Here is a 130891-nt window from a genome sequence, read left to right on the forward strand (position 1 = left end):
GATTAATCTTTGCAGGAAAATAGTGGTGGAAAAAGCATTAGTCTAGGAAACCACTTTGATCTAGCCGGTAGCCATTGTGTTGTTCAAAAATGCTTTTCCTCAAATTCAGCAGTATTTTTCATGCTCTTCATGAAAAAGATCAGTTTTCATTCCAATCCTAAAGAAAAGCAATGCCACAAAATGTTCAAACTACCACACAATTGCACTCATCTCACACGCTGGCAAAGTAATTCTCAAAATTCTCCAAGCCAGGCTTCAATAGTATGTGAACTGTGAACTTCCAGATGTTCAAGCTGGATTTAGAAAAGGCAGAGGAACCAGAAATCAAATTGTCAACATTCATTGGATCCTCAAAAAAGCAAGAGAGTTCCAGAAGAACATCTACTTCTGCTTTATTGATTTCCCCAAAGTCTTTGACTGTGTAGATCACAACAAACTGTGGAAAATTCTTAAAAAGATGGGAATACCAGACCACCTTACCTGCCTCCTGAGAAATCTGTATACAGGCCAAGAGGCAACAGTTAGAACCAAACATGGAGCAACAGACAAATTCCAAATTGGGAAAGGAGTACATCAAGGATGTATATTGTCACCTTGCTTATTTAACTTATATGCAGGGTGCATCATGCGAAATGCCAGGCTGGATGAAGCACAAACTGGAATCAAGATTTCTGGGAGAAATACCAACAACCTCAGATATGCAGATGACACCACCCTTATGGCAGAAAATGACGAGAAATGAAAGAGCCTCTTGATGAAAGTGAAAGAGGAGAGTGAAAAAGCTGGCTTAAAACTCAACATTGAGAAAATGAAGATCATGGCAACCAGTCCCATCACTTCATGGAAAACAGATGGGGAAGTAACGGAAACAGTGACAGGCCAAACTCACTGCAGATGGTGCCTGCAGCCATGAAATTAAAAGATGCTTACTCCTTGGAAGAAAAGCTATGAACAACCTAGACTGCTCATTAAAAAGTAGAGACATTACTTTACTGACAAAGGTCCATAGACCTATGGTTTTTCCGGTAGTCATGTATGGATGTGAGAGTTAGACTCTAAAGAAAGCTGAGCACTGAAGAATTGATGTTTTAGAACTGTGGTGTTGGAGAAGACTCTTGAGAGTCCCTTGGACTGCAAGGAGATCCAACCAGTCAATCCTAAAGGAAATCAGTCCTGAATATTCATTGGAAGGACTGATGCTGAAGCTGAAACCCCAATACTCTAGCCACCTGATGCAAAGAGCTGACTCATTGCAAAAAAACCCTGATGCTGGGAAAGATTGAAGGCAGGAGAAGAAGGGGATGACAGAGGATGAGACAGTTGGATGACATCACTGACTCAATGGACATGAGCTTGAGCAAGCTTGGGGAGTTGATGATGGATAGGGAAGCCTGGTGTGCTGCAATTCATGGGGTCACAAAGAGTCGGACATGACTGAGCAAATAAACTGAACTGAACTGCATGCTCTTCACCAAGTCTAGTGCTCCACATCTTCACATCCCCTCCTCAGTATTATAGGAAACTCCTTCCAAAAAGACTCCCCCAAATCCCTGTGTTCTCTTTTGCTGTTGTTGAGTTGCTAAGTTGTGTCTGATTCTTTGCAGGCCCACGGAGTGCAACAAGCCATGCTCTTCTGTCCTCCACTATCTCCCAGAGTTTGCTCAATTTCATGTCCATTGAGTCAGTGATGCTATCTAACCATCTCATCCTCTACTGCCTCTTTCTCCTTTGGCCTTCAATCTTTCCTAGCATCAGGGTCTTTTCTAATGAGTCAGCTTTTCTCATCAGGTGGAGAACGTATTGGAGCCTCAGCTCCAGCATCAGTCCGTCCAATGAATATTCAGTGTTGATTTCCTTTAGGATTGACTGATTTGATTTCCTTGCAGTCCAAGTGGCTCACAAGAGTCTTCTTCAACACACCACACTTTGAAAGCATCAATTCTTCTGCACTCAGCCTTTTTTGTGGTCCATCTCTCCCATCTGTACGTGACCCCTGGAAAAACCATAGCTTTGACTATACAGACTATTGTTGACAAAGTGATGTCTCTACTTTTGAATATGCTGTCTAGGTTTATCATAGCTTTCCTTCCCAGGAGCAAGCATCTTTTAATTTCATGGCTGTAGTCACCATCTAAAGTGATTTTGGAGCTCAAGAAAAGAAAATCTGTGACTATGTCTACTTTTTCCCTTTTTATTTGCCATTACATGATGGGACTGGATACCATGATCTTAGTGCTTTGAATGTAGAGTTTTAAGTCATCTGTTTCACTCTTCTCTTTCAGTCTCATCAAGAGGCTCTTCACTTTCTGCCATTAGAGTGGTATCATCTGCATATCTGAGGTTGTTGATATTTTTCCTGGCAATCTTGATTTCAGCTTGTGATTTATCCAGTCCAGCATTCTTCATGATGTACTCTGCATAAGTTAAATAAGCAGAGTGATAGCCTTTTCGTACTCCTCTCAGAATTTTGAACCAGTCCGTTATTCCATATCAGGTTCTGTTTTACTCCAGGCTTTATCATTCTTTGGCTGGAAATGTAATTACATTAATAACCCAATTTTACTGGCTCTTGCCTTTACCTGCTCACTGAGGACACTAGTCCCCCATATCAATGTCTTCAGTCTCCAAGGTAAGTCATGCAAGTGCTCAGCTACGATCATCATGAGTGCTGTTTTTCCATGTTCTATAATCCTATCTCAGCTCCATTTAGATCATGATATAACCTTCAAATTACTTCACAGTTCACTTAAAATAAAATCCAAACTTTTAACCATGTTTCAACACCTCTCATGATCTGACGCTTCCCTAGTTTTCCCTGGCAACACTGGTCTCCTTTTTTTTTTTTTTTTTTACTGAAGTGACATTGGCTTAAAACATTATGTAAGTTTCATGCGTATGACATTATTGTTTGACATCTGTGTACACTTCTGCATCCCCACCACCAAAAGTCTTGTTTCCATTCATCATCTCACATTTGACCCTTTCTACCCATTTTTCCCTCCCTTTCCTGCTCTTCCCCCCTGGTAGCCACCAATTTGCTCTCTGTGTGTATGTGTTTTGATTTTTATATACAAAATGAGTGAAATCGTACATTTGTCTTTCTCCATCTTATTTATTTCACATGGATTAATATCTTTAGGTTTCATTTATATTGTCACAAATGGCAAGATTTCATTTTTGCTTAATGGCTGAGTACTATTTCATTGCATACACATACCATACCTTCTTTATCCATTCATCTGTCAGTGGTCACTCAGATTGTACCACATCTTGGCTATTGTAAATAGTGCTGCAGTGAACATATGGGTGCATGTATCTTTTCAAATTATGTTTTCATATCCTTCAGATAACTACCCCAAAGTGGAACAGTTGAGTCTCCCAGAGGCAGCATATAATTAAATCTTGTTTTGAATCCATCCAGCCACTCTGTGTCTTAATTGGTGAACTTAATTCACTTGTATTTAAGGTGATCACTGCCAAGTGAGGGCTTAGTACTGCCATTTAATCTTTTGTTTACTGGTTGCTCTGTATCTCCATTGTTTCTTTTCCCTTGTGTTTCTGTCTGCCATTTTAGTTTGATAGTTTTCTATGATGTTTTTCTCAGTTTCTCTTTTCTTACATTTTGTTTCTCTGCTCTAGATGTTTTATGGTTATCATGAGGTTTGTATAAAACATATCACAGGTAAAATAGTCCTTTTTCTGCTAATAGCAATTTATTTGCCTGTATGGATTCCGTCCTTTTCCTCTTCCCCTCTTATGTTTTTGTTGTCTCAAATTAACCCTTTTTAAGTTGTGAGTTCATTACCAAATTAAAGTAGGTGTAGTAATTTTACTGCTTTTTCCCTTTAACTTTTACTCTATAACTGTTTAACAATCTGTTCTGAAGTTGCAATTTTCTGATTCCATTTACCACTTTACTCAAAGTTTTGAATTCTTTTGCCTTTTTGTTTGAGTTAGAAGAGTTGTTTTCAACATCTCTTGTAAGGCAGGTTGAGTGATGATGAATTGGAGTGTCTCATATCACCATGATATTGACGTCATCCCTGATCCTTTTTCTAACATTCATCTCCATTTACACCTGAAGGACTTTGTACCTGGTGCATCTCTGTCTGAAATGCACTTTTCCCAGATCTCAAAACAATTGGTTCTCCTGTAATATCAAGGCTCATCTCATATGGGATCTCTCCAGAGAGGCCTTCCTGGACTGCTCAAACTAAAGTTGGCTCTTCCCTTGGTCACTTTCTATTACTGTTTCATTTTCCTCTTTTTTATTTTTATTTTTTGGCTAATTTATTGCTTAAGATTCCTATCAGCAAAATATAATCCCCATAAAGGTGAACTCTTTATCTTATTTACCACTGTGTCTTTAGTACCTAGAACATTATCTGGCACATAATAATAAATAATCGATATAGACTCATAAATGAATACTCATTACCCAGAAAGCAGCAGCCGCCTCATCATTAACACCAGTACTGCCGTATGCCTTGAGAACACTGAGGTCTGTGTCAAAGGAGGCAGTGAAACATAATAGTTAGGACTGTGACTTCATTGAATCTAGCTCTGCAGTTAATGAGAAGTGAGATGTTGGGCGGGTTATTCAGTTTTAGATTAATGTTACCTTCTCTTCCTCACTAAGTTGTTGGGAGAATTAAATAATAAAATACATGTAAAACACTTAGAACAGAGTTTGACTTTCAGCAAGTATGCCAGAAAATAGGAGCCATTATATTCTTATTTTATGAGTTAGGTCCTTTTAGTTGCAAATAAAGAAATAAACAAGCCAGCTTATGTAGCAAAGAGAAATTTATTATATAGTTATAGAGGTGTTTCATAGAACCCAAAGGCAGAAATACCTCTAGGCCTCAGGGAAGAGCTAGAATCAAGAGTTGGAAAACCATCAGTAAATGTTCTCTCTCCATCTCTCATCGTGGCTTTTCTCCATAACCCACCCTGCCCCCTTTAGTCTTCTTGCTCTGCATGCGCAGCAACTTTCCCTTCTCCCCGGCTTCTCTCTACAGAGCCTGAACTTACATGTTATAGGCAAAGCCACTCTCAGACACTGACAGCTGTTCCTTGTTCTCTGTTGTAGATTCCAAGGGATGATAATCTAATTAGCCCTTGTGAGTCTGATGTCTACCCTGTCAATCAGCCAAGCCAGGGGAGGATGTGATGCAGTACAATTACAGCCGTAAGTGACCACTATATATGGTTTCAAGGAAGGGACCTCTTATTTCACTCCTGAGAAAAGCAGGCATCCCCAGAGGAGTCCATTGCACAGACCTTCCCAATGCTGACAATTCAGAGGGTTGGACAAGCTCCAGGACTTCAGCAGGCATGGAGAGAATGCCCTGGCCTTCTATTCCTTGAGCAAGTCAAGAGGCCTGTGCCCCTAAGACTCCTAGAATCACTTTGGCTCCCTACCGAGGACACTCACCAAACTAGAGACTTATCTTCTTCATGACTTCATCCCCTGCCAACACCAAACATGCATGAATTTCCTTCTGACAGCTTTCAACCTTCATAAAGATCAACCTAAGCAAATAAAAGACTTGTGAGGTTGTTGGTGCCATGACTTCCTCACACACACTCTTCTGCCACTCCAAGCCCATGCACAGCCTATATTTTCACATCTAGAAAGGTCTCCACCCAAATCACTTAAAACCAAGGACACTCATGTTTTAACTGATGCGTTTTATTGCAGAACTCTAGGTAGGAACAAGGTGTGCTAGGCAAAGGAGACTTGTACCCTAGGAAATGGAGACACAGGTCAGTTTTATGCCCAGTTGCAGCAGTGACAGCTGGTGTCAAAGACAAGCCCGGTCAGGCAATTCTGCTTGTATGTGATTCCATTTACGCAGTTCCAGAAGGCATTTCTGTTATCCGCCACTGGGTAGAGGCCATCGGCTTTGCTAGCACAGTATCCTCTACCCTCGGAGCTGCTGCTCTTATTTCCACTCCCACTTTCGTTTCCAGGACTGCTGTTGGGCTCACTGGACTGCGTGGAGGCATTACAGGCTGAAACAGCACAAAAAGCAGACCTGGCAGAGGCTCCCAGATTCACCTAGAGGTGAAGAACTAGCAGGCCTGAGGTGAGGTCTGGAGATGGGTTGCTGTTCACTCTGGGTCCTGACACCTGAGAAGCTCACAAGGTAACTCCATACTTAGGAATTATGAAATGAGTCGCCAGTCCAGGTTTGATGCACAATACTGAATGCTTGGGGCTGGTGCACTGGGATGACCCAGAGGGATGGTATGGGGAGGGAGGAAGGAGGAGGGTTCAGGATGGGGAACACGTGTATGCCTGTGGCGGATTCATTTCAATATATGGCAGAACCAATACAATATTGTAAAGTTTAAAAATAAATAAAATTAAAAAATAAAAATAAATAAAAAGAGAGAGAGAGAGAGAAAAAAAAAAAAGAGCAGCTCTAATTTCAATCCGGAGAAGGCAATGGCACCCCACTCCAGTACTCTTGCCTGGAAAATCCCATGGATGGAGGAGCCTGGTAGGCTGCAGTTGATGGGATCTCGAAAGAGTTGGACATGACTGATCGACTTCACTTTCACTTTTCACTTTCATGTATTGGAGAAGGAAATGGCAACCCACTCCAGTGTTCTTGCCTGGAGAATCCCAGGGACGGGGGAGCCTGGTGGGCTGCCATCTGTGGGGTCGCACAGAGTCGGACACGACTGAAGCGACTTAGCAGCAGCAATTTCAAGCCAGCCTGGTTTTAAATTTTAAAAGTTCTCTCTTATGATGCTAAAATAATTTTAAAAAAATTTTACTGAGCAATCAGTATATGCAAAATGCTTTTCTAGGATTTGTGTTTAAGTGGGGGAGCAGATAGGCTCTAAGAGAAAATCTGGACAAAATTTAGAGAATTGGTACTTCCTCTGAATTATAGATTAAAAAATATGTCAGTATGGGCTTCCCTCTTAGCTCAGTCGGTAAAGAATATGCCTGCAATGCAGGAGACCTGGGTTCTATTCCTAGATCGGGATGATCCCCTGGAGAAGGAAATGGCAACTTACTCCAGTATTCTTGCCTGGAGAATTCCATGGACAGGGGAGCCTGGCAGGCTATAGTCAGTCCATGGGGTCACAAGAGTTGGACACAACTTAACAACTAAACCCTAAACCCACCCCAGTACTGCTTAGAGTTTGTTATTCAGTCTCCCCAGGCAGGCTGAAAGAGACTTTTAATAAGGGTTTCATAGAAAAATAAATGCTAATATTGAAGGTCAGCCTAATTTCTTGAGGCTTTTCCACACCTTTAAGACTTAGCAGACCTGGAAAACCCTCACAGCAGACCTGGTTTCTCATTAGAGCATACAATTTCTAACAAGGAAAGAATGTAAGTGCCTCTCTCTCAGCCAGGCAACAGCAATGATGAGACTTCTGGGGGCAAAGGGTGTGGGAAGATGTTAGGCTGTCTTGAGTTGGAAAAGGAGCATCTATACACCCTGGGCATTCCCCTACTGTCACTTACTTGCACTCTTCAGGCCAAGAGCATCCTTCAAGGTATTTATCAGGGGGAACTTGCCCTGGTTGCAGAAAGTGCCTGTGAAATCATCCAGGTCAATGGCCCAGACCATGGCACCTCCAAAGTTGTTCTCCTTAAGCCACTGAGCCTATTTAAGAATCGAGGACACCAGGAGTCATTTTATTTCTTGAGACTCTGGGCTGAGCTGGAAGCACATTGGAGGGGCTGACCTTACCTTGATTCTGAAGCTGTTAACATTGTCATAACCAACCCACTCAGTGCCCTTGTAGGCATAGGGCACATTCTGAGAGTCATCCCATGCCTCAGTGGCTCCATCTTTCAGGAAGGCACAGATCTTTAAAAAGTCAAGAGATTCAAATCCTTTAAATATGACTCCCATGAAAAATAAAACATACACCTTCCTCTTTGATTTTTTTTTTTTTTCTGTCATGTCTCCAATTGGGGTTTTCCACAGGTTTCTAATTATGGCCTTTTATCTACAGTAAATAGTAACAAGTTGTTTTTGAAATACTCAGATGTTAACCTTATTCTTAGTGCTTGATTTTGGGAACCCACATCAGTATGGGAGATAGTTACTTAATTCCCTTATGTGTTAATATAAATGACCTTAAGTATGCAGTCTGTTGTTTGAATGGGCTTCCCTGGTGGCTCAGCAGTAAAGAATTCACCTGCAATGCAGGAGATGTGGGTTTAACCCCTGAGTTGAGAAGATCCCCTGGAGAAGAAAATGGCAACCCACTCCAGTTTTCTTGCCTGGAGAATCCCATGGACAGAGGAGCCTTGCAGGCTACAGTCCATGGAGTTGCAAAAGAGTCAGACATGACTTAGCGACTAAACAACAAACAACAATTGTAGTTTGAAGGGATATTGCACGCTATAAATCTTCATACTGGATTAGGTAAATGAATAGGTTACTTATACATCTGAAGCATCTGGAGTAATATTTGTGTTAAAGTATGTAAATAGTGGACAGAATGAACATTCAAGCTTCTTGCAGGTTCTAGCCCTAAGGCTAGTGTGCAGCCCAGGACATGGCATTCCCAGAGTTCCAATGTACAGCCCAGCCTACCTACCTCATAGTAGGCCCAGAACCCAGCCTCCCTGGTGTAGGGCCCGGCAGGACCAGCTCCAGAAGTGGGGGCACCGATACCATTGTTGGAAGCGTCTCTTAGGATGAAATTGTGTCCGTAGGCAGGGAATCCAATGATGAGCTTCTCAGCCGGGGCCCCATTTTTCTTCCAGTAGTTCATGGCGTATTCCTGAAAAGGTAGCAAGTGAATTAGAGGCCTACCCAGCTGAAGACCCCATGCTTAGTTATGCTAGTCCACTGACCTAACAGGCAAAATTTAATGATGCTCATGACATAGATTAGTTTGTACTTTTTCAAAAATATTTTGGTGAGGTTATAGTTAATGAGATAAAATCGGTCACTTAGAAGATTTATCCAAATGAGACTTTTGCAAAATTTGTTTGTTTTGTCCCTGAATCTGCATGTAATTTACATCATCTCTGGTCTGCATCTGCATCTGTGTGGAGACTCACCACATTGAGGTAAGTATTGCTGCCAGTGTCAGTTGGGTATTTGTAGAGAGGGCTGTTCTCTCCTGTGTAGCCTTCCCAGGAGCCATGGAAGTCATAGGTCATGACATGGATGAAGTCCAGGTACCTGAGGTAGAATACAGGGTTGTAAAGCATTTCCCATGGCTGTTTCCCATACTTATGTGGGCATCCCTGGTAGCTCAACATTAAAGAATCAGTGATTAAGAATCCACCTGCTAATGCAGGAGACACGGCTTCTGAACCTGGGTAGGAAAGATCCCCTAGAGATGGAAATGGCAACTCACTCCAGTATTCTTGCCTGGGAATTCCCATGGACCTAGGAGCCTGGTGGGCTACAGTCCATAGGGTCCCAAGAGAGCTGGACATGACTTAGTGACTAAATAACAATAGTACGTATGTCCCACACTTAAGCGAGCAAAAGATACCACCTCCAAAACACCCTAAACAAAGTCCCTGGGTAGTAAGACAAAGCACAAGTCTACCTTGCAAGAGTGATGCCTACAGGAGTTTTGAGGATAAGGTGAGTCACTCACTGGGATAGCTGGGGAATCTCATAGCCAGCCTGGATATTAGAGATGCCAGCAGCTACTGCAGCGGTGACCAGCAGCCTGGGCTTGTTGGTTTGCTTGGCTTCCTGTTCAAAAGCTTCACGTGTTTCCTATAGAATAATCAAGTATAGTAAAGTATCTATGAAACTGATTTCAACTCCTTAACTATTATAAATTTATATTTGTATAATGCTTTACTTTTTAAAATGCTTTCACATATTTTACCTTACTTTTGTTTCTCAATACTCCTATAAAGTAGACAAGATTGATGGTATTGATTGTATAGCTAATATGTGTATAAGTTAGATAATTTCACCAAAGTCTCACAGCAAGTTAGTAGCCAGGTCATTACCAAAACCCAGGTCCCAGATGATGAGTCAGAACTCTACTTATATCACTGCACTATGAAGTTATAGTTGCTGTAATAATTTATATCCAGGTTTTAGCAGTACAGAAATTTGCTTCCCTCTGTCCAGTAAATGAGCTACTTTATTGGACTGACATCCCAATAAATGAAATGTTCAATTGGTCGATGAGGAAGCTATGAACAGCCAGGTGATAGGTTCCCATTCAAGGCTAGAGGTTAATCCACCTTTATTTTGTGTGACTCTAATCTCATCCTGAGTACTGAATTCAGTTTTCATAACTGCATTATTAGGGTGTACCAGAGTGTGCTCAAGTGAAGAATGTGTCTAAAAATTGTCATATGTATGCTTGTTAAATGAACTAGGTTATTTAACTAGAAAAAAATTATTAACAAGATATTATAGCTGTCTTCAAATATTGGACCAACCAATATATTGCCAAAGGGAGAAGCTTTATTCTTTGTTAGTTCAGTGAACAGACTAGAACCAATGATTGGAAGTTATTAATTGTGACTGGAAGTATGTCTTGACTAAGAATATAGATGTTCTTTTTGATCACTAGAGCTGTTCAACAAGTAAGTGGATTGATTTTTCAACCAATGAATATTGAAATTATTGGATACTGGCAGACAATCTGGTGAAACAGATGGTATAGGAAAAATCTCTATCTTGGGGGAGGATAAATCTATGAAAGCCTTCCTCAGTGATCAATGCAAAGAAATAGAGGAAACAATAGAATGGGAAAGACTAGAGATCTCTTCAAGAAAATTAGAGATACCAAGGGAACATTTCATGCAAAGATGGGATCAATAAAGGGCAGAAATTGTATGGACCTAACAGAAGCAGAAGATATTAAGAAGAGGTGGCAAGAATACACAGAAGAACTGTGCAAAAAAGATCTTCATGACCCAGATAATCACAATGGTGTGATCACTGACACTTACCTAGAGCCAAACATTCTGGAATGTGAAGTCAAGTGGTCCCTAGGAAACATCAGTATGAACAAAGCTAGTGGAGGTGATGGAATTTCAGTTGAGCTATTTTAAATGCTAAAAGATGATGCTGTGAAAGTGCTGCACTCAATATGCCAGCAAATTTGGAAAACTCAGCAGTGGCCACAGGACTGGAAAAGGTCAGTTTTCATTCCAATCCCAAAGAAAGGCAATGCCAAAGAATGCTCAAAACTACCACACAATTGCACTCATCTCACACACTAGTAAAGTAATGCTCAAAATTCTCCAAGCCAGGTTTCAGCAGTATGTGAATTGTGAACTTCCAGATGTTCAAGCTGGTTTCAGAAAAAGCAGAGGAACCAGAGATCAAATTGCCAACATCCACTGGATCATTGAAAAAGCAAGAGAGTTTCAGAAAAACATCTATTTCTGCTTTATTGACTATGCCAAAGCTTTTGACTGTGTGGATCACAATAAACTGTGGTCAATTCTGAAGGAGATGGGAATACCAGACCACCTGACCTGCCTCTTGAGAAACCTGTATGCAGGTCAGGAAGCAACAGTTAGAACTGGACATGGGCCAACAGACTGGTTCCAAATAGAAAAAGGAGAACGTCAAGGCTGTATATTGTCACCCTGCTTATTTAACTTCTATGCAGAGTACATCATGAGAAACACTGGGCTGGAGAAAGCACAAGCTGGAATCAAGATTGACAGGAGAAATATCAATAACCTCAGATATGCAGATGCCACCACCCTTATGGCAGAAAGTGAAGAAGAACTAAAGAGCCTCTTGATGAAAGTGAAAGAGGAGAATGAAAAAGTTGGCTTAAAGCTCAACATTCAGAAAACTAAGATCATGGTATCCAGTCCCATCACTTCATGCCAAATAGATGGGGAAGCAGTGGCTGACTTTATTTTTGGGGGCTCCAAAATCACCGCAGATGGTGAGCACAGCCATGAAATTAAAAGATGCTTACTCCTTGGAAGGAAAGTTATGACTAACCTAGACAGCATATTAAAATTCAGAGACATTACTTTGTCAACAAAGGTCCATCTAGTCAAGGCTATGGTTTTTCCAGTAGTCATGTATGGATGTGAGAGTTGGACTATAAAGAAAGCTGAGCACCGAAGAATTGATGCTTTTGAACTGTGGTGTTGAAGAAGACTCTTGAGAGTTCCTTGGACTGCAAGGAGATCCAACCAGTCCATCCTAAAGGCAATGAGTCTTGGGTGTTCATTGGAAGGACTAATGTTGAAGCTGAAACTTCAATACTTTGGCCACCTGATGCGAAGAACTGACTCATTTGAAAAGACCCTGATGCTGGGAAAGATCGAGGGCAGGAGGAGAAGGGGCCGACAGAGGATGAGATGGTTGAATGGCATCACTGGCTCAATGGACACGGGTTTGGGTAGACTCTGGCGGTTGGTGATGGACAGGGAGGCCTTGTATGCTCCGGTTCATGGGGTCGCAAAGAGTCAAACACAACTGAGTGACTGAACTGAACTGAACTGAAATCTAAAAGCCATCCTTGCTTTTCTTACTGCATTCATTTTTCCTTGGTGATCTCTTAATTATTTAACTTTATTGATGATGTCAATAAAATATATCAAATCAAGTTCTTGTCCTGAACACCAGTTTCTCATTCATCCAGTATCTATTCATCCAGCGTCTATTGGACATTCTTATGACGCCCTACAAATTCCTCTCACTCATCATGTTCAAAGACAAATTAATGAGTTTTTCTTGTTTCAAATCTACCTTCTTCCTGTATTTACCATCTTAGTTAAGAGGACCACAGTCAAATCAATTCTCAAGGACAGAAAACTGGCAGTTCTCTCTTTTCACACTTCCAATTGGTCTCCAAATCCTATTGATTCTACCCTCCTAATATCTCATATACTTCCTCTTTCTGTCCTCTCTGTTAGGATCTTTGTTCAGATCCTCAGCATTTCTGGCTTGAGTTATTGTAATGGACTCCTCTCTCCCTGCCTCCCTACCTCCTTGTAATTCATCCTCCATGGTTAAAGTCAGAGTAATTCTTCTAAAACATGAGTTTTGCCATATGTCTAGATTACTTAAGAATCCTTCAGAAAATTAGTACTCATTAGTACCCATGTAGAACCCAAACTACATAGGTAGTTATGACACCTATTAGTTGTTTGATGTTAGGTTACTTAAACTCTTTATATTTTAGCTTTCTCATTTGTAAAATAAAGGTTATGATACTTATAGTATCTTTATCATAGGGTACATATGAAGATGAAATGGGTTATGACTTTAAAAACAGCTTATAAAATTGGGCCTGGCACATAACACATGTAATGTTGTTGTTGTTGTTATCAAATGCTGTTGAATGTAGGCATGATATCCAATAATCTTTGTGATGCAAAGATCCAATAAGTCAAAACTTCAGTTGACTTTCATTCTGGAACCACCAGATTCTCCTTGCAAAGAATTCTTTTTTGAATTTTCTTGGGCTCGGTGCTGCCACCTTCCTCCTCACCTGCACTAAGACAGTGAAGAGATGCTTGTCCTGAGAAGGGCTTCCACGAGAGCCAGGGTACTCCCAATCAAAATCCAGTCCGTCAAATCCATACTGGTGTAGGAATTTGATGACTGAAGAAATGAAAGTCTTGCGGTTCTCCGGAGTGGCAACCATAGCAGTGAAACTGAGGGAGATTCAAAGAAGGCAGAGTGAGGCCTTGGTGGCCACGTCTTGTTGTAAAGTCAAACTCCTATATTTTTGCCTCAAAGCTTTTCATTAGGACCCAAAGCCCAGATAAAAGTATATTGCTGGTTTTCTCCTGTACTTCTTTATATAACTACTCTGCCAGCCATGGTACCTCAACGTTCTCTTTACTTTGTTATCCACCCAACTGATTTTTCTCCCAAATTGGACCTGTTGCTTTGAACACCTGTCTACCTTGGCTCACTGTGTGGTCTCTCTAAACAGTCTCTGAAGTTCATATGCCCTTAAAAGAGTCTCCTTATTTATTTTCATGGCTTTCTCTTCCTTTCTTCCAGAAGGTAAATGGAGAAAAGTGCTATAACGCTCTTCTCAGGCGTTGTGCTTCTGAAATACTGTAAGAAGAGATTGTTTTGAAGTCTCAGTCACTGAATCTCTGTGAATGGAGTCCTGGAATATCCATCTAAATGTAAACATATACAACAAATTGTGTTCTATTTAGTATTGAGATTCTGGTATAGTAATTTATTTAAGTAGCATATTTGTTTAACATACATCCTTAATACCCCATCTTAGGTTATGAAATCTGAAGGAAACGGCAAGCCACTCCTGTATTCTTGCCTAGAGAATCCCGTGGATTCTCTAGGCAAGGAGCCTAGTGGGCTGGTGCCCATAGGGTTGCACAGAGTCGGACACGACTGAAGCGACTTAGCCTGCATGCATGGATTGGAGAAGGAAATGGCAACCCACTCCAGTATTCTTGCCTGGAGAATCCCAGGGACAGAGCAGCTTGGTGGGCTGCCTTCTATGGGGTCACACAGAATCGGACATGACTGAAGTGACTTAGCAGCAGCAGCAGCAGGTTATGAAATCTGAAGGGACATGGGTCACACTGGGCTAACCTGTTACCCATAGCAAATTAAATGAACATCCAACGCTCTCATAGAGGACTTACAGGGCAGTTCCAAAGTTCCAGCCTCCAATGGCCAGGAGAATTTTCAGCTGGCTGTTCCTGTAAAACAAAGTAGAGAAAAGAAAAACTTCAAAATCCATGAATCCCTCAATTTAAAATAATAATGCTTTGTATCGGGCCTGATTATAAACTTTAATGTTGTCTTGATAAGATATTTTGTAGAACAATTACCCATCACTACAGAACAATTTCTTTATAAAAATTATTTGTGTTATCATTATGAATGCACAGAGTTCTTTAGCAAAATCTAAGTTAGAGGACTGCTTTTTTTTCCCTTGAGAATAAAAGAACAGTTTATCCATGAGTTAAAAGGAACATGGGCTTCCCAGGTGGTGCTAGTGGTAAAGTATCTGCCTGCCAATGCAGGAGACATAAGAGAAGCAGGTCTGATCCCTGTGTAGAGATCTCCTGGAAAAGGGAACGGCAACCCACTCTTGTATTCTTGCCTGGAGCATCCAATGGACAGAGAAGCCTGACAGGCTACAGTTCAGACGATCGCAAAGAGCCGGACACGACTGAAGCAACTTAGCATATAAAAGAGACATATAAGCATACTATAGTTTAAAATATTATAGTAAAAATTTGAGGAAATAAAATAGGTTGATACTTATGAAACTACAGAGCTTCCCTGGTGGCTCAGAAGGTAAAGGATCTGCTTGCAATGCAGGGGACCAGGGTTCGATCTCTGAGTTGGGAAGATCCACTAGAGGAGGAAATGGCAACATACTCCAGTATTTTTGCAAGGAGAATCCCATGGACAGAAGAGCCTGGAAGGCTACAGTCCGGGGGGTGGGGTGGAGTGGGGGTCACAAAGAGTCAGACACGACTGAATGACTAACACTATTAGGGCAACCCATTTGCGTGGGATGGATGTTTCAGGGCAGCACTTGATGGGTGAGCAGGATCTCCTGGATCTTGTCCTGGAAGTTCTTTTCTGCAGCTATCCCTGCTTCAAACTCTCAAAGTTCCTCTTCCTTCTCTGTTTCTCAGGCCTAATGTTGGAAGCCCATTTGCATCTGAAGTTGCTTCCAGTACTCCTGGGCTAAACTGCAGCAAGTGAGTGTCTTATAAAATTCTCCCTCTCTTCATGGTTAAGCTCTTTAAGACCTTCATTTATGAGTTCCTGTTCCACAGGACTAGGTTTTTTAAAAATGGGATTGTACTGGGAATTCTTACATTCTATCCTATCAGCTGAAATGATAAATGTTGCTTGGACATAATTACTTTCTCAGACTCTGTGATAATGAATATGAATCAATTGGCTTAGAATCATGAACATTTTCTGGACTAGTGGTTCTCAACCATCAGCTTAGATAAGAATAGAGTACAAGGATCAGAGTTGAAGGATAACATTAAAATTTCAGGTGTTTAACCCCTTTCTCAAAGACTGTGATTCAGTTGGATTAGGGACTGAGATTTTTATCAACTGCCTTATATGTGATTTTGATGCAAGATCAATAATAAATCACAGTTTAAGAAATACCACTTTGAAAGGCCTTGGGCTTCCCAGGCGGTGCTAGTGGTAAAAAATCTGCCTGCCTATGCAGGAGATGTAAGAGATGTGAGTTCAGTCCCTGGGTGGGAAAGATCCCCTGGAGGAGAGCATGGCAACCCACTCCAGTATTCTTGCCTGGAGAATCCCATGGACAGAGGAGCCTGGTGGGCTATAGTCCATACAGTCACAAAGAGTGGGACATGACTGAAGTGGCTTAGCATGCACACACACATCATAACTCAAATTCTAGTAGCTACATTCTAGATACTGCCACTACTGATGTTTGCAATAGCCCATAGCCTTACTTCTCCTAGATGTAACTAACCAAACAAATTAGAAATTTAAAGATACCAAGATTTTCTTGCTTGTTTTGTTTCATTTTCCCACAAAGTAGAACTCTATTAAAATACAGTAAACTCTTCTTATTTCCTGACCTCTGCTATGTCTAATCTTCAGTGTCCTCTGCCTCCTGCTCTCTGATTCAAGTAGTTAAGATGGTTTGCAGTTTCCTAGGCCATAAAAAAGATATCGAGAAGATGGTGGAGGAATAGGATGGGGAGACCACTTTCTCCCCCACAAATTCATCAAAAGAGCATTTGAACACTGAGCAAATACCACAAAACAACTTCTGACGCTGGCAGAGGACACCAGGCACCCAGAAAGGCAGCCCATTGTCTTCAAAAGGAGGTAGGACAAAATATAAAAAATAAAAAGAGAGTCGAAAGAGGTAGGGATGGAGAGCCGTCCTGGGAAGGGAATCTTAAAAGAGGAGAAGTTTCCAAACACCAGGAAACCCTCTCACCAGCAGGTCTGTGGAGAGTTTTGGAATCTCAGAGGTCAACATAACCGGGAGGAAAAAACAAATAAATAAAACCCACAGGTTACGCGCCTAACTACAACTCCCAGCAGAGAAGTAGCCCAGATGCTCGTATCCACCATAAGCAAGCGGGGGCTGAACAGGGAGGTGCAGGCTGCATTGCTTAGGGTAAGGACCAGGCTTGAATGCCCTGAGGGCAATCTGAGGGAGCTAACGTGAGATAGCAACCCAAATTGTGGGATAGCCAGAAAGAGAAGAAAAAAAAAAAAGAGGAAAGGGAAGTTTCTGGCGAAAAGCTCTAACCTAAAGCTCTGCAGGCCCGCTCACTGAACAAAGGACTGAACAAATACCAGAGGAGAGCCAGCCGGCAGTGGACCGGCCCATCCCCCGCTGGAGCAGGGAGGCAGGTGGGTGACAGCCAGAGCTGGAAAGGGGCAATCTCCGCCCCAGAGATGGCATCCTCTACCAAACTGAGAGCAGGCTTCCCGTTGTTAACCAAGTCTTCCTGGGATCCTGGATGGTTGACATCCACCAGGAGGGTCACAGCCAGAGATCAGCTCCCCAGAGGAGACACATGGCACACCTGAGACAGCGCTCCTGCTGCGCACCCAGGAAACCGAATGACTGGAACAGAGGAGGTGATAAGACGCCCGGCCCCACCTGGGGAGACTGAGCTCGCCAAGCACTGGGTCGCCTGAGCTGCTCGGACCTGGGAAGGGCACAAAACGCAGGCCCAACCAAGTCTGTACCTTTGTGGAGTACCTGAGAACCTGAACCTGAGTGGCTTAGACCTGGGAAGTGCATACAATCCAGGGCCTGCCTTTGATAGTTCCCTTGCAGAGCAACTTGGAGCCTGAGCAGTATAGACCGGGAAAGCACACACATGGTGGGCGGGGGAAAACCCAGTGTGGCCCAGACACTGTGCACACTCCCCACACACGCCAGTGATATTTGTTTGCGGTGCTCCTCCCTCCCCGCAGCCCAGTTGAAAAAGTGAGCCTAAATAAATGGCCACCTTCGCCAACTTGTGTCAGGGTGGAAGTTAGATACTGAAGAGACTTGCAGAGGAAGCCAAAATAAACAAAGAAGAAGGAACCACTTTGGAAGTGACAGGTGCAACAGATTAAAACCCTATAGTTAGCATTGGCTATATTGGAAGAGACCTATAGACCTTGAGAAGAATTATAAGCTGAAACAAGGAACTATCTGAAACTGAACTGACCCCATACTGCCCCCAACAGCTCCAGAGAAATTCCTAGATATATTTTACTATTATCATATTTTAATTTAAATTAAAAAAATTTTAAGTTCTTTATCACTCCTTTAATTCTTATTTTTAAAACTTACTATTACCTTGCCAAAAAAAACCCCTATTTTTAAAGCAAATTTCATATTTTTAAAATAACTTTTGTGATTTTTTTAAATATTGTATTTTTGAGAGATTTTTAATCTTTGCTTTTTGGTATTTGTTATCAATTCTGTACCTTTAAGATTCCACTTTTCAGTACTCATTTTTACTTAGGAGTTTGATTACTGGCCGGAGAAGACAATGGCAACCCACTCCAGTACTATGCCTGGAAAAATCCCATGGACGGAGGAGCCTGGTAGGCTGCAGTCCATGAAGTCGCTAAGAGTCAGACACGACTGAGCGACTTCACTTTCACTTTTCACTTTCATGCATTGGAGAAGGAAATGGCAACCCACTCCAGTAGTCTTGCCTGGAGAATCCCAGGGACGGGGGAGCCTGGTGGGCTGCCGTCTATGGGGTCGCACAGAGTTGGACACGACTGAAGCGACTTAGTGATTACCGGCTTGATTGCTCTCTCCTCTTTTGACTCTCCATTTTCTCCCCCAGGTCACCTCTATCTTCTCCCTCCCCTTTATGCTGCTGCTGCTGCTAAGTCACTTCAGTCGTGTCTGACTCTGTGCGACCCCATAGACGGCAGCCCACCAGACTCCCCCATCCCTGGGATTCTCCAGGCAAGAACACTGGAGTGGGTTGCCATTTCCTTCTCCAATGCATGAAAGTGAAAAGTGAAAGTGAAGTCGCCCAGTCCTGTCCGACTCTTAGCGACCCCGTGGACTGCGGCCCACCAGGCTCCCTCATCCATGGGATTCTCCAGGCAAGAGCGCTGGAATGGGGGTGCCATTGCCTTCTCTGCCCTCCGCCTTATAATCTCTACTTAACTCTGTGAATCTCTTTGGGTGATCCAGACTGTGGAGAACACTTAGGGAACTGATCACAGGCTAGACTGGTCTCTCTCCTTTTGACTCCCTCTCCTCTCCTCCTGGTCACCTCTATCTCCTTCCTCCCTCTTCTCTTCTCTATGGAACTCTGTGAAACTCTCCGAGTATTCCAGATTGTGGAGAGCAAATAGGGAATTGATTACTGGCTAGATTTCTCTCTCCCCTTTTGATTCCCCCTCTTCTCCTTCTGGTCACCTCCTCTCTCTTTTCTTCTCCATGTAACTCTGTGAACCTCGTGGGGTGTCCCTCACTGTGGAGAATCTTTTCACCAAAAACCTAGATGTTTTATCATTAGTGCTGTATCGATGGAGAAGTCTTGAGACTACTGTAAGGATAAGACTGAAAGCCAGAGGCAGGAGACTTAAATCCAAAACTCAAGAACACCAGAAAACTCCTGACTCCAGGGAACATTAATCAATAAGAGCTCATCCAAAAGCTTCCATACCTATACTGAAACTAAACACCAACCAAGAGCCAACAAATTCCAGAGCGAGACATTTCAAGCTAATTCTCCAACAGCGCAGGAACATAAACTTAAGCACAAAAGTACAGGTGGCCAAAAGTCACACCAAACCCATAGACACCTCAAAACTCACTACTGGACACTTCATTGCACTCCAGAGAGAAGAGATCCAGCTCCACCCACCAGGAAACCAATGCAAGCTTCCCTAACCAGGAAACCTTGACAAGCCACTCGTCCAACCCCACCTACAGGGAGGAACCTCCACAATAAAAAGGAACCACAAACTTCCAGCATACAGAAAGGCCACCCCAAACACAGCAACCTAAACAAGATGAAAAGGCAGAGAAATATTCAGCAGGTAAAGGAACATGATAAAAGCTCACCAGACCAAACAGAAAAGGAGGAGATAGTCTACCTGAAAAAGAATTCATAATAGTGATAGTAAAAATGACCCCAAAATCTGGAAAACAAAATGGAGTTACACATGAACAGTCTGGAGACAAGGATTGAGAAGATGCAAGAAAAGTTTAACAAGGACCTAGATGAAATTAAAAAAAAGTCAATCTTAATGAATAATGCAATAACTGAAATCAAAAGCACTCTGGAGGGAACCAACAGTAGAATAACTGAGGCAGAAGATAGGATAAGTGAGGTGAAAGATAGAATGGTGGAAATAAATGAAGCAGAGAGGAAAAAAGAAAGAAGAATTAAAAGAAATGAGGACAACCTCAGAGACCTGTGGGACAGTGTTAAAAACCCCAACATTCAAATCATAGGAGTCCCATAAGAAGAAGACAAAAAGAAAGGCCTTGAGAAAATACTTGAGATAATAGTTGAAAACTTCCCTAAAATGGGGAAGGAAATAGCCACCCAAGTCCAAGAAACTCAGTTTCTGAAAGAGGATAAACCCAAATTGAAACACCCCAAGACACATATTAATCAAATTAACAAAGATCAAACACAAAGAGCAAATATTAAAAGCAGCAAGGGAAAAACAACAAATAACACACAAGGGGATTCCCGTAAGGATAACAGCTGCTCTTTCAATAGAAACTCTTCAGGCCAGAAGGGAATGGCAGGACATACTTAAAGTGATGAAAGAGAAAAACCTACAACCCAGATTACTGTACCTAGCAAGGATCATTCAAATATGAAGGAGAAATCAAAAGCTTTACGGACAAGCAAAAGCTCAGAGAATTCAGCACCACCAAACCAGCTCTTCAACAAATGCTAAAGGATCTTCTCTAGACAGGAAACACAGAAAGAGGGTATAAACTCAAAACCAAAACAACAAAGTAAATGGCAACGGGATCATATTTATCAATAATTACCTAAAATGTAAAAGGGTTGAATGCCCCAACCAAAAGACAAAGACTGGCTGAATGGAGACAAAAGCAAGACCAGTATATATGCTGTCTGGGGCTTCCCTGGTGGCTCAGATGGTAAAGCATCTGTCTGCAATGCTGGAGACCCAGGTTCGATCTCTGGGTCGGGAAGATCCCCTGGAGAAGGAAATGGCAACCCACTCCAGTTCTCTTGCCTGGAGAATCCCATGGACAGAGGAGCCTGGTAGGCTACAGTCCATGGGGTCACAAAGAGTCGGACACGACTGAGAAACTTAACTTTACTTATATATGCTGTCTACAAGAGACCCACCCCAAACCTAGGGATACATATAGACTGAAAGTGAAGGACTGGAAAAAGATATTTCATGCAAATAGAGACGAAAAGAAAGCAGGAGTAAGCAATACTCATATCAGATAAAATAGACTTTGAAATAAAGGCTGTGGAAAGAGACAAAGAAGGACACCACATAATGATCAAAGGATCAAGCCAAGAAGAAGATATAACAATTATAAATATATATGCACACCAACATAGGAGCACTGCAATATGTAAGACAAATGCTAGTAAGTATGAAAGGGGAAATTAACAGTAACACAATAATAGTGGGAGACTTTAACACCTCACTCACACCTATGGATAAATCAACTAAACAGAAAATTAGCAAGGAAACACAAACTTTAAATGATACAATGGACCAGTTAGATCTAACTGATATCTATAGGACATTTCACCCTAAAACAATGAATTTCACCTTTTTCTCAAGTGTACACGGAACCTTCTCCAGGATAGATCACATCCTGGGCCATATATCTAGCCTTGGTAAATTCAAAAAAATTGAAAAAGCATCTTTTCCAATCACAATGCAATAAGACTAGATGTCAACTACAGGAAACAGCTGTTAAAAATACAAACATATGGAAGCTAAACAACACACTTCTGAATAACCAACAAATCACAGAAGAAATTAAAAAAGAAATAAAAATATGCATAGGGAAGAATGAAAATGAAAATACAACAATCCAAAACCGATGGGATTCAGTAAAAGCAGTGCTAAGGGGAAGTTTCATAGCAGTACAAATGTACCTCAAGAAACAGGAGAGAAATCAAATAAATAACTTAACTCTACACCTAAAGCAACTAGAAAAAGAAGAAATGAAGTACCCCAGGGTTAGTAGAAGGAAGGAAATCATAAAAATAAGGGCAGAAATAAATGCAAAAGAAGCAAAGGAGACCATAGCCAAAATCAACAAAGCTAAAAGCTGGTTCTTTGGGAAGATAAATAAAATAGACAAACCATTAGCCAGACTCATTAAGAAACAAAGGGAGAAGAATCAAACCAACAAAATTAGAAATGAAAATGGAGAAATCACAACAGACAACACAGAAATACAAAGGATCATAAGAGACTACTATCAGCAACTATATGCCAATAAAATGGACAACTTGGAAGAAATGGACAAATTCTTAGAAAAGTATAACTTTCCAAAACTGAACCAGGAAGAAATAGAAAATCTTAACAGGCCCATCACAAGCATGGAAATCAAAACTGTAATCAGAAATCTTCCAGCAAAAAAAAGCCCAGGACCAGACAGCTTCACAGCTGAATTCTACCAAAAATTTAGAGAAGAGCTAACACCTATCCTACTCAAACTCTTCTAGAAAATTGCAGAGGAAGGTAAACTCCCAAACTCATTCTATGAGGCCACCATCACCCTAATACCAAAACCAGACAAAGATGCCACAAAACAGAAAACTACAGGCCAATATCACTGATGAACATAGATACAAAAATCCTTAACAAAATTCTAGCAAACAGAATCCAACAACATATTAAAAAGATCATCCATCATGACCAAGTGGGCTTATCCCAGGGATGCAAGGATTCTTCAATATTCACAAATCAATCAATGTGATATACCACATTAACAAATTGAAAGATAAAAACCATATGATAATCTCAATAGATGCAGAGAAAGCCTTTGACAAAATTCAACATCCATTTATTATAAAAACCCTCCAGAAAGCAGAAATAGAAGGAACATACCTCGACATAATAAAAGCCATATATGATAAACCTACAGCAAACATTATCCTCAATGGTGAAAAATTGAAAGCATTTACCCTAAAGTCAGAACTGGACATGGAACAACAGACTGGTTCCAAATAGGAAAAGGAGTACGTCAGGCTGTATATTGTCACCCTGCTTATTTAACTTATATGCAGAGTACATCATGAGAGACGCTGGACTGGAAGAAACACAAGCTGGAATCAAGATTACCAGGAGAAATATCAATAACCTCAGATACACAGATGACACCACCCTTATGGCAGAAAGTGAAGAGGAGCTAAAAAGCCTCTTGATGAAGGTGAAAGTGGAAAGTGAAAAAGTTGGCTTAAAGCTCAACATTCAGAAAACTAAGATCATGGCATCTGGTCCCATCACTTCATGGGAAATAGAGGGGAAACAGTGGAAATAGTGTCAGACTTTATTTTGGGGGGTTCCAAAATCACTGCAGATGGTGACTGCAGCCATGAAATTAAAAGACGCTTACTACTTGGAAGGAAAGTTATGACCAACCTAGATAGCATATTCAAAAGCAGAGACGTTACTTTGCCAACAAAGGTCCGTCTAGTCAAGGCTATGGTTTTTCCTGTGGTCATGTATGGGTGTGAGAGTTGGACTGTGAAGAAGGCTGAGTGCCGAAGAATTGATGCTTTTGAACTGTGGTGTTGGATAAGACTCTTGAGAGTCCCTTGGACTGCAAGGAGATCCAACCAGTCCATTCTGAAGGAGATCAGCCCTGGGATTTCTTTGGAAGGAATGATGCTAAAGCTGAAAGTCCAATACTTTGGCCACCTCACGTGAAGAGTTGACTCATTGGAAAAGTCTCTCATGCTGGGAGGGATTGGGGGCAGGAGGAGAAGGGGACGACAGAGGATGAGATGGCTGAATGGCATCACTGACTCGATGGACGTGAGTCTGAGTGAACTCTGGAGTTGGTGATGGACAGGGAGGCCTGGCGTGCTGCGATTCATGGCATTGCAAAGAGTCAGACACAACTGAGCAACTGAACTGAACTGAACTGAACTGAACCCTAAAGTCAGGAACAAAACAAGGATGCCCACTCTCACCACTACTATTCAACATAGTTTTGGAAGTATTAGCCACAGCAATCAGAGCAGAAAAAGAAATAAAAGGAATCCAGATTGGAAAAGAAGAAGTAAAACTCTCACTGTTTGCAGATGACATGATCCTCTACATAGAAAACTCTAAAGACTCCACCAGAAAATTACTAGAACTAATCAATGAATATCGTAAAGTTTCAGGATATAAAATTAACACACAGAAATCCCTTGCATTCCTGTACACTAACAATGAGAAAACAGAGAAATTAAAGAAACAATTCCATTCACCATTACAATGAAAAGAATAAAATACTTAGGAATGAATCTACCTAAAGAAAAAAAAAGACCTATATATAGAAAACTATAAAACAGTGATGAAAGAAATCAAAGATGACACAAATAGATGGAGAAATATACCATGTTCATGGATCAGAAGAATCAATATAGTGAAAATGAGTATACTACCCAAAGCAATCTATAGTTTCAATGCAATCCCTATCAAGCTACCAACAGTATTTTTCAGAGAACTAGAACAAATAATTTCACATTTTGTATGGGAACACAAAAAACCTTGAATAGCCAAAGCAATCTTGAGAAAGAAGAATGGAACTGGAGGAATCAACCTGCCTGACTTCAGGCTATACTACAAAGCAACTGGTCATCAAGACAGTATGGTACTGGCACAAAGACAGAAATATAGATCAGTGGAACAAAATATAAAGCCCAGAGATAAATCCACACACCTATGGACACTTTCTCTTTGACAAAGGAGGCAAGAATATACAATGGAGGAAAGACAGTCTCTTTAACAAGTGGTGCTGGGAAAACTGGTCAACCACTTGTAAAAGAATGAAACTAGAATACTTTTTAACACCATAAACAAAAATAAACTCAAAATGGATTAAGAATCTAAATGTAAGACCAGAAACTATAAAACTTCTAGAGGAAAACCTAAGCAAAACACTCTCTGACATAAATTATAGCAGGATCCTCTATGACCCACCTCCCAGAGTAATGGAAATAAAAGCAAAAATAAACAAATGGGACCTAATTAAACTTAAAAGCTTTTGCACAATGAAGGAAACTATAAGCAAGGTGAAAAGACAGCCTTCAGAATGGGAAAAAATAATAGCAAATGAAGCAACTGACAATTAGTCTCAAAAATATACAAGCAACTCCTGCAGCTCAATTCCAGAAAAATAAACGACCCAATCAAAAAATGGGCCAAGGAACTAAACAGACATTTCTCCAAAGAAGACATACAGATGGCTAACAAACACACGAAAAGATGCTCAACATCACTCATTATCAGAGAAATGCAAATCAAAACCACAATGAGGTACCATCTTACACCAGTCAGAATGGCTGCTATCAAAAAGTCTACAAACAATAAATGCTGGAGAGGGTGCGAAGAAAAAGGAACCCTCTTACATGGTGGGAATGCAAATTAGTACAGCCACTATGGAGAATAGTGTGGAGATTCCTTAAAAAACTGGAAATAGAACTCCCATACGACTCAGCAATCCCACTGCTGGGCGTATACGCCGAGGAAAACAGAATTGAAAGAGACACATGTACCCCAATGTTCATCGCAGCACTGTTTACAATAGCCAGGACATGGAAGCAACCTAGATGTTCATCGGCAGACGAATGGATAAGAAAGCTGTGATACACATACACAATGGAATATTACTCAGCTATTTAAAAAATGCATTTGAATCAGTTCTAATGAGGTAGATGAAACTGGAGCCTATTATACAAGTGAAGTAAGTCAGAAAGAAAAACACCAATACAGTACATTAATACGTATACATGAAATTTAGAAAGATGGTAATGATGACCCTATATGTGAGACAGCAAAAGAGTCACAGATGTAAAGAACAGACTTTTGGACTCTGGGAGAAGGTGAGGGTGGGATGATTTGAAAGAATAGCATTGAAACATGTATATTATCATATGTGAAATAGATTTCCAGTCCAGGTTCAATGCATGAGACAGGGTGCTCAGGGCTGATGTACTAGAATGACCCAGAATGATGGGATGGGGAGAGAGGTGGGAGGGAGGGTCGGGATGGGGAACACATGTACACCCATGGCTGATTCACGTGAATGTCAGGCAAAAACCACCACAATATTGTAAAGTAATTAGCCTCCAATTAAAAAAAAGTCTGCCTTGAACAATTAAAAAAAGATATTGATAGAGAAAAGAAGGAAGAAACAGAACTAATTTTTTAATACTAGCTAAAGCAGGCAATGTTCTATGTTATCTATAGCCTCAATACTTGAAGTTCAGTTCCTGGACAAGAAGCATAGACATCACTGGGAAGCTTGTTATAAATAGTGTCTCAGAGACATTACTTTGCCAACAAAGATTCGTCTAGTCAAGGCTATGGTTTTTCCTGTGGTCATGTATGGATGTGAGAGTTGGACTGTGAAGAAGGCTGAGCACCGAAGAATTGATGCTTTTGAACTGTGGTGTTGGAGAAGACTCTTGAGAGTCCCTTGGACTGCAAGGAGATCCAACCAGTCCATCCTAAAGGAGATCAGTCCTGGGTGTTCTTTGGAAGGAATGATGCTAAAGCTGAAACTCCAGTACTTTGACCACCTCATGCGAAGAGCTGATTCATTGGAAAAGACTCTGATGCTGAGAGGGATTGGGGGCAGGAGGAGAAGGGGACGACAGAGGATGAGATGGCTGGATGGCATCACTGACTCGATGGATGTGAGTCTGAGTGAACTCCGGGAGTTGGTGATGGACAGGGAGGCCTGGCGTGCTGCGATTCATGGGGTCGCAAAGAGTCGGACACGACTGAGTGACTGATCTGATCTGATCTGATCTAGGTTCCACCTGAGACTCACTGAACCTGTACTGCATTTTAAGAATCACTTGTTTGCACATTATTTAATGTCTAGGAAGTATTGGCCTGGGAGATACTAATTCAGATATCTCCCCTTTCTCTTACTTTTTTTTCAGGTCATTGAAAGAACTATAGAGAGCCACATCATTCCATTCAGTGGTGGTGATCTCACTGTTACTCATCCCAGCGAAGGCATAGATCAGGTGAGTGCAGAGGCAGGGGTCGATGTTGTCAGGCTTGAAGCTTCCCAGGCCTGGACGGTACTGGGCCCAGTTAGAGAAGTAGCATACCAGCTGGTAGGCAGAACCTGAGGATAGTCAGAAGTAAGAACAATGGCCTGAGTTAGGTACCACTGAAATGTGCTATAAGTGTTAGCCTTGCCTCTGTTTGCCTCCCTTTCCCTCAGATGCCTGTTCTCTGTGCAGGGTTGGCTAGTAGGAACACCTTCACAAATGAGCTCAAAGCTTCTAATGTGGGAACAAGTCACTGACTTGAGGCTGGTTATTTTGAACTTTGACAGATTCACTTTGTGATCTCAGCTAAGCTGGAGAACCACTTGAGAAAAGATGCCTAGTAGTCCTCCTATGAAGCCCAGTGAATACCAATGTATAATTCTCAGGTGATTATGCTGAAGAGGATAGCAGTAGCAGCCAATACATCAAACCCATCTGTTTGTGAAGAATACAGTAGCTTTCTTTCCTAGTACAGCTTATCTCTTGGGTATATATTTTTTAAGTAATATTGGGATATGGAAAATAGCATTTAATACATTAAGCAGACAAAAATTGCATTTTGTATAATTTACAGAGACATTATGTCAAGGATAAAATACAGAGTCCATGACTTACCTAGCTGAGCATTCAGCAGAAAGGCCAGACCTAGAGAGAAAGAAACAACATGAATTCTGAACCAGTTGTCTATATCTTGCCAAATATAATTCTGAAGCCTTGGGTACCATGCTATGGGTCATAGATGTTTACAACCCAAGTGGCACTCAGGGGTTATGCCAAATAGTAGGCTTTTCAAGGAAGGCAAAGGGATTCCCTGGTGGCTCAATGGTAAAGAATTTGCCTGCCAATGCAGGTGACATAGGTTTGATCCCTGGGTTGGAAAGATCCCCTAGAGGAAGGCATGGCAACCCTCTACAGTATTCTTGCCTGGAAAATCCCAAGGACCGAGGAGTGTGGTGGGTTATAGTTCATGGAGTTGCAAAAGCGTAGGATACAACTTAGTGACTAAATGACAACAAACAATAAGGCTGCAATTCCTTTCTCTTAGTCAAAAATGAGCATGGCTCCCTATTCTTCCATTTCCATGTCAGTAACAAATGTTATTGAATGCGGAATTGGAAGTCTACTATCCATGGAAGATCTACTTACTGAAACTATCCAAAATTTACTCTACTCAGTGACTACACACCCATCCATGCTTCACTGTCCTTAACTCTGATGAATACAGCCTTCACACACAAAGCATCCTCTAAATCAGTGAACTCAGTGTCTCCCAGAGCCTTGGGATTTATTTAAACCAACTTTAAGAACACTTACAGCAGAAGAGAAGAACTAGGAACTGTGAGGCAAGACTCCAGATGGCATTCCCTGGCTTCTACCAGAGCACTTTTTTTTTTTTTGCTCACAGTCACATTTTTTAATGAAATATATCTTTAAACTATACAGGGCAGTGACACAGCTTCCTGGGCCCTCTAGAGCTTCTTATTCAATGGGTCTGGGATGAAGCCAAGAACTTGTAAAGTTTAACAAGTATGCACAGAAGATTCCCAGCAACAGAGAAGTTTGGCAAACACTGAGCTAGCATTGGCCCTGATGTCCAGCAATCCTCCAAGGACTCTTTGCAGAGGAGGTAAACTTCAGCACAGCAGTCAGCCTCCTGGTCAGTTAATGATTAACTCATGTGTACCAGAGCACTTTTGATCTGATTGTTTTATAAACTGAGTTGGAGATCTCATCTGGAAAAGCTGAAGCTATAAAAAGTTTGTAAATCTCAGCTCTAGAGCAACTAATAAGCTGTGGATACTGCTTGGCTCTAAACAATGTACTGAATCTACCCATTTAAATGATTGAATTTCTGATATTTTTATAATATATCAGCAGTATAATAGAACAGTACGGGATAAAAGAGGAATAATCCTGAAAACAGTAGACAAAAAGACAACTTGCATAACTGTATCTCAGTTCCTACTGATTTCCATTTCTGAAAAAGATAGACCAAAAACACAAACATGTAAATAAAAATAATACCAATTAAAATGAGTTGGCATAGGAAGATGAATAGAGAAAAGGAAACAACCCAACAAGAGATGGGAGAGTAAGACAAGCACTGGCAGAAAACTAGCCTTTCTTTCAGGACTGTGCTCATGGCATCAAAGAAGATAGAAATGCTGCCATAGACAACTGAGAAGAGGATTAGAAGCAGACATATTTGTGCATGTCAGGATTCCCTTGGAAATTTGAAATGATGAAAGAAGAATAGAAAAACGTAGAGCTATATGTGAAGACTACTTCATGCCTTTCAGGTCCAGAGAGGGAAATAAATCAGGTAAGAATAAGGTTCCCGTGGCGGATTCATGTTGATGTATGGCAAAACCAATACAATATTGTAAAGTAATTAGCCTCCAATTAAAATAAATAAATTTAAATTAAAAAAAAAAAAAGAATAAGGCTCCATCCCCAATTACGGACTCACCTGTGAGGAAAATAAGTTTTGCCATGGTTGCCGTCAGTACTTGCAGAGCCTGGATTTGCCTTTTATACCATCTGACAAACAGGTCATCACAAAGGATATCTTCCGAGCAGAGAGCATCTAATCCAGATGTGTATATAGCTAATCAGTAAGTCAACAGATCTCCTCCCCTACAAACAACCACTCATGGACTTCTAACCTGCACTTCCCCCTCACCACCTCCTCTGCTTAATAAAGACAAAACATCATGTCTCCTAACGGGGTGGTAGAGACCATCACCATGAAAAATACAAGCTTGATAGGTTTTTTGGCAGTTCTCAGCCATGATAAGCATCCATTTAAACATTATGATTAGGTTTTTATGCTATTTCGTGCCTGGCATCAAAGCATGTATTTATTGGAAAGTAAACACTAAAAATCCTTGGAAAGTATTAGTTGTTTTTAAATATTTTTCCTTTGTAGAATTAGTCTTATATAATTTGTACAATCAGTGCCTAAGGAACTTTCATCTTATTCAGTTCAGTTCAGTTGCTCAGTCGTGTCCAACTCTTTGCCACCCCATGAATCGCAGCACACCAGGCCTCCCTGTCCATCACCAACTCCTGGAGTTCACTCAAACTCACATCCATCGAGTCAGTGATGCCATCCAGCCATCTCATCCTCTGTTGTTCCCTTTTCCTCCTGCTCCCAATCCTTCCCAGCATCAGAGTCCTTTCTAATGAGTCAACTCTTCTCATGAGGCGGCCAAAGTACTGGAGTTTCAGCTTTAGCATCATTCCTTCCACAGAACACCCAGGGCTGATCTCCCCTGAATGGACTGGTTGGATCTCCTTACAATCCAAGGGACTCTCAAGAGTCTTCTCCAACACCACAGTTCAAAAGCATCAATTCTTCGGCGCTCAGCCTTCTTCACAGTCCAACTCTCACATCCATACATGACCACTGGAAAAACCATAGCCTTTGTTGAAAAGGCTATGAAAACTAGATGGACCTTTGTTGACAAAGTAATGTCTCTGCTTTTGAATATGCTATCTAGGTTAGTCATAACTTTCCTTCCAAGGAGTAAGCGTCTTTTAATTTCATGGGTGCAGTCACCATCTGCAGTGATTTTGGAACCCAAAAAGATAAAGTCTGACACTGTTTCCACTGTTTCCCCATCTATTTCCTATGAAGCTATGGGACCAGATGCTGTGATCTTTGTTTTCTGAATGTTGAGCTTTAAGCCAACTTTTTCACTCTCCTCTTTCACTTTCATCAAGAGGCTTTTTAGTTCGTCTTCACTTTCGGTGCTACTTTATGAACATTCTACCCACACCTGTTCTTTGAAATGATCTTAGCCATGTGTGCTCAGTCACTCAGTCATGTTTGACACTTTGTGATCCCATGGACTGTAGCCCACCAGGCTCTTTTGTCCATGGGATTTCCCAGGCAAGAATACTGGAGTGGGTTACCAGAAGGAAGTAGGTTCCTTCTCCAGGGGATCTTCCCTACCCAGGTTTGGAACCTCTGTCTCCTGAATTGGCAGGCAGATTATTTACCTCTGAGCCACCCAATGTGAGGCAATCTTAGTCATCATTATACAGTAATTTTATCTAAGAACATATGGTTCCCAAAATGTACTCTCTGGAGGTCAGTGAGAACTCCCTAATCCACAGGTCCAAATTACATCTAAAAAACGTTCAAAAATATTTTTTGCTGTGGAGAGATGGTAGTGATGATATTGAAGAGTTTCTTTTAATAGAAATATTTGCATCGTGACCTTGTATAGAATTTTTTGTTTAAAATTAACTCCAATCCACCCTCCTAAACATTATGCACTACTATTATCCTATAAAAAAAATTTCTGCTTCAGCCAAAATGGTCTATTCTTTGTCCCCAACATGTTTTGTATGCCTTTGCTCACACTGTCTTTCCATACTTTGCATGTAATGTCTTCTCCTTCTCTTCACTGCCTACCACAGTATTAGTTCTTTAAAGCCCAGGTTGGATCCTCTCTTTGAAGCTCAATGATCTCTCCTTTCTCTGAAATACTTATATCCTCTAGTGCACACTGCCTGTGTTTGCTTCCATGATGCTGTCTTATGACAGTACCTGGAAAGCAGTTGGTGAATATATGAGTGCCCATCATGGGATGCCAGCAACTTAGCAGACTTATTGTAGATATAGACTAGTTTTGATTTTTATCACATTTAAAAACTATATTGTATCCATTCACCCAGTGATAATTAGGTTCCCACTCATAGGACCAAAGAAAGTTTGGTAGAAGTGCTGCCAGGGATTTCAGTTATAAAAATAATGTCAACAAACACTACAAGCACCTATATATGCCAGAGATTGTGCTTGATATTTATATTATTAAGAATTTATTTTTTGCAAGTGAATAAAACCAACTTTGGGCTTCCCAGGTGGCTCAGTGGTAAAGAATCCACCTGCCAATGCAGGAGACATAAGAGATGTTGGTTTGATCCTTGGGTCAAGAAGATCCCTTAGAGAAGGAAATGGCAACCCATTCCAGTGTTCTTGCCTGGGAAATCCCATGGACAAAGAAACTGGAGGGCTACAGTCCATGGAGTCACAAAAGAGTCAGGCAAGACTTAGTGACTAAAACAAACAAACAACAACCAAAAACCCAACTCTCACAAGCACAAAACATTATATTACAAGAATATGAGGAAGCTCACAGAATCAAAGATAAGAACATGGGATGTGCCACTGATAACAACAAATATCACATTTCTTAGGTTAGCAAAGTAGGAGGTGGGCCTAGGACCAATAAGCTCCAATTTTATTTTTTATTCATGTGTCAGTCCATACAAGAATCCAAGTCCTGGGAGAAATAGTCTGATTGTGTAGCTTTGAGAGTGAGCCACTCTTTTGCTTAAGGAAAGAACAGGGCACTTGGATTTAAAGTTCCATCTGGATTGGCCACAAAATGAAATTCTAAAAGAATGGAGAGTGAATACTGCAAGACTAAAAAACAATGTTCGTCAGAGGGCTCCACAACATTATTTTATTTAGCCTATGAAAGGATTATTACTGTCACTTCAATTTTGTAGATGATAAAATTAATCAAACAAATCTTAAGCACCAGGTCCTGGATTCAGTGCAAAGGCTAGGGGTGTCCACAATGGAAATCTCTTACTATTTACTTTGCATTGCTTCCTTATATAAAGTGGTCTAGTTGGTGTCCTAGGTTGAACTGGGAAAAGGAGATTCTATAAGGTTCAGTTCAGTTCAGCCACACAGTTGTGTCTGACTCTTTGTGACCCCATGGACTGCAGCACACCAGGATTCCCTGTCCATCACCAACTGCCGGAGCTTGCTCAAACTCATGTCCATCAAGTCAGTGACGCCATCCAACCATCTCATCCTTTGTCTTCTCCTTCTCCTCCTGCCTTCAATCATTCCCAGCATCAAGGTCTTTTCAAATGAGTCAGGTGGCCAAGTATTGGAGTTTCAGCTCCAGTATCAGTCATTTAAAAGAATACTCAGGACTCATTTCCTTTAGGATGGACTGGTTGGATCTCCTTGCAATCCAAGGGACTCTTAAGAGTCTTCTCCAACACCACAGTTCAAAAGCATCAATTCTTCAATGCTCAGCTTTCTTTATAGTCCAACTTTCATGTCATACATGACTACTGGAAAAACCATAGCCTTGACTAGATGGACCTTTGTTGGCAAAGTAATATCTCTGTTTTTTAATATGCTGTCTAGGTTGGTCATAGCTTTTCTTCCAAGGAGCAAGTGTCTTTTAATTTCATGGTCCAAGTCACCAACTGTAGTGATTTTGGAGCCCCCCAAAATAAAGCCTGTCACTCTTTCCACTGTTTCCCATTCTATTTTCCATTAAGTGATGGGACCAAATGCCATGATCTTAGTTTTCTGAATGTTGAGTTTTAAGCCAACTTTTTCACTCGCCTCTTTCACTTTCACCAGGAGGCTCTTTAGTTCTTCACTTTCTGCTATATGGATGGTGTCATCTGCATATCTGAGGTTATTGATATTTCTCCCAGCAATCTTGATTCCAGCTTGTACTTCTTCCAGCCCAGTGTTTCTCATGAGGTACTCTGCATATAAGTTAAATAAGCAGGATGACAATATACATCCTTGATGTCCTCCTTTCCCTATTTGGAACCAGTCCGTTGTTCCATGTCTGATTCTAACTGTTGCTTCTTGACCGGCATACAGATTTCTCAGGAGGCATGTCAGGTGGTCTGATATTCCCATCTCTTTAAGAATTCTGCACAGTTTGTTGTGATCCACACAGTCAAAGGCTTTGGCATAGTCAATAAAGCAGAAATAGATGTTTCTCTGGAACTTTCTTATTTTTTCAATGATCCAATGGATGTTAGCAGTTTGATCTCTGGTTCTTCTGCCTTTTATAAATCCAGCTTGAACATATGGAAGTTCTTGGTTCACATACTGTTGAAGCCTCGCTTGGAGAATTTTGAGCATTACTTTGCTAGCGTGTGAGATGATTGCAATTGTGTGGTAGTTTGAGCATTCTTTGGCCTTGCCTTTCTTTGGGATTGGAATGAAAACTGACCTTTTCCAGTCCTATGGCCACTGCTAAGTTTTCCAAATTTGCTGGCATATTGAATGCAGCACTTTCACAGAATCATCTTTTAGGCTTTGAAATAGCTCAACTGGAATTCCATCACCTCCACTGGCTTTGTTCGTAGTGATGCTTCTTAAGGCCCACTTGACTTTGCATTCCAGGATATCTGCCTCTAGGTGAGTAATCACATCATCATGGTTATCTGGGTCATGAAGATGTTTTTTGTGTAGTTATTCTGTGTGTTCTTGCCACCTCTTCTAAATATCTTCTGCTTCTGTTAGGTCTATACCATTTCTGTCCTTTATTGTGCCCATCTTTGCATGTAAAGTTCCTTTGGTATCTCTAATTTTATTGAAGAGATCTCTAGTCTTTCCCATTCTATTGTTTCCTCTCTTTCTTTGCATTGATCACTTAGAAACGCTTTCTTATCTCTTCATACTATTCTTTGGAACTCTGCATTCAAATGAGTATATCTTTCCTTTTCTCCTTTGCCTTTAGATTCTCTTCTTTTCTCAGCTATTTGTAAGGCCTCCTCAGACAACCATTTTGCCTTTTTGCATTTTTTTTCTTGCTCATTCCTTCTGTACAATGTCATGAATCTCCATCCATAGTTCTTCAGGCACTCTATCAAATCTAATCCCTTGAATCTATTTGTAACTTCCACTGTGTAATCATAAGGGATTTGATTTAGGTCATACCTTAATGGTCTAGTTATTTTCCCTACTTTCTTCAATTTAAGTCTGAATTTTGCAATAAGGAGTTCATGATCTGAGCCACAGTCAGCTCCTAGTTTTTTTTTTTTTTGCTGACTGTATAGAACTTCTTCATCTTTGGCTTCAAAGAATATAATCAATCTATTTCAGTTTGATTTTGGTATTGACCATCTGGTGATGTCCATGTGTGGAGTTGTCTCTTGTGTTGTTGGAAGAGGGTGTTTGCTATGACCAGTGCATTCTCTTGGCAAAACTCTGTTAACCTTTGCCCTACTTCAATTTGTACTCCAAGGCCAAACTTGCCTATTATCCCAGGTATCTCTTGACTTCCTAGTTTTGCATTCCAGTCCCCTATGATGTAATGGACATATTTTTTGAGTGTTAATTTTAGAAGGTCTTGTAGGTCTTCATCAGATCAGATCAGATCAGTTGCTCAGTTGTGTCCGACTCTTTGCGACCCCATGAACTGCAGCACTCCAGGCCTCCCTGTCCATCACCAACTCCCGGAGTTCACCCAGACTCACGTCCATTGAGTCAGTGATGCCATCCAGCCATCTCATCCTCTGTCGTCCCCTTCTCCTCCTGCCCCCAATCCCTCCAGCATCAGAGTCTTTTCCAATGAGTCAACTCTTCCCATGAGGTGGCCAAAGTACTGGAGTTTCAGCTTCAGCATCATTCCTTCCAAAGAAATCCCAGGGCTGATCTCCTTCAGAATGGACTGGTTGGATCTCCTTGCAGTCCAAGGGACTCTCAAGAGTCTTCTCCAACACCACAGTTCAAAAGCATCAATTCTTTGGCGCTCAGCCTTCTTCACAGTCCAACTCTCACATCCATACATGACCACAGGAAAAACCATAGCCTTGACTAGATGAACCTTTGTTGGTACAGTAATGTCTCTGCTTTTGAATATGCTATCTAGGTTGGTCATAACTTTCCTTCCAAGGAGTAAGTGTCTTTTAATTTCATTGCTGCAGTCACCATCTGTAGTGATTTTGGAGCCCAGAAAAATAAAGTCTGACACTGTTTCCACTGTTTCCCCATCTATTTCCCATGAAGTGGTGGGACCGGATGCCATGATCTTTGTTTTCTGAATGTTGAGCTTTAAGCCAACTTTTTCACTCTCCTCTTTCACCTTCATCAAGAGGCTTTTGAGTTCCTCTTCACTTTCTGCCATAAGGGTGGTGTCATCTGCATATCTGAGGTTATTGATATTTCTCCTGGAAATCTTGATTCCAGCTTGTGTTTCTTCCAGTCCAGCGTCTCTCATGATGTACTCTGCATATAAGTTAAATAAACAGGGTGACAATATGCCTTGACATACTCCTTTTCCTATTTGGAACCAGTCTGTTGTTCCTTGTCCAGTTCTAACTGTTGCTTCCTGACCTGCATACAAATTTCTCAAGAGGCAGATCAGGTGGTCTGGTATTCCCATCTCTTTCAGAATTTTCCACAGTTTATTGTGATCCACACAGTCAAAGGTTTTGGCATAGTCAATAAAGCAGAAATAGATGTTTTTCTGGAACTCTCTTGCTTTTTCTATGATCCAGCAGATGTTGGTAATTTGATCTCTGGTTCCTCTCCCTTTTCTAAAACCAGCTTGAACATCAGGAAGTTCACGGTTCCCATATTGCTGAAGCCTGGCTTGGAGAATTTTGAGCATTACTTTACTAATGTGTGAGATGAGTGCAATTGTGCAGTAGTTTGAGCATTCTTTGGCATTGCCTTTCTTTGGGATTGGAATGAAAACTGACCTTTTCCAGTCCTGTGGCCACTGCTGAGTTTTCCAAATTTGCTGGCATATTGAGTGCAGCACTTTCACAGCATCATCTTTCAGGATTTGAAATAGCTCAACTGGAATTCCATCACCTCCACTAGCTTTGTTCGTAGTGATGCTTTCTAAGGCCCACTGGACTTCACATTCCAGGATGTCTGGCTCTAGGTCAGTGATCACACCATCGTGATTATCTGGGTCATGAAGATCTTTTTTGTACAGTTCTTCTGTGTATTCTTGCCACCTCTTCTTAATATCTTCTGCTTCTGTTAGGTCCATACCACTTCTGTCCTTTATCGAGCTCATCTTTGCATGAAATGTTCCTTTGGTATCTCTGATTTTCTTGAAGAGATCCCTAGTCTTTCCCATTCTGTTGTTTTCCTCTATTTCTTTGCGTTGATTGATGAAGAAGGCTTTCTTATCTCTTCTTGCTATTCTTTGGAACTCTGCATTCAGATGTTTATATCTTTCCTTTTCTCCTTTGCTTTTCACTTCTCTTCTTTTCACAGCTATTTGTAAGGCCTCCCCAGACAGCCATTTTGCTTTTTTTGCATTTCTTTTCCATGGGAATGGTCTTGATCCCTATCTCCTGTACAATGTCACAAATCTCGTTCCATAGTTCATCATGCATTCTATCTATCATATCTAGGCCCTTAAATCTATTTCTCACTTCCACTGTATAATCATAAGGGTCATATGATTTAGGTCATACCTGAATGGTCTAGTCGTTTTCCCTACTTTCATAGAACCATTCAATTTCAGCTTCTTCAGCATTACTACTTTGGGCATAGACTTGGATTACTGTGGTATTGAATGGTTTGCCTTGGAAACGAACAGAGATCATTCTGTCGTTTTTGAGACTACATCCAAGTACTGCATTTCAGACTCTTCTGTTGACTATGAGGGCTACTCCATTTCTTCTAAGGCATTCTTGCCCACAGTAGAAGATGTAACAGTCATCTGAGTTCAATTTACCCATTTCAGTCCATTTTAGTTCACTGATTCCTCACTCTTGCCATCTCCTATTTGACCACTTCCAATTTACCTTGATTCATGGACCTAACATTCCAGGTTCCTATGCAATATTGTTCTTTACAGTATTGAAATTTACTTCCATCATGAGTCACATCCACAACTGGGTGTTGTTTTCACTTTGGCTCTGTCTCTTCATTCTTCCTGGAGTTGTTTCTCCACTGTTCTCCAGTAGCATATGGGCACCTACTGACCTAGAAAGTTAATCTTTCAGTGTCATATCTTTTTGCCTTTTCATACTGTTCATGGGGTTCTCAAGGCAAGAATACTGAAGTGGTTTTCCATTCCCTTCTCTGGTGGACTACATTTTGTCAGAACTCTCCACCATGACTCATCTGTCCTTGGTGGCCCTACATGGCATGGCTCATAGTTTCACTGAGTTAGACAAAGCTGTGGTCCACTTTATCAGTTTGATTAGTTTCCTGTGATTGTGGTTTTCTTTCTGTCTGCCCTCTGATAGATAAGGATAAGAGGCTTATGGACAAGGTATGCAGGAGAATACTGTTGGGATGAAGAGCTAGAATTGTATCAAATTGAGGTCATGTCAAAGATATGCAAAATAAAACAAAACAAAAAAACAGCAAACCACTAGTCCCAGATTTACCCTATTAGTATTTGGCTCTATCAAACCTAACTCCGTTTAGATTTAGTGAGATATTTTCCACTGAATATTATTCTCCTGGCCCTATATAAAGACCTGCAGATGTAACAGCCCTTCTTAATAACTACTTAGGAGATCTATATGAGTCTCTGTCAAACTTTCCTTCCATCTAAGCACTTGAGTGTTGGAAAGAATTACCATGATCATAAGATTTGTAGAATAATAAAGATTTAAAAGTGTTGGTATTGTATATTTCCTCATATTCAACTTTTTTCAATAAGCCTATATTATGTTTAGTCTCCCTCAATTTTACAGTACAGTGGAACATACACTTGAGTTTAGGTATACACCTTAAAGAAAAATATTAAAATGAAACACCTATCCCACCACCCAGGCTTTTTTTTCAGCTCCTTCCACCCCCAACCCCCACCCCAGCTGTGCTGGGTCTTCATTGTGGAGTGCAAGTTCTTAATTGTGGCACAAATGAGCCTAGTTGCCCCACAACATGTGGGATATTAGTTCCCTGATCAGGGATCTAACACTTGTCCTCTGCTTTGGAAGGCAGATTCTTTACCACTGGACCATGAGGGAACTCCCCCAACACCTAGTTTGAAGGAGAAAATATTACCTTTGAATATTATTCTGTAATGTTCTTACCCATTAGATGCTTCTTACTCCCCTGGAGTAAGTAACTATCCTGAATTTTATGCCAACTATTTCCTTGCTTTACTGATAATTTTATGACACATGCGTATGTATCCCTAAGAAATATGTTAATTCATTTTATAATAATTACTACATTTAGTTTGTTATTCAGTTTTAATATATTCATTAATTTTGATTTTATGTAAGCGAAGTAGTATCATATGTATTCTTCTATTTCTCATTTTTTGCTCACGATTAAGTTTTTGAGATTCATCCAAGTTGTTACAAGTGCAAACTGTTTACTTATTTTCACAATTGTATGGTGTTTCATTATATGAATATGCTGCAACTTCCTTATCCTTTCTGTTTAGAAAAACATGTGTTTTGTTTTTTTTTTTCTTTTTTTCCCCAGGTTCCCCCCTTACCTGCTGCTGTAAGCATTCCTCTACCCAACTCTGGGTGCACATTTTGAGATTTCTTGTGTGTGCACCTGGGAATGGGATTCCTGAGTGAAACAGCACATGCATCTTAAACTTTCAGTTCAGTTCAGTTGCTCAGTCGTGTCTGACTCTTTGCGACCCCATGAATCGCAGCACGCCAGGCCTCCCTGTCCATCATCAACTCCCAGAGTTCACCCAGACTCACGTCCATCAAGTCAGTGATGCCATCCAGCCATCTCATCCTCTGTCGTCCCCTTCTCCTCCTGCCCCTAATCCCTCCCAGCATCAGAGTCTTTTCCAATGAGTCAACTCTTCACATGAGGTGGCCAAAGTACTGGAGTTTCAGCTTTAGCATCATTCCTTTCAAAGAAATCCCAGGGCTGATCTCCTTCAGAATGGACTGGTTGGATCTCCTTGCAGTCCAAGGGACTCTCAAGAGTCTTATCCAACACCACAGTTCAAAAGCATCAATTCTTCGGCATTCAGCCTTCTTCACAGTCCAACTCTCACATCCATACATGACCACAGGAACAACCATAGCCTTGTCTAGACGGACCTTTTTTGCCAAAGTAATGTCTCTGCTTTTGAATATGCTATCTAGGTTGGTCATAACTTTCCTTCCAAGGAGTAAGCGTCTTTTAATTTCATGGCTGCAGTCACCATCTGCAGTGATTTTGGAGCCCAAAAACATAAAGTCTGACACTGTTTCCACTGTTTCCCTATCTATTTCCCATGAACTGATGGGACCAGATGCCATGATCTTCGTTTTCTGAATGTTGAGCTTTAAGTCAACTTTTTCACTCACCACTTTCACTTTCATCAAGAGGTTTTTTAGTTACTACTTAGCTGAACATTTCTTTTCCAAAGCAGTGGCATCAGTTTGCTCTATCAAGAGCAAGTAGGGAGGTAAATTAGACTTTGTCGTTTCTTTATTGTTCCTATAAATGGATGGGGAAACTGAGAAGAGAATTTGCTGAAGTTACACAGTAAAATACATATCCAGAACTTGAGCTCAGAGCTTCTGATTCCTAGTTCTGTGTTTTCTATTTACTTGTTTGTTTATTGTTTTGCTGAATTCAATATTTTTACTAATGCAGCTTAAGACTATTATCTCTTGCAGCAACTTTACCACAGTTTTGCTTCATATGGAGCCTGTATATGAAATGGACTCAAGTAAAATGGACTCTTGCTCATATGTACTTGGGAAACTGACTTTTTGTAACCTTATGCAAAATTTCATTATGCACAGCTTTGTGTTTTGTGTCATTTCTTTTTAGCCCACATCTGCTGACAGGTAAGTTCCTTTTTATTCATCTCTATGTCTCTAGTGACTAGTAAAGTTCTTAGCCTTGCAAGGAATTAATCAACTAATGTATAATGATTTCAATTTAATTTAAATGAAATACAGGAGCTGATGATTATCTATTTAATTTTGTTTCATCTCTTGGGCTGTTGTTCCATCTTATCAATATCTTGTAGAATTACTACTGCCATACATCACATTAAGTTAACTCTTCTGCATTTTATCATCCAAAGATGAGACTACAAGTAAAGGTGAGGAGCATTATGACTTCTACCTCACAGAAAGGTGACTTCTTTGAATCAGGAGAAATAATGGCCACAGAGTCCTGGAAAGCTAAGAACAATTGGGTGAATCTTCTGCAGGGTGCAAGTCTCATTTGCCTGAGGCCAATAGAGGAAGATGTTCATTCACAAGGAAGAACCCCTGATGGGCACATTACATAGAACAGAAATTGTCATGTATATCCAGAATCGTTCTTCCCCGGTGGCTCAGAAGGTAAAGAATCTGCCTGCAATGTGGGAGACCTGGATTCGATCACTGGGATGGGAAGATCCCCTGGAGAAGGGAATGGATACCCACTCCAGTATTCTATCAACCAGTCAGTGACTATTTCCTTACTAATAGACATAAGCATTACAGGGACTGAATAAAGCCGTCATTGGAAGATGCAGTACAAAGGTCAAGAAGTAACTGACTAATGACTACAACACTGGTCCCATGTCAGTTCCAATGATCAGATAGCCAGTACTATCTCAGAAGGAAGGAAATTTCTGCTCTGAAGACTACTTGGCCTTGGGACACAGGATCCTTCACTGACACTCAGTTATATTGGCAGGTAGTGAGTGGTGTAACCCAATAGAATCTTTTAGAAGGATAGTAACATTAGGAGACCCTAGAATGGCTTGCTAGCTCTCCCTGACTGCATTGTATTCTAGACGATAGATGTAGTATCATAAAGATTAGCAGAGGCGTCCACAACCTATGAGAGTTGCACCAAAGAACTCATGGCAACCTAAGTGATAATTGTCCTGGGAGGATCTAGTGAAAGTGGAAATGCATCACATCCAGCAGCTCAGGTTTCAGATGCTTCCTTCCCAACTAGCAAGGGGTTTTCTTCTTCCATAAATATTTATGTTATTTTACCCATACCTAGGTAGGAATCCTGCATCAACACTTGACCATTCCCATGAGTCATGGAATAATTGAAGGGTTTCATTTATACCAGCACCAGGTAAGAATGGCTACCCAGTGTCACACAGTAAGTTTTGGACCCAGAGCAGGGTAAAGGCAATGGGCACAGCTGCAGTTGGGTAGACCCTCAACATCCAGGTAGAGATAGCAATAACCCAGGTTAGCCTCTACGAACCCTTTAGCAGAGAGTGCAGTCCTGATTTTATAGTTGTCTAGAATCAGTGTTGGGGAAATAAAAAGATTATGGAATGTGTGGGAAGGGAGACCTGGATTGGGTTCCCAAATTATAGTTGTTCAGCTCCAGAAAGCTTTCTGTCCTTCGATTCCTAGGTTCCTACCAGACAGCTGGAGAATAGATCAACTATTTCTGGGACAGCTCTATTCAGGACGTTTATATCACTGGGCAAACAATCCACTTAGTCTACCATTTGGAAGTAAACACCTGGCTTAAGCAGTTTGTGTTAAGCGCATTCCCTTGACCCCATCCTCTGTGGGTAATAAGACATGAAATAGTATCAGATTATGTTTGGACATTGTCTTAGTCTGCTTGGGCTGCTATAACAAAATACCATAGACTGGGAAACTTAAAATAGCAGAGATTTGTTTTCTCATGGTTCCTGAAGCTGGAAAGTTCATGTTTCTGACAGTGTTTAGGTTCTGATGAAAGCTCTTTTCCTGGCTTACAGACAGCCACCTTCTGGTTGTTTCTTTGGTGGAGAGAAGGAGAGATTTCTGGTGTCTCTTCTTCTTCCAGTTCTATTGGATTAGGGCTCCACCCTTGTGACCTCATTTAACCTTAATTCTCTTCTTAAAGGCCCTATCTCCAATACTGTCACAGGAGGCTTAGAGCTTCAACATGTGAATTTAGGGGGACACAATTCTGGTCACAGTAAACATTGCAATAATAGAACTATTCCTTTAATGCGGACACATGTGGACACTAATTCTAATTAGAAAGCAAATGCTTCCAAATCATCAAGTCAGGAGGTGCCAGGGAATTCCTGACTATGACAGCCCCTGAGTGCTACTTCATTTGATCGAATATTTTACAGCCAATCTTTTAGAAACAAGGTATTATTTTGAATACCTCATAATTCTGTCCAGTAAATAGCCCCTTATCCACAAGGGATAAAATCCAAGATCTCCAATGGATGCCTAAAATTGCAGATATTGCAAATCCTAAATATTGCTGTTGTTGCTACTCAGTAGCTAAGTTGTGTTCACTCTTTGTGACCCCAAGGACTGTAGTACACCAGGCTCTTCTGTCCTCCACTATCTTCCAGAGTTTGCTCAAATTTATATCCATTGAGTTGGTGATGCTATCTAACGATTCATCCTGTGTTGCCCTCTTCTCCTTCTGCCCTCAACTTTTCCCAGCATCAGAGTCTTCCAATGAGCCAGCTCTTCACATCAGATGGCCGCATTAGATGGCCACTCAGCTTCAGCACCAATCCAACAGAATATTCTAATGAATATCTAGGGCTGATTTCCTTTAGGATTGACTGGTTGGATCTCCTTGCTGTCCAAGGAACTCTCAAGAGTCTTCTTGAGCACCACAGTTCAAAAGAATCAATTCTTCAGTGCTCAGCCTTCTTTATGGCTAAATTCTCACATCCATACATGATTACTGGAAAAACCACAGCTTTGACTATACAGACCTTTGTCTGCAAAGTGATGTTGCTGCTTTTTAACACACTGTCTAGGTTTGTCATAGCTCTCCTTCCAAGGAGCAAGCATCTTTTGATTTCATGGCTGCAGTCACCATGCACAGTGATTTTGGAGCCCAAGAAAAGAAAATCTGTCACTGCTTCCACTTTTGCCACTTCTACTTGCCATGAATCTTAGTTTATGGAGTGTTGAGTTTTAAACCAGCTTTTTCACTCTCCTCTTTCACCCTTATCTAGAGGCTCTTTAGTCCCTCTTCACTTTCCTGCCATTAAAGTGGTATCATCTATATATCTGAGATTGTAGATACTTCTTCCACAATCCTGATTCCATCTTCTGATTCATTCAGCTCAGCATTTCACATGATTTACTCTACATAGAAATTAAATAAGCAGGGTGACAAAATACAGCCTTGACTTACTCCTTTCCCAATTTTGAACCAGCCCATTGTTCCATGTCCATGACCAGTTCTAACTATTGCTTCTTGAGCTGCACACAGGTTTCTCAGAAGACAAGTAAGGTGAGCTGGTGCTCTCATCTCTTTAGGAATTTTCCACAGTTTGTTGTGATCCACACAGTTATAGGCTTTAGTGTAGTCAGTGAAACAGAAGTTTGATGGGTTTTTGTTTTTGTTTTTGTTTGGAACTTCCTTGCTTTCTATATGATCCAATGAAAGTTGGCAATTTGATCTCTGGTTCCTCTACTTCTTTAAAACCCAACTTGTACATCTAGAAGTTCTTTGTTCATGTACTACTGAAGCCTAAATTGAAGGATTCTGAACATAACCTTACTAGCATATGAAATGAGCACATCCTATATATATTGGTTTTTTTTTCCCTATACTTACATCTCTATGGTAAAGCTTAATTTATATTACACACAGTAAGAGATCTACAACATTACTAAGGAAATAGAAAGTTATAGCAATATACTGTATTCATGGGGTTGCAAAGAGTCAGACACGACTGAGTGAACTGTAATGAAAGTTATGCAAATATGATCTCTCAAAGTATCTTACCGTATTCATACTTCTTGTGATGGTATGAGATGACAAAATGCCTACTCAATGAGTTAAAGTGTGGTGAATGAAATAACATTAGACTATTCTCGACCTTCTGATGATATGTCAGAAAGAGGATCATCTGCTTGGGGTGATCCTAAATCCAAAGCCATGACAATGTCCATATTTGGATGTCAGGAGAAGACAGTGTTGATGTTGGGGCTCCTGAGCAGGACAAAGAGAAATGGCACAAGAGTTCATTACTTAAAGAGGAATGGTGCACAATTGACAACTTATGAATTGTTTATTTCTAGAATTTCCCATTTAATAGCTTTATACCATGCTTGACCAGTAGTAAACTACACCATGGAAAGAGAAACCACAGACAAGGAGGGAATACTGTATTCTGGATATGTTGTCGCTTATTTTTCTTTCCATCTTACTCACCAAGTAATCAGCCTAGTTGCACTCATCCCTTTGGTAACAAATTGCTATTTTCTTCCATAAACTAGGATAGATACTGAGATAGTCAATTCCTAATCAGGTTGATAACAAGTCCGGGGGTCTCCAAGGAGAGAAGGGTCTGCAATTCTCAAGGAGGAAGAAAGGACAAACTTTTTTTTCCCCTTTACATTCTTTCAGTTCAGTCAGTTCAGTTGCTCAGTCGTGTCCAACTCTTTGCGACCCCATGAATCACAGCACAACAGGCCTCCGTGTCCATCACCAACTCCCAGAGTTCACTCAAACTCATGTCCATCGAGTCAGTGATGACATCCAGCCATCTCAGCCTCTGTCGTCCCCTTCTCCTCCTGCCCTCCATCCCTCCCAGCATCAGAGTCTTTTCCAATGAGTCAACTCTTCGCATGAGGTGGCCAAAGTACTGGAGTTTCAGCTTTAGCATCATTCCTTCCAAAGAAATCCCAGGGCTGATCTCCTTCATTCAGAATGGACTGGTTGGATCTCCTTGCAGTCCAAGGGACTCTCAAGAGTCTTATCCAACACCACAGTTCAAAAGCATCAATTCTTCGGCGCTCAGCCTTCTTCACAGTCCAACTCTCACATCCATACATGACCACAGGAAAAACCATAGCCTTGACTAGACGGACCTTTGTTGGCAAAGTAATGTCTCTGCTTTTGAATATGCTATCTAGGTTGGTCATAACTTTCCTTCCAAGGAGTAAGCGTCTTTTAATTTCATGGCTGCAGTCACCATCTGCAGTGATTTTGGAGCCCAAAAAAATAAAGTCTGATACTGTTTCCACTGTCTCCCCATCTATTTCCCATGAAGTGGTGGGATCGGATGCCATGATCTTCATTTTTTGAATGTTGAGCTTTAAGCCAACTTTTTCACTCTCCTCTTTCACTCTCATCAAGAGGCTTTTGAGTTCCTCTTCACTTTCTGCCATAAGGGTGGTGGCATCTGCATATCTGAGGTTATTGATATTTCTCCCAGCAATCTTGATTCCAGCTTGTGCTTCTTCCAGCCCAGCGTTTCTCATGATGTACTCTGCATAGAAGTTAAATAAGCAGGGTGACAATATACAGCCTTGACATACTCCTTTTCCTATTTGGAACCAGTCTGTTGTTCCATGTCCAGTTCTAACTGTTGCTTCCTGACCTGCATACAGGTTTCTCAAGAGGCAGGTCAGGCGGTCTGGTATTCTCATCTCTTTCAGAATTTTCCACAGTTTATTGCGATCCACATAGTCAAAGGCTTTGGCATAGTCAATAAAACAGAAATAGATGTTTTTCTGGAACTCTCATGCTTTTTTAATGATCCAGTGGATGTTGGCAATTTGATCTCTGGTTCCTCTCCCTTTTCTAAAACCAGCTTGAACATCTGGAAGTTCATGGTTCACATACTGCTGAAGCCTGGCTTGGAGAATTTTGAGCATTACTTTACTAATGTGTGAGATGAGTGCAATTGTGCAGTAGTTTGAGCATTCTTTGGCATTGCCCTTCTTTGGGATTGGAATGAAAACTGACCTTTTCCAGTCCTGTGGCCACTGCTGAGTTTTCCAAATTTGCTGGCATATTGAGTGCAGCACCTTCACAGCATCATCTTTCAGGATTTGAAAGAGCTCAACTGGAATTCCATCACCTCCACTAGCTTTGTTCGTAGTGATGCTTTCTAAGGCCCACTGGACTTCACATTCCAGGATGTCTGGCTCTAAGTCAGTGATCATACCATCATGATTATCTTGGTATTGAAGATCTTTTTTGTACAGTTCTTCTGTGTATTCTTGCCACCTCTTCTTAATATCTTCTGCTTCTGTTAGGTCCATACCATTTCTGTCTTTATCGAGCCCATCTTTCCATGAAATGTTCCCTTGGTGTTTCTAATTTTCTTGAAGAGATCTCTAGTCTTTCCCATTCTGTTGTTGTCCTCTATTTCTTTGCATTGATCGCTGAGGAAGGCTTTCTTATTTCTCCTTGCTATTCTTTGGAACTCTGCATTCAGATGCTTATATCTTTCCTTTTCTCCTTTGCTTTTCACTTGTCTTCTATTCACAGAAGATTGTGCTGCGATTCATGGGGTCGCAAAGAGTCGGACACGACTGAGCGACTGATCTAATCTGATCTGATCTGTGAGAACACAAGCGTGGGCGGTTGCGACAGCGCACAAGCACGGCCGAGAGGAGCTACCCCTCGTCCGAGGTTAGGGGCAGCGGCCGAGAGTGCCAGGCTGCGACGGCGCAGGAACCGCTGGGAGGAGCTACCCGCTCCCGACCCGAGGCCAGGAGCGGCGGCCGGGAGGAACTACCCCACACAACAATCTGCTGCTGCTGCTAAGTCGCTTCAGTCTGTGTCCGACTCTGTGCGACCCCATAGACGGCAGCCCACCAGGCTCCCCCGTCCCTGGGATTCTCCAGTCAAGAACACTGGAGTGGGTTGCCATTTCCTTCTCCAATGCATGAAAGGGGAAAGTGAAAGTGACGTCGCTTAGTCCTGTGTGACTCTTAGGGACCCCATGGACTGCAGCTTACACAACAATCTAATAAAGAGCAAATCTAGGCCTAAGAGGGAGACCCTGGACTTTGGATGTTGTGGTTTTTTAACTTTTTAGTTTTTAAAAACCAAAGTCTTCCTAGTGAGATTAAGGAATAGGACCTAATAGCAGAATGGTGTTGCAAAACCTTGGCTTTCAGCTCTACCCACTATCTCACTGTTAATTGATTGTGAGAACACTTGGCCTTCCCTTGGTGTGATATATATAACCCTTAGGATTACAGCACTGCTACTTGGTGGAAACTTGGCTGAAGCCCTGGTCTAACATGTCAGCTTTTTGCCAAGATAGACTGTGTCAAATCCTAGGCTACATCTGGTTTTCAGAGGCATCAGGCCAAATTTCTTTCTGGGAAACTAGTCTGCAGGGTATTGGTTAAATTAACCCTTTCCTTTCAACTGTCTTCTAGGAGCAAATGATAAAGAACCATCATAATCAAAGTGTATCCTAGTTGAGTTATGGAACTTCAAGGATAAATAAGTCTCTCCTCAGGCACTGGAAGGAGAAAGGTACTGATAATTAGAAGATATGGGTTGATAAAGGCATAGTAAGTATCCATTGGCCTCAAACATCCTCACTACTATATTCAGTGCCAGAACACAATGGACCAATACCTACCATCTAAAACCAAGTTTACCTGAAAGCAGATCATGTGAGAATAAATTATTTGAAAGTGGAATTTGGAGCAGGAGGAATAGATAGAGGAGTGAAACAGGAAGAAGGAGGGCCAGTACAAAAGTATATTTTTGAGTTGCCCACTAATTGGGACAACTGAATGCTCAATCCCTTGGGACTCTCTTAGGAGTCCTTGAAATGTGTTTTAAGACTATCAGGGAAGAAAGATGGAGACAACATGGTCCCCTGATCCCCAGGAATGACATTAACTCCTCTGAAGTCTAGTTTGTCCATGTTTCAGTAGAAGTCTGTATCTGAGAAGCCCCAGGATGAGAAGAAAGAAGTGCAACACACAGATCTACAACTTCAAAAGGTGACTGAGCTTATGCAGAACTGGTTGCTGCCTGAGTTGCTGAAGTAAAGGGTAAAGCAGAGAGAACAGTTTTGAGGAAAAGAAGATATTAGCCTGTCTTATTGGACTTCACCAGAAAGTTTTCAAGTATAAAGTATATGTTCTCAAATATGAATGAACTCAAGGACTGTTGCAGCCACAGCACTATTTGAAAAAACTATTCACTGCAAACCAGTAAACAACAACAATAACAAAAAATAAATGAAAAAAACCATAGGCAAAAAAACTAGTTCAATATGCAATGCCAGGGGGTGCGGGTGGGGGAGTAATACTTACAAAACTTGTGAAAAAAATTTGGAAAAAAGTGAGCCACAACTTTTATGTTCCACAAGCTAATGATCAAGTATAAAGACAAAAGTCAGGCTTTTTCATACATGCAAAAAAAATGGAAGGCAGCATAAGCCCTTCTCAGCAAAGAAAGCCAAAACAAAGGAAGAGTTCAGTATTAGAGAAGCTGTAGTATAAGTACTGGTGATACGTGAAAGCTTAGTCGCTCAGTCACGTTTGACTCTTTGTGATCCCATTGACACAGGGATCCCACCAGGCTCCTCTGTTCATGGAATTCTCAGGCAACAATAGTTCAGTGGGTTTCCATGCCCTCCTCCAGGGGATCTTCCCGATCCAAGGACTGAACCGTATCTCCTGTTTTCTCCTGCATTGGTAGGTATATTCTTTACCTGCTAAGTCCCCGGGGGACAACACATTAATTCAAATATGACTTTAGCTGTACTATAAAAAGGTGATGTTAAATTTTTTTGACGGAGCCGTGTCGCTCCTGGTTTCTGAATGATAATAATAACATAAAAATCAGGAGGTGAGAGGTGAGAGCTATTGAAAAAGTTTTAAATTAAATTTTTATTAAAAAAATTATTAAAAAGTTTAAAATTTTTATCTTTCATATGTCTAAAACTGAGTTAAATCAGTAAGTTCAGCTTCCAGTGTGCATTATCTTTTACTTCTAACCTCTTCCCTTTGAGACACACTCAGACAGGTTTGTGTATTCTGTCTACTATCCTTTTACCTTTATCCTCTCTTAAACCTAGTCTACTCAGGCCCAAGGCATGTAATAAACTGACTCTTACTGATGACGTGTGTGTGTGTGTGTGTGTGTGTGTGTGTGTGTGTTAGTCGATCCATTGTGTCTATATGCTGCCCCATGGACTGTAGCCCACCAGGCTTCTCTATCCTTGGAATTCTCCAGGCAAGAATACTGGAGTCAGCTGCCATTTCTTCCTCTAAGGGGTCTTCCCTACCCAGGGATGGAACACAGGTCTCCTGCATTGCAGCCAGATTCTTTACTGTCTGAGCCACCAGGAAAGCACCCTATTGATGACATTCAGTTCAGTTCAGTTGCTCAGTCATGTCTGACTCTTTGCGACCCCATGAACTGCAGCACTCCAGGCCTCCCTGTCCATCACCAACTGCCGGAGTCTACCCAAACCCATGTCCATTGAGTCGGTGATGCCATCCAACCATCTCATCCTGTCATCCCCTTCTCCTCCTGCCCCCAATCCCTCCCAGCATCAGAGTCTTTTCCAATGAGTCCACTCTTTGCATGAGGTGGCCAAAGTATTGGAGTTTCAGCTTTAGCATCATTCCTTCCAAAGAAATCCCAGGGCTGATCTCCTTCAGAATGGACTGGTTGGATCTCCTTGCAGTCCAAGGGACTCTCAAGAGTCTTCTCCAACACCACAGTTCAAAAGCATCAATTCTTCAGCACTCAGCTTTCTTTATAGTCCAACTCTCACATCCATACATGATCACTGGAAAAACCATAGCTTTGACTAGATGGACCTTTATTACGTAATGTCTCTGCTTTTAAATATGCTGTCTAGGTTGGTCATAGCTTTTCTTCTAAGGAGTAAGCGTCTTTTAATTTCATGGCTGCACTCACCATCTGCAGTGATTTTGGAGCCCAAAAAGATAAAATCTGACACTGTTTCCACTGTTTCTCCATCTCTTTCCCATGAAGTGATGGGACCAGATGCCATGATCTTGGTTTTCTGAATGTTGAGTTTCAAGCCAGCTTTTTCACTCCCCTCTTTCACTTTCATCAAGAGGCTCTTTAGTTCCTCTTCACTTTCTGCCATAAGGGTGGTGGCATCTGCATATCTGAGGTTATTGATATTTCTCCTGGCAATCTTGATTCCAGCTTGTGCTTCCTCCAACCCAGCGTTTCTCATGAGGTACTCTGCATAGAAGTTAAATAAGCAGGGTGACAATATACAGCCTTGATGCACTCCTTTTCCTATTTGGAACCTGTCTATTGTTCCATGTCCAGTTCTAACTGTTGCTTCCTGACCTGCATACAGGTTTCTCAAGAGGCAGGTCAGGTGATCTGGTATTCCCATCTCTTTCAGAATTTTCCACAGTTTATTGTGATGTTGTTAAATCTAATCGTCAGTTCTCAGACCTCATCTTACTTAAATATCATTTAAATATCCTACTTAAATATCAGTAGAATTTGACACAATTGATCACTTTCTTCTCCTGATACATTTGTTTCCTTGGTTTTCCAGACACCTGACTCTGCTGGTGTTCTACCACACACATCCCTCCTTCTTTGGCCTCTAAACCTACACAATGTTATGTGTCAATGATATCTCAATAAAAAAGAAGTAATAAAAGCATTCAAATTAAAAAGAAATAATTAAAATTATTTGTTTGCACATGCACAATCTTATATGTAGGAAAACCAATATTTCCACCCAAAATATTCCACGTGCATTCTGTGTGTGAAATCACTTCAGTCATGTCCAACTCCTGCGACCCCATGAGACTGTAGCTGACTCTTACCATGGTCTGTAGTCTGAGAGGCTCCTCTGCTCTTGAAATTCTCCAGGCAAAAATACTGGGGTGGGTAGCCATTACCTTTGCCAGGTTTGAACCTGGGTCTCCTACATTACAAGCAGATTCTTTACCATCTGAGCCACCAGGGAAGTCCAATAGCTTTTTGGCGCTTATCTGATGGGAGTGCTTGCTAAGCAGCTTCAGTCATGTCTGACTCTTTGCGACCTTATGGACTATAGCTCACCAGGCTCCTCTGTCCATGAGATTCTCCAGGCAAAAATACTGGAATGGGTTACCATGCCCTCCTCCAGGGGATCTTCTTGATCCAAGGATTGAACCTCAGTCTTTTGTCTCCTGCATTAGCAAGTGAATTCTTTGCCACAAGCACCACCTGGGAAGCAAAAATACCCACCCCCACCACACACACACACACAAATAGCACTAATAAACCAGTTCAGCAATGTTGCAAGATACAAAATCAATGTACAAAAATCAGTTACATCTCTATACATGAACAATAAACAACATGAGTAAATTAAGAAAACATCCCATTTACAACAGCACCAAAAAGAATAAAGTATTGAGGCATAAACTTAATCCAGGAAGCTAAAGGCTTGTACACTGAAAATTATGAAACATTGCTGAAAGAAATTAAACACAAATAAACACATCTGTGTTCATGAATTGGAAAAATTAATAGTATTAAAATATCTACACTACCTAAAGCAACCTACAGACTCAATGTAATTCCTATTGAAATCTCAATGGCATTTTTTTTAGAAATAGGAAAAAATACCAAAGATAATTTAGAATTTTGATTCTTTCTCAGATTTAGATTGTTTTTTTTTTTCACTTTGGGGAGAAGTTCTCAAATCAAAGAATACCTTGGCAATTCCTTAGAAGTATTTATAAGTTGATATAATCTCATTGATTATATCTTTTTTTCTTACTTTCTCTTATTTGGAATCCAGCCTATGAGAGCCCTTAGTGGGGGGTCCAACTAGAGCAGCCAATATGAGTGCTTATCTAGCCTCCTTGCCAAATAATTATGAGTGTCCACTAGTAGCCCCACTAGTTAAATGAACCAAGAAGCGTTGAATATTGTTTATCATGTTAAATTTATGGACTAAGAGAAACCCACCTATCCCCTTCTTTCTATGGTTTCCAAGAGCATACCTCATAGTAGGCCCAGAACCTAGACTGCCTGGGAGAGGACCCAGGAGAGCCAGGGCCAGTAGAAGAAGCATGAATTTCGTGGTTGTAAGGGCTACTCAGGATGATGGTGTGTTCATAGACTGGGAATCCAATTATGAGCTTCTTAGCTGGGGCCCATTGTCCTTCCAGTAGTTCTTGGCGTAATCCTGCAATCACAGGCAGCTTAATGGCCTAATAATTAGGTATTAACTAGACTTTTTGGTAGGGTGGCTATGTTATCAAAGGAAGCCTTTTATGATAGAGACATACTATTTCAAAAGAGCTATATCAGTAATGCTCTAAAATGCATTACAAATATTTTATAGCAGGTAAATTTGTACAGCAAGTAAAACCATACCAAAAAGTTTGGTTAATACCTAATTACTAGGCCATCAACTGGATAGGGCCTCTAGCTAAGCTTCCTGCCATTGCTTGATTACCTCAAGAACTACTGGAAGGACAATAACATACCGATATATAGGCTTTGGGGCTTCCCTGGTGGCTCAAGACAGTAAAGAAACTGCCCACAATGCAGGACACCTGGGTTTGATCCCTGGATCAGAAAAATCCCCTGGAAAAGGGAATGACTACCCACCCCAGAATTCTTGCCTGGAGAATTCCAAGGACAGAGGAAACTTGTGGGCTTCAGTTCATGGGGTAGCAAAGACTTAGACACAACTGAGCAATTAACACACACACACACAATTTTAGATACAACCTTCACACCAAAAATATACGACAGAAGGACTTGGTTCATTTAACTAGTGGTTGAAGGTCAGGAAGGGCGGTGGTGAGGAGATACCCCTTGTCCAAGGTAAGGAGCAATGGCTGCGCTTTGCTGGAGCAGCCGTGAAGAGATACCCCGTGCCCAAGGTAAGAGAAACCCAAGTAAGACAGTAGGTGTTACAAGAGGGCATCAGAGGGCAAACACATTGGAACCATACTCACAGAAAACTAGTCAATCTAATCACACTAGGACCACAGCCTTGTCTAACTCAATGAAACTAAGCCATGCCCTTGGGGCAACCCAAGACGGGCGGGTCATGGTGGAGAGATTTGACAGAATGTGGTCCACTGGAAAAGGGAATGGCAAACCACTTCAGTATTCTTGCCTTGAGAACCCCATGAACAGTATGAAAAGGCAAAATGATACGGTACTGAAAGAGAAACTCCCCAGGTCAGGAAGTGCCCAATATGCTACTGGAGATCAGTGGAGAAATAACTCCAGAAAGAATGAAGGGATGGAGCCAAAACAAAAACAATACCCCGCTGTGGATGTGACTGGTGATAGAAGCAAGGTCCGATGCTGTAAAGAGCAATATTGCATAGGAACCTGGAATGTCAGGTCCATGAATCAAGGCAAATTGGAAGTGGCCAAACAAGAGATGGCAAGAGTTAATGTCGACATTCTAGGAATCAGAGAACTGAAATGGACTAGAATGGATGAATTTAACTCAGATGACCATTATATCTACTACTGTGGGCAGGAATCCCTCAGAAGAAATGGAGTGGCCATCATGGTCAACAAAAGAGTCTGAAATGCAGTACTTGGATGCAATCTCAAAAACGACAGAATGATCTCTGTTCATTTCCAAGGCAAACCTTTCAATATCACAGTAATCCAAGTCTATGCCCCAACCAGTAACGCTGAAGAAGCTGAAGTTGAACGGTTCTATGAAGACCTACAAGACCTTTTAGAACTAACACCCAAAAAAGATGTCCTTTTCATTATAGGGGACTGGAATGCAAAAGTAGGAAGTCAAAAAACACCTGGAGTAACAGGCAAATTTGGCCTTGGAATACGGAATGAAGCAGGGCGAAGACTAATAGAGTTTTGCCAAGAAAATGCACTGGTCATAACAAACACCCTCTTCCAACAACACAAGAGAAGACTCTATACATGGACATCACCAGATGGTCAACACCGAAATCAGATTGATTATATTCTTTGCAGCCAAAGATGGAGAAGCTCTATACAGTCAACAAAAACAAGACCGGGAGCTGACTGTGGCTCAGACCATGAACTCCTTATTGCCAAATTCAGACTTAAATTGAAGAAAGTAGGGAAAACCACTAGACCATTCAGGTATGACCTAAATCAAATCCCTTATGATTATACAGTGGAAGTGAGAAATAGATTTAAGGGCCTAGATCTAATAGATAGAGTGCCTGATGAACTATGGAATGAGGTTCGTGACACTGTACAGGAGACAGGGATCAAGACCATCCCCATAGAAAAGAAATGCAAAAAAGCAAAATGGCTGTCTGGGGAGGCTTTACAAATAGCTGTGAAAAGAAGAGAAGTGAAAAGCAAAGGAGAAAAGGAAAGATATAAAACATCTGAATGCAGAGTTCCAAAGAATAGCAAGAAGAGATAAGAAAGCCTTCTTCAGCGATCAATGCAAAGAAATAGAGGACAACAACAGAATGGGAAAGACTAGGGATCTCTTCAAGAAAATCAGAGATACCAAAGGAACATTTCATGCAAAGATGAGCTCGATAAAGGACAGAAATGGTATGGACCTAAAAGAAGCAGAAGATATTAAGAAGAGGTGGCAAGAATACACAGAAGAACTGTACAAAAAAGATCTTCACGACCCAGATAATCACGATGGTGTGATCACTGACCTAGAGCCAGACATCCTGGAATGTGAAGTCCAGTGGGCCTTAGAAAGCATCACTATGAACAAAGCTAGTGGAGGTGATGGAATTCCAGTTGAGCTATTTCAAATCCTGAAAGATGATGCTGTGAAGGTGCTGCACTCAATAAGCCAGCAAATTTGGAAAACTCAGCAGTGGCCACAGGACTGGAAAAGGTCAGTTTTCATTCCAATCCCAAAGAAAGGCAATGCCAAAGAATGCTCAAACTACTGCACAATTGCACTCATCTCACACGCTAGTAAAGTAATGCTCAAAATTCTCCAAGCCAGGCTTCAGCAATATGTGAACCGTGAACTTCCTGATGTTCAAGCTGGTTTTAGAAAAGGCAGAGGAACCAGAGATCAAATTGCCAACATCCGCTGGATCATAGAAAAAGCAAGAGAGTTCCAGAAAAACATATATTTCTGCTTTATTGACTATGCCAAAGCCTTTGACTATGTGGATCACAATAAACTGTGGAAAATTCTGAAAGAGATGGGAATACTGACCACCTGATCTGCCTCTTGAGAAACCTGTATGCAGGTCAGGAAGCAACAGTTAGAACTGGACATGGAATAACAGACTGGTTCCAAATAGGAAAAGGAATTCGTCAAGGCTGTATATTGTCACCCTGTTTATTTAACTTATATGCAGAGTACATCATGAGAAACGCTGGACTGGAAGAAACACAAGCTGGAATCAAGATTGCCAGGAGAAATATCAATAACCTCAGATATGCAGATGACACCACCCTTATGGCAGAAAGTGAAGAGGAACTCAAAAGCCTCTTGATGAAGGTGAAAGAGGAGAGTGAAAAAGTTGGCTTAAAGCTCAACATTCAGAAAACGAAGATCATGGCATCTGGTCCCACCACTTCATGGGAAATAGATGGAGAAACAGTGGAAACAGTGTCAGACTTTATTTTTGGGGGCTCCAAAATCACTGCAGATGGTGAGTGCAGCCATGAAATTAAAAGACGCTTACTCCTTGGAAGGAAAGTTATGACCAACCTAGATAGCATATTCAAAAGCAGAGACATTACTTTGCCAACAAAGGTCCGTCTAGTCAAGGCTATGGTTTTTCCTGTGGTCATGTATGGATGTGAGAGTTGGACTGTGAAGAAGGCTGAGCGCCGAAGAATTGATGCTTTTGAACTGTGGTGTTGGAGAAGACTCTTGAGAGTCCCTTGGACTGCAAGGAGATCCAACCAGTCCATTCTGAAGGAGATCAGCCCTGGGTGTTCTTTGGAAGGAATGATGCTGAAGCTGAAACTCCAGTACTTAGGCCACCTCATGCGAAGAGTTGACTCATTGGAAAAGACTCTAATGCTGGGAGGGGTTGGTGGCAGGAGGAGAAGGGGACAACAGAGGATGAGATGGCTGGATGGCATCATTGACTCGATGGACGTGAGTCTCAGTGAACTCCAGGAGTTGGTGATGGACAGGGAGGCCTTGTGTGCTGGGATTCATGGGGTCACAAAGAGTCAGACACGACTGAGGGACTGATCTGATCTGATTTGATCTGAGGCTACTAGTGGACACTCATAGTTATTTGGCAGGGAGGCTAGATAAGCACTCATATTGGCTGCTCTAGTTGGATGCCCCACTAAGTGTTGGGTTTTTTTTTTTTTTTTTAGTAATTTTTCTGGTATGAGTCATTGGTGAATGATGAATGGCTGAAATTCTGTACAGTGTACATGTGCAAGAACTGGAATGGCATGAAATAGGCAAAGCAGAAAGGGAATAGAAAGAGGGGAAAGGTGGAAGAAACATTCGATAATTTATGAAAAAAATGAGTAATTGTGCTTCATTTTCTTTTATTAAAAAAGCACTGGCTGTTTTTTTGTCCCTTATCTAATAAAATTGTCAGTACAGGGTAATTAGTTGATGAATTTTTAGTAAATAAGAACTAGTTAATTAATTATAACAGCTTAATTTCCCACTAAGGGCTTCCCAGGTGGCACTAGTAGTAAAGAACACTCCTGCCAGTGCAGGAGACATAAGAGACGTGGGTTTAATCCCCAGATTGAGAACATCCCCTGGAGGAGGGCATAGCAACCCACTCCAGTATTCTTGTGTGTAGAATCCCATGGACAGAGGAGCCTGGTGAGCTACAGTCCATAAGGTCACAAAGAGTCGGACATGACTGAAGCTACTTAGCAAGCACTCCCAGCAAATAAGCGCCAAAAAGCTATTGGACTTCCCTAGTAGCTCGGATGGTAAAGAATCTGCCTGTAATGCAGGAGACCCAGATTCAAACCCTGGAGAAGGTAATAGCTACCCACCCCAGTATTCTTGCCTAGAGAATTCCAAGGACAGAGGAGCCTCTCGGGCTATAGACCACGTAAACCAAGAGTTGGAAATGACTGAGCAACTGGTGTGCACAGTGCGCGCTCATGCGCGCGCGCGCACACACACACACACACACACACACACACACACTTTAGATATACCCTTCCCACCAGAAATATATGGGAGAAGGGCTAAAGGTTTTTGGTGTTTTTTTTTTTTTCCATAATTTTTCTGGTATGATTCATTGGTGAATGACTGAAAGTCTGTAGAGCATACATGTCCAAAAGTAGAATAGCAGAAAATAGGCAAAGCAGAAAGGAAACAGCAAGAGGAGAAAGGTGGGAGAAACATTTTATAATTTATGAAAAAATGAGTAATGGACTTCATTTTCTTTGATGAAAAATGCACTGGTTGTTAATCTTGCACTAAATTTATGATCTCTTTTGTCCCTGTATCTCCATGTAATTGATAACATCCCTGGGCTGTATTTGGTCTGTGCAGGGACTCATCACACTGAGGTTGGCATGGCTTCCAGTTGGGTATTTGTAGAGACAGCTGATCTCTCCAGAGTAGCCCTCCCAAGATGAGTGTCTCCTGCGTAAGCAATACCCAGAGAAGTTATGGGGCATGTTATTGCTCACTGGGACAGGTGGGGGAATCTCACAGGCTGACTGGCTGGTGAGGATGCCAGCAACTACAGAAGTGGTGATTATCAGCTTGGGCTTGTTGATCTACTTGGCCTCCCATTCAAAAGCTTCACACATTTCCTGTACATGAATAGAAGAAATTCTATAAATTTCAACTCTAAGCTGACTTGCATTACTATTTTTTGAATTACATTAATCTCTCCCATCCTTCAATCTTCAGCATCCTCACCAGAATGGAGTCTCCAGATCCTTCATTTCCAATTGAGATTGTAGGGATTTAGGCTTTCTATATGGTCTCAGTGATCTTTCATAAGTGACTGATTGTGTGCTTTCCAGTCAAAATTATATGGAACATAGTTCGCCTGCACCAGGACAGTGAAGAGATTATTATTCTAAGGAATACTCCCACAAGAGCCAAGGTGTTTCCAAAGTCCAGCCCATCACACTTGTAGTGGGGCAGGAATTTGGTGACCCAACCAATAGAAAAGTCTGAGTGGTTCTCAAGAGTGGATACCATGGCAGCAAAACCAAGAGAAACACAAAGAAGGCAGAGTAAGACCTTGGTGGAGAAGGCAGAGTAAGACCTTGGTGGTTCCAACACCTTGTAGTAAAATCAAAGAAAGTCATCTTGAAAAATTAATGGAGCAATTCCAAAGCTCCAGTTGCTAAGAGCCAGGAGAATGTTCATTTGTCTATTTCTGAGGGAAAAGAAGCAAAGTGCTGAATCAGAACAAATGGAAAGATTGACTGATCATTTCAACATCAGCTGTTGGAGTAACTGGGAGGCCAGGAGTCTCACACTGCCTCTCATGCTGATTTTCTTTATTCTCATCCTTATTTCCTAAATTGTGAGAGTAGTTGGAGTAGGTGACCTCAAGTTGCTATGTTTCAGTGTCTCTACTGTTCTAATTACTCCTCTTGGAGTGAAGTCCATGACTAAGGACTTCACTAAGGATACAGTGCTTCATCAATGCCAGCTTTGGATGGGTTCTGAGTGGAAGATTGTTTCCATCTGAGTCCACAGGAATATGGACTTTCCTAAATTTTCCTTGGCGATGAAGCTGTGTTTCAATTGACAACCACTTCCTATGAGCCAGTGATTTCCCTTATGTTAGAGTCATCACTGTACTGGAAATATTAAGAATCTGTGTGCTTCTTGTTGGCCTGTTTGGAATTTCTGCCTGCGAGATGCTGTGGAAGGTTTTGTTCAACCTGTTCTTGAAGGTAAAAAGATTTTGACTCACAGTCCTTTCATCATTTGTGTGTCTTTCAGGCCAATGAGAGCTTGGTAGAGATTCACATCCTTTCTTTTGATGGTGTGATTTCATTTTCCACATTCCAGCAAAGGCATAGATCAGATGAGTATGAAGGCAGAGGTGGGGCCAGGCTTGAAGTGCCCCAGACCTGGCAGGTACTTGGCCTAGTTGGTGAAGTACTAGGTCAGCTGGTGGGCAGAACCTACTACCCAGAGGAATAGAGTGGGAAACTCTCACTGAGAAAGCTCCCTGGGGAGTTGCAGATTGCTTAAGAAGCCACATATTTCCAAATAACTTTTATGTTTAAATCTGAAGAGGCAAGGGGGAGGATCTGAATGACATCCTTGTGTGTTACAGCAAACCTGTAATTTATAGGCAATTCAGGACTGATGGTATCTCTTAGAGGTATCTCTGTTTCTCCAAGAGGGAATTTTAAACTTTATCATCGATGGTTTTTGCTAAAATGAAACCTTAAAACTGGAAAACTCTGATTTAAATGTACTCTATTTCCCTTACATGCTAATATTAGCAATTACTAATGCTTACTCAGTATGTGCTGTGTTCCAAGCAGTGTTCTGAGTAAATCATTAATAATTAAATTCACTCATTAACTCTCACTAAAACCCCACGTGGTCGGTACTGTATTTATTCCATTATTCCCATTTTACTTATTTGGAAATGGAAACAGAAAGGATAATAGTGTATGTCTATTTAATACCTGAAGCTATCTCCCTGAGGAGTAATTTCACTCAGGGCAAAAATGAACCATCCAGTAGGAGTTGAGAGTCCTGGCTTCAGGTATAGATTCTGCCGTGATAACTTCATGAACTCCCTATACTTCCAGGGTCAAGTTATCTGATTCATCTTTGCTTTTGTTGTTGTTGTTGTCACTCAGTATGTCTGACTCTGCAACCCCCTGGACTGCAGCACACCAGGCTTCCCTGTCCATCACCATCTCCCAGAGCTTGCTCAAACTCATGTCCATTGAGTCAGTGATGCCATCCAACCAACTTGTTCTCTGTCATCCCCTTCTCCTCCGGCCTTTAACCTTTCCCAGCATCAGAGTCTTTTCCAATGAGTTGGCTTTTTGCATCAGGTGGCCAAAGTATTGGAGCTTCAGCTTCAGCATCAGTCCTTCCAATGAATATTCAGGGTTGATTTCCTTTAGGATTGACTAGTTTGATCTGCCCGCAGTCCAAGAGACTCTCAAGAGTCTTCTCAAAACACTGCAGTTCCAAAACATCAATTATTCAGCACTCAGCCTTCTTTATGGTTCTACTCTCACATCCATACATGACTACTGGAAAAAAACATAGCTTTGACTCTATGGACCTTTATTGGCAAAGTAATGTCTTTACTTTTTAATCTGCTGTCTAGCTTTGTTATAGCTTTTCTTCCAAGGAACAAGTGTCTTTTTAAAAAATTAATTAATTTATCTTAATTGGAGGCTGATTACTTTATAATATGTGGTGGTTTTTGCCATACTGTCACATGAATCAGCCATGGATGTACATGTGTCCCCCATCATGAACCCCCTTCCCACCTCCCTCCCCATCCCATCCCTCAGGGTCATCCCAGTGCACCAGCCCTGAGCGCCCTGTCTCGTGCATTGAACCTGGACTGGAAATCTATTTCATATATGATAATATACATGTTTCAAAGCTATTCTCTCAAATCATCCCACCCTCGCCTTCTCCCACAGAGTCCAAAAGTCTGTTCTTTACATTTGTGTCTCTTTTGCTGTCTCACATATAGGGTCATCGTTACCATCTTTCTAAGTTCCATATATATGTATTAATGTACTGTATTGGTGTTTTTCTTTCTGACTTACCTCACTCTCTATAATAGGCTCCAGTTTCATCCACCTCATTAGAACTGATTCAAATGCATTCTTTTTAGTAGCTGAGAAATATTCCATTGTGTATGTATACCACAGCTTTCTTATCCATTCATCTGCCAATGAACATCTAGGTTGCTTCAATGTCCTGGCTATTGTAAACAGTGCTGCAATGAACATTTGGATACACGTGTCTCTTTCAATTCTGGTTTCCTCGGTGTGTATGCCCAGCAGTGGGATTGCTGGGTCATATGGGAGTTCTATCTCCAGTTTTTTAAGGAATCCCTACTGTTCAGAGAAGGAAATGGCAACCCACTCCAGTATTCTTGCCTGGAGAATCCCAGGGACAGAGGAGCCTAATGGGCTGCCATCTATGGGGTCGCACAGAGTCGGACACAACTGACGTGACTTAGCAGCCACACTGTTCTCCATAGTGGCTGTACTAGTTTGCATTCCCACCAACAGTGTAAGAGGGTTCCCTTTTCTCCACACCCTCTCCGGTATTTACTGTTTGTAGACTTTTTGATAGCAGCCATTCTGACCGGTGTGAGATGGTACCTCATTGTGGTTTTGATTTGCATTTCTCTGATAATGAGTGATGTTGAGCATCTTTTCATGTGTTTGTTAGCCATCTGTATGTCTTTGGAGAAATGTCTGTTCAGTTCTTTGGCCCATTTATTGATTGGGTTTATTTTTCTGGTATTAAGCTGCATGAGGTGCTTGTATATTTTTGATATTAATTCTTTGTCAGTTGCTTCATTTGCTATTATTTTTTCCCATTCTGAAGGCTGTCTTTTCACCTTGCTTATAGTTTCCTTCATTGTGCAAAAGCTTTTAAGTTTAATTAGGTCCCATTTGTTTATTTTTGCTTTTATTTCCATTACTCTGGGAGGGGGGTCATAGAGGATCCTGCTGTGATTTATGTCAGAGAGTGTTTTGCCTATGTTTTCCTCTAGGAGTTTTATAGTTTCTGGTCTTACATATAGATTCTTAATCCATTTTGAGTTTATTTTTGTGTATGATGTTAGAAAGTGTTCTAGTTTCATTCTTTTACAAGTGGTTGACCAGTTTTCCCAGCACCACTTGTCAAAGAGACTGTCTTTCCTCCATTGTATATTCTTGGCTCCTTTGTCAAAGATAAGGCATCCATAGCCGTGTGCATTTATCTCTGGGCTTTCTATTTTGTTCCATTGATCTATATTTCTGTCTTTGTGCCAGTACCATACTGTTTTGATGACTGTAGCTTTGTAGTATAGTCTGAAGTCAGGCAGATCGATTCCTCCAGAAGGAACAAGTGTCTTTTAATTGCATAGCTGCAGTCACTGTCCTCAGTGATTTTGGAACCCAAAAAAATAAAGTCTGCCACTGTTTCCATTTTTTCCCCATTTATTTGTCATGAAGTGATGGGACTGGATGCCATGATCTTCATTTTTTGAACGTTGAATTTTGAGCCAGCTTTTTCACTCTCCTCTCTCACCTTCATCAAGAGGCTCTTTATTTCCTTTTCACTTTCTGCCATTAGGGTGGTGTCATCTGCATATATGAGGTTATTGATATTTCTCCTGGCAATCTTGATTCCAGCTTGTGGTTCATCCAGCCTGGCATTTCACATGATGTACTCTGCATAGAAGTTAAATTAGCAGGGTGACAATATACTGCCTTGATGTACTCCTTTCCCAATTTTGAACCAGTCTATTGTTCCATGTCCAGTACTAACTGCTGCTTCTTGACCTGCATACAGGTTTTTCAGGAGGCAAGTAAGGTGTTCTGGTATTCCCATCTCTTAAAGAACTTTTCACAGTTTGTTGTGATCTACACAATTAAGCAGAGATAGATATTTTTCTGGAATTTTCTTTCTTTTTCTATGATCCTACAGATGTTGGCAATTTGATCTGGTTCCTCTCTCTTTTCTAAATTCAGTTTGTACATCTAGAAGTTCTCAGTTCATGTACTGTTGAAGCCTAGCTTGGAGGAGTTTCAGCATGACCTTGCTAGTATGTAAAATGAACGCAATTGTGTGGTAGTTTGAACATTGTTTGGCATTGCCCTTCTTTGCAAATGGAATGAAAAGTGACCTTTTCCATTCCTGAGGCCACTGCTGAGTTTTCCATATTTGCTGGCATATCAAGTGCAGCACTTTCATAGCATCATCTTTTAGAATTTGAAATAGTTCAGTTGGAATTCCACCACCTCCACCAGCTTTGTTTGTAGTTATGCTTTCTAAGGTCCACTTGACTTCACATTCTAGGATGTCTGGCTTTAAGTGAGTGATAACACCATCATGGTTATCTGGGTCATTAAGATCTTTTTTGCATAGTTCTTCTGTGTGTTCTTGCCACGTCTTCTTAATATCTTCTGCTTCCCTTAGGTCCATACCATTTCTGTCCTTTATTGTGCCCATCTTTGCGTGAAATGTTCCCTTGGTATCTCTGATTTTCTTAAACAAATCTCTATTCTTTCCCATTCTATTGTTTTTCTCTATTTCCTTGCATTGATCAATTAGGAAGATTTTCTTATCTCTTCCTACTATTCTTTGGAACTCTGCATTCAGATGTCTATATCTTTCCTTTTCTTCTTTTCCTTTTACTTCTCTTCTTTTCTCAACTATTTGTAAGGCCTCCTCAGACAACTATTTTGCCTTGTTGCATTTCATTTTCATGGGATGGTTTTGATCACTGCCTCCCATACAATGTTATGAATCTCTGTCCATAATTCTTCAGGCACTCTGTCTATCAGAGCTAATCCCTTGGATCTATTTGTCACTTTCACCATATAATCGTAAGGGATTTGATTGAGGTCATATCTGAGTAGCCTAGTGGTTTTCCCTACTTTCTTCAATTTAAGTCGGAATTTTGCAATAAGGAGAAAGCCCTTACAGGGCTATTAATGTTCTTTCATTCTGGCCTTTTTTCATCAGTAAAGCCAGCCTATGATTCTAAAGCAGGAGTATGATTCTAGAGCAGGTGCAGTCTCTCAAAGGACTGTAAGGACTAGGACTACAGTGGAAATGAGGGTAGGGTGAAGGAGGAGGGTGAAATGCAGGTACAACCCTTAATCCAAGTACAGGGTATAATGGATGAGAACACATCCTGGACTTGGAATTTAGGAGAAGTCTAGTGCAGCCTCTACCACTAACACTGAGGGGCTTGAGAAAGTCACTTAATCCTCCGGCTTCCTAGCTCATGCATTTGTAGCAAACAATCTCACTGGTCCTTCTCAGAAGGAATGACAACCCACTCCAGTATTCTTGCCTGGAGAATTCCATGGACAGAGAGTCTGGTGGGATAAAATCCATGTGGTTGCAAAGAATGGACATGACTGAAGCAACTGATATTCCCAGAAGCAGATTAACATGCTTCACTCTGTCTCCCTTTCCCCTGTGCCTTCACTCCTGATACTAGAATATCTAACAGTGCTTTTGAGTGGGACAAATGTCCAGATTCTCAAATTTCTTATGTACTTACCACTAGAATTCATCTGCCTGAAAATGAAGTTTATAATCTGAAGATTTTCCTTCTTTGCTTCCCCTTTTTCACAATTGTTGTTCTTCTCAATGGAGAAAGAAAACAATATAAAGCATATGGGTCACAAACATTATAGGTTTAGCTCTTTCTCTTCAATTAGGCAGCCAGTAAGAAGATGCAGAGATGCAAATCTTTGTGAGACACTGATGGGGGTCTTTGGTCTTGAAGTTGAGCCCAGTGACCATGTCAAAGGTGTCAAAGGAATTTCAAAGGCAAAATTCAAGACAAAGAGGGCATCCCACCTATCCAGCAGCTTCCAATTTCCATGGGAAAACAGCTGGAGGGTTTCAATACTCACTCAGACTACAATATCCAGAAACAATTCATTCTGAACTTGTTCCTTCACCTACCAGGTGGCATTACTTCCACTAGTTAGACCAGAAATATCACTTTGACAAGGTAATCTGTCCCAAGGGCTTTGCTCACCTGCACCCCTACACTGCCAAATCTTACAAGCTGTACCAACAACCTGCCCCTCAAGAAGAAGGTCCATTACAGCCCCTCCTGCTCTGTAGGGTGGTATTCCCTTAGCCTTGGGTCTCAATAAAGTTTCCTTTAAGTTGATTGGAGCAGCAAAAAAAGGATTTCAGATTTAAACTATAACTTAACTATGGGGCTTCCCTGGTGATGCTAGTGGTAAAGAACCCACCTGCCAATGCAGGACACCTAAGACACATGCATTTGATCCCTGGGTTGGGAAGATTCCCTGGAGGAGGGCATGGCAACCCACTCTGGTATTCTTGACTGGAGAATCCCATGGACAGAGGATCCTGGCGGGCTACAGTCCATAGGGTTACAAAGAGTTGGACATGACTGAAGCGACTTAGCAAGCCACATGCAAACCTTAACTATATCAGTAATCACAGTGAATGTAAATGGGCTAAATACTCTAGGCATAAGTCAAAGATTTCTCATTTATTTTCTTGTTTTAAAACTGCTTAAAAGTATGCTGCTTATGAGACACATACCACAAATAAACAGCAAGACTGAAGTATAAGGATGGGAAAAATATACAACATAAACACTAGCCAAAGGAAGTTGGTGTAGCTATATTGATATCAGAAAGAGTAGACTTTAAGATAATAAGTAGTCTTTGAGAATAAAGAAGGACATTTTATAATAATTATGAATTATTATATAATATTTATTAGCATAATAATAAATATTAGATCAATTATTATAATAATTGATCCAACAAGGATATCAAGATTGAAAATCTCTATCATATATAAACTGACAAAACTGAAAGGAGAAATTGACAGTTCACAATTACACTGTGAGCTGTTAAAGTATCTCTCCACTTTAAAGTATCTCTCCACTTTAACAGAACATAGAAAAGTCAGTAACTGTCTAGATATGAATGGGTTATTAATAAATTTGACCTAATTTGCATACATACAACACTGTATCCACAGTTGCACAATCATGCTTTTCAAGTGTACAAGAAGGAATAAGGAGTGTAGGGATACTTGTTTCCAGAGAGTTTCATCACTTAAAGTACATCCAAAGAGGAAATACTCTGATAGAGAGACAGAATCTAACAGGTGGCACTCATAGATGTGTACATAGATATCTGAGATTGTTGCCAAAAGAATGAGCATATGGGAAGCCAGGTAAGAGGTATTAAAAGAAGGCATTCTTCCAGTAAAAGATTAGTCACAGGTTGGAAGAAATAAAGGGAGGAGGTGCAGTTCCCAACCCTTATAACCTTGTAGAGAGATACTGTACTCACAGTGAAAATCATCAGCCTATACCTGTATCAAACTATTCATTAACGATCATTTATTTATTTAATAATGACCTAACGAATGCCTATATTGTGCCAGGTACCATGAGAATGCTCAGTTATATAAGTAAACAAGACATAGGGCTCACTGTCACTGGTACAGATAGGTAAATAAGTGGGAAATTATGATCTGGTGAATTAAGTTCTATAAGAAAAATTGGTCTGGATTTAATTGGGTCCAACTATTAGAGCCAAATAAAAGGGAGCCCAGCTTGAGGAGTGGGCAGCTCTGCATCTGGAGTTAAGGATTCCAAAGGGAAGGGACAGAGGTAGATAGAGGGAATCAATAAAATGTATTTGGATAAGATCATCTTGAGAATATCCTGCATTTAGTACTGAGATTCTAGAAAGATGGGGGGAAGGGAAGCTTAACAAAGAGATAATGCAAAAATTCACCACTAAAAAAATTAAATAGCTCTAATCTACAGATGATATGTCTGAGGAAGCAAAAAAAGTGAAATACTAAAAAGTGTGCTTCTGTACATATAAACCATAAGAAACAGATAATAATGGATTATTCTGGAAAATGGGACTACAGAACAAGTGTGGACCATTGTAAAAATAGCCACGCTGGTTTATAGCTTTTTGCATCAGGATTTGATTTGGCCTTGCTATTTGCTTTGATTGGTAGAGAGCAGTTGGAGGGATAATACCGTGTGAGTTCCTGGTCTAGTTTTGAAGAGGCCATGTGATTTTTGCTCTCACAATCTTAGAATGCTGAGACTGCCATGTGAGCAGGGCTAGCCTGAGGGAAGACAAGAAACATGCGGCCTGTCACTTTACTGGCCCTAGCTGATAGCCAGGCAGCCCCAACAATGGGCCAGGCTGCTGACTGTCAGCTGACCATAGAGGTCTATGTCAGCCCAGCCAAGACCAGTAGAAGGAATACCCAGCCCATCCTAGCCCAAATCGTTGATTCATAGAATTGAGAACTAAATTCATTGTTGCTGGATTTTTTTTAATTTAAACTTTTTGAATTGTGGTAAAAAACATGTGCTGTAATTTCACCCTCTTAACCATTTTTAAGTGTACGTTCAGTAGTGTTTACTATAATCACATTGTTATGCAACAGCTGTCTAGAGCATGTTCATCTTCCCAAGTTGAAACTCCATACCAACTGGACAAAACTCCACATTTCCCCCTCCCCACAGTCTCCTGTAACCACAGTCTACTTTCTGTGTCCATGCTTTTGACTAATCTAGATACCTCCTGTAAGGGAAATCATACAGCATTTGTCTTTTTGTGATGGGTTTATTTCACTCCGCAAAGTTCATCCATGGTGTAGCATGTAAAATGGTCACTATTATAAGCCACTATATTTGAGGGAGGTTTATCATGCCATAAAAGTTAACTGATATAAAAAGGATAGTCTCAAAGGGTTTGATTCATTAAGTCTGGGATAAAGACTTGAAATCTGGTGAAAATATTGGTTTAGATACTAGTTGGAGGAAATAGCAAGAGAAGAGACTTCGGAGTTAAACTACAAGCCACACAAGAGACTTGAGGACTAGGGTAAGTCCTGTGAGACATTGTTTAGGTCAGTGTTCCCTCAACTGCCCTTCAGAGTTGTGTCAATGAGTGCTGTGTTCAGGATGAAAAAAGTTCTTTGGTTGAATATGTTGGGGAAATGCTGCATATATATTATATATAATTATATCATATTATATATTTTATATATTTATTATATGTAGAATATAGTCTAAGTAATATTGCTTCTGTTCAATAGAAATATATTGGGAGCCCCATATATAACTCTAAAATTTTTAATAGCCACATTTAGAAAAATAAAAAGAAACAGGTAAAGTTAATTTAATAATATTTTATTTAATCTAATTGATCTATAACATCATTTTATCACGGGGCTACTAATTTATATCAATTATATAAAAGTTATTTGGATATTTTACTTTTTTTTCCTTTATGAGTCTTCCGAAGCTGGTGTGTATTTCAGCTTAAATATATATCTCAGTTTGGATGAGCCACGTTTCAAGTGCTGAGTAGTCACCTGTGACTCATGGCTACTATTTTGGACAGCCCATCTCCAGAGAGCCCAGCAGAAAGGCCAGGTTTGGCTCTTATGTTATAGGCTTGCTATTGGTTGGCTCTGATTGATTGCATTTTTGACTTAGGCCCTCCCCTTCTTCTGAGGGATGCTATAGGAGGCAACTGTCTATAAAATAGGCCTTGTGTTTACTGGGAAGATGCTCATCTTCCCATTATACAGCGTTCTCTTTATGAAAATCCTGGGGAGACGTCTGTTTTTGTTCTTAGAATCTAAAATAGTTGGGCTTGTCTTGTTGGTTTATTCTGATCTTTCAGACATTATATATTGTGTAACTAATTTCTTTTTCTATTTTTTACTGGCTACTAGAAATGTAGAATCAAATCTGTGGCCTACACACAGTATGAATATAGGATACATTTACCCAAATGTGTTCTGTTTACTATCAGTTTGCAAACCACTGGTGTTCTTCAGAGCATGTTTTGTGAGACACTGCAGCTGACTGGAACAGTCACTTGTCGATCCAAATGATAACACTGATACCGATTAAAAAAAAAAAAAAACTGGTGATGGAGTGAGCAACTAGAGACAGCAGAACATGAGTGGGGCAGGTGAGCATCCATGGGCAGGAATAATGGGCAAGGTCTGAGCACCTGGTCCAATAGACTTCCTGCCTTCCATGTGGGTTCTCAGAGCTTCTAGCCAGGAGGTTTTTAAAGAACACCTTCCCTGGTGGCTCAGATGGTAAAGCGTCTGCCTACAATGTGGGAGACCCAGGTTTGATCTCTGGGTCGGGAAGATCCCCTGGAGAAGGAAATGGCAACCCACTCCAGTACTCTTGCTTGGAAAATCCCACGGACAGAGGAGCCTGGTAGGCTACAGTCTATGGGGTTGCAAGGAGTTGGACACGACTGAGCAACTTCACTTTCTTTCTTTCTAGCCAGAGCGTGGCCCACCTGTTTCTTGTTGTTGGAAATGGTGTCAGCTGCCTCCAGCTAGTCTGTGGTGGCCCAGATCGACTGGTTAGAAGGGAACCCCAGCAGCCAGCACCAAGCAGCCTTAGGAGTCCAGGGGCCCTGCAGCTGAGAGAGTCCTCACTTCCCTGGTGATTTTCCCAGGGCAGGACCCAGGACAGGCCACTCCCTCCAGCGGAGAATCCACCTTTGGATTCTGACCTTGACAGCTCAACCCAACACAAGACGCCCCTACCGAGGTTTTGGGGGTGGGGGGCGGGAACTGCCAATCTTCAGCACTGGATCACCTAGTCTGTGGGTGTGGATGAAGAGCGCAGGTAGCTGGGAGAATTGTGAAGGGCAGGAGATGTAAATCTCTGACACCTCCAACACGCTGTCACTTGTCTCCTTCTGGGAACAGGGATGGGGATTTCCTCACTGGGCTCCCCCACCCTTCCCGTCCAGTCCAGGCCAGCCATGACAGCAAACAGGCTTTCTTCTTCAACCTGTCAGCTACAAATTGGCACTTACCAAGAGCATTGCCAATGACTGAACAACAAAGGCATTTGCCATCTGCCTCTATGAAGATTGAACCCCATGCTCCTAAAGTTGTTGAGCTTCAACAATCCCTGAGGGAGTTCAGGGCGGAGTGAGGCACTCTGTGATCCAGGCAATCTGATGGGACAGGTCTTTAGATAGTTGGATGTTTTTAGGAACAGATTTTATGATCTCAGTCCTTGCATCTCTTCATATCTAGAGAAGCACTAAATCTCTTCATGGTGACATCAGACCCTCATGACTAACAAAAAACCTTTTGTAAATTGAGTGCTTCATAAAACCTTGTATATTGCCTTTCCTCCAAAGCCGCTTTAGAGCAGTCTCTCGTCTATCTGAGTTGCTGCCTCCCGGGCTGCAGTCCTCATTTTGCCCCAAATAAAACTTAACTCACAACTCTTTTTTTAGTCGACAAACCTAAGAGATTTTGGGCCCTCTGCCCTTTACCTATGCTCTGCGCGCCTCCACCTCCACACCCCTCGGCCCGCGAAAGGGGAGTGATAGAAGAGGTGGGCGCCGAGGTGTCTGCAAGAGCGCTCGCCAGGGAAGCCACTTGGGGTCGCTCCGTCTGAGCTCCAGCGCCCAGGGCCCGAGGTGGGGAAGGGAGGGCGGGGGTGAGGCGGAAGAGGAGCAGCCGCTTTTACGGCCTGGGGCGCGGGGTGGATCTTTCCTTGCAGGAGCGGGTGCTGGTGGTTCTCCGCCACACAGCTCTGGGCAACAGACTGCTCCACCCGGTCGCCTGGGGCAGCGCGGTTGGGTCACCACCTATCATTTTACTCCTAACAACCTCGGCTCCCTCTTGGAGGTCCCTTCCCCGCCCCGAGGGCGACCAGTCAGGCGCAGCGTGATGACTTCAGATTCCTGGAAGGGGTGTGCTGCAATCAGGGAACCAGGTCCTAAAACACCGAGTGCTAACCCCCTGACCGCTCCACTTCGCTTTCCCCCTCAGGTTTGAGTGTGATCCAAAAATTGGAGCCTGGACTGGGATGAAGAGTGGCCTCAGGGTGTGGTTGGGCCAAAGGGCAGCATAGTGTGGGCTAAGATCACGGACACCTGAGTCATGCTGGCAGCTTTCAAAGCATTTTGCAGCCCTTTGACCTTAGGCAAGTCTCTCAGCCTCTCAGTGCCGGTTTCCAGTAAAGCTGGAATAATCACCATGACTACCGCAGGGGGTCCTCACGGAAATCCAGAGATTTGATGTTTATTAGAGTGCTGAAGACCGGGCCTGTTCATAGAGTGCTATATAAATGTTGGTTAAATAAAGAAAGCAGCAGGGAGGGACTTGGAGAGAGCTCTGGGGGGAATACCAAGGGTGACTTCCTTCCTGGCAGAGCCAAAGCAATGAGATAAGGAGCCATGTGTGTGGACTCTCCAGATGAAGACAGCAATCCAGAGACATTACAGAAGGCTAAAGTGCAAGCCACGGGGATCACAGAGGGATGCGGATCTCTGGGCCAGAGGTGCTGTAATGGCTGTGAAATATGTCAGATCCACAAAAAATTAAGTTCAGGTTTTCCCTTTTTAGTTCGTATACAAAATGACTGGGTCCCCACTCTGTGTACATCTGGAATTTTCTTTTCTGCAAACTTATAAGGACATTCAGTTTACAGTGGAATATCTGATCAAAAGTTCTGAGTCCTTTCACATAATTTATCATCCAAACCCAGACACGCTTGAGATGAAAGGGGCATTAGAAATACATAATTTTTAAAAACAACTATACTCCAATAAAAATTAATAAAACTCTAATGCCTATTAAAAAAAGAAATATGTAATTTTTGAAACGTTTACTTTTGCTCAGTGTTTTGCTATACAGATGAACTTAAATAGTTCTGTTAAAACTATTGGCAAAGATTTTTTTTCTAAAAAGTGAATATATATGCACAGTAAATAAATATTTAAAATTTCAAATTATTCTTGCTATATATTCACAAACATCAATAAATTTCTTAGCCGTATTTCTAAGTAAGGTGTTACTGGCATTTTTTCTGAAGAATAAAGATTTTTCAGTATGGTTTTGTCACGCGAGTGTATGTTTCCCGGTTCTTTGTCTCGTCACAACGAAGATTTGGAGCAACGGACATTAAAGCCCTTGGCACGTCACAGCTCTCGGGTCTTGGAAAAACCGTGCTACAGCTCTTAGGCAAATCAGTGTTACAGCTCTATTTTATTTAGAAGATAGCAGGAGAATCCAAGACTCAAAGAGAAGAGAGTGGAGGAGGAGTGTGAGGGGAGGGGGGGAGAGAGAGAGCAAGCGCGCGAGATCGAGAGAGTGCGTGGGCACACGAGCGCACATGCACTCGGGAGAGATAGTCCGAGAGAAAGCGCTTTGGCTTCTCCTTTTATATGTTTTTTCTTCCACCTGGGCCTGCCCTATGCAAATTGGGCTTAGCCAGGAGTGCTGTTTGTTCTGTTTGTTCTGCCTGAAGTCTTCACTCTGGTCCTCGGACCTTCCTTGTGTTTTAGCCACCACCATTTTGGACTCCTTTCCCCTATTCTACCTACCTTACAGTTTTATTATGTTTTATAATGTTGCTTGAAATCTTTAAAATTGCTTTTCATGGTTAATCATTTCAAAGATGTTGATACCTTTGATGTGAGATTGATAGGACTGCCACAGCAAAATGCCATTCTAGATGGCTTATACAATAGAAATTTATTTCCTCTTAGTTCTAGAGGCTAGAAGTCTGAGCTCAAGGTATCTGCTGGGTTGGCTTCTTCTGAGGCCTCTCTCTTTGATTGATAGATGCCCATCTTCTCCACGTGTCTTCACATGGTCTTCCCTCTGTTTGTCTCTGTGTGTGTGTCCTAATCTTTCATAAGGAAACCAGTCATGTTGGATTAGGGGTCACCCTAATGATCTTGTTTTACCTCAATTACCTCTTTAAGGGCCTTATCTCCAAGTACAGTCACAGTCTGAGGTACTTAGGGTTAGCACTTCAATATATGCATTTTGGAGTGATAGAATTCAGTCCATAATAACTCTACTGATTTTTCTTTGTAGGCTAGAAAATTTTTAATTGAGGAAAACTCTCCTTAAAGATGCTCAGAGGAAATTCTGCTAAATAGGTATGTTTGTACTCAGTCAGTCGTGTCCAACTCTGTGATCCCATGGACTATAGCCCACCAGGTGCCTCTGTCCATGGAATTTTCCAGTCAAAAATATTGGAGCGGGTTTCCATTTCCAAAGGATTCTTCCTACCCAGGGATTAAACTGTGTCTCTTGCATCTCCTGCATTGGCAGTGTATTCTTTGCCACTGAGACACCTAGGAAGCCTGCTAAATGGGGGATATTCTCAGTGGGGGATATTCTCAATTCTGGTTTTTTCTATTAAAATGTTTTAATATTATAATGCTAATATTTTAACAGATGCTGTCTTTTTGCTTCCATCCACAGAAGATTTCTTCAACAACTATCTTCATGACTCCTTTGAATGTTTCCCCAAACTTAGGTGCAAGATTGTACACCTCTTCAGAATACTTCTTGTACACCTCTCATCTAATTAGCAATAAATATATCCAATTAAAAATCATACTAAAAATAGCTCTATCAAAATGGTCTTCTTTACAAATTGAAATATTTGTACAATATTGTACAATTTGAAATATTTACAAATTGAAATATTTCTTACAAATTGAAATATTTCTTTGAAATATTTCAAAATTTTAAAATTTCAAAATTGTATGTTATATACATTTGTGCACTTCTTGTTTAATTTGTTCAGTGCCTCTTTCAGAGTCTTCTTATTTGCAAAATTCTTTTTTGATAATATTAACTTAGGAAAACTTCAAACATTAAAATGTTTTAGAGCTTCTCCATTAAATACTTTGTTAAAACATTTATAACCAGTTGGGGAAAAAATGCAACCAAAATGCAGAAGACATACAGATTTTTTTTAAGTTCAGTACCACTGTGGAACACTTTGAGTTAATTAAGAAATAATTCTTTAATGGTTCAAACATTTCTAAAATCAAACAGAAAATAGGCAGCAAAGAGAAGTTTGTACTGTCACACTGATGTATATTTTCTTGATTCAACATCAGCATTGTCTAAAAAGTTATAGATCAGTTACTCTTTACATATAAAAATATTTGAAAATTTTATAACTTTTATCTTGAATGATAGAATGTCACATTTTAAAACACATTAGTGAGTGATTTGTGACTTCAGCTAACTCCCAGGACATTTCTGCTCTGTAGGGTTTTTTAAATTTAGAAGGAATATTTTTTTTTACATAATGTTGTTTTCCACTGATATTTAAATTCATCACCACAAAAATAATTTTTAATGTTTAACTTTTAAAGTGAATTTACAATAGCATGTACAATAATGTCAGATGTTTCACTTCTGATGAAATAAACCACAAAAAGCTTTACTTTGATTTCATGAACTAGGTGGAAAAATTCAACTATTATTAGAATTAACTTATGTGATTTTCTATATAATGCATTGGATTACATCAATATAAATTTGGTATTGTGTAAAAGCTTGTGAATTTATTCTGCAAACAGAGTTTGACTTTAATAATTGTGCACGCACACACACACACACACACACATACATACACAGTAGAAAAAGAAATGAATTTGGTACTTCTGTTCTTATAAGAAAAGTGTTCTTATATTTACCTAAACTGACATATTATGCTTCACCAAGTGATATAAAATACCTTTAGTAACTACCTCTGTTAAGTAATCAAATTTAAGTAAAATCTTCTTAAACTAATTAGTAATTTAGAAATAGATGGTGATGCTTATTCAGCAGATTTGTGTCCTCTGGTTTTCATGCAATACTCAACAACCCTATGGTAGACAGTTAATGTCAACTAACATCTTACACAAGTCATACATTCATCTCAACTTTCTTGGAGTATGAAAATTCAGTACTTAATTTTTCATTATATAGTCACTTTAATTGTATATAGCTTATTGCTAACAAAAGCAGTTACTTCAAAAATAGAAAGTGTTGTCAGAGAATAAAATAAGTGGTTGTAGATTTATTCCACACAACAAATAACAAACCCTGTAGCAAGAGCATTCAGATTACTCTCTACAAGTTCAGTGGTGTGACTGCTTGGTTTCTCCTGTTCGTATTTCACATAATTCTAACCTGTATTTTCCCAAACTTCCCACTGATCCCATGTTGGTGACCTGATGATTTTATGCATCTTGCAGGCCATGGTGGGCACAGCACAGTAGTTGGCCCACCAAGGAGCCACAGTATCAAGACCTCCCCCTCTAGTTGGGCTGCTGCTGCTGCTGCTAAGTTGCTTCAGTCGTGTCCGACTCTGTGTGACCCGACTGACGGCAGCCCACCAGGCTCCACCACCCCTGGGATTCTCCAGGCAAGAACACTGGAGTGGGTTGCCATTTCCTTCTCCAATGCATGAAAGTGAAAAGTGAAAGTGAAGTCGCTCAGTCGTGTCTGACTCTTCGTGACCCCATGGACTGCAGCCTACCAGGCTCCTCTTACATGGGATTTTCCAGGCAAGAGTACTGGAGTGGGGTGCCATTGCCTTCTCCACTCTAGCTGGGCAGACCAGAGGAAATAGCTGTCCTTAGCCACTTCCATCTAAGCACATGCTCATTTGTCAGTGAGCATCTGCAAGTGGTCATTGTAAGAGGCGATAATTTAATCTTTGTCAGAAAAGAACAGGGCTTCCCTGGTGGCTCAGATGGTAAAGAATCCGCCTGCAATGTGGGAGACCTGGGTTCAATCCCTGGGTTGGGAAGATCCCCTGGAAGAGGGCATGGCAACCCACTCCAGTATTTTTGCCTGGAGAATCCCCATGGACAGAGGAGCCTGAGAGGCTACTGTCCATGGGCTCGAAAAGAGTTGGACACAATAAAGCAACTAAGCACAGCACCACCTGGAAAAGAACCAGGAAAAGAGAGATGGGTTATCACCAATGAACATTTAGATTTAACCGTGTGTACAGACCACGGCAGAAATTGGAAGTAACATAAAGTGGAGGTGTGTCCAATCCATTCCAGATAACTTTGCTATGGTTAGTAAAAAAAAATTTTTTAAGTAAAATTTTGAAACCAGTAGAACTTATTAAATCAACAGGAGGCAAGGACAATAGTTAGCAACCAGGACTATCCCAGACAAACTGAAATGGATAGAAACCCTGCTAATTTTCAGCTGATGAGATGGGAAGGAAAGAAATTAACTTCCAGGGGTTCTGCTTGTTGTTTACACTGGTTTTGTCCAAAGAGCACGATGCACAGAACCACCCTTCCCTGGCCCCAAAAATGAGCTGGTTAGTGTGGAAGGTCTTCCTGGCTTGGTGAGCTGCTGTGTTCCTCAGCTCCTTGGAGCAGGGGCCATGCCACCCTGGAGATGTCAGGAGCGAGATCTCCCACCCCTGTTATAATGTGCATTTTCATTTTCTTTGTGCTTTCCCTTAGGGAACTGAAGGTACATTTAGGTGTGTTGTGGAAATGAAGATGATGAACTAAAGTGAGCTAATTTAGAAATCATGCTGATGAACTTTATTCCTAAGCTCACAGGTGTGGAAGTGGAGTGTGTGGACTGTCCTGCAGTTGGCTATCACGCTCTGTCCTCAAACAAGTATGGTTTGCTTGGGTTGTATAGCCCTGGAGTCTGGAGATGAGTAAACCTGGTGAAAGAAGAGTTTCCTGAAGGAGAAGATATAGTAAATTAAGTGTTCTGAGTTCAGCCACTTTTCTAGGTCCTTTTGCAAGACCATCTGGAGGCATACTTATGAGAAAGAACATGGATCTGATCTCTCTTTCCTCCTAGACCTTCCCAATTCCACTCCCCTTCTGCCTCAGGAGGAGCCCAGAGCTCCAGAACTTCCCACAGAGATGTTCAGAGAGGTCCCAGTCACTACCCCTCCTCTCCCAGTCCCAACCTCTACAGCCATCTAGGGAGCAGAAAGGCAGGACTTCTCTTTTACATGCAGGAGAGTATCACACAGACATAAATCAAAGCAGACACTTGGCATTCCGAGGCAAAACTTCCATTTAATCATCATTCTGTTCCTAGAGTCCTCGGTGGACCCCACAAGGGGATAGCTTAAGCCCAGTTACCGCAAGAGCAGCTTGTGTCAAAGACCAGGCCTGTCTGACAAGCCTCCTCATAGGTATGTCCATCCATGCAGTTGTAGAAGGCATGCTTGCTGGTGGGGCTGGGATAGAGACCATCAGACTTTTTGGCACAGAATCCACTATTATCAGCACTGCCAGTCTTGGGAGCTTCAGTGTTTGTGGAGGAGCCCACAGTAGAGGTGGGCACTGTGCAACCTGAGAGAGTAAGTAAAGGAACCCATAGGTGCTAGAGTGGTCTTTCCCAGCACAAGTGTCATGTCTGTAGTGTCACTGGGGGTTCTGTTATCTGAACCAGTGGTTACATGCTCCGGGCCTGAATCAGTGATACGCAAGTTCATAGCCGAGCTCTGGCATGAGCTCAGTGACCACAAACAAGTCATTAACTTCTCTGAGCCTCAATTTCCTCCCTTTACTTGTATTAGAGACACTAATCTTAGAATTACTCTGTGAAGCACTTTCCAGTGTGTATGGTATATAAAATAGTAAGTGCAGCACAATTATTAGTTTTGTTTTTAGTTTAAGGAGAGAATATGCTTATTTATTACCTCCATCACTTAAATGCTTGCCCAAATACTATGTTCCATGTGTACTAAGTTGCTTCAGTCATGTCTGACTCTTTTACGACCCTGTGGACTGTAGTCTGCCTGGCTCCTCTGTTCATGGGGATTCTCCAGGCAAGAATACTCCAGGGGATCTTCCTGACCCAGGGATCTAACATGGGTCTCTTTTATCTCCTGCATTGGCAGGTATGTTTTTTACCACTAGCACCAGCTGGAAAGTCCATACCTCCCCACCAAAATCCTACAGAGTGGAGGAATTTTAAAAATCATTTTTTTCATGTCAGCTAAGGTGAGAACTGAGATTCAAAACCAGTTCTGTCTTGAGCACAGAGCCTGTGCAATGCCAACTACACTAATACCTTTCTTTTTAAACCACTTTATTAGGTATGACTGACATTGACTCATTGGAAAAGACTGATGCTGGGAGGGATTGGGGGCAGGAGGATAAGGGGATGACAGAGGATAAGATGGCTGGATGGCATCACCGACTCAATGGACGTGAGTTTGAGTGAACTCCAGGAGTTGGTGATGGACAGGGAGGCCTGGTGTACTGCGGTTCATGGGGTCACAAAGAGTCGGACATGACTGAGTGCCTGAACTGAACTGAACTGACATATAAAAAACTGTTAATGCACACAACTTGATGAGATGGAGATAAGTACGCATCATGGTTATCACAATTAATGCCATAAACATGTTCATCCCCTCCAAAAGTCTCCTCTCACCTTCTTTATTATTAACTTTTGCAATAAGAGCACGTATCATAAGATCTACCCTTTTAGCAAACTGTAAAGTATACAATAAAGCATTGTTAACTATAGTTACTGTTTCTACAATAGATCTCCAGGATTTATCCATATTGTACAACTGAAACACACCCTTTGACTAATACCTCCCTAGTTTTTATGTTTAAATAGACTAATTACGCCTGGTCTCCAAGAGCACCTGTGAGGATAACTTGAAATTTGAAAGAACCGGCAGACCTGACATGGTCCATCAGTCAGCACTGGCTGTCCCCATGGTTTCCTGCCCCCCACCCCAATCCTGCTTCTGCTTTCTGCATGTGCCCTGAACCTTATGTTAGGGGCAAAATTGTATCCTGAGACCAATTGTAACTCTGCTCCACTCTCAGAAAAAGGGCCAGTTGGACCCCTTTAGAGTTGTCTTTTTTTCCATCCCTTTCCTCATCATCTAACTTTGGCATCCCTTCCTTGGCTTGTCTTCTTTACTCCACATAGTTCCTAGGGCTGGAGCTGGACAGATGAGAACAGAAACAAGGTGTTTGTGGTCCCCTCCCTACCCAGGCTCCCGGATGTTCTCCAGGGGCTCCCAGAACAGCTCTACAAGAAGAATTCTTGGGAACAGTGATGGACCTTTCGTAAGGGCAGCCACCCAAGGGCTGCCCCATAGCAGCCATCTGAGTCTTTCTTTCTGAGTCACAAATGCCAGTGCCCATGGACATGCTAGGACAGGTGGAAGATCTGAAGGAGGCTTCCTTTGAGGCCAGGCTGAGGGGAGCACTGGATAGTCTTTTATTCCTCCTTAACCATGTCCAGTTTGTCATCCTGTGGATGGTGAGAGGTGCATCACTACTCACCAGGAGTGGAGACGCCAAGTGCAGACTTGAAGGTGTGCATGAGAGGGTATTTGTCTTGTCCACAGAAAGTGCCTGTGAAGTCATCCAAGCCAGTGTTCCAGACCATGGCCCCCCAACCTGTTCTTCAGCAGCCACTGGGCCTGTGGGAGAGAATCAAGGGGACTGTAGGGTGGCCTTTGCACAAGCACAGGGAGTGACTCCAGCAGAATGACAGGGAAGGCCATGATCCAGCCATGGAGAGGAGGGAATGGAAAATGGCTTTCCACGGGTACTTTGAAGGACTCGTGGACATAGCTGTGGACAGGGAGAGATTTTAGGACTACCAAGTCAGGGAGAATGAGTCTTACCTGTGCTCTCTGTATTACCAGCCACCTTCTGAGAAGCCTTGTCTGAGATGGAGCTTGAGTGGGTTGCAGTGGCAAAAGATACACAGGGCCCTTCACATGGCAAGTGTCTGGGCAGAGAGACAGAGCTGGTGATTATGAGGTATAGAGTGAAGGGCTTTGGGTCTGATAAACAGTAATCATCCAGATGAGAGCATGAAAGGCCAGTGGGCAGATGCCTAATGGCCTCATGGATCTCTCATCTCCAGATTTTGGGTTCTTCCTGCATGAAGTTACTGTAAGCAGGAGCAGAGGAGAGGAAGGAACTCAGATCTACTCCGTGGTTCTGTGGCAAGAAGAGTGTCAGAGAGCTGGATCAGGAGTAGAGTTGTAGAGTTGACGAGGGCAGGGGGTCAAAGGGGAGAGTCCAGGAAGGGGCATGGGGGCCGGGTATGGGAAGGGGGAGGGGCTGAGGGAAGGGAGGAACCAGCTGCAATTGCTGAGGGGCAGAGGGGCTGTTCCAACTGCTGGGCTCTGCAGCTGGGTCGAGACCTTGGGGCCACTTTGGGTTTTGCTTTTCCTCTCTTTGGTATTTTCTTGTACTAATTCCAATATACTTGGAGGGGAGGTTCCCTGCCTCTCCCAGGTGTACAGAAGGTAGGGTTTGGAGGGACTTACCTTGATCATGAAGCTCTTGGGGTTGGCATATCCAATCTACTAATTCCTCTGTAGGCATAGGGCACCTCCTGGGGGGCATTCCACACTTCAGTGGCTCCTTTCAGGAGGGAGCAAACCTGGGGCAAGAGGAGCAATCACGGCTCAGATGGACCTGGCTCTGCCTGGCTCATGTCTCCCTCTCCCTCTCTTTCTTTTCTGGAATACACTCCCACCCCACCCACTCTTTACTGGAAACAAGAGTGCATGGCTCCCATTTCACCCAGGTTCCTTGCTCTTCCTCCTGTGGGTGGCACAGTGGAAAGGGTGCTGGCTGGGAAGATGAGACCTGAATTCCTGCCATTCCTGGGTGTGCCAATACCCATATGTGCACAAGGAACAGGGCAGCTTCTTTGTGCCTTGTGCCCCAGTTACCCTTTGAATCTAGCTTGTTTGTTCCTTTATTTGAAAGAATATTTGTCACAAAAGAGCCAACAAGGGGATGCTAATGCATAATGGTTAGGGTCTGACATGCTGGAGCTAGACAACCTTAGTTGGAATCTTAGCTTGGCCACTTAGTAGTTCTGTGACCTTGAGCAGGTTTCTTAATCCCCCTGTGCCTCCCTGTCTTCTGTGTAAGATGATTAAATCCATCTCACCATTGTGAGTGTTAAATAGGATAATATATAAAAATCATTGACAACAGAGCTGGCTATCCATTTGGACTTGGTAAATGTTAACCATTACTAGTATTAATCATGCATATTTACTCTAAAAGATTAAAATTTAAGATATTTTATTAATAGTTTACCCTTCCCTCCCCACCACATACACTCAGAGCAGGCAACATGGGGTACCCTGATTAGAAATCAAACAATAAATTCTCTCTTTTTTGGAAGTATTTTTACCCTTTAGGACAGAGAGTCAATCTCCTTGGTCCTCCCAGCCCTCTGGGACATTACCTCAAAGTAGGCAAGAGTCCCTGCCTCCTGAGTGTAGGCTCTGGCAGCCCCCAGGGCAGAGGTGGGACCATCCAGGCCACGGTTGGCAGGGTTGGTGAGAGTGAAGGTACTGGCATAAGCCCCAAAGCCCACCATCAGTTTCTCAGCAGGGCATTTTGGTTTTTCCAGTAGTTCATTGCATAATCCTAGAGGAAAGGTAAGGAAGATGTTTACTAAGAAGCAGCTAAGCTTGTGCCCAGAGGCCTGTGGAATAGTCAACACTTTCTACTCAGTTTCCCAGCCACTTTGGACATAGACTCTTCCATAACCCAGCCTCATAGAAGGGAAAGGTGTACCCTCCCTTCTGGAACTGGGTGTTATAGGCACCCTTGTTAAGAGGTACATTATGTAGGTAGCAGGGCTCAGTGTCAATTAGGAATGAAATGTTCCATTATCCTTCTTCCCCTCATACTAGACTTGGCATTTGGGATGTAACTGGAGTTCAGTCATGCATCCTCTCATTTCCACAACTGGCAAAATATGGCATCTCAGAATGTTTAAGCATAGGGTTTTCCCCTGGGAGACTTTCCCATGCCAATTTTAAAGTCTCTGGTTGAATTCTGCACTGAAATCACATCTAATCAATTTATACATCTACTAATCATTAAGAAGGTTTATTATATAGCTACCTATGCCATACAAGTCAGGAAGATCAATCTTATAGAATCGGGAGAAAGTGGATGAAAAGTGAGGAAGATTAAGGGCAAGATAGATCATGAAATGTATTCTTAACATCAGTGAAAATGATAGTTATATTTTTTCCCCAATGTTTGGGATTATCCCAAACCACAGTGCTGCTTCCTCTGGTGTAAAAGATAAATGAGTACAATTAATCATAGGCATAAGGAAGTAGGCAACATGAACTGAGTTAAGAAAGCTTATCATCTTCATCTTGTCCATAAAGCTTCCTCAGCCTCCCTTTTACTCCTTGGCCAGAGATCTCAAGACTTGATTGAAAATATCCATCAGAGCTGGTTGGCCCAAATCCTCACTTACCACACTAAAGTATTTGTTGTCTCCCTTGTCGTAGGGTCCTAAAAACAAGGGGCTGTCCTCTCCTGTGGAACCATCCCAGGAGCCCCTAAGGTCATAGGTCATCACATTGATGAGGTCCATGTACCTTGGGAAGTGGGGGGTAGGATACAAGAGAAGAAAAATGACCCAAGGAAAATAATACTCTCCATCCCACTTCCCCTAAAGGTCCTAGTCCCAACTGAATATGGTTTGTAATCATGTCATGCAGGATTATGCTTTAGTATTCTTTACTCCATTCTGTCTCACCTTTATTTGAAAAGTTGATATATAGAAGACGCACAATCTATAACCAATAACTCATTGCACTCAGACCTTCAGGTCTTATAGAAGTTTGAAACTCACCTAACTTTTCCAAGTAGCCATTTGTTATTAAGAATTTTGACTGGCTTCCCATGTCTCTCTCAGGCTTTGAGATCATCTTATTCTTTTGGGACAGAGCCTTCTCTCTCCAGGGTATCTGAGCATTAGGCAATCTATGGGGGAGGTCTCAGGGTTAATTAGCTCTGAACTTGGGCCCACAGGCCTTACTTTGAATTTCGGGGATCTGATAGGCAGTCTCAAGGGTACCTTTGCCAGCTGACATAGCCGCAGAAATCAGCAACCTGGGCTTGTTGCTCTGGGTGACTTCGTGCTCAAAAGCCTCATACATTTCCTATGAGACAGAGGAAAGCTCAAGCTTTCCTGGACTGAAGTTACAAGGTGTTCATTTGACATTTGGTGGCACCCTACTCCAGTACTTTTGCCTGGAAAATCCCATGGATGGAGGGGCCTGGTAGGCTGCAGTCCATGGGGTCGCCAAGAGTCAGACACGACTGAGCGACTTCACTTTCACTTTTCACTTTCACGCTTTGGAGGAGGAAATAGCAACCCACTCCAGTGTTCTTGCCTGGAGAATCCCAGGGACAGGGGAGCCTGGTGGGCTGCCGCCTATGGGGTCTCACAGAGTCGGACACGACTGAAGTGACTTAGCAGTAGCAGTGCTGGGGTATAGTGATGAATAAAATAGTTTCTGCCCTGGAGGAGCTTTTTTGGAGGAAGGTATAGATAAGTAGACAGTCAGTTAAAATACAGCCTGGTAAGAGCTATGATCAAGGAAGGAAAAACTTCAAAGAGAACTCTGATGAGAAAGTTAAGGGATACCTAAACTGATACCTGAAATCTAGAGACAACCCATGTCAGAGAATTTTAGAGCACTTGACGTCTGGATGAGACTGAGTAATCTGGGAGTGATTCTGCCTTGAATACAAAGTCTTACCCCTGGGTCCCGAAGTTCCAGCCTCCACCAGATATCAGGGTTTTCAGTTCTGTATTGCTGGAGATAGGAAGATTCCAGTGTAAATGAAATTCCCCAGGGAGAGTGAAGTCATCTGCTGACCACCCTCTTATCCCACACCTGAGCAGCCCCAGGTTTGCCCTATTACCAGTCTATGCTCTTGTACTGGGAGCAAAGCTCTCTGTAAGAGCAAGGTACTCTCTTACTGGGGCTTCCCCAGTGGCTGAACGGTAAAGAATCCACCTGCAATGCAGAAGACATGGGAGTCGTGGGTTCGATCTCTGGGTTGGGAAGATCCCCTGGAAGAAGGCATGGCTACCCACCCTCACATTCTTGCCTGGAGACTCCTATGGACAGGGGAGCCTGGTGAGTTAGAGTCCACAGGATGGCAAAGAGTTGGACACAACTAAAGTGACTTAGCACACATGCACTCTCTTACTATAGGTACCTCCAGGACACAGTATTAATTAATACTCATTGAACAGGTTCCTGTTTCTGGCCCTGAGAGTGGGCTGATGGATTCTGCTTTGACAGGAAGCTTCAGGGGAAGACAAGGCAAGCCATCCTAGGGAGGATGAAAGAATCTAAAAGCAGTCCCTTAACACAGATGGTAGGTGGGCTGGAGTTGTCAGGACACACAAGACTGGAAAGCTGAAAGTCTGAGTCTTGTAAAGGAAACAGCAGGGAATAGGGGCAGTAGAAGTGTCTACAATTTACTAAATGCTTACCAAATGCCAGGCATGTCACATGCACTGCTCCTGTCACACTTACAATCAGGCAGGAACTATTAGTCTCACATTGCCCTCTAAGCAATATTCAGAAAAGTTAAGCAATTTGTTTCACATCACCCAGCTACCAGGGCTGGCAGAGGAGGATTCAAACCTAACTCCTCTATTCCATGGTGACTCCCAGCAGGCACCAGGTCCTTTGAGCTTGATCTTAAAACCTACCCACTGATTCCCAACTGGACCAAAGCGTCAATTAACCTATCTGATAGACTGGCCAAGCATTCCTGGATTCTGCCACTTACTAATTGTATGGTCTAAGGAAAACCTCTATATGATACAGTGTCCTCAATTTAAAATATCTGTTAAAACTTTGCTTCTGTTCTGAAGGTTACATTAAAAAAAAAAAAATGAAAAGCACTTAGCATAAAGCCTGGCTCACCCAATTCATAGGTAGTCACCCAATAAATATGCCACGTATTTAATTGGCACGAGAGCCATCTTAAGTTAAACTGGTAGCTAGCTCATAGGGTGGTGTGGGACTTTACTGCAATGCAGCAAACTCCAGGAACTGTACTCACAATGAATCCCTTGTAGGTAGTACCTTGTGGGACCTATAGAATATGATGCAGAGGGTCTGCTAAGAAAATAATCTAGGCAAATGACAGCAACCTGCCTCCCCTGGGGAGAGTGATGTTAACAACTCTGCCAATGAGGCATGAGGGTGATTGCAAACAGGACTCAAAGACTGGGCATTCTGATACTGGTATCTTTAAGGACTTCTGAAAGGCTTCCAACTCAGCCCAGAGCCCAAGCACAGAACTCACTAGTGCTTGAGTCCGTTAATGCTGGCATAGAGTGTCTCATCATTCCACTCGATGGTTGTGATCCGGTAGTTGGTCATGCCAGCAAAAGCATAGATGATGTGTGTGCAGAGGCAAGGGTCCACATTCTTGGACATGTAGCAGGCAACCCCAGAGCAGTACTGGCTCCAGTTAGTGAAGTAACAGACAATTTTGGTGGCTGTGCCTGGATTGGCAGGGAAATAAGAGATGGTCCCTGCCCTGACTAGTGTCCCTTGTACCCAGGGACCCCTGACACTCTGCATCCATGGGGCACTTACCCAGCTGCAGCAGGAGGGCCAGCCCTAAAAAGAAGACAAGAGATCTTGGTCAGAGGGTAGCAGGGTCATTATTTCCCTGGCTGGCCTGGGACAGCACAGAGCAGTAAAGTGAGAAGGGGAGTTGGGGCCTGCTGTAAGTCCTTTCCCAACATGGACCCCTGCATGATGCTTTCAAGGAAGGTGGCTAAGGTAGGCATTCGGTGAGCTACCTGAAAGCTCAGATGATAGTGAGCAGTTCAGGAACTAGCTCTTATTTACCTGCTATTTATTCAACAAAGTCATATTAAGTACTGGTTTGTTGTTCAGTCTCTAAGTCGTGTCTGACACTTTTGTGATCCCATGGACTGTAGCCCACCAGGCTCCTCTATCCATGGAATTTCCCAGGCAAGAATACTGGAGTGGGTTGCCATTTCCTTCTCCAGGGGTTCTTGCCAACCCAGGGATTAAGCTGGCATCTCCTGAGTCTCCTGCATTGGCAGGCGGATTCTTTAGCCCTGAGCCACCAGGGAAGCGCAAGTATTGGCTACTGTAAACAAAAAGAAAAATTAGGCAAGCTCCCTGCCTTCAAAGAACTCAGAACCTGGTGGGAAATCAAACCTATAAGCACAATCAAACCTCAGTGCAGTGCAATGACACAAGCAATAAAACTGGGATATGCAAAGTATTATAGAAAACAAATCAGGGAAGACCTCCCCAAGAGAGATAATATTTGTAATGTTCTCTGTGTTTCCTCTAGGTTTCTTCGGGATTTGTGCTTTCTTCTCCCTGTGACAGGGCTTCCCTGGAGGCTCAGACAATAAAGAATCTGTCTGCAATGCAACAGACCAGGGTTTGATCCCTGGGTCAGGAAGATCCCCTGGACAGGGGAATGGCAACCCACTCTAGCATTCTTGCCTTGGGAATTCCATGGACAGAGGAGTCTGGTGGGCTACAGTCCATAGAGGTCCAAAGAGCTGGACATAACTGAGAGACTAACACACACACACACACCCCTATCTCTGCATGAATTACACTGAAGGCACTAGTTTATTGGTCTGCCCACTAGACTATGAACTCCCTGAGGGCAAGGACTGTGCTTACACTGCTGAAACTCCACTACCCAGTCCAGTGTTTGGAAAATGATCTACTCTCTATTAACCTGTGTTGAATGAACAGACTCGAAAGATAATCCAAAGTGGTGGAGAAGGGCATAAGAGACAATAAAGGTGGAGAAGGGGTGGGCAGGCAGAGGTCACTTCTGGTAGCACTGAGAACTAGAACTCACCTTTTCCAGAACAAGCTTTGCTCTACTTCTCAACTAAAATGATGGTCTTAAATTTTATTTTCATCCAAGCTATTAATACCTAGTCATACCCAGGATGAGCCGTTGTGCCTGGCCCAGTGGCCAGTCTCACTGGGCTCCTATCCACAGTCTGGGCATCATCTCTGGGGGTGAGTTAGCACTGGAGGAATTGCATGAGCTCTTTAAGATCTTGTCTGCCTTCCTCCTTAGAACCCTCACACCTGTCCCCAGAGTGTTCATTCAGAAAAACCTCTTCCTCATCCATTTTTTTTTTCTGCTAATTGTTCCTGTTAATTAATCTTAGTCCAGTCTATGCACTGAGCTCCTTCTGTGGTTGGCAGAACATTGGGATCAGAATGGCTAGCCCAAGTCTTTTCATCACCCTACATGAGGAAATGGCCTTGTCCTCCTACACCAGAAAGATCCACTTTCTTTTCCCTCTGAAGCTCTTGGGTGGTCACTTAGTCCTTCCCTCCTCCCTCTTTCCCTCTTCTTCCCTTCCTTCCCCACTATGTTATGAACCCAAAGAAGCTTCCAGAGAGAAAGGGGACAAGGAAGCCTTGGAAGAGAGCTAGGGTAGAGACAGAGTAAATGGAGGAGAGGAAGCCGGTACTTTGAAAGCTCAGCTGGGCCTCCTGGGACAGACTCACCACCAAGAAGCAGTAATTTGCCATTTTAATGGAAAGTGCTCCATGCGAGTTCCAAGGCTGAATGGGCACTTGACAGCCTTTTATAGGTAGCACTGCAGACCTTGCCACCGCATACCTGGCTCCCCTCAGCAAGCAAGGTGGCAGCCCAGAAATAAAGGAACATGAGGGGTCACATGGTTCCCATTTACTCTCTGAATCTTATCTGTGTTTTCCTTCTTAGACAATCAACCCCAAGACACAATGGAAACTTGGTAGGAACAACCTTAAAAGGTTATTGACTGAAGATACATTTAGGAAAATGGCTTACCTGGCACAGGAATAAAGCAGGTCTTGGGTTCAAAGTCACTACAGGTCAGAGTGGGCCCCACAGGTCAAAAGGGACCATCTGGACTCTAGAGGAGGAGTGTGGACAAGCGAAGTGAGTCTGCCATTTGACCAGGATTTGTCCCTGACTGGACAATGGGAGATGGTCCTACCCAGCCTCCTGCTCTTTGTAGCAGCATATGTCAGGTAATGGCTAGAAGTTTGTGAGGTTTCACCAAGTCTGGAGTGAGAAAGTATCACTTTCCAAACTTGCTTCTGTTTAATTGAAGGTTGTTTGGTTTACAGAGGATGGAAGAAATTCAAGGAGGGGTGGGGCACACATTTCTAGTTAGGCTTTTATTCAGAAGGGAGAAGTAGCAAGGGCTGGGACAAGGCCCCAGAGAGCCATAAAAATCAGAGAAAACATAGCTGTAAAAATGGCTGCAGATCAAGGCTGAGAATCTCAATGTTTTAGGATCTGCCTCCCTTCACTCCACTCCACTCCCAGCCTAACTACCCAGACAGAAGGGGATGCACCTACAGGAAACCCACCACAAGGTCATATCCCAGGTGTCCAGACTGTGTCTCAGGATCACTCAGCCCCAGAAGGCAATGAGAGGAGCAAAAGTGTGGTTTTACCTTTGGTGTTTACACCAGTCCCAGGACATCCAATTAGTCTGCCTAAAATCCCAGTTGTGGGTGGTATCACTGGCTGCACTCCGGGTGACACCTCTGACTTAGAGATCTACCAGGTGAGTGTTCAAGGTCTTCAGAAAGATGCTGATCAGACTGTTGGGAGCTTCTAATCCAGACTCAATCTGGATTCACAGAGAATACAGGGAAGGAACATACAGACTTCAATACAAGTACTCCCAGGGCTATTATCCAGTTTCCTCTGACCTTTCCCAGGCCTTAGACTCACTTGGCCTCTGGTCATTGACTGCCAAGAACTTGATGAATTAACTAACTAGAATTGGCCCAGTCCTGAAAATAATAACAGCTTATTTATAAGTAAGTAACATTTTATGAGTAATAACATTTACTCAGTACATGCAATGTGCCAGGTGATTAATTCACTTAATGCTAACAAACAAACAAACAAACAAAAACCCCTTTGAGGCAGATACTATTATTGCCTTACCATCCCTTTTACAGATTGGGGAAACTGAGGTTTAAGGGAACTTAAGTAAAATGCCCGAGGTCACACTGAGAAGCAGAGCTCAGATCCAAGCAGAGATAGCCTGCCCCTGGGACCTGGAAACTCTTACTCCACTCCCCTTCATCCATACCATCTCATGCAACTGTCAACTAAAAGGAATGTACAACCTGAGAGTTATGAGTTAAGTTTTATTTGGAGCAAAATGAAGACTGCAGCCCTGGAGACTGCACCTCAGTTAGCTCTGAGACACTGCTCCAAAGGGGTAATAGGGAAAGGTCAATATATAAGATTTTGGCGAAGAGGGAGTTCCATGCAATCAAGTGCTTACCTTATAAGAGGTTTTCTGTAGTCATGATGAGTTGATGTCACCAAGAAGGGATTTAGTACTTTCCTAGATATGAAGCAAAGCTATGTCAAAGCTATAGTTAAAGCTATGGTTTTTCCAGCACTCATTTATGGATGTGAGAGTTGGGTCATAAAGAAAGCTCAGCACTGAAGAACTGATGCTTTTGAACTGTGGTGTTGGAGAAGACCCTTGAGAGTCTCTTGGACAGCAAGGAGATCAAATCAGTCAATCTTAAAAGAAATCAGTCCTGAATATTCATTGGAAGGACTAATGCTGAAGCTGGCCAATGCTTTGGCCACCTGATGAGAAGAACTGACTCATTTGAAAAGATCCTGATGCTGGGAAAGATTGAAGGCAAGAGGAGAAGGGGATGGCAGAGGATGAGATGGTTGGATGTCATCACCAACTCGATGGACATGAGTTTGAGCAAACTCCGGAAGTTGGTGATGGACAGGGAAGCCCATTGTGCTGCAGTCCATGGGGTTGCAAAGAGTAGGACACGACTGAGTGACTGAACTAAACTGAGAGTTAATGAGATAAGATCGGTCACTTAATAGGAGAATTTTCCAAATGAGACTTTTGCAGAATTTATGTTTGTTTCCCTGGAGCACAGAGGGCCTCATTCTCTACCAGCTGCAGCAGCACAGGCTTCAGTGTCTGCAGAGGCAAGTGGCAAATGCTCTTAAAACATCAATGGTTCCTCTTTGGTAGAGAACACTTAGCCTTAAAAAATCTCCTTAAAGGAGTTGTTTTAGGGGTGGGGGAGAGGAGGAGAAGGTTGATCAGTGTTTCTCTCCAATCCCAGCTGAACAAAAGGTCCTAATATCCTTACCCTTCTCCTGGATATTTGCAAAGCAAATGGTTCTCTCCTCACAGCAAGTATGAGAAAGGAATGCATAGAGTTCAGGGCTTAGAGCTCAAGACACAGACCTTCCATGGACTCTTGGGCTCCATGAAAGGCCAAGGTTAATATGTTGGGCAGCTGTCCATGAAAACCAAAGTAACAACAAACACAAGTACCAGCATTCCTTACCCCTCATACCTCTGGCAGCGAGCATGCTTATTATTCCCATTGTACAGAGAAAACAGCAGGGGCAGGGCACTGAGAGGGTAAAGAACTTGACCAAAGTCACATGGTCAGCAAGTTAGAGCAAGGCCAGGATGTGCACTCAGGCAGCCTGACTCAATTATTTCACTCCTCTGCTTCTGGAGAATGCAATAATCAGAGGAAGCAAAGGACTGAGCCAGTGTTAGAAAATCAGAGAAGTGCCCTCAAGCAATGTTTAACTTATAGTAAAAAGATTGAAGATCTTGGGCAGCATTTAGGGGGTCCTGCGGACAAAGTTCCCCTAGTCTCCAGCACCGCTTGCCATCTCTGTTCTTTCGCAAGTGCATCTGACATTTTCTCAATCATAAAGGAATAAATCCCCTTTTCAACTTAAAAAAATGCATAATATGAGAGTTTCAAGTTAAGTTTTATTTGGGGCAAAATGAGGACTATAGCCTAGGAGATAGCACTTCAGATAGCTCTAAGAAACTGAAGTAGAGATTACTAGGCAGTCAGTGTAGAACTCTGAGACCTCGGTCTTGTTTTCAGTAAACATCCAACTCCATTGTCCTGAATTCCTGGAATGTGTGTTTAGTCTAATAAATCATCAGCACTCAGATCCAGGGAATGGCAGTAAACAAATTCTGTTCCATATGCTTGAGGGTAAAACAACTGAGGATCATTAATCTTAAGCCATACATCTGGTCCATGGTAAAATGGCCAAAGGGCATGAAAAAGGGTGGTGACTTAATCCAAGGATCAAGAGAAGCCATAAAGATATTAAGTATCTTGACCTTTAAATTGATTGGTTAGAAATAATGTGATTTAAGGAAGGATATAAAAACTGGTGTAAGATCCACCTTGGGGGAACTTTTTACCTCCTCTCAGTATCTATACTGAGGGCTTTGCACTTTCCTCCTCTTTAATAAATTCTATTTGCTTGCTTCTGTGAGTGTTTGCATGTTCCTGGATTCCATTCTTCGGCTCCATGGACAAGAACTCAGATTCTCCTCTCAAAACTGCTCCAAAGGAGTAGGGGGAAGGACAGTATACATGTGATTTTGGTGAAAGAGGAATACATGCAATCAAGCACATATTTTTTTTTACTGAAGGTTTTTGTTAGTCACGAGGAGCAGTCATCACCATGAAGGATTTTTAGTGCTTTTTTAGACATGAGCAGATACAAGGATTGGGCTCATAAAATTGGCTCCTCAAAATGTCAAACTATCTGAAGACCTGCTCTGTCTGTTTTCAGAGCATGGAGTGCCTGATTTCTGCTCTCCATCTTGAGCTCCTTTCAGGGGGTATTGAAAATCAGCAACTGCAGCAGCACATGATTTAATCCTCTAGAGGTAGATGGCGAGTGTCCATGTCAAGTGCCAATTTATAGTTGACACCCAAGTAGTTCCACTCTCACTCTCCTTCAGATCCTATAGCCATCTCTAAGCACCTCCTCTGCAGAAATTCTGGTCCTGCCACCACTTAAATATATGACCTTACATTCCCTGAGCCTCATTCAGCTCATCTGCAAATTGGGCTTATATACCACCTTTATCAGCCAAGTGAATTAAATGTGCACAGCAAAGTGTTGCTTAAGTTTAATAAGGGACTTCCCTGGCAGTCCAGTGGTTAAGACTCTACACTTCCTCTGCAGGGGGCATGTGTTGGATCCCTGGTTGAGGAACTAAGATGCCATATGCTACACAGCCAAAAGTAAACAAATAGACAGATAAAAGAAAGTTTAGGGTAAAAATCATTTTCAATAAAGAAAGGGAAAAAGAGGGGAAACACAATTTATCCTGGAATTAGGGTGTCTGAATTCAAAAACAGCCTTAGACTTCAAGCAGCATTAGACCCTGCTTTGGGTACCATGCTTTAGATGAAGAATTGCATAGTAATATTTTAGGCTTTGTAGGCCATTCTGAGAGAAGGCAATGGCAACCCACGCCAGTACTCTTGCCTGGAAAATCCCATGGACGGAGGAGCCTGGTAGGCTGCAGTCCATGGGGTCGCTAAGATTCGGACACGACTGAGCGACTTCACTTTCACTTTCATGCATTGGAGAAGGAAAAGGCAACCCACTCCAGTGTTCTTGCCTGGAGAATCCCAGGGACGGGGGAGCCTGGTGGGCTGCCGTCTATGGGGTCGCACAGAGTTGGACACGACTGAAGTGACTTAGCAGCAGCAGCAGGCCATTCTGAGGGCTTCCCATGTGGCACTAGTGGGAAAGAACCCACCTGCCAATGCCAGCAGCAGAAGAGATGTGTGTTCGATCCCTGGGTTGGGAAAATCTCCTGGAGGAGGGCATGACAATCCACTCCAGTATTCTTGCCTGGAGAAACCCATGGATAGAGGAAACTGGTGGATTACAGTCCATAGGGTTGCAAAGAGTCAGACATGACTGAAGTGACTTAGTATGCACGGACACAGAATCTGTTGCAGCTTCTCAACCCTGCCATTGTGGAGAGAAAGCAGCCATAGACAATATGTAAACAAATTAGGTGCAGCTGTGTTCCCATACAAGTTTATTCACAGAAGCAAGCAGTGAATTAGATTTGACCCATCTGCCACAGTTTGCTCCTCCCTGCTTTTGGTGTTTCCACTTTGGTCCTCCTCCAGCTGCAGCCTTCACTATGAGCTGAGTAGATGGCAGGGCTAAGGGCACATCCTTAGCCCTGAAGCCCACACCTGTGCTCTTTTTAACTCTAATCCGAATACCCAGGGTTCCTGCACAAGTAGCCAAACAGCCTGTTCCCACTTTCAGATCCTGTGCAGCCCTTTTCCCTGTTCACCTATCCTGAGTGTGGACCACAAGGCTGGTGTGAACACCCTTGCCAGAGGATCTGTGTATGCGCACGTGTGTGTGTGTGCACGCGCACTGGGGTGGAGTGAAGACAAACTTTGGATGCAAAAGCCGAGATGTCTGTGTTGCAGGAAGGGGGACCCCTTCCAGGGCCCAAGAGTATACTCTTGTCTAACACTCAGAAATGAATCATCCGAGGAGACACATGTTCTGACAAAGCATGCGATTTTATTGGAAAAAGGCACCCAGGCAGAGAGCAGGAAGGTAAGGGGAACCCAGCAGGGCTGCTCTACCACATGGCCCTCAGTCTCGGGTTTTATGGCGATGGGGTTAGTTTCTGGGTTGTTTCCAGCCACTCACTCTGAATCAGGGTGCTTCTTGGTGGCACATGCATTGCTCAGCCGAGATGGATTTCAGTGAGGATTCTGGGAGGTGGTAGGACACATGGAGTCTCCTTTTGAGTTCTCCTGAATTCTTCCAGTTGGTGATGGCTTGTTAGTTCTATGTTCCTTACCAGGACCTCCTGTTGTAAAATAACTCATGCAAATAGTTACTATAGTGCCCGACAGGGTGGGCAGTTTCAGTCATTGTTTCCCCTAACAACTTCCCCTTTCCAACATCTGCCAGTGTGTATGTGAGGTCCTTGCTCTCTGAGTCAGGGCTTTAGATGGGAAGGGAAAGGGGCTACCAGTGGGCTGGGAACCAAGGGCACAAGCTGCTGCATTCTGGCACAGAATTCCCAGGAGTCTGGCAATTCTAACTTCAAACCTGGTCTTTTGGGTCATTGCAAAATCATGTTCGTTAAGAGTATAAATCATATTTTAACCCTTGGCTCTTAAATATTTAGACATATGATACGCAGGCCTACACTTGTACCCATAAATGGTGGGAGAGGACAGCCTTATACCACAAGGTCCAAGATTGCACAGAGGAGGCCACGCTGGCTGGAACAACATGCTTTTTCTTTATTGTGCCTCATGGGAAGCAGTCAGCGCTGCAGGAGAACAAAGCCAGACCCAGTCTGAGGTCTGAGAGAAAGTCAAGGGGAGACTTGGAGAAGAGACATCCTGAGGGCCTCATCTAACCTCCAAGAATCCCACACATGAATTCCTGTAGCAGGAGTACGCAGCAAGGTCACCTTTCCTACTTAGCTATGAATTAAGCCTGGAAAGAAAAAGAAAGTATTTCAAATCCAATCAGTAACATAAGGCCTCAGTCAAGTTACTAAGACATAGATGTTCAGAGTTGAAAGGCTGCTGCCCAATCATATAGTTTAGGAGATTCTGCACTGCTCTGGGCCCTTCTCCAGGACAATATGGCCAGTCCTCTCCAGTTGTCTGTCTGCAGTGATTTCCAGTGTCCTGCTCCTCCACTGAGATGATGTCAGCACACCTGGTTGGTCAGCAGCACCCTCACCTGCACAAGAAGATATAGGATTTGCTTACAGAACCCAGGACCCAGGGATGGAGCAGCAGCCAAACCACCTGCTGTTAAGGCAATAATGGGCATGGTCATCAATAATGACCATGAGACCTCCTGACTGTCCACACTAAAGCAAGATCTGGAGAATGGACTTGCGGACACAGCGGAGGAAGGAGAGAGTGGAACAAATGGAGAAAGTAACATAGACATATATACATCATCATGTGTAAAATAGATAACTGATGAGACGTTGCAATATAACACAGGAAGCCCAGCCAGGCACTCTGTGACAACCTAGAGGAGTGGGCTGGGGTGAGGGGAGGGAGACCCAAGAGGGAGGTGATGTATGTATAATTATGGCTGATTTGCATTGTTGTATAGCAGAAACTATCACAACATTTTTAAGCAAATTTCCTCCAATTAAAAAAAAAAAAAAAACAACTGTGGATGGGGAGAGAGAAATAGACCATTAATAACAACTGAGATTGGATCTCTCAGCAGTCAATTGGGAGCATAAAGTCAGATTTATTCTGATTTAGAAAATTAAAACAGACTGATGATTTTGTAGTGAAGAATTGCAGTGGAGTAAATATTTATGCCCACTCTACATGAAAAGAAAACCCTTAGCTTAGACTGTGCTCAATAAATGGTAGCCAAATTACTATTGTTATATATTGGAAGTCTTTGGAAGCTCACCAAAAGAACAGAATCAGACTAATCAATAAGAAAAAGGAGAACAGAAGGTCCAAAGGAATTTGAGAATTCATCAGTCCAAATATATGAAGACTACCTCCCCCAGTCTCCTGTGTCCCGCTCTGCCCAGCTCTCTGCCCACTCTCAGTCTGTCCTAAATTCTGTTACCTTTCTAGAGAGCCAAGACTCCTCTTGACAGCTTGAACAAGAGGGTAGGGGCCCTGGCTGCAGAGTTTTCCAGTGAAGTCATCCATGTCAATAGACCAGATCATGGCGCCTCCCAGGTTTAGATTCTTTAGAAACTGAACCTGAGTGGAGCACAGGAGGGTATACTGAGGTTAGAAGGGGTCCTTAAAGGCCCAAGACCCACGTCAGGTTTGCAGGAGGGTTTGAGCTTAGAATGTAGCAGTAGATTTGCACCCTATGGAGTCATGGATTCCCTGAAGGAAAGGGTTACTTGGGAAGGCTTATAAAATGAAGACAGAGCCACCCACTATTAACCACCTGTCATGGAATAATCACATCCCAGGTCCAAAACCTAGGCCTCTAGGATGAGGAGTAGAAACTAGGAAATCACTAGCAAGATTTCAATTACAATTGGGTTGTCAATTACACTGATGCCTTTGTCCCACTTTGCACCTGGAAAGCAAACATCTTAGCAAGGTCTAAGAACAACCCTGTGGACTGTAGCCCGCCAGGCTCCTCTGTCCATGGGACTTTCCAGGTAAGGAAACTTGAGTGGGTTGCCATTTCCTTCTCCAAAGAACTGGTAGTCTCAGAAATCTGGAGCCTCGTAATCCATGAGAAAGACTGAAGGGTCCGTCCTGGTCAACCAGATGGGTGACCATTCTGTATAGGCACCAATGTCTCCTTTGCTCTTTTCCCCTTCTTCTCCCTCCTCCCTTCTCTCCACTCCTTGCTTCTTCCCTTATTCCTAATTCTTTCTTGCACCTTTTCCACCTCTCCTGCACATTCTATAAGGTGCTCACAGGTATGACTTAGAATCATGACTAGCTTTGCACCACAGAGGCTTCTCTCCTTCCGCACAGAGTACTGAGGCATTTGATCACACACCCTATCCCCCAAGCACCAGAGTGTTCTGCTGTCCTAGAGCTGCTTAAGCAAGAGCCTCTCGCTTGGGGACAACTGTCCCAGAGCCTCTTGCTCCCCCAGAACCCAGACGTACCTTGGTCTCCACGCTCTCCACATCATCATAGCCCACCCACTGGTTCCCCTTGACCGCATAGGGAACTTGCTGATCCTGAAGTCTTGTGATCTTGGCTCCTTGTAGGAACTGACAGATCTGGTAAGGAAAGGAGGAGCAAGAGGTTCACTAATGGGCTCTTCTTTAAGTTTATTGAGATAAAAGGGGAAGGTAAGGGTCTGGGGGACAATATCAGAATCTTTACTCCAGGAATCAATGAGAGAAATTATCAGATACAACATGCAGAATGGATGGTTCAAGGTCAATCTTTGGAAACTGTTGATGCTAAGGCCTCATCAGGAGGAACCACAAACAGATAGAGGGCAGAGAGTACTTGAATTCCACATCAGGCCGCAGTATTGATCAGTAAATCTTCCCATGTCTTCATTTGCAAAACAGAAGCAATTATAATTATGCATCTTATATACCTACCTTACCATATTGTTAGGATCAACGGAACTAATACATGTTAGGGAAAAAAGACAACTTTGAAAACAATAAAGTGCTTTACAGACACGTAGCATCACAATGCCCATCACCATCATTCCCCACCTTGTAGCTTATCCCCACTTCAACTCCATTACTCTCCCTCTGTCCCTTCCCCCTCCCAATGTGCCTGTGCTGGGATTCCCCTTCTATCATCAGCTATTTTTCTCTTCTTGTTAGCAGAAGTAAGAGCTACTAAAAAAGATAAATCTTCATTGAAAAATGCATTTTAAAGCCACACAGAAAACTCATTTTGTTTTGCTTACTCTTTTTAGATTATTTACACTCATGTTTGCCTTGATGAGACCCCATGGACTATAACCCACCAGGTTTCTCTGTCCATGGGTTTCTCCAGGCAAGAATACTGGGGTGGGTTGCCATTTCCTTCTCTATTGCCTCAATGAGGGTGATAAATGGAAAGTTTAATATTTAAGGAAATACAAATTTGTCAGTTATAATGATGTAGGGTGATACACTGAACAATCAGTTTAAATTTTCCATGCAATAGGGGAGTGTGTATCCAGTGGTCTACACTTAAATCCTTCCAGCAGATTCTGAGCTCTGACCTCTCTTATTCCTTATATTAAGTGATTCAGTGAGGACTCTGATGGTGACTCATTCCCTTTTCCCCTTGTCAACTCAACTGATGGTTCTTCAGTCATTCTCCCATGTGAGGTGAGACGAAAAATTGAGCATTACACTCAGAATATCTCAGTGGATGCCAAGACCATCAGTAGCAGTTCATAGCATGCCCATGCCAGTGACGAGGGAATATACTAGGACTCCAAGCAGAAACCAAGATGTAGGGTGTTATTCTTTCCTTACCTGATCAAACTCTTTCCTATCCTTCAAGATCCAGAATACATCTCTCCTCTTCTATGGAGCCTTCCCCATCACCCATTTCTGAACTTGTGGCCCTCCACATTGGCCACTTAATCATATCTAGTTTGCAGTACTTATGTAATGTTATTAACTCTGATAGTTTTAAAATTCTTATTTAACTAGTTTCATTTGTATTCTACATTCTTTCCACCTAGACTGTAAACCCTTTGAGATAAGGATGAAGAATGAGTTCTAGCTCTCACAGGACCGTCTTTGCGATATGAGAGCAACCCAAGAGTTTCTGTTGGTTGAATTACTGTTTGAATCTTAGAGCTTCCTATACATTAAAAAATTTTTTTCTCAAGATTGAGGAGCAGAAAGGAATGATGGTCTAAATAGTCAAACGTAGAGGAGAACATAGGCAAAACACTCTCCGACTTAAATCACAGCAGGATCCTCTATGACCCACCTCCCAGAATATTGGAAATAAAAGCAAAAATAAACAAATGGGACCTAATTAAAATTAAAAGCTTCTGCACAACAAAAGAAACTATAAGCAAGGTGAAAAGACAGCCTTCAGAATGGGAGAAAATAATAGCAAATGAAGCAACTGACAACTAATCTCAAAAATACACAAGCAACTCCTGCAGCTCAATTCCAGAAAAATAAACGACCCAATCAAAAAATGGGCCAAAGAACTAAACAGACATTTCTCCAAAGAAGACACACAGATGGCTAACAAACACATGAAAAGATGCTCAACATCACTCATTATCAGAGAAATGCAAATCAAAACCACAATGAGGTACCATTTCACGCTAGTCAGAATGGCTGCGATCCAAAAGTCTACAAGCAATAAATGCTGGAGAGGGTGTGGAGAAAAGGGAACCCTCTTACACTGTTGGTGGGAATGCAAACTAGTACAGCCACTATGGAGAACAGTGTGGAGATTCCTTAAAAAACTGGAAATAGAACTGCCTTATGACCCAGCAATCCCACTGCTGGGCATACACACCGAGGAAACTAGAATTGAAAGAGACATGTGTACCCCAACATTCGTCACAGCACTGTTTATAATAGCCAGGGCATGGAAGCAGCCTAGATGTCCATCAGCAGATGAATGGATAAGAAAGCTGTGGTACATATACACAATGGAGTATTACTCAGCCATTAAAAAGAATACATTTGAATCAGTTCTAATGAGGTGGATGAAACTGGAGCCTATTATACAGAGTGAAGTAAGCCAGAAAGAAAAACACCAATACAGTATACTAACACATATATATGGAATTTAGAAAGATGGTAACAATAACCCTGTATGCGAGACAGCAAAAAAGACACAGATGTATAGAACAGTCTTTTGGACTCTGTGGGAGAGGGAGAGGGTGGGATGATTTGGAAGAATGGCATTGAAACATGTATAATATCATATAAGAAACGAATCACCAGTCCAGGTTCGATGCAGGATACAGGATGCTTGGGGCTGGTGCACTGGGGTGACCCAGAGGGATGGTATGGGGAGGGAGGTGGGAGGGAGGTTCAGGATTGGGAACACGTGTACACCCATGGCAGATTAATGTTGATGTATGGCAAAACCAATACAATATTGTAAAGTAATTAGCCTCCAATTAAAATAAATAAATTAAAAAAAAATAAAAAACAGCCAAACACCTTTGATAGTTATCTCGATGATGTTAAGTCTGTCTGACTGTGGGACAGAATCTGACATATTTGACTGCTCCTTGCTTCTTTTTATTTATTTATTTTTAATTGAAAGTTAATTGCTTTACAGTATTGTGTTGGTTTTTGGCTCCTCTCTTCTTGAAACACCCACCTCTCACTCTGTTCTTTGGCACAGAACACTCCAGATTCTGCCTACCTTCTTGTAGATCTTGTCAGTTTCATTAAAGTTCTCCTCTTCCTCTGCCTAACCCTTAAGTACAAGAGGTCCTTGGGTTTTGCTGTTTCTTGCACTTTGGCTTCACATACCATCTTTATGCTGATAGTTTTAGAAGCTACATCTCTAGCACAGGCTGGCCTCTTGTGGTCCAAACCCACATACCAAACTACTCACCTTTTATTTATACATCCCACAGGCATTTGGATGTCCCACTTGCTCCTCAAACTCAGAATGTCCAAAACTGATCTCATGATTGGGACCAATGCCCACTCTGCTCCTTCATATCTTCCCCAACTCAGTAAAAATGGCATTACCCTCTACTTAGTTGCCCAAGTCAAAAACGTGAAACAGTCTCCTTTTTTCAATCTCCCATACCTGTTTCACCTATCCCCATTCCTCACTAGTGCCACCTCCTCTCCAGATTTCAGCTAATGTCACTTCCTCCAGGAAGCATTCCCTGATTCCCTCTCAAGTCAGGTGCAGAGCTCCTCTTACATGTTTCAATAGCACTCCATACTTTCCTTCCCAGCACTCAGGATGTGTTACTCTATTATTGTCAGATTGAAGCTGGAATGCCTATCTAGACACAGGGGGCAGCTAAGGGCACAGGGAAGCTCCAGATACCTCATAATAAGCGAGGAAGCCTGAAGACTTGGTGATGGGGCCAGCGGCTCCAGGACCAGAGGCAGGGGCCCCCACGGCAGTTTCTGCAGAGGCCAGTGTAAAGGAACGTCCATACGTGGGGATGCCCATGACCACCTTCTCTGCAGGCATCCCCTTGTTTATCCAGTATCCCACAGCATATTCCTAGAAAGAGAAGATAGACTGAGGCACAGCATGTATGGGAAAGAAACGTGTCAGGCCTTACTAAGCCTCCAACCCAAATTCATAGAAGGGACTCCATGATTCCTTCTCTACATCAGTAACTATGGAGGATCCCATTGGAACCAGAGTGTTTACTCTAATGCTCTTAATGCTCTTCAGCACTAAGTAACCAAGTCAGCTTTTTCTAATCATGAAAGAAAACTGAACAATGAATCAGAAAAGAAATCAGGCAAGTGACCTAGAAAACATGAAATCAAGGTTGTCACCATCTATCTTTCCCCTTTGAGTCAACAGCCTGTGGAATTTTTCTACACTATGATGGGTTGTATTACTGATGAAGGTGATGGGGGTTGTGGCCATCAGACACTAGCCTGTGAGGCCTTACAATAACATCAGGTCCAAGAGGCAAGATAAGAGGTTAGAGGCTAGTTTGGGCCTTACTGGCTTCCAGAAAAGAATAAGGGGTTACAGAAGGTAAGGGTATGTCTCCTCATCCTTAAAAATCGTCGAGAGAGAGGAAAGAATGAAGGGGGCTTGGTTTGATGTGACTTGATCATATGGTGTTCTAGAAAACCCCAGACTAGAAATCAGTATACCCAGCTTGGACTGATTCATTTTGTAATTTTAAATATGAAGGCTTGGAAATATACAACCCAGACATTTCTTCCTGCCCAATTTTAAGAATACATCCACATGTACCATGACAACAAAACTGTTTTGTTAATGACTTTTTCCCCTTGATTTTCCATTTTCTACCTTTTCAGGATATTCACATCAGCAAGAACTTGAAGGGCCAATTAATCTGCCAGGTTTCCATTTCATCATCTGTGAAGTGAAACTAATGCTTCCTGACCAGCCACCCTCAGATTATTTTGAAGATCAAATTAAATAGGGAATGTGGGCACATACAGGAGAGTACTAAGTTCTGTGCATCCATGTGGGTTTCAAGAAATGTATTGAGGATGGAGAATTAAGAGACGACTAGGGTGACTGACACCTCAAGTCAGAGAAAAGTTTAGGACATTTCAGTTGCAAAGTCCTCTGACATTTTCTAGGTGACATTTTACTATGCCTGGTCCATGCATTTTCCCTGTTCTCAGGGAAACCCAGCTTACAGGGTTATCTGAGTCCCTCTTGGGCAATGCATGTCTTCCTCAGTTCGAGGCAGAATTAACTCTAGATGACCTGCACTGGCCTCAGCTCCTCTCACAGCCAGTGTACCCAGCACTGTTTCTCCCTAAGACTCACCACATTGTAGTAGGAGCTTGTCCCTCTGTCCAGCTGTCCCTTTCTCAGGGGGCTGTTGTGGCCAGTGACAAGGGGCTTTTCCCAAGACCCATGGAAGTCAAAAGACAGGAGGTTGATGAAATCCAGGTCTCTAGATTGCCAAAAGCAAAAGAAGAGATTCTGCAATGAGCAGAGGTAGAAGCAACTACAGTCGACCCTTGAACACTGCACATTTGAGCTGCACAGTTCACTTTATACTATAGAACTGTAAATACTATGGAACCACATGGTCTGGGGTTGGCTGAATCCACAGATGAGGAGGAACCATGGATACAAAGGGCTGACTGTAAATTACACATGGATTAGCCCTCGCTTTGTTCGAGGGTAAACTGTACACATATTTATGTAGAGCTTTGGATGCTGTTAGAAGGATTGAAATTAGCCATAAAGGAGAAGTTCCTGGCTGGATGATGTGGTTAGGATAGTGACTTCATGCTTTCCCTTCTCCCTTCATCCCTCAGACATATTGACACGCATCACTTGCGTCAGCCAGGCTGGCGGCAGAGAGATGGAGGGGGTGATCCAGTGCACTTACTTTGCCAATTCCTTGATCTGATAGCTGTTGTCAATCATCTGCCTCCCTGCAGAAACTCCTGCGGTCAAGAGAAGCCTTTCTTTGGTGGATTTTACAAAGTCCTGCTGAAAAGCTTCTGCTAACTTCTGTGAAAAACAAAAAGCCCACAAGTCAGTGCTCCCTCCCAGAGCACAGACCTAAGATTCTTACCTGATTTGAAATTTCTAGAACCACATTAGATGGAAGGATCGAAACTTTTCTCCCCATTCCCACATGGGGATGCCTCCTGCCTCAAGCTCAGGAATGTCCACATTACGCAGGGGGACCACCAGTCTCACTGTACTCAAGAAGAACTATCTGGGTTTCCTCCTAGTAGATTCTCTGATCCATGTGATAGAACTTTATGAGACTATCCCGGCGCTCAGGAGAGTCTATGGCCCTATACTCTCTTACATGGATGTTGCTTTGTTTCGGTGTTGTTTGTTCTATAAGGAGACTCTGTTCTTTGATGTTGTCCTTGCACTAAACTAGGTCCAAGGGCTTTTCCTTCATGAGTTGGGGCTTCTGGAAGGAAGGGACTATCTTCCAACAAGAGCCAGTCTCTTCCTTTTTTTCTCCTGATATGGCCATGGGTTTCACATAAGGGTAATGTGGAGTTTGCCTTACATGAATCAGCACAGTGAAATGAGTGTTGTCTTTTACATTTGGGTAGATCCAACTTATGTCCAGTCCATCAAAGTTATGATTCCTCAGAAATAGGATTACAGAGTTGACAAATTTCAAGGTTGATGAAGAAGATTCAACCACAGGATGGAACCTGGGTAGAAGCAAGACAGTTGTTTCTTGGGAAGAAGAAGTAGACATAACACAACACATTTTTTTTACAGAAATCCTGATATAGTCTTCCTTTCCCCAATATTTTCTCACTATTTTTCTATCCCAACCCCTGCCTCTTTTGGAACAAATGGGGAGAGAAAGGATTGCTAGGCCAGAAAATCAATGGAGTTGGGTAGAGGAGGACTGGGTTCTCTGCAGCCCTTTCTGCAGGATAATGGAGCTGCCTATGGCAGAGACTCTCCTTGACCAAACTTAAGTCATTTGGTCACTAAGTCATGTCCGACTCTTTGCAACTCCGTGGACTATAGCCCGCCAGGATCTTCTGTCCATAGGATTTCCCGGCAAGAATACTGGAGTGGGTTGCCATTTCCTTTTCCAGGGGATCTTTCTGACCTAGGGATCAAACCGGTGTCTCCTGCATTGGCAGATGGATTCTTGACCACAGCCTCTGGGGAAGCCCAAACTTTAGTCCAAGTCCTCTGAATTCTCTTCTCAACTTGGCCTTGACCTTGGGCTTCTGTCCCTATCTTTGCAGAATCCTAAATCAGCTTAATGAAAATCCCCTACCCTTGGTATCAGATCACCCTCAGTATCATCCTCATCCCCCACCATCCCCCAGGTGATATGTTATCATCCTGGCCTGCCTTTAGCAAGAGTTCTGTTGAGTCAGTTTAGCAAGAATCTCCCTAGCCCTAATGTTTCCTCTTAGGAATTTTCCATCCACCAACACCCACAAACAACCTGCTTCTTGGCTATAAATCCACTTTTGTCTCTGCTATATCCAGCATTGAGTCCAGTACTATCCTGAGGTCTCCTTTCCCCTATTACAATACTTCCTGAATAAAATCTGTTTTTCTCTCTTTAATTACTATCCACCTCTGACTTTCTTTAACACCTTACACCCTTGAAAAAGCAATTTGCAATGTGATGGGCTGAGGGTCAAGAGATCTAGATTTGAGTTCCAGGTCAGAGTCCTTTCTAGTGACCTCTTTGTCACCAAGTAGCTCTCTGGGTTCAGTCTGGCCCATCTTTAAAATGGGACTGAAGACACTGATCCTGCCTCATCTATCTCAAAGTGACCTTATTTTGGAAAGCTTCCTAAAAAGAAAGCTGGACTTCATAGGAACTTCTCTTTCCCCCCACAAGCAACCCAGTCCTGAATAAGCAACCCAGGTCTCTGCAGTCCCTTCTCGTGAAAAACCAGGAGGACCCTGAGCCGCAGCAACCCTCCAGGGCTTTCATCTGAACTAGAATTCTTAAACCAGGAAGTTGACTCTGAGCTGCCCATGCAGAGGGCCTGTGCTCCACAACAAGATTTAAAATCCAAATCTGTAGACAAGATATCAGTATTTTCCAGAGGATATATCCTTTGACTTGAATCACCTCCCACCTCTCGCAATACCCCCCATCCCAGAAAGATTCAGAGTCTTGAATTCATTTGTTTCAATCAATATTAAATAGAGGATTTGCCTCTATGTTATAGCTTATACATGGGATCTAAAAAATGAAACAATCAAGTGTATGCAACAAAAGAGAAAGAGACTCACAGATGTAGAGAACAAAATAGTGGTTACCGGTGGGGAAAGGGAATGGTAGAGAGGTTAGATAAAGGTATGGGATTAAGAGACATAAACTACTATGTATAAAATAAATAAAGATATTATTATACAGTATAAGACAATATAGGCATTATTTAAATGGAGTATAACCTGTAGAAATATTGATTCACTATGTTGTATGCCTGAAGCTAATATAATATTGTAACTATACTTCCATAAATTTTTTTTTAAAAATGAGGATTTTGTTCCTGTATATAACTCAGCAGCACAGTGGAGGAAATAGTAAAACCAGGCCTATTAGCTGAAAACCAATGGTAGAAGTAGGTTTATAACTTTTCTCTTGTATTTCAAATGTGTTCACAGTGCTTAGAAGAAAAGCAAGGGATACCCCTTTTAGAGAGCAGTTGCATCTGATGCTCGATTAGAGGTGTTCTGATGCTTTGGGCAGAAACCTCCAGTTTTAGGAAAGACAACCATTCAACAGAGAAGCAAGTCTGTGTGGTACACATTTTGAAGCACTGCTGCATGGCACCTGACACAAAGGCTGCCATTTATCTAATAATAGTGACAAAGTTAATGAATAACAATAATTATTGCAACCACTGGGCTCTTATTGCACACCAGCACAGCATAAACAGTTTGTTTGTATTGCCTGCTCTCACAACTTCATCTTTAAGTTGATTCTGTTATTTTCTTCATTGTGGATTTTTTTAGAAAATGAAGCATAGTGACATTATAAAATTGCCTTTAAAAAATAAGAGAAGAAATCGCCTAAAGTCAAACAACTTGCACACAGTTTGCATATAGCTAAAGAGAAATCCAAACCAAATTTTTTAATCTCCAGAGTCCTGGTTTCAACCACTAAACTAATATACAAGGAGTACTTAGCAAATTACTTATTGAAAGATGAATGCATGCACGTAAGAATGAATGAATGAAGATATTTTTAATTGAATCAAGGATAACCAAGTATTACGAATGAGAGAGAATTTGGGAATCAGAAGGATAGTTACCATGAAAACCCATTAAAAACTGACAGGAGATCATGATGAAGTTAATGTGGAACCAAATAAGTTAGATAGGTTGATCTTTTTTCTGTCTGTGTGTAGAAATTGTGTTGCTAAGTATTTTATAAGTTTTGAACTGGTAAAGACTTTAAAATTAATTAGGTCAATCCTATTATTTCATAGGTGAATGTATTCAGGATAAAAGAAGAAGAGAAAGGAAGGAAAAGTTGGCATTAGTTAATTGAATGATAACCAAGGCAGGCACACGATATACGTTACCTCATTCAAAATCTTTGCCCACACCTTATGAAATAGATGTTGTGATGTACATTTTACAGATGGGTAAACTGAGCTCAGAGAGGTATGTTAACTTCCCCTAGGTAACTCATTTACATAGGTCTTCTGATGTTACTTCTTTCCCCTGCTTACTCCAGCTATAGAGAATACTGACCAGCTGCACAAAAAAGTCTTATCAGATTTCTTGTGAAAGCTGAAAACCTCTGCTGGCTAAGATTAAGCTCTCTCAGCTTTTTTAAAATCCTGGCACTTAAGAAAAAATTAAAGCAGAAGAAATTCAAAGTTAGATTAACTGTATTTGAAAATTGCAAAAAGATGCCTTTCTTCTTTACAGATTTGTGTTTATTTAGCTCTTGATGCCAATGGAGTATCATTTGCTTGTGAATAGAAGTATAATTTGTAATATATGTTTCAGATTAATAGCTGTTCTGCTTTTAAGCAAGACCGACCCAACTGTTCCTATGCTCTGCACTTTCAGGCCATCCAGCTACACAACCATGGCCCAGGAAACTATGGTTTCCTGACAGCTGCTAGTCAAGGACTTGGTTTTAGGAAAGCACTTGCCTGACCCCCACTCAAGGTGAAAGGCAAGCCCTCAAATCCCTTAAACCCTTAAAAAATTAAATTTCCCAACTAAAGCTGTCTCCCCATAGTCCATCAGGTGAGCAACCTTCATGTGAATAATTGAGTTTACTGAACGCCGCTCCCGGCTCAGTTTCCTAAGCTCCTGCAGAGCTCCTTCCAAGATGTCAGAAAACACAGGGCGATACCTCAACCTGTGACAAAACTCAGATCGGTTTTGCCATCTAAGCCAAGGAACGACCTTTCTAAAGCCCAATTCAGTGTCTCTTTTTAAGAGTAGGAAAAGCAGTGACAATTAGAAACTGCCCCTACCATGACTTTCCTGGTGCTCCAGTGGTTAAGAATCTGCCTGCCAAGGCAAGGGATGCTGGTTCGATCCTTGGTCTAAGGAACTAAGACGCCACATGCCATGGGGCAACTAAGCCCGTGCACCACAACTGCTGAGTCCACATGCCGCAACTACTGAAGCCTGTGTGCTCTAGCCCGTGCTCCACAAAGAGAGAAGCCACCACGATGAGAAGCCTAAGCTCCACAACAAAGAGCAGCCCCTGCTCACCACAGTTAGAGAAAGCCTGTGCGTAGCAACAAAGACCCAGGACACCACCCCCAGAAAAGGAAAACAGAGAAGAATGAACATGGCAGAATGAACAAAAAATAAAGAGACTGTGAACTTACCCTTTGGAACCAAACAGATACCCTCCAATAGACAACAGAATTTTCAGTTTGGGATTCCTGGAATAGAAGAATAAGCTGATTATTTCTTTGCTGGCTGCCAGGGAAAACTTTGCCTAAAGAGTTAGGGCTAGAATATGGATAAATGGGCCCTGTCTGCTTAGCAGCTAAGTTTAGTGAAAGGACGAGGCAGAGGGAAGAAGAATAGGAAGGATTGGGGTTATACCCAAGGAAATACACATGAATAAATGCACAAATGAGTGAATGGAGACAGAAGGCCTTAGGCCCAGTTTAAAGCTATCTTCTCTCCCCCAAAACCCACCCTGGGTGCTCCCCACTCCTCTCCTACTGACTTGGTTTTGAGACTGTTGATGGTCTGGTAAAGCTTCGCCTCATTCTTGTCCTTGATGATGACCTTGTTGTTACTGATGCTGGCGAATGAGTAAATGAGGTGAGAACATAGGAAGGGATCAGTGCTCTCAAGGGTGAACTTCCCTGGCTCCTGCCTGTCTTGTGACCAGTTGGTAAAGTAGCAAACCAGTTTGTAGGCACATCCTGGAGGAGAGGGAAGAGGGACAATGGGGAACCCAGTGTGATGACCTCAGAGCCCAGACTGCCACAAGTTTCTTCCCCAAAGCCATTGCCTCCTTTACTTATTCAGTCAGAGCCTCTGAGGGTCATTCAGCCTGGGCCCTCTGTGCTGGAGTCTCTTGAGCATCCAGACTGCAGTTAAGAGACATATTGAGAGACATATATATCATTCACGTGGCAAACATTCCCAGAGCACTGAGATTTAGTGTGGATGGATAGATGGATGTCACAGTGATATAAGTGGATAGAGAGATGATACACAATACTGAGGTCGGTGAGAGACATAGAGAGAGGCTCAAAGGACAGAACAGAGCCATGGATGCACAAAGAGATACACAGAATGAAAACTCGGAGTCATCAATATGTTAATGTCAGAACTTAGAAGAGTCGTAAGAAGAGACATAAACCCAACAGCAGAAAGGACACAGCCCAAGGGACCCAGGAAGATGTAAACTCACAGATTACTTACCTTCCTGAAGAAGCAGCAAGACCACTAAACCTGTAAGAGGTGGACAGGAAGGACATTTGTTGAGCCCAACGTGGTTCTTGCCTCAGACTGTGGTAGTGAGTGTGTGGGTGTGCCTACGTGAAACATATAGCTGTGCTTCCTCTGAGCGATCCAACCACAGCTGCTGAGGTCCCTCTATAGGCTTTGAGGTACCCAGCCCTTGGGTGTCTTGCAGAGTCTACAGCCCTACAGAGAAACATTTTCCAAGCTGGGAATTCATTCGCTCATTCATTAATCCAACAAAAATTTATTGAACCACCTGCTCTATCCCAAGTGTTGCTCTGGATACTAGAGAAACAAGGATGAAGTCAATGCCCCTGTATTCAAGGGGCTCACAGCCTAGTCTAGAACTGAATAGAGTGAAAAGGAGCATTATTAATCATTTCCCTGTGGGCAACAGTGGGGACCAGAAGTCTCCTGGGTGAACTGAGATGAATAGTCACCCTGTGTACAGACAGCTAACTCTTAAGGTGAATTGAGGAGTGTGAGCTGGCTCTGGTAGTGCTCTAAGCCTTCCTGTTTGAGGTCCTGTCCAGCCTCTTCTCCACAGGACACCTCCCCTGGAAGGACTTCATTTATTCTGCTAAGGCAGGACTTTTGTCCTGGAAACCTCACCCAAAAGGCAAGAGACCTTGAACTATGACCCCTTCCCTGGGGACATTGTCTAGAATTACCCACACTAGGACATTTGAAGGGTTTGAAAATGAAGGAAAAGGCAGTTAAAAATGAAATGAATGGTGGCAGGAACAGCAATGGAAGAGATATTTGGCAGTGACATATGACATTTGGCATATAATATACTGAATGCTGCTTAGCATATTATACTCTGGGGGTAGGTCTTAAAGAACATAAAACATTCATAGACAGGGCTTCCCTGGTGGTCCAGTGGTTAAGAAACTGCCTGCCAATGAAGGGGACAAGGGTTCAATCCCTGGTCTGGGAAGATCCCACATGCCACCGAGCAACAAAGCCCATGTGCCACAACCCCTAAGTCCCCGCGCTAAAGCCTGTGTTCTGCAACAGGAGAAACCACCACGATGAGAAGCCTGTGCCCCACAACTACAGTAACCCCTGGTTACCGCAACTAGAGAAAGCCCACGCACAGCAACGAAGACCTAGAACAGCCAAAAATAAATAAATAAACCTTGAAAAAAAATGAGATGAAACTTGGGTGACAGCTGCTGAAGTGGGTGCCTTCCTCACAGAGCTTGGGGCTGGGGAAGTGAACTTGAGGGTTCTGTCCTGCTGATTCATGTCACTTTTAGGCAGAGCAGGTAGGGATCTGGTCCTCCGCACACCAACTAAGCAGGTAGGAGAATGCTCATTGCCTCATCTGCTGTCAGGTTGGCCTCCAGGCCCTTTTCAAAATGCAGGCTCCCTGTGGGCTGCTCCCCCAAGGACTCAAGGCTGAGAACCTCAACAGGAAACTCAAAATGCTCTTGCCATTTCCAAGTGGGTAGGCATGGCTCAAGAGCATGGACAAGCAGGAAGAGGTAAGGACATGATGAAATGGGTCCTTTTCCTCCATAAGGCACACTCTTTCTCCTCCTGGCACACTTCTCTTCTTCACCCATAGCCCTATGTATTTAGTCTCATCCTCACCTTTATCCAATTTCCCAGCCACCATGAAAGTCAGAGTTTTGGTCAGAACTTTAGAACTGAGAGATGGTTTTAGAAAGCATCTACCAATGAATCATTCTGCAGACAAGAAATATGAGGTCTCCAAAGTTTTAAAATGTGCAGAAAGTATAGTCCATGAATCATGGGACTCCCAAGACAGTGCTCATACATCACCATCTGGACAAGAGACACCTCTGTGCAAATGCATACAGACTGACGATACCCCTGATGGGCTGAAGGGCTTTGGCCTCTGCTGCTCCCTTGCCCATCTGGGAAAGATCCAATGGTCCCTGATGCAGTTGTCTTGGCTCAATTGGTATTGATACAGAGGTAAACAAAGAGATTGGAGTCCCAGAAGAAGCCGACCACTTCTTCTATTGGTCCAAGTTATCTAGGTTATACCTTCTTTCCTCACCAACCTTCTGCTGAATTATCAGCCCAGAGCTCACCTTCCCAGAAAGACTTCTGATCCATGGCGATCACTCCCATATCCCTGGTCAGTTTCTCTGGGATGCTCATTCTCTGGGCCTTTTATGCCTCCGAGTTTTTATGGGAAGGAAGCAAGAAGTCCAGGACATTCCAGGGACTTCCCCTGGCAAAGCTGCCTTGTGAAACTTCCTGGCAATGAGACTCAGGTTTGAGCAATGCCAATTGTCCAAAAAAATATGCTGCAGTGGGGAAAACCACTGAGAGGTCCTTTTCCTCCAGTCTCACCCGAAGGTATATGGTCCCTGGGAAGGGAAGGAGATGGTACTTTGGTTTGCCTCCTTGTACTGCTTTCTGGCTCCCAAATCTTGCTACCCCTTCATCCAGGATCTGTCTCCTTCTTCTTTCCCTCACCTCCCTCCACACTCACATCACCAGTGGCCTACTTATGCTTGGTCATCATCCCAGTTGGTTCTACCCTAGCAGCTCTTCTTCACATGATACCACCCAGTGATGCCTTCTCTGTGGAGCCCTTCTTGCTCTTCCCTGAGCCCAGGGAAGCTGGCTCTTCTGCTCACAGTGCAATGTATTTCTTCTCATGTCTCCATACTATACTGTAATGCACTGGTGTACATGTCTATCTCCCCAATTTGACTGTGTAGTTCTTAAGTACAAGAATTAAGTGAAACAAGAAAAACAAAAACCTCGACAAGTACTTATTGAGGAACCTCCATTAACTTGTTAGAATTGAATTGTACCCCAGATTCTAAGGTGCAGACTCTCAAGACCCTATGCCGTCTGCTCCCTGCATTCCTCTCTCATCTCCTGGTTTTCTCTATGGGTGTGTCTCTCCCTTTTCCTATCCCTGTTCTCTCGCTCTGTATTAGTCCCAGGAGGCTTCTCTCCAGCCTTGAGCCTGTTGTTTTTCACATATCAGATGTGGGTCACATGGAAAAGAAAAATGGGCTAGATCCATTTAAATTCCTGCCCAAGGAAGAGCAACGGGACTCCAACAGAGAAAGTCTGCTGTTTGAAGGGACACACCTGAAAAGCTGGGGCAGATGGGAAGCAGCACCTGGAGGGAAATGCACAAATTCTCTGAGTTCAGTTCAGTCTCTCTGTCATGTTTGACTCTCAGGAGGGATAAATGTCAGCTTCAAACATCGGCTAGGTCCTGGAGGCATGATGCCCTCTTAAGCCCACTCCAGTTAAGTGACAACTATCCTATTCCTCTTTCCACTCCTCTCCCTCCCCTACCTCTGACTAGTGCTGGTTTAGAAATCATAACAGCAAGTTGCAAAAAGACAGGGCAGAAGAGTAGACCAAGAAAAGAGAAAAGGAAGGTGAGTTTAAGCAGCATCCCATAGCAGGCTGGGCTGGGGAACAGGATCCAACTCAACATTCAATCAAGCTTGGAGTCTTGGTTATTGTCCATTACAAATTGGTGCTTGCCAAGGGCATTTGCCAGTGACTGAACAAAAACAAGGATGTTTGCTGTCTGCCTCTGTGGAGAATGAACCCTGTGCTGCTGCAGCTGTTGACCTTCAGCACGCCTCAAGGAAGCTCAGGGTGGAGAATGAGCCACTCTGTGCTCCAGGGAAACTGGTAGAACAGGTCTTTTGATAGTTATTTTCAGAAACTGATTTTGTGATCCCAGTCCTTGCATCTCCTCATATCTAGAAAAGCACTAAATTCCTTATGGTGATATCAGCTCCTCATGACTAGCAGAAAACCTTTTATAAATTAAACACTTGATTGCATTGAACTCCCCCTTCGCTAGAATCATATATATTGACCTTCCCCCACTACATCTTTGGAGCAGTCTCTCAGAGCTATCTGAGGTTCTGTCTCTCAGGCTGAAGTCCCCATTTTCCCTCAAATGAAACTTAACTCTCAACTCTCAGGTTGTGCATCTTTTTTTAGGTGACATTACCATCTGGACTGGCTAGTAAACTGAACTGGGTTTGGAACTTAGTGACTACAGAACTTTTATTACCTACAAGTCAGGAGAAAAATCCAGGAAGAGGGCAGAACTATCCCCACTGAGAAATAAGCTTAAAGGGACCAGAACAAAAAATAAAGTTGTTTTGATGATTCTAGTAAGTCCTGCTAGTTTAATGTATCAGCCGTACTGGTTCACATCTTAAGAAATCTACTGTGTGGGTGCATAAGTGCTCAGTCGTGTCTGACAAGAGACACGAGACTGAGACCACATAGACTGTAGTTCAGCAGGCTCCTCTGTTCCTGGGGTTTCCCAGGCAAGAATATTGGAGTAGGTTGCTATTTACTCCTCCAGGGGAATCTTCCTGACCAAGGGATCCTTGAACTCACATCTCCAGCATCTTCTGAATTGGTAGGCAGATTTTTTTTTTTTTTTTTAACCACTGAGCCAAGAAATCTAGAGTTATATCTAAATAGAAGCATAAAATAAAATACTCATTTTCTTTACTTTTTTCCCCCTTAATATATTTAGATATAGCAAGGAGAGATAATTTCTTATCTTCCTACGTGAACAATGCAAAGAAATAGAGGAAAACAATAGGATGGGAAAGACTACAGATCTCTTCAAGAAAATTAGATACTGAGGGAACATTTCATGCAAAAATGGATGGAAACAGTCTAGATCTAACAGAAGCAGAAGATATTAAGAAGAGGTGGCAAGAATACACAGAAGAACTATACAAAAAAAAGATCTTCAAGACTCAGATAACCACAATGGTGTGATCACTCACCTACATCCAGACATCCTGGAGATGAAAGTCAAGTGGACCTTAGGAAGCATCACTACAAACAAAGCTAGTGGAGGTGATGGAATTCCAGTTGAGCTATTGCAAATCCTAAAAGATGATACTGTTAAAGTGCTGCACTCAATATGCCTGCAAATTTGGAAAACTCAGCAGTGGCCACAGGACTGGAGAAGATCAGTTTTCATTCTAATGCCAAAGAGTATTCAAACTACTACACAATTGCAGTCATTTCACATTCAGCAAGGTAATGCTCAAAACCCTCCAAGCAAGGCTTCAACAATATGTGAACCATGAACTTTCAGATATATGAGCTGGATTTAGAAAAGGCAGAGGAACCAGAGATCAAATTGTCAGCATCCACTGGATCATAGAAAAAGCTAGAGAATTCCAGAAAAACATCTACTTCTGCTTCATTGACTACGCTAAAGCCTTTGACTGTGTGGATCACAACAAACTGTGGAAAATTCTTAAAGAGATAGGAATACCAGACTACCTCACATGCCTCCTGAAAAACCTGCATGCAGCTCAAGAAGCAATAGTTAGAACTGGACATGGAAAAGTGGGCTAGTTCAAAATTGGGAAAGGAGTACATCAAGACTATATATTGTCACCCTGCTTATTTAACTTATATGCAGTGTATATCATGCGAAATGCAGGGCTGGATGAAGCACAAGCTGGAACCAAGATTGCCAGGAGAAATATCAATAGCTTCAGATATGCAGATGACACCACACTTGGGACAGAAAGTGAAGAGGAACCTAAGAGCCTCTTAATAAAATTGAAAGAGGAGAGTGAAAAAGCTGGCTTAAAATTCAACATTCAGAAAACTAAGATCATGGCATCTGGTCCATCACTTCTGGCAAATAGATGGGGAAAAAATGGAAACAGTGAGAGACTATTTTCTTGGGCTCCAAAATCACTGCAAATGATGACTACAGCCATGAAATTAAAAGATGCTTGCTTCTTGGAAGAAAAGCTATGACCAACCTAAGCAGCATATTAAGAAGCAGAGACATTACTTTGCGACAGAAGTCCACATAGTCAAAGCTATATGGACTGGTTTTTCCAGTGGTCATGTATGAATGTGAGAGTTGTCCATAAAGAAGGTTGAGCGCCGAAGAATTGATGCTTTTGAACTGTGGTGTTGGAGAAGACTCTTGAGAGTCCCTTGGTCTGCAAGATCAAACCAGTCAATCTTAAAGGAAATCAGCCCTGAATGTTCATTGGAAGGACTGATGCTGAAGCTGAAGCTCCAATACTTTGGCCACCTGATGTGAAGAGCTGACTTGTTGGAAAAGACCCTGATGCTGGGAAACACTGAAGGCAGGAGGAGAAGGGGATGACAGAGAATGAGATGATTGGATGGCATTACTGACTTGATGGACATGAGTTTGAGCAACTTCCCAGAGTTGGTGATGGACAGGGAAGCCTGGCATGCTGCAGTCCATGTTGCAGAGTCGGACACAACTGAGCAACTAAACAATAACAGCAATACACTTAGATACCCCTCCAAATCAGCCCCTGTCTAACTCAGTCTTTTTTTTTTATTTTTTTTATCAACTTCATTGCATTCCTTTGTATGGCTATACCTTTATTTACTTCCCATTTCCTATTGATAAACATTTAACTTATCTCTAGATATTTTTGTTATTTAAAATAAAGCTAAAATGAGCATCCTTGAAAATATCTACTCTTTATATGTGCAGGAGTCTACTATAGGAGAAATCCTTAGCAGTAGAATTGATAGGTCAAAGGGCATTTGAATTTTTAAATTTTGAGAACTATTGTAAAACTGCCTTCCAAAGAGTTTCATATCTCTCAACTTGTTATGTCTGCCAATTTCATAGTTGACAATGTTACCTCATTATTTTAATTTGCATTATTTTAAATAAGTATTTTATATTAGCAATCATTTACATTTCATTTTCAGAGCACTGCCTGAATATTTTTTGTCCATTTTTCTATTGGATACTTGTTTATTTGAAAGACCTCTATGCAATGAATGAATTAACCCTGACTTATATATAAAGTGTATTAGAGCTTTGTCAATATGTTGTAAATGTATTTTCTCAGTTTTTTGTTTGTTTGTGGTGCTTTTGCACATAGTATTTTTTATATTTATGTACTGAAAACTAATCTTTTTTTTTTTTTTTAGTGAGTTTTAGCTTTGGTATCTTGCTTAAGCAAACAGGCCTTTTTAACCCAAGATTATATTTTTAAAAGTTACTTTATGTTTTCTTCTAACATCTGTGACTTACTTTTTACATTTTTGATCTATGTGGAGTTAATTTTTTTTTAATGTATGTAGATCCAGCTTTTTCCCCCCAGAAAGTTAACTACATGCTTCAATATTATTTATTGAAAATTCTTTTTTTCTTCATTGACTTGAAATGTCACTTTCAGGTGGCAAACTGACTAGGTAAGTTTCCTTATTCTTTGCCCCTATATTCTGTTCATTGATGAATCTGTGCATTTTAACATGTAGCTTATCTCATTACACTTTATTTCTGCTTTTTAAAATATGTAACATTATATTATGCCATGTACATTTCTTGAGAACATTTTCTCTTACATGCGTGCATATCTAAAGGAGCTCTCCAAATGAGTTAGATATGAAACATAGACCCAAGATAATAAAATAAAATATTAAATGGAGTCATTTTGTGTGGATACCAAATCATAGAATATTAAAAAGCTGATATTCATCAAGCCATATTGTAGAGGAGGGACGTGTACACGAAAAGCAACAGTTTTAATTCTGGAATCCATTCCTACCTATGCTGATTCTTCATGGCCCCAGAAGCCAGCAGAACCTGGTTCAATTTGAAAATCACTCAGCTCAGTCCACTAAGAGGGAGTCAAGAAAATGGTGTAGAAAGCCTTAATTTTCTTCTAGTTTCTTCAGTGAGTTTTACAAAATATAGCAGAGAAAAATATTAATATTGTGTATAGTATTAGCATTATGCATACAAAAGTGTTCATTCTCCTTGCAAATTAAAGTGAGACTTTGGAAAGCATTTTTGTTTGTTTGTTCATCTATTGTTTAGGAGAAAGCAGTATGGAGATCTGAGAATTTATATAGAAAACCAGTGTGTTTGTGTTTTGGGTGAATATAGAGCTTTTTGAAACTGGACTAGATCAATGGTTCCCAAATAGTTGTCATTGGCCAGTGATGAACTAGCTACAGTCAGAGTTAGGTAGCCTGGGAAAAGTTAAGTTTATCCTAATACAATCACATTTGTTTAGTTAGAACTTGGAAAAGTAGGGGACTTACTATAAAAATCAGAATTAGATTTCAGTAGTTTCAGTAGACAAAGATCACCTAGGATCTTTCCAGTGGCTTATACTTAGTCAAGTAAACTAGAATAGGTGATAAGATTGAAACTGTTTTGGTGTCATTTGGGGGGCTCCAAAGAACTCCAGTACCATAGCCTTTTATGTCTTAATACAGAAAGAATTGAGTGTGAGCCAAAGTGATAGGTAAGTGATTTATTAGAATGGCTGGAGGGCATCACCGATGCAATGAACATGAACTTGGGCAAACTTCAGGAGATGGTAAGGGACAGAGAGGCCTGGCATGCTGCGGTCCCTGGGGTCTCAAAGAGTCAGACATGACCGGGCAACTGAACGACAACATTAGAATAGGATGCTTGTTAGGCTTACAGGTGGATACCGTGCCCTGAGAACTTACTGGGCTACAGTTTTATAAGCAAAGGAAAAGTGGGGAGGGGAAGAAGAATTTGTTTGCCTTTCTTGAGCAGATGTCATACTTTCATCATCAGCTCCTTTTCCAGGTTAAGCAGGGGAGTTTTCTTATTACTGAATGGTCAAGTTAGGTTCACAAATTGTTTTTTACTGTGTGTAGAGAGCATGTCCTAGGGGTCATTAACTTATGGAGCTCGCTGGGCAGGAAGTGAGGCTCATGCCACTACTCGTTTATTGTTTGGGGTCATGTCCTGTGCTTCTGCAGCATAGTTTCATTGCTAAGCAAGCTCGCTTGGTTTTGAGGTTAAGCAAACTTGTTTTCCTGAGTGATCATTAACTTACAGGGGTCTCCTATATTTTTCTACTTACAATCTCCTAGTGGGATTAACTATTTAACTACATGCTTTGTCCCTTTACTCGATTCCTGTCAAGATCTTATAGAAATTTTCTAGTACTTATGAAAGATTTTCTGTCACAGGGCAACCAAGGTGTGAAAAATAACTATGTCATCACTGGATGGTGGTGCTTCCGTGTTTCCCAGGCTGAAATCTACACCCAACATATCACCTGAATTTTTGCTTTGAGCAGTTAATTTTATGAGGGCCCTTGAATTGTAGTCAGTCAGAAATGGAGGTGACTCCAAGGATTATGCTGTCCAGCAACTTTGACACTGAGCTTCATGGAGTCTGGAATTCCTTGGATTCCCTCAAAGGCAGCCTGTGCGAACAGATGGTTCCAGGCACTCATGCCAGCTTCAATCAGAACAGTTTCATTTTTATGTTTGTATACATGCAGCTTCTCTAAACTTATATTTTAAGACAGCGTGCTGGATTATTCAAAACAACAACACATTTTTTTTGTAAACAACCTATCAGTTTTAATTTCCTCATTTGGAAGAAGAGAAAATCATGGCCTATAAATGTTTAATTACAGGTCCAAGATTATACCTGTAATTAAAGACAGAACCTGAAATTAAACCCCTGACTTCTTAACATCAATTTGGTTGTTTTTGATATTTCCACAAGATCTCATCATTTAATCTAATTTATTTGACCAATAATTTATATGGTTTGAATGGAGGTCTTCCCATCCTGTAGCAGGTATTTCCTGCCTTTCTAGAAATTAACCTTAGTATTTCATGAGTGTCTCTGTTAATTATACACTGGCTTGTATTTCTTTGATCGTGTTCATCTCAGTTTTTTAATCAGATGGCCAGGTCCACAGACAGTATGTTAAACAAAGTAATTCAGGATTTATCTCCTCTTTCCAGGAAAGAGGAGATAATAATATAATAATATTAATAATATAATAATAATATAATAATAAAGTTAATATACTTTATTATTAATATGTTGGTAGAAGAAGAGATGGAGAAAGCAATGGCAACCCACTCCAGTACTCTTGCCTGGAAAACCCCATGGATGGAGGAGCCTGGTAGGCTGTGGTCCATGGGGTCGCTAAGAGTCGGACACGACTGAGTGACTTCACTTTCACTTTTCACTTTCATGCATTGGAGAAGGAAATGGCAACCCACTCCAGTGTCCTTGCCTGGAGAATCCCAGGGACCGGGGAGCCTGGTGGGCTGCCGTCTATGGGGTTACACAGAGTCAGACATAGCTGAAGCAACTTAGCAGCAGCAGCAGCAGCAGCAGAAGAGATGTATCTTTTCTTTCTCCCTTTATCTTAATTCTGGAAAATAATAAATTTGTCCCCAAGACTGAAAAAGGGCTTCCCAGGTGGCACTAGTGGTAAAGAACCCACCTGCCAATGCAGGAGACGTGAGAGATGCGGGTTTGATCCCTGGGTTGAGAAGATCCCCTGGAGGAGGGCATAGCAACCCACTCCAATATTCTTGCCTGGAGAATCCCATGAGCAGAGGAGCCTGGTGGGCTGAAGTTCATAGGGTCCCACAGTCGAACATGACTAAAGCAGCTTAGCACACAGCACAGACTAAAAAAGGAAACTTAGTCAATAATATTTTGCTTTTCTCTATCAAGGTCATGGCAGTTGTTTGCAGACTTTCTTCTTAAACAAGTCTTCCAGATTCAAGTTGTGGATTTTATTCACAGAAGTCCCACAATAGAGGGACTTCTGCTCTGTTGTTACATTGTTCAAAAAGCTTATATTACAGACATTCTTTACTAGATTCATGCTTTTACAACAGGCATTAGTATGTTCTAGACTCAAAGCTCCGCTGCGGAAAAGAAGAATATGAGTGAAAAAAAATGAGGTCTGAGCAGTGAGTAAGGTTTGCAATTATTTAGCATTCAACAAGTTCAGCAAACTTTATGCAAAGTCTATACTTTGCAATGAATTGCTAGAGGCTTTATAAAGGATGCATGTGGTCTGCCTCAACAAACTTGTACTTATAGAGACAAATTTATAAATATAGTTGACCCCTGAACAACACAGGTTTGAACTGCATGCATCCACTTATATGTGGATTTTAAAAAATAAGCTCATACTACAGTGCTATACAATCTGTGGTTGAATTCGCAGACGTGAAACCATGGGCCAACTGTAAAGGTTTTATGTGGACTTTTGACTATGCAGAGGGCTGCCATCCCAAACTCCCACATTATTCAAGAATCAATTCTACATCTAAGTATAATACTAATGTTACAGGAAATGAAGTATAGTGGTCCCTTCTCTTCCATGGTTTTGCTTTCCTTGGTTTCATTTTCCACGGTTTCAGTTACTTGTGGTCAACCAGGATCTGAAAATATTACGTGGAAAATTCCAGAAATGAACAACTCGTAAGTTTAAAATTGAGAGCTGTTCTGAGCAGCATGATAAAACCTTGGTCCATCCCTCTCCAGCACACCTGGTATGTGAATCATTACTTTATTCAGAGTGTAAATGTCCTCTACCCACTGCACTCGCTTAGTCGCTTAGGAGCCTTGGATATCACATCTGTCTGAGCATTGCAGCACTTGTGTTCACATAACCCTTGTTTTAGTTTATAATAGCCCAAAGTGAAAGAGTAGAGATGCAGGCCATTAGGATACTATCCTATTGTGCCTAACTCATAAACTAAACTTTACAATACGTATGTCCGTATAGAAAAAAAAAGTATATATCAGGTTTAGTGCTATATACTGTTTCAGGCATTCACTGGTGGTCTTAGAAATTATACTCCATAGGCAAGGGAGGAATGCTAAACTGAACAGCAACTTTTAAATTGTGTAAAAGAAAATCAACTCAAAATAGATTAACAGAATGTTTAATTTATGTCATCTACTTTATAAATATTAATATGATATGGTTCCAGATTTCCAATAACTTATGTTCTTAGTGGTGGAGACAAATGCATAAACAAATTGTTCTTTTCATTCAAAACTGAAAATTTGGGGGGAAAAAAGAGATAATTGTAGCAAATGTACATTGCAACAAAACCCTAAAGTATATCAGATCAGATCAGTCGCTCAGTCATGTCCGACTCTTTGTGACCCCATGAATCGCAGCACACCAGGCCTCCCTGTCCATCACCAACTCCCGGAGTTCACTCAGACTCACGTCCATTGAGTCAGTGATGCCATCCAGCCATCTCATCCTCTGTCGTCCCCTTCTCCTCCTGCCCCCAATCCCTCCCAGCATCAGAGACTTTTCCAATGAGTCAACTCTTCGCATGAGGTGGCCTAAGTACTGGAGTTTCAGCTTTAGCATCATTCCTTCCAAAGAACACCCAGGGCTGATCTCCTTCAGAATGGACTGGTTGGATCTCCTTGCAGTCCAAGGGACTCTCAAGAGTCTTCTCCAACACCACAGTTCAAAAGCATCAATTCTTCAGCGCTCAGCCTTCTTCACAGTCCAACTTTCACATCCATACATGACCACAGGAAAAACCATAGCCTTGACTAGACAAACCTTTGTTGGCAAAGTAATGTCTCTAATTTTGAATATGCTATCTAGGTTGGTCATAACCTTCCTTCCAAGGAGTAAGTGTCTTTTAATTTCATGGCTGCAGTCACCATCTGTAGTGATTTTGGAGCCCAAAAAAATAAAGTCTGACACTGTTTCCACTGTTTCCCCATCTATTTCCCATGAAGTGGTGGGACCAGATGCCATGATCTACGTTTTCTGAATGTTGAGCTTTAAGCCAACTTTTTCACTCTCCACTTTCACTTTCATCAAGAGGCTTTTGAGTTCCTCTTCACTTTCTGCCATAAGGGTGGTGTCATCTGCATATCTGAGGTTATTGATATTTCTCCCGGCAATCTTGATTCCAGCTTGTGTTTCTTCCACTCCAGCGTTTCTCATGATGTACTCTGCATATAAGTTAAATAAACAGGGTGACAATATACAGCCTTGACGAACTCCTTTTCCTATTTGGAACCAGTCTGTTGTTCCATGTCCAGTTCTAACTGTTGCTTCCTGACCTGCATACAAATTTCTCAAGAGGCAGGTCAGGTGGTCTGGTATTCCCGTCTCTTGAAGAATTTTCCACAGTTTATTGTGATCCACACAGTCAAAGGCTTTGGCATAGTATATGCAAGTATTCAATATGTAAGAAAGTATACCAAGCAGAAAATTAAAGTAGCTCATCATCCTCTAAAGAAACCACTGTGACTGTTTAATACATATCACACCTAACTCTCTTCTTTCTCTCTCCCTGTCTCTCTCTCTCCACATTCACACACATGCACTCAACCATTTATGATAAAGCATCCTCACAATGGTCAATCAGGATATATCAATTTCTATGCCTTTTTCAACAGCTACAATTCCCCACTGACGGATGTTTTAGTTCCTAAACTTCACAATTACAGTAAATACTTCAATGAGATGAGTTTGTACCAAGAAAACATGCATTTGCTACTTCTATATTACTCTTCAAAATGCTACTCAGATTATATTCCTTCTAACAGTATGTAGAATGTGTCCATCATCCCCTTTCTAACAAATAATAGTTATTATCAGTTTTTTATATCTTTTCAATTAAACAGTGATGCCTTATTTTAATTTATATTAAAATTAAATATTGGGTAACTATTTAATTTATTTATTGGCCAGTACTATTGCCTGACCATTCTACTGGATCGTCCTTTTTTTTTTTTTTTTGGTATTGTTTTTTAGGAGTTTTCTCTATATTACACATATTAACCTTTTCTTTCTCATATTTATTTCAATTGTTATCATTTTGTTTACTCTATATTTTGTTTATATCTTCTTTGTGCAGTTAAAAAAATTTGTTTTGAAATCTTATCTGTTGATCTTCATTTATGTCTTATGCATTTAACCCAGGAAAGAGGACATAGGTGAGGGCTATGTCAGACGCAGGATGAAGGAAGAGAGAATAAAATGCACCCAGCACAGCAGTGCAAATTGAAATGAAGACTAACCGGAGAATGGCTGCAGTGCCCTGAAAGGAACAGGACTGGTTTCCTGCCAACAGCAAACCTTCAGATAGGTCGAGAGAGAGAGGGTGTGGGCTTTGCTAGGTAGGATGCAGAAGAAGAGTCAGAAACATGCACTGCAGCCAGACCTCAGGCAAGTCTCAGGTGGAAACAAGAGTCACTGAGAGCTTTCACCAGCATCACAGGAACCGAGAATCACAGATGGGGGCGGGGGAGTGGGGGTGTGAGGATGTCCATTTTGGTTATACAGCCAGATTTCAATGCCAACTCTGGGTCACCTTGATTTACAGGGGCCTAGGAAGGCAAAACTAAACTCCAATACTTTGGCTGAAACTCCAATACCTTGGCTACCTGATGCAAAGAATTGACTCCTTGGAAAAGCCCCTGATTCTGGGAAAGATTGATGGCAAGAGGAGAAGGGGATGACAGAGGATGAGATGTTTCGATGGCATGAGTTTGAGTAAGCTCCAGGATTTGGTGATGGACAGGGAAACCTGGCATGCTGCAGTCCATTGGGTCACAAAGAGTCGGACACGACTGAGAGACTGAACTGAGGAAGGCAAAGTTCAGCTCTGTTTCAAGCCCCAGGAAAGACTCAAATTCCTAAAGGTGGGGAAAAAAATTTTATTTACTAAGTCAAGGTTTGGTCAAAAATACACTTTTTAGGGATTTGCTTGAGGAGGAAATTCAGAACCCAGTTCTGCCAGAAGAGGAAATACACGTGAAGGATGACTTTTTATGAGTCAGTGAGGAAAGTGAGGCACTGGCATTGGTTTAGGTAGAATTCTGGGTCCAGGCCCCTGCCCTGCGGCTGAACCATCACCAGCCTGGACTGGGAGAGTGCGCGGGCAGCAGGAGGCCAGGGGGAGTAGCGCCCTCTGGTGGTAGTTTGTGGGAGGCTCAACTCCTGGGCACTGTCTCCCCCTCGCCCTCGGTTTCTTCCTGGGATAAAGAATGTCTGAAAAGTTGGGAGGATTAATAGGGAAGGGAATAGGGAGATAGGAGTGAGTCAATGACACCACTCAATGTGGAAATAGGTACAAACCAAAAAAGGGGGGGTGGTGGGGAGAAACAGAGGTAGAACACCAGGGAAAGTCAGAGGGAAAAAGGATGAAGAAATGTTCTGTTTTAAATATGGCAAGTGGGTTTTTCTTGTTTGCCCCAACTTGCACACATTCCTGAGGCTTGGCACCTTCCCACTTTGCTATCTGGGACCCGATTCAGGCCTAGGCTTGGTGCAACAGAAAGGGGGCTTTTGTTAATGTGTCTCAAGGCAGAGGAAGACACAGGCTCTTTCAGCACATGTCAGCCTGGGGACAAATGGGATGTGTGCTGAGAGAGGCCCCACTACAGGGCAGGGAGGCTAAATGAGGCCAAGGGCCCATGACGGGAGGAGCGAGAGCAGGTTCAGAAAGAGGTATTTCCTCCCTGGTGAGAGGAACTGGCCTGTGACACACCCAGAGGACCTAAACAGAAAGACCTATACCTCTCAAAAGAAGTACCCATCTGTCTGAGAACCCTTTTTGCTGTTAAACCTGAACTAAAAATGTCTTCTGGACTTTGTGTATGAGACAGGACAACAGTAATGTAGTTTAATAATGGACTCTAGCCCTTCTCCCTCAGAGAAGGCAATGGCACCCCACTCCAGTACTCTTGCCTGGACAATCCCAGGGACGGAGGAGCCTGGTAGGCTGCAGTCGATGGGGTCGCTAAGGGTCGGACACGACTGAACGACTTCACTTTCACTTTTCACTTTCATGCATCGGAGAAGGAAATAGCAACCCATTCCAGTGTTCTTGCCTGGAGAATCCCAGGGACGGGGGAGCCTGGTGGGCTGCCGGCTATGGGGTCACACAGAGTTGGACACGACTGAAGCGACTTAGCAGCAGCAGCAGCAGCCCTTCTCCCTGGAGAAGGAAATGGCAACCCACTCTGGTATTCTTGCCTGGAAAGTCCCATGGACAGAGAAATGTGATGGGCTATAGTCCATGGGGTCACCAAGAGTCAGACATGACTTAGTGACTAAACGATAACAACAACAGCCCTTCTCCTTTCTGCTAAGTGGAGTGTGAGGTCAGGACTGTTTCTTACAGAAACAGACTCTCAGACATAGAGAACAGGTCTGTGGTTGCCAAGTGGGGAAGGGGGAGGGATGGAGTGGGAGGTTGGGGTTAGCATATGCAAACTACTATATATAGAATGGATGTGTGTGTGTGTAAAACAAGGTCCTACTGTGTAGCACAGGGAATTATATTCAATATCCTGTGATAAATCATAATGGAAAAGATATAAGGACTTCCCTGGTGGTCCGGTGGTTAAGAATCTGCCTCACAAAGCCAGGGGTACAGGTTTGATCCCTGGTCCAGGAAGATCTCACACGCTGAGGACCAGCTAAGCCCGTGTGCCACATCTACTGAGCCAGTGCTCTAGAGTCCAGGGGCTGCAACTACTGAGCTCACGTGCTGCAACCGCCAAAGCCTGGTCACCTAGAGCCTGTGCTCCACCACAAGGGAGTAGACCCTGCTCGCCGCAACTACAGAAAGCCTGCAGGCAGCAAAAAACACCCACTACAGCCCAAAATAAATAAATAAATCTTTTTTAAACAAAGAATATAAAAAAGAACGTATAGATATGTATAGGGGCTTCCCTGATGGCTTCATGGTAAAGAATCCACCTGCCAATGCAGAAGACGCAAGAGACGTGGGTTTGATCCCTGGGACAGGAATATCCCCTAGAGCAGAAAATGGCAACCCGCTCCAGTATTCTTGCCTGGAGAATTTCATGGACAGAGGAGCCTGGCAACTATAGTCCATGGCGTCGCAAAGAGTCAGACATGACTGAGTAGACGCACGTGCTCATGCATACATATGTATAACTGAATCACTTTGCTGGATAGCAGAAACTAACACAACATGGCAAATTAACTATACTTCAATTTAAAATACTGTTTCTTTCTCTCCCTCCTCCTCCATAACTTCAAGGCTTTGCTTCAAACAGAATGAGATCTCAGTTAAGTCTTTATTAAATAAACAGGGGTGAGAATAAATGAATAAGCCATTCATCTGTGTTCTTCCAGTTGGCTGCTGTCCACAGTAGGCCCATTATCAGTAGTGCATCGTTGTTGAACAGATGAATGAGCAAGTGAACTCTTGAGACCCCAAGTTGGTGGTTGCTAAGCTGGTGGGAAGCTGAAAGATGTTGCATAAAGGCTTGCCTAGGTTGAACCACTGGTGGGAACTTGGCTCAAATACAGGATGTGGGCTGAGTGCGTCTTGCCTTCCTATTTTTGAGGGTGGGGGTTGAGCACTGAAAGAGCCTCTGATTTGTTAGTGGGCCCCGTGCAGGGGCTGCTAGATCTGCAGAATTGAAAGTCGAGGGAGGAAGGAGGAAAAGAAGGATGTAAGCACCAGCCAGAGATGAAAAGCAAGCTGTTGTGAGGGGGTTCGTGCCATAGAAGTTGGAGTCAGAGTCCTGGAGGGGCCTGAGATAAGCGTACATCATTGCCCATGGACCTGCTCCAATTCTTGCAGATGCAGGTCAGAGAAGACAAAGTTCTTTACACAATAGGTATAATAAGATGACCTCCCCTGTGGGGTTGTCTGAGGGATTAAATTTGATCATACACGTGAAGCATTTAGTATAGTACCTGTATGAGAATGTACACTCAATAAATCTGTTATTTTCCAACACCTTCTGGATGTTTATTTCCATTTTCTGTCACACTGATGAAGAAGGGAGGTAGAGAGCCGTGAGGAGACAGAACCTGTGTAGTAGGGTGACCTTCCTGTGAGGTCATCACCCACTGCCTGACCTCGAGACCCTGGCTGCAGGGAACCTGGACTCCACGTAGCTGCCCAAGCCAGGCTGTGGTTCCCTATGACACAGGTTAGGTTCTCCAGTAACAGGTGTGGAATCACAGCACAAGTCATTTATCAGGAGTCATCACCTGTGAAAGGAAGGGATGGGGGCAGGACGGGGCAGAGGGAGAAGCTGCCTCATGATGCAGCCCTGACAAAGCTTTGGCCAACCTGGCCAGGAGCTCTAGAACAAGTGGTGTCCAGCTGAGTTGTCCTCCTTCAGACTAAAATGCCTAGGCCTTTCTCCTCCCACCTAAATTAGCCCCCATATATGGGCTGCCCTGGTAAGGGCATGACCTTGGCAAAGGGAGACATCTATACCTGATGCAGGCCCTGAAGCACCAGCAGCAAGATGTGCTTCCAAACACAAGTCCCTCGAACTCCGTGCTCCTGGAGAAAAGAGGCCTTTTATTTGTGACTCTCAGCCCCTCCAGGCCTGACACACAGAGGCAGGTCTTTATTACTCTACTTGTTTTTTGATGCATGCTGTTTGCTAACATGTTACTGTTCACAGTTTCCTAGACCCGGGCTCATCTTGTTGCATGTTGGCGTGAAGGGCCTTTGGGACAGACTTGAAGCAGATGTCCAAGTGGGGAGAACCACAAAGCTCATCCCACTGGCTGCTGCTGGAGTGTCTCAGTGCTTCTAAATGGTCTGTTACGACTTAGACACAGACACAGGGGGTAGATGACCATATGAAGACAGAAGTAGAGATTAAGTCACACTGCCCCAAGTTAGGGATTACCTGGGGCTGCCAGAGCTGGAGGAGACAAGGAAGGGTCCTTCCTCAGGGGCTCTGAACGAAGTGTGGCCCAGCCAATTTCTGGATTTTGGACTTCTGGCCTCCAGAACTTTCTGGAGAACAGATTTCTTATGTTTCAAACCAAAATAAATAAATAAATGGTCTGTTACATGTGGACCTGAAAGACCTTTCCCAGATAGTCTGAAAGCAGGGTTGGGGAAGCATTGGAAGGGAGCTGGCTGAAGAAGAGTCAGTATTCCAAGCATTAGAAGACAGGGACCAAGTAGGGAAAAGTGCTCAGAGGCGCTAAGTTGGGGGAAAAAATGATATGGCTGAACATAAAGACCAGCCTGAGAATGAAAAACACCTGGACACACCTTCTGTTACCAGCAACAGCTTTATCTTAGGCAAATTATTTCCCCACTCTGAGTTTCAGTTCCTCCACCACGTGCCAGTATGTTTACACTCAGCTCCATATCCTAGTAGCTAGTGCAGAGGCTGAAATGCACTGTACGTTTAAAAAGGGTTTGTCACCACTTCCAGTTATGACTGAGTAACCCTCATGCCATAAACTAGAGAACTAGATCGAACTGTGAAACCATTATTTCACATATTTAAATGCAGGCAAACAGTAGGCGGCAGGCAGTGCAGGACTATGACATCAGAGAGAAGGAAAACAAGTGAGGTGAGCCCAGCTGCTCTCCTGGATTTCCGCCTTGGGACCATTTCCTGACTGCAGCACAAGGAAGGGTAACCTGTTAAGAGAATCGTGATCTCGCTGAGCTGAGAGGACAAAGATTAGAGTTGGAAGAGGCTGGGAGATACAGAAATTGTGCAACAGAGTCCCAGAGACAAGGGAGCAATACAGAAAAAGAGCTCCAGGAATCTATGTTTCCTCTGGATCCTCACTGAACGCAAAGTGTATGCACAAAGTGTTAAACTCTAGAAGAATGGGTGAAGATGTATCACAGAGGGGGAAAAAAAAAAAAAAAAAAAACCGCTAGAGAGCCGAAAACTAAACACCCACTAGAGCCTGCACAGGGCTGGGAGACATTAAGTAAGACTGACCAGAGCAGAAAGTCTTGGTTGAACAGTTGGTAAATTAAACTGGGACCTCAGAAGGTTCAATCCTTGGTAAAGGACATGCTGGCCCAAAGACGCTGGAGACCTTCTCTAACAAAGCCTGAACACAAGCTTCAAAACACTGAAGCCAATCTGCCAGTAAATTGACTGCCTGCCAACAAAATCTACACATTCAATGACATAACAGTTCCCGTGTTCAGCATCCAATAAAAAAATTACTAGATATGCCAAAATACAGGAAATATGACTAACAACCAGGATGAGAATGTTATATGTATATAGACATAGAAAATGGAGATTGACAGACAAAGTCCTTAAAGCAGCTATAATTAGCACGTCCAGGAACTTAAAGAAAAACAGAAATACAACTGGCAACTAAAGAATGCTGTTCACCATCTGGCCTTACAATGATTGAGTCATTAGCCACTAAAGTCACTGACCTTCAACATGCCCTGAAAGCAGTTTAGGGCAGAAATCAGGAATGAGGCACTTTGTGCTCTGTGAAAATTGGCAGAACAGGCCTTCAGACAGATATTTTCAGGAGATAATTTTATGAACCCAATTTATTGCATCTTCCCATACTTAGGAAGCACTAAAATCATTAGCTAAGATATTCCTGCCGTGTGACTAACATCATGCTTGACTGAATGTACCCCCTTCTGCAAAATCACATGTATGCTGTCTCCCCCTTCTTCTTCCAAGCAGGCCCTCAGAGCTCTCTGAGAGACTGTTTCTATGGTTAGAGTCCTCAGTAAGTCCCCAGAAAAAACTGTAACCCATATCTTTCACACTGTGTTTGTATACCAGTTGAAATAATGAAGAGAGAAATAGAAACCATAAAAAAAAAAAAAAGGAACCTCAAGAGCTAAAAAATATAATATTCAAAATGATGAACTGGATGGGCATAAAAGTAGATTAGATCCTAAAGTAGAAAGTAAACTTGACACTTTACTGTATAGCAGAGATTGACACACATTTGTAAGTCAATTATGTTTCAAATTAAAGTAAAATTAAAAGAAAAAGTAAATTTGAAGGTGACATGACAGAAACTGTCTAAAACCAGGAGTGAAATCAGACAGGTGCCCTGCAGGTCACTCTAAGGACATTGACTTCTACACTGAGCAACGTGGACACCATTGGATAGTTTTGATGAGGGGAGTGATACCATCTAACTTACATTTATGGGATCATTTTGGTTGCTGTGTTGAGAATAGACTAGAGGCAAAAGGGTAGATGCAGGTGGTCTGTCAAGGGAACACAACATTATTCTGAGTGAGAGAGAATGGTGGCTTAAACCAGGTTAGTAGCAGCAGGGACAATCAGTTCAGTTAAGTTCAGTTGCTCAGTTGTGTCCAACTCTTTGTGACCCCATGAACCTCAGCACGCCAGGCCTCCCTGTCCATCACCAACTCCCGGAGTCCACCCAAACCCATGTCCGTCACAGATGGCATTTTTTTCATGCACTGAATTTGGAATCAAGATTGATGTCAAGGTGTATAATATACACTGAGCCATTAATTTCTTCTGGAGAACAAGAACTATACATCAGTATGATATATATGACAGGAAACCTAAGTACCTAAACAAATAGAGGCTTATTTGTTTCACATAACTGGTTAGACCAAGGATGTTCAACTACTCAAGGTAACCATTAGTATCCCAGCCTTTTGCTGTCTTTCCCTTAAACCATACTTAACAGACTGTATCTTTGTCCTTTTTCTTGTGTCCCATGGTCCCGAGATAGCTATTGTACTTCCAGGCATGATGTTGGTATTTCAGGAAAGAAGCAATGGCAGAAGGCAAACGGGGCTCTGGCAGTTGAATCTGTCCCTTTTAACTCACGAAAGCAAAAACTTTCTTGGAACCCCCATCCAGCAAACTTCCCCTAATATCTCATTGGGTCAAGTAGCCAAACTTAGGAGAATAGATCGCTATGTACGGTCTAGGAAAATTCAGTCCTTATGGTCGGAGTAAGACATCTTCTCTCCCCAAATTCAGAAGACTTCTGATAGCTAAACACATGGAGGTTTTTTAGCAGAGTAGAAGGGGCAAGCTGTAGGAAGAGTGTTAGGTTGGTGACAGGCAATTTCTATCATAGATTGCTTTTTGCAATTTGGTTACAAACCCTGCCCAGTGTTCGGCAGAGGTACATAATAAACATGTACTGCTGTGACGCTGGCATGACGGTGGTGATTTTGGAAGACTTCATAAACAAGCGGACTGAAAGACAGAGGAGGGAGATGGAGGGGAGAAGGGTTGGCATGATTGGTTTCAGTTTGTTTAAAAAAAAATGACGTGTGATGGGAGCAATGCTCTGGGCACTTGGATAAATATATCTCCCCTGCCAGATGTTTGAAATATTGAAGATTTGTCATTTTAAATTTCTAAATGTAGAGATGTCTAAAGAGCTTCAGTGAGTTTCAAAACTATACGTGATCCTCAGGGCAGAGTCTGTAGAGACGGCAGGATAGGCTGGCCCTCTCATTCATTTTAGGTTACCTTGAGGAACAGGGGAGGTAGGGAAGTGTAGAGTGAAGAGCCAATATAGTAGCCGTGAGGGGGGAAAATGGATTTTATATTAAAACTGGAGGCAGAATTCCTTCTGGAGAACACTTTTATTGTTGCTAGCAAAACACTTGCAGAGTCACTCAATTTTGCAAAGTTAGGTCTCAGAATCTGGTTTAGAGAGCAAAACATGAAACAAAGAAAACAGAACTTCTTTGCAAAATAAAGTACGAAACACGTTAAGTTCTGGCTGGCTGAACAGGAAAAGAGATAAAGGGAACCTGGGAACTGGGAAGGAAAGGGGGAAAATTAAAATGAATGGGAGACGGTTATGTAACCCTCCTAGCCAGTGGGCTTTACACCCTCTCCTCAACACAGCTTTCAAATGGCAGAGTCAGGAATCCAAAAGCCTGGTGCTCCTTCTACCTCCAGCCAGCAGGAAAGAAGAGTTCAAGTCTGAGCTGGGAGGCGGTTGGTTGGTCATTCACAAACCCTCCCATCTCCATCTATGGAAAGATTTTGAGGTGAAGGCACACCTCAGCCCTGAACTAAAATGTCAGGTGCTCTGGCAGGAAGCGCATAACAACCTTGGGGAACAGTTTCCTCTGGTT

General features: G+C 42.2%; 3 protein-coding genes and 1 long non-coding RNA gene across 10 annotated transcripts; 1 reads left to right on the forward strand and 3 right to left on the reverse strand.

Annotated features, from left to right (window-relative positions):
- Positions 1 to 5679: 5679 nt before the first annotated feature.
- Positions 5680 to 29713, reverse strand: CHIA (chitinase acidic). 3 transcript variants are annotated; one of them, XM_061410815.1, is made up of 11 exons: positions 29652 to 29713; positions 27797 to 27826; positions 27054 to 27255; positions 14579 to 14635; positions 13441 to 13606; positions 9601 to 9725; positions 9050 to 9173; positions 8581 to 8766; positions 7722 to 7841; positions 7493 to 7634; positions 5680 to 6018 (listed from the first exon to the last, which is right to left on the reverse strand). In XM_061410815.1, the coding sequence occupies exons 1-11, from the start codon at positions 29674 to 29676 to the stop codon at positions 5777 to 5779; spliced, it is 1419 nt and encodes a 472-aa protein (XP_061266799.1). In that variant the 5' UTR covers positions 29677 to 29713; the 3' UTR covers positions 5680 to 5776. The 3 variants fall into 3 exon arrangements, with proteins under 3 accessions (XP_061266799.1, XP_061266800.1, XP_061266801.1); XM_061410816.1 differs by having other exon boundaries at positions 5680 to 6304; XM_061410817.1 differs by lacking the exons at positions 14579 to 14635; positions 27054 to 27255; positions 27797 to 27826; positions 29652 to 29713 and adding an exon at positions 13861 to 13949.
- Positions 29714 to 47154: 17441 nt separating this feature from the next.
- On the forward strand, positions 47155 to 73627 carry LOC133244121 (uncharacterized). Of its 2 annotated transcripts, XR_009735311.1 has the most exons (4): positions 47155 to 49261; positions 69018 to 69179; positions 73081 to 73145; positions 73474 to 73627. It is a non-coding gene; the product is annotated as an uncharacterized LOC133244121 (long non-coding RNA). The 2 variants fall into 2 exon arrangements; XR_009735312.1 differs by lacking the exon at positions 69018 to 69179.
- Positions 73628 to 77118: 3491 nt separating this feature from the next.
- On the reverse strand, positions 77119 to 90239 carry LOC133245172 (acidic mammalian chitinase-like). Its single transcript, XM_061413154.1, is given in 14 exon segments — positions 77119 to 77345; positions 79308 to 79414; positions 79416 to 79447; positions 80309 to 80346; positions 80349 to 80424; positions 81247 to 81401; positions 81404 to 81431; positions 82282 to 82413; positions 82856 to 82972; positions 83473 to 83479; positions 83576 to 83632; positions 85146 to 85347; positions 85442 to 85465; positions 90224 to 90239. Coding segments are annotated over 14 exon segments (1218 nt in total).
- A 3734-nt stretch (positions 90240 to 93973) lies between these two features.
- On the reverse strand, positions 93974 to 118689 carry CHI3L2 (chitinase 3 like 2). Of its 4 annotated transcripts, none has more exons than XM_061410841.1 (11): positions 118498 to 118687; positions 108200 to 108229; positions 107493 to 107694; positions 107143 to 107199; positions 102852 to 103002; positions 102207 to 102331; positions 101633 to 101762; positions 100184 to 100366; positions 96334 to 96450; positions 95316 to 95455; positions 93974 to 94448 (listed from the first exon to the last, which is right to left on the reverse strand). In XM_061410841.1, exons 1-11 carry the CDS (start codon positions 118604 to 118606, stop codon positions 94445 to 94447), a joined length of 1248 nt encoding a protein of 415 aa, XP_061266825.1. In that variant the 5' UTR covers positions 118607 to 118687; the 3' UTR covers positions 93974 to 94444. The 4 variants fall into 4 exon arrangements, with proteins under 4 accessions (XP_061266825.1, XP_061266827.1, XP_061266828.1 ...); XM_061410843.1 differs by lacking the exon at positions 118498 to 118687 and adding an exon at positions 110308 to 110392; XM_061410844.1 differs by lacking the exon at positions 102852 to 103002 and having other exon boundaries at positions 107462 to 107694; positions 118498 to 118689.
- Between the last annotated feature and the right edge of the window lie 12202 nt (positions 118690 to 130891).

This window comes from Bos javanicus, chromosome 3 (genome assembly GCF_032452875.1).
Source record: "Bos javanicus breed banteng chromosome 3, ARS-OSU_banteng_1.0, whole genome shotgun sequence".
In the NCBI taxonomy this organism is placed as follows: domain Eukaryota; kingdom Metazoa; phylum Chordata; class Mammalia; order Artiodactyla; family Bovidae; genus Bos; species Bos javanicus.

Excerpts from the sequence above, each read along its gene's own strand:
- CHIA (XM_061410815.1), bottom strand. The coding sequence starts at position 29,676 with ATGGCAAAACTTATTTTCCTCACAG. Across the intron at positions 27,256-27,796 it reads TCTGCTGAATGCTCAGCTAG|GTTCTGCCTACCAGCTGGTA; the intron begins GTAAGTCATGGA and ends GACTATCCTCAG. Across the intron at positions 6,019-7,492 it reads TCTTGGCCTGAAGAGTGCAA|CCTGTAATGCCTCCACGCAG; the intron begins GTAAGTGACAGT and ends GTGCTGTTTCAG.
- CHI3L2 (XM_061410841.1), bottom strand. The coding sequence starts at position 118,606 with ATGGGATTCTCCAGGCAAGAATATTGGAGTGGGTTGCTATGCCCTCCT. Across the intron at positions 107,200-107,492 it reads ATCAACAGTCTCAAAACCAA|GAATCCCAAACTGAAAATTC; the intron begins GTCAGTAGGAGA and ends CTTCTATTCCAG. Across the intron at positions 100,367-101,632 it reads CAAGCTCCTACTACAATGTG|GAATATGCTGTGGGATACTG; the intron begins GTGAGTCTTAGG and ends TTCTCTTTCTAG.